The 144,179-nt window shown below is 45.2% G+C and overlaps 4 protein-coding genes and 1 long non-coding RNA gene across 8 annotated transcripts in view; 3 read left to right on the forward strand and 2 right to left on the reverse strand.

Moving 5' to 3' along the window:
• Positions 1–20,703: 20,703 nt before the first annotated feature.
• On the reverse strand, positions 20,704–23,370 carry LOC126540685 (dynein light chain Tctex-type protein 2B-like). Of its 4 annotated transcripts, none has more exons than XM_055076230.2 (6): positions 23,166–23,370; positions 22,913–23,046; positions 22,786–22,855; positions 22,490–22,553; positions 22,342–22,422; positions 20,704–20,823 (listed from the first exon to the last, which is right to left on the reverse strand). In XM_055076230.2, exons 1-5 carry the CDS (start codon positions 23,207–23,209, stop codon positions 22,360–22,362), a joined length of 375 nt encoding a protein of 124 aa, XP_054932205.1. In that variant the 5' UTR covers positions 23,210–23,370; the 3' UTR covers positions 20,704–20,823; positions 22,342–22,359. The 4 variants fall into 4 exon arrangements, with proteins under 4 accessions (XP_054932205.1, XP_054932207.1, XP_054932206.1 ...); XM_055076232.2 differs by having other exon boundaries at positions 22,342–22,407; positions 23,166–23,364; XM_055076231.2 differs by having other exon boundaries at positions 20,708–20,796.
• Positions 23,371–24,300: 930 nt separating this feature from the next.
• LOC140216155 (uncharacterized) lies at positions 24,301–28,083 on the forward strand. The gene is made up of 2 exons (XR_011892835.1): positions 24,301–24,914; positions 25,097–28,083. It is a non-coding gene; the product is annotated as an uncharacterized lncRNA (long non-coding RNA).
• A 2,182-nt stretch (positions 28,084–30,265) lies between these two features.
• LOC126540684 (integral membrane protein 2B) lies at positions 30,266–65,757 on the reverse strand. The gene is made up of 6 exons (XM_050187521.3): positions 65,429–65,757; positions 58,379–58,540; positions 51,762–51,932; positions 41,996–42,208; positions 41,138–41,288; positions 30,266–32,736 (listed from the first exon to the last, which is right to left on the reverse strand). The coding sequence occupies exons 1-6, from the start codon at positions 65,507–65,509 to the stop codon at positions 32,612–32,614; spliced, it is 903 nt and encodes a 300-aa protein (XP_050043478.1). The 5' UTR covers positions 65,510–65,757; the 3' UTR covers positions 30,266–32,611.
• A 246-nt stretch (positions 65,758–66,003) lies between these two features.
• Positions 66,004–90,876, forward strand: WDR79 (Telomerase Cajal body protein 1 homolog). The gene is made up of 10 exons (XM_050187519.3): positions 66,004–66,657; positions 66,778–66,892; positions 67,582–67,670; positions 69,150–69,240; positions 70,377–70,509; positions 72,581–72,667; positions 80,392–80,510; positions 84,052–84,155; positions 87,375–87,524; positions 90,584–90,876. Exons 1-10 carry the CDS (start codon positions 66,431–66,433, stop codon positions 90,756–90,758), a joined length of 1,290 nt encoding a protein of 429 aa, XP_050043476.1. The 5' UTR covers positions 66,004–66,430; the 3' UTR covers positions 90,759–90,876.
• Positions 90,877–107,932: 17,056 nt separating this feature from the next.
• Positions 107,933–144,179, forward strand: part of LOC126540681 (potassium/sodium hyperpolarization-activated cyclic nucleotide-gated channel 4-like) — a 65,146-nt gene continuing 28,899 nt past the window's right edge. The window contains exons 1-7 of the mRNA XM_050187518.3: positions 107,933–108,208; positions 110,809–110,846; positions 111,069–111,296; positions 118,442–118,611; positions 125,969–126,249; positions 134,838–134,987; positions 141,143–141,361. Coding sequence (XP_050043475.2) covers positions 107,933–108,208; positions 110,809–110,846; positions 111,069–111,296; positions 118,442–118,611; positions 125,969–126,249; positions 134,838–134,987; positions 141,143–141,361 — 1,362 coding nt within the window. The remainder of the gene's footprint in view (positions 108,209–110,808; positions 110,847–111,068; positions 111,297–118,441; positions 118,612–125,968; positions 126,250–134,837; positions 134,988–141,142; positions 141,362–144,179) is intronic.

Consider the following 144,179-nt stretch of genomic DNA (forward strand, 5'->3'; position numbering starts at 1 on the left):
AATCGTTGTAGACGTCTGACCGACGAGAAACAACTTGATCGCAGACTACAGTCTCCTTTGTGCACCGGAAGCCACGCGCTACGATCGATTTATAATTAAGAGAGCCGCGCGACGTGTCCATAAAAAACTGGACACGTTCCCTGTCCAGTCCATACCATATTGCGAGTCTCAGAGAAACCGGCAATCGGTGACGCGCTGGATTGTTCGCTCGTTCCGAGGACGCTTAGCTGAGACGACTCGTGGAACGGGCAGCGCACTGACCACGACATGAACGCGAGATCGATTCGGCGCGGCGGTTAGCCCGGCGCCACAAGGGACAGCCAGCAGCTCAGGCGCGCGTCGTATACACAAAGCGCGCGCAGAAAGAAACACGACACGATCGAGTGATTGTGCACTGCGCGCAGCGTTCCTTCTTTATACATACATATATTTTAAATTGTTGCTTAGGTGTAGCTCTCCGAGAGAAAGTCGGTAGATGAAAGCTCAGGCCGGCCCACAAGGATTACTGCCGCCGAATGTCGAAAGCCTAGCTCCTCCGATCGGTGACGCTCGTAAAACTACGGGAACGAAGAACAGCGGTAACGCCCGCGGAAATAGAGAACACCAGACAAAGCGCGCTGCACGGTAAAGCATTATGCGCCCTTTCGGTGATGCCGATGTGTACCATCGTTACTGTCGTGTCCCAGTTGCACGCTTTTCTATCGTTCGCCTGCTCTCCCTCTCTCTCTTTTCAGTGGCTTGAATTATAAGCCAACATGCCCAAGCAAATATAAGCCGCTATAAGGTAAAACTCAGCGTCCGTATACACGACGTAATATTGGTCTCGTAGTCATCCGCATGTATATACGCGCAGAAGGGGGAAGCGCAATTACTCCCGCAAACAGCGTGACGAGGTCGTTGAACCGTCGGGCTTTTGAAACGCGACAAACGGGGGCCTGTACTTCCGTGCACGCTGACATGACGCACCGACATGACTGCAGCGTGCGCGGTTGTGTACGGGGCCTGCGCATAATGAAGTGCGCCTCTGTTTACCTCGTGCTCAGCAATGAGTGCCCGTGTCGTTCCTGCACACTCGGGAAACGAGGTCAGCTGTCTGTGGGGTATAGCGGTCTGCTTTGCCGAAAACAACGCTGGCCCTCAAAGAGGCATTATGTTATGCAAGCCTCTCGCACCTAAATCGTTTCGCACTTGCTAGCATGGCCTACTTTCTTCCGTCAATTCGTTTGTGTGGGAAAGCTGTACCGCACGAAAGCGCATCCGGAGCTTCTAAGGCTTGGCCCCCGACGCCTGAGCGTAATGGACGGGAACCTCATCAATCAAGACGCAGGGAGGAAGAAGAAAAGTTTTACGCCCTTATGTGGTCATCTTGTCCCCAAACAATTATCGTAATTTGTCTTGCGTACATTTTCTTTTTCTTTCTTTCTTTCTTTTTCTATCTTTTAATGCTTATGCCACTAGTATGCGCATCCCGCTCATGCAGACGTTCCAGCCGGTGGTGGCGGCAGGCAGTCTCTCGGAAGAGCTCGCCTCTTTTATTCCGCGCTGCTTTCCACAGGAATGAATAAGCGTTTGCTGTGTGATTTTGTCTTATATAAGATCATTTGGCATGCGAAAATGAATAATACTGGCTAACGGAGGTCCCAGGAGAGCCCATAAGATTATAATAGAGGGTTCATGATTACGTTGCGCTTAGTGTTACACTGGCGATTTTAAGTGAAGGACAGGACGTGGACGTACGTAGCGCAAACTACCAACTGTTTAATACTGTTAAAGAACGCGCTTATATACAAGGAGATATGGCGCGGGAGATGGGGGAGGGGGGGAGATATAAAAAGATATGACAAGGTGACGACATGTGATCATACTTTGGGCCAGGCATACATCGTTCACTTGCACCCGTTCTCTCTCGCAAATTCGACCTCAACTTCAATAAACGCGATGGACGGAGTGCTAACGCACATCTCTTTTTCTTTAGCTATCGAAACTGTCAGCTTTAGCTTTAGAAACTGTCATCAGCATGTTCAAGAAAGCGCTTGAAGGTCTAGAATTCACGTACGAGACTCCTACCGAAGGTCGATTGCAGTACCTTGACATAAACATTAGGCTCAGAGGCTCCCACATCTGCTGGTGCTACAAAGCTAGAGGGGAAAAACAAATTCTGAGGTATGACTCTTGCCATTCTAAAATCATAAAAAAAGGTATCGCCAATGCTTGCATCAGTCAAGCAGTTGAAAAATTATGCCGCCATGCTGTGGGGGAGAGCATCCATTTGCAAGTAAGCCGCTTAAGAAACAGTGGGTACCCGAACAGTATGGTGGTACAAATCTGTGAAAACATGTTGCCCGAAATCAGAACCAACAGAAAACGTCAAAAACACAGGAAAAAGAAAAATTGAAAAAAAGGAACGCGTGGTGTTGCCTTACATCCATGGCTTGTCACATAGGATAAAAAAGACAGCCCAACGCCGTGATGTTCTAGTACTGTTCTCCGCTCCGCAAAAACTAAAAGGCATGTGCAAGAAGGTGAACACAGGATCCAAAGAAGGCAATCCAAACGCTACGGTCTGTCAGACTAAGCACGTAAAAAAGTACGTGAATGTGCCACTTCAGTGGTTCACCAAATCCCACTAGATTGCGGGAAAGTATACGTTGGGCAAACTGGACGTTGTCTAAATGATAGTTTACGGGAGCACAAATACACGTGCCAGCTTCTGACAGCACCTAGCGACTTGGCTGCACACTGCAAACAATGCAAATGCTCTCCGCTACTAGAAAACACCACAGTCATTGGCACATCAAAAACGAAAACGGAGCGAGAAATATGGGAAGCGCTTGCGATAGCTAAAGAAAAAGAGACGTGCGTAAGCACCCCGGTGTCCATTGCGCTTATCGAAGTTGAGGTCGAGTTTGCCAGGGCCAATGGGTGCAAGTGAACGGTGTATGCCTGGCCCAAAGTATGATCACATGTCGTCACCTTGTCATATCTATTTATATATCTCCCCCCCCCCCCCCCCCCCCAGCGCCATATCTCCTTGTATATAAGCGCGTTCTTTAACAGTATTAAACAGATGGTAGTTTGGCCTACGTACGTCCACGCCCTGTCCTTCACTTAAAATCGTCAGTGTAACACTAAGCGCAACATAATCATTAACGTTCACCAACTGGCCCCCTTCATCCTTTACTATATATAATAGAGGACGCGGCGCAGGATCTCCAGGGCATTCAATGGGGCAGTGGACGGATGAAAGCTGGGACCGGGACGGTGCGGGTTCCAGCTTTGGTGGCCGCTTTGCCCCTCTGTGTCCTGGAGACGCCGCCAGACTATACCAAAGAATGGCACGTTGTTTACTTGCACTTGCAGCTCGATTTGCGAGTGGCGCGAGAAGAAGGAAGAGGCCCGCCGGCTGCAGCGTCCTACAAAGAATTGCAGCTGCTATAACAGAGAGTCCGCTCCAGGGTGCATGGACCAATCCCGGAGTCAGTGCAATACCGGGTCGACCAGGCGAGGATGAAGCTGAGGATGACAAATGTGGGTGACCCGCCATGATTGCTCAGTGGCTATGGTTTTGGACTGCTGAGCACGAGGTCGCGGGATCGAACCCCGGCCACGGCGGCCGCATTTCGATGAGGGCGAAATTCGAAAACACCCGTGTACTTAGATTTAGGTGCACGTTAAAGAACCCCAGCTGGTCGAAATTTCCGGAGTCTCCCACTACGGCGTGCCTCATAATCAGAAAGTGGTTTTGGCACGTAAAACCCCATAATTTTTTTTTAATGTGGGCTGACAACGATGGCACGATACAACAAGCAAATGATGAACGGGCGCAGCAAGTCCGATGTAGAACTTTCACTTGTACCATATTGTGACACCTCTTACAATAGGCAAGCCCCCACAAGATGGGCCCAGGGGAATTCTGCGGTTGAATCAAATTTCCCAAACCATATTCGATACAAAATATGCAGATACGTAGGCGTAGATTCACTTACTATTGAGTTCGAATTCTATCGCCTGCGCGTAGTAGGCACATCCTTAACGAATAAACTGCATCAACATAAAAAAAATACAAATGCACGCGTGTAACGTTGAGTAGCAGCTAGCTTTCATGCTCATTTCAAAGGTCGACTAGGCGTCGCAAGAACTTTATTCAAGCTAGAAACTAAATAAATAAATAAATAAGTAAACAGATAGATAGATAAATAAATAAATTAATTAATAAGTAAATAAATAAATAACACACTAACCTTCGTATGCAGCCAATCACACACAAGCTTTCGTACGCGAAGGCTTAGCACTGCTAGAAATAACCCACGAGATAACTCAACAGTATTAATAATAACCCAACAGTGAGATAATAACCCACCAGTATTAGATTCCTTGACATGATACTTTTATTTCAGGACGGACAGGCTTACTGGAAGTACGAACCATGTGCCAATAAGCCACTGCTTCCGTACGACTCTGCTAATGCAAAACTGGTTAAGAGGGCCATTGCAAAATCATGCCTTTCTAACGCATTGTACAAGTCTTGTCCTGAACTAATGGCTGCTAGCTTCAATGAACAAACCATCCGGCTGACTGCTTCTGTGTACTGTTGCGGTTGGCGTGTACCACCTCGGGCAAAAAGCCTGCTCGAAAGACACTGCTCAACCGAAACGGAAGATTGATTCCTGATTTGCTATGGTTGTCTAGTGGGGATGCCGGTCTGGCAGGTGCCCCGCAGTGATGACGGGCCCCTTTGTGTGTGTGACCAAGGGGAGAACGCTTTCCGCGAACCAACGCCGCCTACGATCCACGACGCACGAGTAGCCGCCAGTGGAGAGAAGCACGTGCAAACGTCACCTGGGAGAAGGGCTCAGCCGCCTACGATTCCCGACGCACGTGTAGCCGCCAGCGGAGAGAAGCACGTGCGAACGTCACCTGGGACAGGGATCAGCAGCCCATCCACGACCAGACTCAGTGCCTGTCACGTGACCTTGACGTGAACACGATCCCGCCTACGATTTTAGGGGGCCTATTTAAGGGGCCCCGCCATGCACTTTTGACTTCATTAATTCTCTTCTTCTTATCCTTCACCAACCTTTGAATAAACAGTGCAAGTTTCGCACTGGAAATCGTCTCGTCCTTGCCTGGTCGCCATGGTCTACAGGACGCCTGCAGCCCGCCGACAACGCCACGCTACCCAATAGTAATGCCGGTCGAGCTTCGAGAAACGGCGTCGCAACCGTACCCCACTCATGTACTAGTCCGTGTCGCCGAAGGCATCCTGAAACGGAGGTCGTCAAAACTACCGAATGTCTTGCTGGCTTCTGTTAGGAAACAGAAGTTTGGGTTATGCCGAACATTCTCGGCTTGTCATGTCGAATAAAAAGAATTGGGAAAAAGGCGAATGTTCAAGTTTTTTTTTTTTTTCTACTCTTGACGAGGTTCAAAAAATGTGCAAGATGACCAATCCGGGCGCCTCGCACAAGATTGGGTGCAATAAGAAGCACAAGGACGAGTTCATCAAATTTGCGGTATCGATCGTGTACCGTATATCGATTTCTTGTGATAAGACAAGGCCAAAGTGGGAGGTGTGTAAATGATCGCCTCCGTGACCCCCATAGAAATGTGAGGGACAAGTGCGGAGGGTTTCTTGATCTGCACTGTAGGAAGTGCGAGTCTAGTGATGATGGTAGTGCTGTTTTCAATTCCGGCCAAAGCGCGATCTCCGCTGTAAAATCGAGCTGCGTGCAGATCTGTCAAGACTGCACCATCGTCACGAAAAGCAGCCGCCAACTGATGCGTGAAACTATCGAGGCAGAGATAATTGATAGTTTAGGGGATAACTTTCCGTACAAGTTTTCGATTGCTTTAACTTCGAAGAAATTGCGTTGCTTGCAGCGTCACTTATTGTTTCGCTAGCTACGCTTGCGTGATGTTCGACCACAAAATGCCTTTGTATACGGCGCTTCGCGGGTCTCAATAAATTGTTGCAAGTTAGCGCTCGTGCGTCTGTCTCCTTTCACCGTACTCGTCTGATTGTGCGCTTGAAGTTTTTTTTGTCACCTCATACCAACACGCCCAAACAGCCCCGTTATTAAACAGATGAAATAACTAATTAATTATTAGACAAACGCCAGACAAGGAGGTGGAGGGAAGGTTGCCATGGTGTGGCATCTTCCGCTCCCTTCGTTCCGTTGCTCTTCACGCGCCTTCCGCCATCCCCCATTTTCAACGTAACTGTCGGGAGAAACGTCCCATTTTGGATTTGAGTTAATTTGTTCTGTTTTCTTGGTATGAGCAGAAGCTAAACACTCTGCTCCTTGAACGTTTCTGTACACAGGCAACATATGCTGCAGGCAAAAAAAGAACTGTGCCCAGAAATTAGGATAGGGCATTTTTACACAATAACAGAGTTAACAGGGTAAAAAATAACGAAAAAGAAACAAGGAAAATTGAGTACACTTATTACACTTATAATGCATATAATGCAAGATAAATGAATAAATCACACAGAAAGCAATTTAGGCACAACATTACTTGACTAAAAAGTTATAAGTGCAATCCCAAAAGTTTTGAAAAATGATTGGAACCTGTCAGGATAACTTGCATGTATACCGACTCGGTTGGTGACAAACGCACACTTCAATTTCTCGATGTATTTTCCGACCGCGTTTCACTCCGTCGGCGCTTCCGAAGTCTCGGTGACCACGGTCGTGACGTCTGCTTTAACGCCACTGGTCGCAAACACTGCGCGAGCTGGCGCGCGTGAACGCTTTTGTCTGTAATGCTAACAGAATTTATTGTTGTGATGGTGCACAGTTACAGTGCGTGTATGGGCGGCTTGTGACAACCTATATACGCTGTCAGTGCCAGGAGCTGCCAATCTGCACGTGCAATAAAGATGGCATTTTTTTTTTTTTTTTAGTCCGACCGCCTGTAGAAGACGGTCGCTGTATTCTTCCGAAGCCTTGCCAGCCACGCGTCCGTGTTCTGCGACTGTCTTCCGCTCCAGGGCCTCCAAACGCTGCTCGACGTCCTGCCGCTTCTGGCGGGCGAGATACGATTCACGCATTTGAGGGACGTGGGCCTTGCGAGTTTCGGCCGTCTTGGCGCGGCTGGCGCTTGTTTTCGCGAGACGAATTCCACGCCCGTCGAGCGCGCGAAACGATGGCACACTTGACTTTCCTCTTTTCAGCGTCGACCCTACGACGCGGTGGCATGTTGCCGTTACGAATCCCTCCTCTGACAACGAAAGATGTACACCGACCAAGTAAAGCTTTTTTTTTTAAAAAAAAGAGGGTGAACAAGGCTTCTGTTTTGCTTTTGAAAAGTTTAGTGTACGTATTTCCTTGTCATATTTCATCCCGACCAGAAGGGCTTCCGTCGAACTCTCCATTAAATCTCTCCTCTCTACGAGACTCGCGCAGCTGGCGGGTCTGGCGGGTGCCCGCTCTCCCTGTTTCTCCAACACAGCTGTCCTCTGTGCCGATGACGATGATTTATTGGCATCCCCCTTGAGACGGGGTGGTGACAAATAGTCATCTAACCTGCTTGAGCTAATCAGGTAGTCTATACATGCCTATTAGTCTATCACTTCGCCTACGTCTCAATCTTTCTCTCTTCTATCTCGTAGAATTACCTATGCCTGTAACAGATCGAATCCTATATCAATATCTTCCCTGCCTTTTTCCGCCAATACTCCAAATCTCCCTTGCTTATCTCGACTGCTGACCGGTTAATGCTTCCACAGGCTTTAAATCCCAGCGCTTCTGGAAGGTGGACGTAAGCTACGGCTATCGCTGGGTGAATACCTTCGCATTTTGTGAGGGCGAGCTGAGTTGTCTTCTGTTTTTGTTGATGCAGACTGCATGCCTCATCCTGTCGCGAATATTTGATCCGGTGTGTTTTTGTCCTTAGGCAACAGCTCGGGCATCAAATAGCAAGGCTCCGCTCTTTGTGTTATCGTACAGATTTTGATTTATTTCTCGCCATATTCATAAATCTCCATGGTCTTTCTTGTTTCCATCCTTTGTGCACTATATACTGTCTGTTTCTCTTTCTTTTTGGTGACACCTAATTACCTATTTACACTTTCAATTGCCCTGTCCTCGGTTTGCAACTTTAATGACTTCTTCCTCTATTCTGTGCCCACGCTTTTGAGGTGGTCTCACACAAAATTCGGGCACTTCGTGACGTCTGGCAGAGGGCGCGGCATTTAAGTTACGCGGCGTTTGGTAGCGGTACGGCAGAGGGCGACACATGCACTCGCACAGCAACCCGTTTACGGCTAATTATACTTCTTATTTATTACATCCTTAGTTACCGACTACTGAAACGTGTTCTCGGCATGGAAAGATATCATTTTATACCATTTTCATGTTCATGTGACATCTACAAGCACTGCTATGGCTGCCACCTGCAACAGCACCTAACAGGCCTTTTCTTTTTCTGGAAGTCGTTACAAGATAACAGATCCCAGATAGGCCAACCACGTGTAAAGTCAGCTAAGAAGACCTTGTCTTCAAAAATCTCGGCCCCCATAATCGTAATTACCAAAGGGAAGCGAAACTGTCATAATTTCGCGTCAAAAATATCACTTCATTGTGACGCACCATATCCTCTGAAAGCTATTTTGTTCCCGCGACCACGGTACTATGTGCTGTCTTCCTCCGTCGCCCCTGTTAAGCACACCTCGCTGACTGACACGCCTATCAGAATAGTTCAGTTTTGCGTAAATCAATTCTTTAACGTTAAGCCTACATCAGCTCCCCTATACTTGCTCAAGTTTTCGTCTTACAATCTTTATTAGATAGTTTTAAAATTTAACAGTAATTGTGCCTTTACTCACGAACCAGCATACTTGAAAAGCTTCCCGTAAATGTTCGGCAATGTCCCTCATATTTCTACAGTTGTATTTGGTCTATATTGTCTCTGTAGTGCGTACCAATAAGTTAGACTGCTAATTTCTTGTGACACCTCCAACTGCTTTATGTCTATGCAACTTCTCCGGCATGTTCTGTAAAGTACTTAGTCAACTCATTCAAAATTTCACTCAGATTAAACTGAGTGAAAAAGAGCAATATTTTCAAATTTATTATGACAATATCAGCAGACTTGGAAAAAGCTTGGCGCTGCTCTTTATCTGTGATGATGATGATGATGATGATGACATATAGTGCTTAGTGCCGCAAGGGCCAGATATGACCAAAGAGCGCAAAAATTACAGGGTCTCTTAATATCTCTCTTAAGAGGTGAACAGCGAAAGCCTACTCTTCCTCCTCTTATTTTCCGCCTCTTTCTCTTTGCCCCTTCTCTTTCTGTCATTACTGCTCACCACTAAGCGTTTTTAGTCATTTGTAATCAATTGTGGTCATTACAAGCCGTCATTAGACGTGTTGGTCCTGTCCTAGTCCCTAGTAGTCATTACAAGTCATTTCAGTCATTACTAGTCATTACTCTTCCTTCTAAGCATATTTAGTCATTTCTAATTAATTGTAGTTGTTACAAGTTGTCAGAGATATTGTCATTTCGTAGTCATTACTAGTCATTTCAGTCACTATTAGTCATTACTGCTCACTACTAAGCATATTTAGTCATTTGTAATCATTTGTGGTCATTACAAGCCGTCGTTAGACATGTTGGTCATATCACAGTCATTGCAAGTCATTTCAGTCATTACTGGTCATTACTAAGCATTTTTAGTCATCTGTAATAAATTGTAGTCGTTACAATTTGTCCTTAGACATATTGGTCATTTCGTTGTCATTAGTAGTCATTGCAAGTCATTCCAGTCATTATTAGCCATTACTGGTCATTACTAAGCATTTTTATTCATTTATAATCAAGTGTAGTCACTACAAATTGTTGTTAGACATATTAGTCATTTCATAGTCATTATTAGTCATTACTGCTCACTAGTAAGCATTTTTAGTTATTTGTAATTAATTCTGCTCATTACCAGCCGTCGTTAGACATATTAGTCATTTCGTAGTCATTAGTAGTCATCAGAAGTCATTTATTAATTACAACTAACTACTAGACACTTCTATTCATTTCTAATCAAATGTGGTCATTACAAGCCGTCATTAGACATATTGATCATTTCGGAGTCTTCAGTAGTCATTATTAGTCAGTACTAGTCATTATTGACCTCTACCAATCTCTAGTATAACGTTATCATTCGCTAACTGTCACTGTCAATCATTTTTCATTCTTTAATCTGTCTTCATATGACGTGATGACGCTTCAGCGGGCACTCCGGAGGTCAGGTCGGCTTGACACAAACTTCACCGTGAGCCTAGAAAGGCTTTCGCATTAATAGCGTTAAGTAGATGCATCGTGGCAGTATAGAGGCCTAAATTGGGCCGTTCTATAAGTGCTTACAACATATACTTGCAATAAGACTATGGTGATGACTACAATTACATGGGATGCGCACAATTGTATTGCATCTTGTCTATTAATAATAAAACCTCATTCTGTCTCTTTATCTCTCTCTCTCACAACCCACACACGTATATATATATATATATATTTGTCACATGAACTTAAAACATTCGATTATCAATAACGGAGCACTACTGCTTCACAAGGACCCTTGAACGCGAGGGCCTGGAGGTGTGTGCTATACATACTACTGCCGCAGCATAGGCCACTATTGAAAGTTCGTGCTACAGATCACTGGAGTGTATAACATTTAGTATACGAACATCATTTAAAAAGTCTAACACTGATTTCCTGTCAAAGAGCGGGTCTTTGCTGAGAAACAATGCAGAGTGTAATGGAATACGTTGTCTGTATACAAAGGAATGGTGCTTATTTCTTGCCTATTCTACTTCGCGACATTCAAGCAAGACGTGGAGCACAGTTAGCGTCTCGCCACATTTCCCACAGGATCACTGTTAAGACGAAGCTTTAGCTCGGGTGCTCCTATCTAAATACATGTAAAAGCAGAATTCGTTTTTCTTGGCAACCACTGCACCAAATTTGACGAGGTTTGTTGCATTTAAAAGAAAAACTTAAAACATAGTGACAGCTGGTTTCAAAATTTTGAATTAGGTCATCCATTATTTATTAAAAATTGGCAAAAATAGCAAATTTTCAGAAATCGATACTATCAAGTTTACAACTCCGTAACTCGGCAATGAAAAACAATATGACAATTATACGAATTGCATGTAATAGTACATTTAAAGCGGACAAAATTGATATGTCGCATATGATTTTAAAAAAAATTAGTAATACGGAAAAACAGCTTCTGCAGAACCCTTGTACACAACGTAACAAATTGTGTTTGTCTCCTCCTCATTCTGGTCCTGTCGTTTAGCGCTGTTTGAATTTTATTGTTACCATGCAACACCAACTCACCCAATCCGCTGCCCTTCTGCAGTAACAAATTGATCTGATATAAATTGACATATTGAATTTGTCCGCCTTGAATGATCTAATGGATGCCGCTTACATAACAGCGATATATGTTTTGACGCAGAGCTATTAATGTGTGAACTTCATGTTTCTATTTTTCCGAACTTTCTAATTTTTGAAAATTCTTTTAACAATATTCAGGCCCTAAATCGAAATTCGGCTTCCAACAGTCACTAGAACTTAACTTTCTCTCTCAAATGCAAGAAATTTCATTAAAACTGGTCCAGGTCTTATCTCAGAAAAGCGTTTTTGCATTTTACATGTATTTGAATAGGCCGTGTCGGAGTTGGGGCCGAGCTAAAGCTTCCTCTTAAGACGTAAGAGTGTGTGCCATACGTGTGGCATTTTCGAAGTCGACAGATAGTGACCTCTGTTCGTCGTGTCTTTATTGTAGGTGGCCAACTTTCTTTATTAGATGAAGATTTTTTAGTGTTTTGTGTCCCACAAGCGTTGTAAATAGCACCTCACTTTTTGCGTAAGAATGGTTTCAGATCTATGGCAGGGACTTCGATGGAAGAGTTTGTAGCGTTTGATCGTATGGATTCAGCCAGTTTGTCGGCAAGCATGTTGCCTTCAGTGCCTCTGTGGCCAGGAACCCAGCACATTATGATATTGCCACATCCAATATGCGGCATGTACAGAAAACTAAGATCTTGTGCATTGCAGAAGAGAAGACGATGTCCCTGCCTAATCATTTTTTCAGTTTGCCTATAAAGTGTCCTGCCCTGTTTTGAAAAGCGTATGCTTTGCATAGAGCCGAGTAAAGCTCAGTAACAGGATTCTTTTGTTTTTATGGCAACAATATAGCTTTAACGACGCTCAAAGAGTCACTAAATAATTGCCTTCCGAATCCGGATATGGTAGATGTACTTTAAAGCTGAGAGTAGTGCATAGCTAGGCCTCAGCCGTGAAAATACTTGTTTCTGGGTGCAGAGCAATGGCTTGCGAGAACGATGGGCCCACTGTGCATAAGAAACACCGGCATGCGACTTTGATGCGTCCGTGTAGAATTCTGGGCACGAGTATTTTGCCTAAAGTTCTAGGAAAGAGCATTCGGAAGTGTGTGTCGGGGGCGTGTTTTATAACTTATACAGGAGACATGTCACAATCTATTAGCTGCCACTGTCACGGCGGCAATGGCTTCGCTGGAGCCATTAGGTGATGTTCAAGGAGTGGGACACTCATTTCGCCACTAAGGTTCCTCACCCGCAGAGAGAAGGGCGCTCTCACTGCAGGACGGTTACGGGAGAAAATGGCACTGGTAATATCGTTTATGGCTGAATAAGTGGGATGTCAATTGTTGCCATGTGTTTTGAGAAAATACATAAAATAGGAGTACGACCTTTGAAGATGAAGTGATCATTCATTTGATTCAACATAGAGACTCCCTACACCGGTCGCTAAGCGGATACCTAGATGATGAATAAGTTCAACCATCTTCAAGGCACTTGGACTGGCAGACTGCTAAACTATGGCCCCATAGTCCAAGCGTGCACTGTACACATGACACTTTTGTACAGACTCATGAGGCACTCGCTATCACTACCCCACACTGTGTGCAATAAGATTTTTAAAACATTCATTGGTTTTAGGCATGTGTTCTTCATATATCTTAAGCGGGGAACAAATGTTGGTTTTGCATCCAATATGATACCTAAATATTTCTGTTCCGTGTTCACGTGTAGGCATGCAGCTGAATATCAGGATCTGGGATCAGTCATCTATTACTTGAGAAAAAGACGCATGAACTTTTAAGATGATTTATCCTAAATCCATTCTCAGTCGCCAACTTTGATACTTTATTGAGGCCAAGTTGAACCTGTCGCACGCAGACAGCGAGACTGCAAGACTTAAATTCTATCTGCACGTCATCAGCATAGATGAAATAGAACATACTTCGTGGAATGGATGACTGCAGAGAATTAATTTTTACAATAAAAATGGTGCGACTAAGACGCTGGGGTATCCCAGTTTCTTGAATAAAGGGCCTGGATAGAGCATTTGCAACTCTGACACGGAACATGCAGTGCGATAAGTAACGTTCTATCACATTAAACATGTTGCCGCGGATACCCATCTCTGAGAGGTTTCGCAAAATTCCAAAACGTCAGGTAGTGTCATAAGCCCTTTCCACATCAAGGAACACGGAGAGAAAAAAACTGTTTGTAGATGAAGTCATTATGAATGTGTTCCTCAAGTCTTACGAGATTATCTAAAACCACATCGGTATGGGTCCAGGAATTTGTTTGACTCGAGGACACGCAGTAGGCGGCGACACCAATCATCTCTTCAGATACCGTATTTGCACGATTATAACTCGCACTTGTTATTTAATAAAAGGTGCGTTCAAATCTTCATGCGCATTACAATCGTAACTATTTCTACTCAAGATCAAAAATGAAAGCGATTTTTACGAAAAAAAGAAGCTTAATTCAAGGTAACTAGCCACACTGCTATCGAAGTCTAGAAAGCGACGCTCGGAGACATCGCAAGGTGGGTCCATGGTGCGTGGAATGCCCTCCCGCACACGGTGGTTGCGCGAACCCCCAAGAAGTGTGGCATTCCTAATGCATTAGATGGAATCGAAGATGACTTTCTGTGGTCGGTAGGCAGCGAAAAGGATTGCCGTTGGAGTACGATAGCAACTAGCGGCTAAGATTCAGCTGTGTGCGTGCCGGTGTGCCTTTATATGTTCCACGAAATCGTTTCTACACGCTACGCGTCGACTCAGGTCTCGTTCCTCGATGTGCACGGTGGAAACGGCACCGCCTTTTTTTTAATGTTATGCATGAAATGCTTTTCGCTCCTGTTGTCAGTTACCTTCATGTCACCCGGGCGCTCAAACGAGATCACCCGGGCAACCATTCACACCTCCAAAAAATGCGGTCTACCTTTGTACAGCTAGGACCGCATTACACACGCTAGTTACTGCCCGAACAAGTTATAAAAGATATTGCTTGAGAGTTCTTCCTAATGTTTGTTCACAATAACACTGAAGCTGTCATTTCTGGCACGCTAAAGCTTTATTTGTCGTTTCCAATAGCGACGCTCAAAAGGCAAATACAAAGCACCATACACTTCATTGTCATCTTATGGCGCTGAGCGCTGTAGCGTGGTATGAAATCTCGGTAGGGGCAGTTAGTCAAAAGCACAAAAAAATATTTAAACTTAGATTTGTTTCCTTCCCAGCGAGCTAAATGAAAACAAATCACAAATACACTCTCCAACACTTACGGCATTTTGTGCAATTCACAGGCTCCAAATGTTCAGAGCAAGCACTTTTAGACGGAGAGCATTTTTACGAGGGGCGGGAGTGCGGGGACTGTGTTCGTCCAGTCCCCGCTGCTGTCCGCTCCTAAACAGACCAGGTGGAAAGTCTTCATTTTTCCGGAGGGAGGGGGGCTAAGGCCCGAGCAACTTTCTGAACCCCACACATATGTAAATAAATAAATAACATTTAATAACATCCGCTCTTGCAGAAACTTCGTGTGACCTTGAAGAATTGTTCACTGAAGTGACGGCCTTATAAGAGTAGTTACAAGACCTCACAGTAGGAGGCAGTTCAATTTCACAGCCCGAGTCCCCTCGCTCCACCAAGAGACAGGCGTCTCTTTATGAGCCGTACGACAAGCGGATTCAGTGAAGCACGTTGGGAAGACAGGTGCTCATAGTTTTTTAGCGCAAAGAACCTATTAACATGCAATACTAACTAGCCTACCAGTCTGTTTTGAAGATATATGCGTTTTGTGCGCATTAGGTCGCACAAATACACATCAATGATAAAAGCCATGTGCGTCTTCTGAAAGTTTTAATGCGCATAGATACAATCAAGAAATCTTTTCCAGACGAAAGGTCACTTGAGAAGACAATACATAACATATATAAAGATTACACAACAATATAATGTCTAAACACGACTTCTGACTAGACTTACTAGCATAAAGCAACGGAACTCCATAACACAATAGTTTAATTACTTGTCAAAGCATGCCTTATGTCATTGATTTCAGTTACAGCCCGGCGGCAGAATAAAGGCGTATAGGGTAATGAATTATCAAGCATACAAATAAACAATCATATTAACAAATAAATAAACAAATAATAAGACACAGCCATATCTCAAAAGTGCGAAAGGACACGAGAGCAAGTATAGGAACAGCGTGGATTGCGTTATTGAGCAGCTGATACAGCATATGACGAGTCAAAATTAATAACGAAAATGCACAGCATTTACTAAGAAGTTTTACAAAATAGCACAACCAAACTTCCTTGCATAACCAAAAGGCCTCGCACTGCTTGTGCTGTTATGTATCCCATTTTCGTTGCTTTGTATAACTTTTTGCATTGTGCTCTAAGCCAGGTGGTTCGCTTGAAGCTTCTCTCACTGCTTCCTCTCGCATTAGCGCTTGATAACGTTTGCCAACTGAAGACCTCATGTATTCCTTACTGTAGAAGGAGCACCCTCTTTAAAACTGGCACCCTGGTACAAAAGGGGTAAGAGATATGCGATAGCTACCAAATTCTTTCTTCTATCAAGACTTATCGCCGCGCAACGTTTATGAAGGTGCACCCCCTCCATTAGAACGAGAGCAAACAATTTTCTGAATCAGTCAGTTACGCCCAATCAGATTCGGCCAGTTACGCCCAATCAGCCAGTTAAGCGCGCATTTTCCTTAAGTCTGAGTGCGACTGCGCTTGGATGTCCGTGCGCCTGAGGAGCACTACATACGCGGGTTGTGCGCTTTATTTTTGAGGCAATCTGCGCCACCTATAGTGTTATGTTACCGCTGGTGCTTACACGGTGGAGAATATGTTTCCTCCTCGGCATCAGACGGGTTTTGGCGAAGTACCGATAAGCGATGAGCCCACTGTTGGCTTGGTGCGTTTGTAGCCCGTGCACATTGCGACGTCCGTAGCCGTGGCACAATCAAGGTCGATGCTTATTTTCTATTTCTGGTTTTATTTCTCATCGTCACCACGATGTTCCATATAAAGTCCAAAAAGGCATATACGAAAGCTAGAGCGCACCCACACATGGCGAGTGCGAGAAAAAACACGTAACAGCTAGTGAGGCCGAAATAGATGGAGGCCTGATGGGAATTATCTTCCCACGCGCTCGACATTCGGCTTAGTTGGAGGTCACGTGATCAAACGCGCACTTGGGAAGGAGAGTGCGCGTCTTCTCCTCTATTCCTGCCGTAGCTACGAATGACTGTGCGCGGCTGATGTTTACGCGGCTCGCGTGCCTTGTCTAATTGTTGGTAATCATTGGTGGGTGCAATGATCAAGGGTGAGCTGGGATGGCTGCTAACTTCATGCGCGCTGTCTTCCTTCCCGGGCTGTCTTTCCGCGATAAACAATAAAATTTTAAGTGATAAGGTAGAGGCAACTCAAAAGAAACTTCGAGTGATGTGGGTAACAAAACTCTGGTAATAACCCCCCCCTCCCCCCCTCAGAAAACATTGGAGAGGGCTCGGGCCAATCGGGTGAGCCTTTGGTCTGCTAGGGGGCGGACAGCAGCAAGTGCTTCACGGTCCCACTGCTGTACGGTGACCTCGGAGGGAAGAGAGAGGGAAAGCGGCGGCCCTCGAGGAAAAAGTTCGAAATAGATTTCGCATGCGGCCTCTATGCCCAAAACGTGCTGCGGTGTGGCGCCGCAATGAAATGGACGGACGCAATCACCACAAGCCAAAACAAAATATGTATTCTAAATTAAAGAAGCCCTGCATGAGATGAAAACCAAGTACAAAAATGACAACACATGCTGTAAAAGGTAAAATGTGACAATTTGAATGCTAAAGCAGTTGCAGGCTTCAGCGACCGCACAGTAAGCCGCAGAACCAAGAGAAACAGAACGTTGTTTCAGAGAAGGCAGAGTGGTCAGTCTGAGGATGACTTCCTTAGTCTGCTGCTCTGTGCTGAAGGAAGGGGGAAAAAGAAAGAGGCTTGTGAGGGGTGATGAATGAATCAATGAACATTTATTGAAAGTAGTATGGCGCTTTGCCAGCACGACGTAGGATTCCCAAACAGGTGTTTATTTTATTTTATTTTATTTTCAATACTGCTGCTCTCCTTGGAGAGCGTGGCAGTTGGGCAGTACAATAATTCAGCTGTACAATGCAATGAAAAAGTATAGATTACACAAAAAGTAAAAAAACGACATAAGCAGTGCAAGTTATACATAGTACTATACAAGTAAACCATGTTAAGATTAAACGGAATAGTAAATAATAAGAAAAGAAAGATATTACTAAGGGCAAGTAATAAAACAGAAATAACTAAAATAAACTACGAGTGTTAGGGAATCATTATGGCAAACGAATAAGCTGTCGAAAATTAGAGTGTTTATTAAAATTTCCTAATGAATAAAGCAATCTGTGCCGGTGTCCCTGCATGCATAATAGGTACTGTTATTCACACAGTTTTTCTATTTGTAAGATAAATTCGGATAATTATTCAATGTTGGTGATAGTAGGATCAAGTTGGTTCCATTCTGCTATCGCGAGCGGGAAAAAAGAATACTTAAATGTGTCATTTTTGCATGTGTATTCTGTCAATGTGTGCGCATGCTTGTTACGTGTAGGTCGAGCCTCGGAGAATGAAATGTATCGGGAGGTATCTATTCTGTAGTTATTTTTTAGTAGTTGAAACAAGAATTTTAAGCGAGCGTGTTTCGCTCTTGTGGATAGCGTTCGCAAACCGGACTGGGTTAAAAGATGTGTTGGCGAGTCTGTACGTCTATATTTGTTATGGATTAACCTCACAGCTTTCCCTTGTATTGATTCTAGCTTATGTTAGTCTGTGTATGCGGAAACCAGACTGTGTTAGCGTATTCGAGAACAGGCCTTACAAATGATGTGTAGGCTAGCAGCTTCGTTGACTTGGTTGCGAGTGCCAGGCTTCTCTTTAAGAAAAATAGTTTGCGCAGCGCCTTTGAGATTATATTACTGATATGTTTGTCCCATTTGAGCTCCGAGGTTAATGTAACGCCTAGATATTTGTGTTCTTCAACTCTGTTAAGTGGAGTGCCGTTAATGGTGTAAACAAAAATTGATGATACCGTTTTTCTGGTTACAGTCATGATCGCGGATTTTTGTGTGTTTATTTGCATCTGCCATTTGGAGCACCAATCAGCTATGTCAGCTAGAGAATCATTTAATTTAATATGATCATTGTAATTGTTAATTTCTCTGTATATGACGCAGTCGTCTGCGAATAGTTTTATATTGCAATTGATGTTAGTTGTGATATCGTTAATATAGAGTAAGAAAAGCAATGGTCCAAGCACAGACCCTTGGGGGACTCCGGATGTTACTGCGACTGTGTTAGAAAGAGTTTTTTCGTAAACCACAAATTGCGAGCGGTTATTTAAGAAACCTTTTATCCAAGCAGAAAGTTCTATACCAAAAACCTTTTCGACTTTAGCTATTAATTTGCTGTGACATACACAGTCGAAAGCCTTGGACAAATCGAGTAGAATCAAGTCAGTTTGACCGCGGTTATTAACTGTAACAGCAAGATCGTGGACTAGTTCCGTTAGTTGGGTTACTGTCGATAGAGCACTGCGAAAACCGTGTTGGTTGGGTGAGAAAAAATGAATGCGTATTTTCAGGCTTACCTTATTATTTAACCGCTATTTCTTTTTCTAGAAGACATACAGCTAGCCAGAGCAGAACATGTCAATGGTGGAAAATGTAGCTTTAACCAAATGAGCGCAAGAATAATGAACCTGCATTTCCCATTGGCCTCTAAGTCACAGTCCATCAGTTCTGTGCTTTTGTATATCACTGCAACTAATTCTGTGCATCTCATTTGATTTCTTCACTTGCCTTTTGACCTCTGAAACTACAGTCGGACACTTTGAGATGCCACAGCTCAATTTACAAAAAATTATTTCGTAATTTATTTCTACTGCACTGGCAGATTATACATTATAATTCATTCTGAGTGTTTGCCCAATAACTGTCTAATAAGAAAAAAGGGTGAAAATATGTAGGTTGCTGTTCTTTAGCCCAGCACACGTAATTTACTGAAGACTACACAGCCTGTACTAAAAGAAGAAAAAAAAATGGTGTCATATCTAGAAGTAGGTGTAAGCACAAAGTACCTTGAATAGCATCAACTCGCATTGCTGTCTCTTTCATTAGGAGAGAATATCTAACTCCTTTCATCACCTTCTGGTTCTGTGTTTACATTGATGAGTGGGCCCAGACAAACTCGATGAAGGGAGAGTGCAGTGTATGAAGAGGAAGACTGCATGTTACAGTGGATGGCATGCTCATAAAAAGTGATATTGTAAGAAACAAGGCACGGGTTATGCAATGGCTACTGCAGCATATCCTGCTGTAGTTATCACAGTTACGTGAACAACCTGGTGGGATGATGCTGAAGAATCATGTATGCAGAGACAGCATGCTTTGCAAAATACATTTCAAGCAAGAGCACACACTGCAGTAGCTGCGAAGGTGTTGGTATGGGGTTTAAGTGCACGACATAACATGCATGCATTTGTCTCTGTGATGTACAAACTCGAGGTAGACCACATATTAAATGAGGCTTGGAGATTGCTAAACTGAAATTTTCTGTTACATGCACGCCCGTACAACCAACTGCTCAGAAAACAAGCACCCAGACATCAGTATTTCCTCGAATCCATCACAAGAAACTGCAATAACATGACTAGCAGGACCATTTACTCCTCCTATGGTCACAATTATCGCTTTTTCTTTCTTGCTTCCTCTTCATTTGAAAACTGACACATGCCTCCCTTTTTCTGAAATGCACTAAGTGTTTCACAAGCAGCAGTACTTCATCTATCATGCTGGCACTCATCTGGTAGTGGATATCAGGTGAGAGATCAGGTGAGTAAGGTAGTGCATGGTGACAAATCAAATCCTGTTTGAATACTGTAGCGCAATTTTATTTCATAAGTAATGACAGGCCATGGACTACGTTTGGTGAGGCATGCTAAAGCTTGGAAACTGGCGAGACTTCTTCAGACACCATGAGGCCAGCGAGAACCTTGAGTACAAACCTGGCTAAAGTCACGTGTAAGACTCTTTTTTTTTTTTTAAATAACTGATGGGGGGCACAGGTGAAAGGCTTGTCTACAAGCACATGCACCTTAACTAAAGCAGTTTATAAGCTTAGAACTTGGCAAGTTGCATGGTAGCATTACTGATTTGCCAAATTATTCAGCATTTAAAAAGTCACTCACGTGATGGAGGCTAAAGAATATTCTCAATAGCATCTTGGTTGTCTCCAGTGAAGGCACGACAGATGTTGGAAAGTAAAGCTAGCTCTGAGCTTGGTAGCACATGAGCATTTATACCAGTTTCCCAATACTGCACCACTCCATCCTGCTGCGGCTTGATGCATGTCAAGTGGGACCTATGCAGGAAAGGTATCTTGATGAAGCTGTGAAAATGGACAAACAACTATGTGCTATTATTCAAGGTGTAATACACCATGGTCAAATGTGTGGCAGCAAAAATGATAAAAAAGTTTATTACATAATGCTACTCATGCATTCTTGGACATAAGTCACATTTGTGGGAGTGATCAAACATTGTGTGCTGTTGACCCAAACTGAGAGACATGACCTGCTGCATAAATTCATTAATGAATGTTACGAAATCGGCACAAATATAATGCAGGTGACACATGGGCTTCTGACTACTTAGTGTATACCTAAGTATCTGATTATAACCTGAAATAATGACACCTAATGCCATCACACTGTTGCACCCATGGGTTTAATGCCATAGGCAATCTGTCACAGCTGACACTTGCACACGTGCCAGAGCTCTTGAGGGAACGCACTGCAGCAATGGATTGTCACATCATGGTGTTCTAAAACACTCTAACAGCAGCATCACTATAGTGATTGGGTTGCTGGCCCTTATGATCCTGTATGGGCATTCTTTACTGTAGCTGTACTTTGCATCATAGCTTCCATATCTTGTTCGCTTAAGTGTGGTATCACCTATTAGCAGGCTCATGCCCTCTGCCACTGAGTGTGTGTGTGTATACAGTTGTAACCTCAATATAACGAACATGAATACAATGAACTAGCAGATGTAAAGAAGGCATTTTCCTTCTAGATGAGACTTGGTCCTAATGAGCTTTGATAGAAATGTGACGAAGGGAGCTAATAAAAAGAAATTAGCTTATATTTATGCACACACTGCACACATAAATTCATACATGCTGTCAGCAAAAGTGAAAGCAATTTAGGACTAAATATTAAAAGCATAATTTTTCTGTACAATCTCAATATGTCTTCTCCATTCTGCTGAGAGATGGCAATTTGTTGAACTATATAGATATGCAATATTGGCAGAATAAAAGCCACAATTTAGTTATAAGAATCTTTATGTAGGAAATTTCCTGCTAAGCACTGCATTGCTATGCTTTCTAAACATTGTTATTGTTCTTTTCGCATACATCATAGACAACTTTCGTTGCGTTGAACCAATGTGAGATGAATATAAGGACTGAGACTTGTTCCTTGGTACTGTTCTGGCATAACTAGCACCCTTTGTAAATGGTGCCGACATGGAACATTGCAGCCCCAATTCAAATCTAAGTCTCGGCAGCTGCTTTCATTTCTACTAGCTATATATAGAGGGTGTGAAGTTGCCCAAGACAAATTGCAGATTTTGTTGTTTAGCTTGGCAGTAGTCCGGTACAGTACCGCCACTACAGTTGAGCATTGTGATTTTTCTACACATTTGTTTTACCGTTCTCCTTCTAAACCATTTTCCTGCACTCACTTGCAGTGTGTCTCAGCTACAAAAACTTGAAACAGTTGCAGCTAATCTACAGTGGCATATAAACATTTTGCAGTTTGCAGTGTGGCTTTGATGCAGTACAGAGTACAAAATTACAGCAAAGAGAGATGGAATTATACATAGAAGGGCTGATGAAACTTACCATGCACTCTAGCCCGGTCTAGTAGTAATATGAGGCAAGGACAACAGCAGCACAGAACAAGCTGTCCTTTGGGACAAACAGCTTCAAATTAGGTGAACACCGCCGAATCGCACCACTGTGACAGCCGCAAGCTACCTAAAATACTTACTCCATTATAGAACTCCGAAACACAGACGTCAGTGTCGGAATCCCAAAGGCAGCGGCAAGCCATCCTGCAAAAATAAACAATACCCAGTGCACAACCTCACATAGCTTCATATACGGAATATTACACAACAAAAGTAAACAACACAAGTTGCTAGACTTAAATGTTGCAAGAGTTAATTAAATTTGCAACGTTTGCAATATACTACAAATATCTGCCAGGCATGGTCTCCGCTACACAGACCACTCTCGGCATTTATCCTGCATTGCAGCTTACTGGAAGTGAGCGTCATCACTCACCTTGCTCCTTCACCGCGTTGTTCGCTGATGACTACTTGCACCACGTACTTATATCTTTCGAAACCCAATTCTGAAACGTAATTTGGACACACACGATACACGTGACAGCAAATTTTAAAGAATGTACCTTGTAGTCTTTCGCATATTCTTTGCGAGGTTTCTTTCGTCCACTGTGCTACCTGACTGGAGTCGTAAATTTTGTCGTCGAACTCGGTCATCAAGGCATCTTTCAAACACTCTCGGGCCGCTTGGGCTGAAAACCTATAAAAAACGGAGCTGTTTCTCAAACAACGATATTGCTGGCATTTTAAAAATAAACAGACGATACTGTAATGTCGGTAAGGCTATATAATTAGCGCAGTGTTACGAATTAAACCTACTTTTTATCAGGTGCCAAACGCAACTCGTATGTGTTGGCGGCCATTTTAGTTTGGCAAGCGTAATCATGGTTGTCATGACGACGACGTTATGGATTAGATAGAGGTACCATAGTGGTTGTCCTGCTTCCTAGCCATCTGGTGGTCATCCGCTCAAATGAAGTAGACGCGTAGACTTATTACGTGAAAGTCACCCCACTATGTTAACTTATGGTCACCCGGGGGTAGCACACTCTCAAGTTCAACAAATGGCCACAGAGGGCGAAAAAATCGACCGCGCGCCGCTGCTAACAAAGCCGACGTAGTAGCATCACTTTCGGGATTCGTTCGTTAGTTCCAACATTTCCCGTCAGAGGCGCCGTAATAAGCGCAATTTTATCTTACAAACTTTCTCTTACAATTACCGAAGCATTTTCTTTTACATAAAAACAGGGCAAAATTATCATTGCTAATTAGATATTGTGCTCTTTGTTAGTAAGTTTATTGTTTCTTCGCCATTATAAACGCAAATAGCGTTCAGCATCATCGATCTTTCACGTGACCTCTGGCCTGGATTTAAAATTTTTACCGATATTTCCGAGTGCACGGCGGCACGGATTCATTCGTTCGTACACTCAAGACTGCTTTGTTTCTAAAACTAGTTTCTTGCGCTTCGATGTCTCGCGTTATTTAACTTGGGGTGAAGTTACGTGTTTGCAAGCGGACATGTAAGCCCGGCAGTTGGGTTTCGGTCGTGAGCCATTCGGAACAGGTCTGCATCGAAACGGGAGCTGGATTTTGCTGCGGCTGACAACGGCAATAACGGTGAGTCGTTTAACACCGCTGCTTGAATCGTTATATAATATCCGTGTCATTACCTTCCAGGCGGGCACAAGTTAACGAACTAGATCCTGCATTACATATGGGCAGTGAGGATCTCAGTTGCTGTTTCCTAAATAAACCTTTACTTGCGAGGCTGTCGTTTGGTTTACACACACAACCAGGAAAGAAAGAGCGATATCGGAACGCGCGTCTCATTTTTCATGTTATTGTAGCCGTGGTTGTAGGTGACTGAGTAGCCTTATCAATATACATATTAAACATTTTTTTCGAGTCGGCCGGCAACGTCTTTCGTCCACAAAACCGAATGATCCTTTGGTAAAATAAAGTGAAAGTACAGAATTTAATGTATTAAACAGTTGCAAGCATGATAATTCACCCATATTTCGTACTTGTTGGTTCCAAATGTTCTTGCTGTTCAGATTGGTTTACCGTAGGGCATTTATTTTTGCAGTAGTGAAGCGGTGCATCACGTTCGTGCAGAAAAATAATGCATCAGTTCTAATAGCTTGATGACTTTCATGCATTTGCTTGTGGAACTAGCAGTGTGATCACTTCTAGTGTATAAATGAACCCACAAATGTTCTCATTTGTGATCTTAATAGTACTTGCGCTGTTGACATGCATTGTAGTTAGGCAGACATCAATGTTATGGACAACAGCAATATTTATTTAACATGCTGCTTAAGCACCCTAGAACAGACAGTGTACATTTGCATGTGTTCTGTAGTCGCAAATCATTACAACATATATGTCACACCTTTTTGCATTTTAAAACTTTGCTTTTTCAATTTCTGATTCAGTCAAAATTTCTGTTCCAGACATGCAGTAATGAAGACGGCACCAGTATAAAGCAACACACTCCACGCACTAAACAGAAGCTGCTGCCTGCTACAACAAGGTCATTGTGTGGACATTGGCTACTACTACAAGGTAAACAACACATGGTTCAGAAATAAATATGTTTGATATATGCTGTATTGGCTTGCTGTTTGCAGCAGATATGAATGTTTGTTCATATTTATGGTTCAGTATAATTGGTTCGAACATATAAAACACACATAAATTTGGCTAATCTGTGCTGTATCTCATGTGTCACCATTTTGCCTCAACAGAGTCTATGCCAAGCACATCTTGGTCATCACAGGAGCTCCTATCTGTGCCAACAGGAAGGGGCTGGAGCCGAATTTGCAAGGCTTTTACACCAAGAACAAAGAAGCACATGCAGAAGAATATGAATGAGATATCAAGTCTGCAGAGGACTGTGTCAAGACTGAAAAGAGCTTCAGCCACCATTCCACCAGCACGGACATTTGGTTGAGTCATCCAGGTAACTCAAAAAGGACTTTCTAGAAATTCTTCGTCTTCAGGTGCACCTGCAACATCTGACCAAGCACGGACGACGCTGGCCAAAAGATTGAGTTCCATCAGTTTGCCCTTAATCAGCTTCCTAGCCATGTTAATTCCGTTTGTGCCAAGTGTAATTTTTCTTCTATAAATGCAAGCTTTCTCATTGCCCATTTTTGTTAGAGGTCATTCATCCTCATCCAAATATAAAGGTCAACCGATTCTTCGCTGATACTTAATACCAGTCACTGTCTAGCAGCCTAACATATCTGTAGCAGTATCTTCTAGTGTATGTTGTCATGCGCAATTCCTCTCCTGAAATAGCTGATGCAGCATCGGCATGCGTCTTGCATTAACCTATGCACATGTGCTATGCACCATTTTACTTTTCTTGATGTTTTTAGCGTTCAATGCTTGCAGAGCAGAGTGGCTTCTCTCTTGAATGCAAGCTTTCTCATTTTCCATATTCCTAGTCTCGTTGATGATTGCTCCTCTTCCTTGATAGCCTGGGTCTTTGTGCAAGCTACAGTGAAGTGATTGATTGCAGAATCTGGTTTTGCTGCCACACTTCGCTGTGGTAACTGTGTTACGTTTCTCAGATGTGGGGGCCTGGTCAGTTGCATTGGTAAGCAGTCCCTCGAGGTAAGCATTTGCTCCTGCAGTCCGCAAAGCGACATAGACTCCCAGTATACACACACCGTAACTGGTGCGCCCCGTTCGTTCTGGCCTGCTGCAGTAATGGGCAAATTGTGCTTGTGGCTTACCTCGGCCATGATTTGCTCAAAACGGAGACCAGCATATGTGCTCACATGGTTCGAAGTGTATGAAGTTGATAGCCGTATGGGTGGAAAGGCCCGCAAGAATGGCTGCCGAAGGTGATGCCCACAAAAGCGACTTGTCCACATTGCGACAAAGTGTGAGCCACACATAGCAGCCCCCGAAAGAAAATAAATGTGCACGTTGGAAAGGAGTTAACGCTAAAATGCCGGGTAGTCCATGTCGCTGTGTTGGTTGCGGCAGCAGATGCCTGCGTCACCTGATTGCTTCGCAATGGAAGTTGCTCATCTTCAACGGCAACTGTTGGTTCAAACAGGTGCGAGACTCTGTCCAATCTGTTTGTACCGCAGGTTGTCGCTCGTTACCAGACCACCACATGTGACAAAGGCAAGCATTATGCCGTAAGATGGTTCATAGCCAATGTATAATGTATTGTCTGAACCTCATGCGGTGACTGATTGCTGTTTAATCTTGCTGTTATGCCACTTGGTTACGGTTGCAGTTTTATGTTTTTCGAATATTGCGGCCTGGTCGGTTGCACTGGGAAGCAGCCTCTCGTAGTAAGCATTTGATCCTGCAGTCTGCACAGCGACATAGACTCCCAATTTACGCACACCGTGATTCGTGCTCCCCGTTCACCCTTTCCTGCTGCAGCCATGGGCAAATTGTGCCTCTGGCCTTTCTCGGCCGCGATTAGGCATGAACGGAGACCAGCATAAGTGCTTACATGGTCGGACGTGTATGAAGTTGGGTGGAAAGGCCCGCAAAAGTGGCTGATGAAGGTGATGCCCACGAAAGCGACTTGTCCATATTGAGACGATGTGGGACGCCAAGTGTGAGCCAAACATTAGCGGCCTCCAAAAGAAAATAAACATGCAGGCTGGAAAGGAGTCAATGCTAAAATGATGGGTAGTCCATGTCGCTGTGTAGGCTGCGGCAGCAGATGCCAGCGTCACCCGATTGCTTTGCACTGCAAGTTGCTCATCTTTAACAGCGACTGTCGCCGCAAACAGGTGGGACACTCTGTCCAATCTGTTTCTGCTGCTGGTTGTTGCTCGTTAGTAGACCACCACGTGCGACGAAGGCAGGCACTACGGCTGTAGGTAGGCAGCTCAATGTACCCTAAGAGACCCGTGTATGTGAATGCTCACTGTTGCCATATGGTTCGTCGCCAATGTATAATGTATTGTCTGAACCTCATGCGGTGACTGATTGCTGTTTAATTTTGCTGTTATGTCACTTGGTTATGGTCGCAGTGTTATGTTTTTAGAATATTGCGGCCTGGTCGGTTGCACTGGGAAGCAGTCTCTCGAAGTAAGCATTCGCTCCTGCAGCCTGCACAGCGACATAGACTCCCAATTTTCATGCACCGTGATTCGTGCTCCCCGTTCGCGCTTTCCTGCTGCAGCAATGAGCATATTGTGCCTCTGGCCTTTCTCGGCCGCGATTCGGCATGAACGGAGACCAGCATACGTGCTTACATAGTCCGATGCGTATGAAGTTGATAGCCAGATGGTTGGAAAGGCCCGCAAAAGTAGCTGATGGAGGCGATGCCCACGAAAGCGACTTGTCCATAGTGAGACAATGTGAGACAGCAAGTGTGAGCCACACATTAGCGGCCCCCGAAAGAAAAGAAACGTGCAGGTTGGAAAGGAGTGAATGGCTAAAATCTGGGGTAGCCCATGTCGCTGTGTAGGCTGCGGTAGCAGATGCCTGCGTCTCCCGATTGCTTCGCAATGCAATTTGGGCATTGTTAACGGCGACTGTCGCTGCAAACAAGTGGCACACTCTGTCCAATATGTTTCCGCTGCTGGTTGTTGCTCGTTAACCTGACCACCACGTGCGACGACGGTGAGCAGTTTACGAGCTCGCGTCAATGATTCCAGCGTATCTCGACATGCAAACTTTATTTCTGCTATTGCACGAGAATGTACACTGCTTGTCTTCTGCCAATAAAGTCGCGCGTTCTGTTCACTCACTTGTGGCTTGTTTGTATGGGCGTCAGTAGAGGCTCTTGGCAATTAGAACGCACCACCTACGCGGCAGCGAAGGCATTGAGGCATGCCGCATAGCCTGCAGGGCAAGCACGGCGCGTACCAGCGTACGCGACCGGCAAAAAACGGCCATATTGAATTTTGCTCTAAAAAAAAAATTGTGCACTTCCGCTTCCGGTTTGAGCAACGTCATCTGGCGTCCCCCAAAGTAAGTTCCATGCGCTGCCGCTGCTTATTTTCGAACCACGGCGGAAGGTACAGTTTCCCTTCTCTAAGTTTGTTCTTTATTCTATGGCAGCGCCTCCTCGGAAACGTTGCATTTGGTCGTCTCGTCTTTTTGTGTGACGTGTTTCGATGGCTGGCTGTGAATGTCTCGCCGTGCTGGTGCAGTTGGTGCGGAGATGAGTTGAATCGGCGTTCCTAATCAACCAGCGCCGACACTATGTCGGCGACTGGCATGTTAGCCGTTGCTGTCACGCTGCTGAGCTTCGTCGTACCCTTCGCTAGCTGTCACGGAAAAGCAGAGCACTCGCAACGAGGCCGTCAACAGGAACTCGAAGTCGTCGGCCGAATCCTGAGTGTCTTCGCGAAGCAAGAGAAAGATCCGTGCATACCACGCGGGCGCATCCTAGCTATCATACGGACTGAAAAAACCAGGTTGTCTAGTGCTTTCGGACGTTTCTAGCTTAGCGGGCTTTCGATGATAAAAGCAGATAAAAGCTTTAGCGTGTCCGATTGGCTACAACTGTTTCCATGGCATTTGGTGCAGTACGCTTTATAAGCAAGCTCACGATATACATTTTCGTTTTGGACTACGCGTTATCTTTACTGTAGTGCTTGCTGCTCGATGTGCGAGTGCGACACTCCAGAACTAAGTTTGTGGCAACAACAAAAAATAATAAAAATAATGCGCCTCAAGCAATGCCACTGCGTGGTTAGCGCGACGACGCGGCAATCGTGTCAACTGCAGTTACTTTTCCTCCCCATGCCTTTTGAGCAAAGCACCACGCAGCTAACCTACTTCGTGCAGCACAAAACTTGCTTCCAAAATCGTTTAACATTTGCATAGCTTACATATTTTACTTACCCACATGTTGCGCGACAGGCGACGCGGCAAAAAAAAATACATAAACAAGTACATCTACTTTTGAGAGCCCATGTTCATGTACCAGAGATCGGACTATCTCTGGTACGAGGGTGGTGTCCATAAAACGATCAAATCCTCACTACCTGTGAGCACGGCACCAGCCAAAGTTTTTGCTAAAATGTTTTCTGGCATATTGGCATATCTTATAAATATGACTGTTTTCAATGCCTTTGTCTACAAAAAGGTGTCTGGTAAGAACGATAACCATATATAGTTCCACCCATCTTGCAGAGGCTTTGATTTACAAGAACTCCCTACCACAGCCTCACAACAAAGGATGCAAATCATCAGGTGCCCAAACATGTCGTTGCTTTTCGCCTCGCCACTTCCCCAAGTCGATGTCACTCACTGCTAAAAGCAAAAGGCCCACGAGGAGATGCTTCATGTGCTCAAAATGATTCTCGTGTGACCATTAGGCGAAGTTTGCTATGCAGCACTGTGCACCATTCCTTCCTTTGAAATGTACCACACAGAAGCCAACATATAGAGCCATACTTCAACCGAGCAGTGCAAAGAATATGACTTGTTACTAAGATAAGGCCAATAAGACAGGCATTCATCAAAATAACGGTATCACTCTATTTTAGTGCAAGGAACATACTTTCTCTGCTAACCTCAGAATCTGGAAGCCCTGCAGTCAAGTTTTATTAGTACTGTCATTAAGATTTTTTTATATTTTCTACAAAATAACCGATATATTTAGCTTGCTTTTGCATAGCGTGCGAAATATCAAAAGGGTTAAGGCAGGCATCTTTTTGTGTTATAGTACTCTTAACATGAAAAGACTTCTCACGCTTTATTGGTCGGTGTGTGGACAGAAAGGTCTAATACTGTTCTTTTGTTTCCATTCTCCCCCCACTGTCAGGTACAGCACCAATTTGTCCATCATAATGGTGTTCATATCCAACCTCGTCTTGATGTTCAACCTCTTTGTCATGGTGGTGACACGGTACCTGCGCTACGACATTCGGAACAGCATCGGCCAGCTCCTCCGAGAGGCCGCCAATGAAGACAACATCTCACTTGTTCCAAGCTCCTTTTATTAACCAATCAGAAAGGAGACACTGTGAAAGATTGGAACAACTACAATACAGAGGTTTTACTCGTGCACTGCAGTTGGTGGAACTGTGTGTACAGGGTGGTAATGTGTATCATGTGCGATACCAGCAGTATAAGTAGTAGCAGCAGTTGTAATAGCAACTCTTTTTTTTTCTTAACCTTAACAACACTCATTACCCCTGCGCTTGCGTGGCACCATTTACGTCAGGAACATGACAACAAAAGTTTAATAAAAAATGCAGCAACTTATAAAATGGTCTCACTAATGTGTACACATAAAAATAAGAAAATATGGCATCACTAGAAATGAATTGACAAAAGCGGCGATACAGCTGAGCAAGCACTTAGACGTCATCTTAACACTTTCCAGTTCCAACCGTTTCTCAAAAACGGAAGCAGTTAGTTGTAACTGACTGGTCACTTTTTGAAATCTCTCTCAAGAAATACTCTGCGAGACGCACGCAAGTTGGTCACTTTGTTGGACATGAGAGTCAACAATTGGTGAACAAGTCACTGATTACCAGCCTTGATGCTTTAAGTCCTCTTGTGAACCATTACTAACAAATATTACATGCATGCTGATACCACGACCCCCTGGATGAACACAAACCATTGGTTTAATCAAGCAAACCTGGCAAAAATATAAACTCGTGCCCGAATAAAGACCATGAGTACTTACATTCTCAAAAAACAAACAGCCAAAAATGCACCAAAACCAGACAATGTATACATGTTTGGGGGACGCCACCACCTTTGTACTCTCCTATTTTTCCTACTTGCCCCATTGTTGAGCAAGACAACAACATAGCATGCTAACTTGGCAACTACATTTTGTTCTCGAAGCTTGTAACTGTTCAAGAACAGAAACAAAACCCAAAAAATACACAGAACAAACACTGCAAGCTGGAGTAAATATACATACAATAAGTATATATATGTATATATTTATATATATAATATGCTACAAGTGCACGTCAAGCATCTCAACATAAACCATGGCACTGGCAATGCCCGAAATAGTAACTAAACTTAGCGGTTCATGTGGTGCACCTGCGACACCCTAGTGAATGATGTTTTAGGAGCATTTCACATATGGGCGGGTCTATAAAAAAGCCAGAGAACAACTTTAACAAAGTTTGCACGCTACAGCATGTGCAATATGCCTCTAATCGTCTATGATGGTAAGACCCATACGAGCCATGCGCTGCTGCAAACTATACCATACAAAATGCGGAATTTGACATCGAGAGACAACTTGGACCTCGATGAACCTACTCAATCCAGTGCACTGTGCCTGTGCTCAGATTCGGGATCCAGCCGACGGCACAAGATGTCATACTCTTGAAATGAGCCACTGAGATGAGAGCACAATAAGTCTACGCTAAATTGTGCGCAGTGTTGTTTCCAACTGCTCTGGAAAGACAAGGCGTGTGTGTTCGGTCCGCTTTTAGAACCCCATGCTCCATGCGCACTTCTGTGCGCAAACAAAATGTGACAAAAGAGGAGGAGACGTAGCAGCACTGCCAGTGCTAAATGATAAATCTTTTGTACGTGTTTACCTATGCCGTGTAGACACTTTTCGTATTTGTGCTAACAAGTCGGTGACGACAGGCTTACGTCAAGGAGACAGCTCAAACACACAGTCTTTCAACAGTGACAGGAGGAAAGAAGAAAAATAATCACTGTGAAAGATGGAGAGCTACAGACAACGTACAATTGCACCAGTCATTGTTAAACCATTCATGTAAGAATGACTAGATACCCCGTCAATACCAAGCGAAAGAGGACAATACGGAATGATATGTGCAACGAAAGCACAACCCCACTGAGAGAATAAAAGAAATGCGTGCACATGTGTTATTAAATGAGCCTGGCTCAGCACCAAATTACAAGTCTACAAAGTAGCAAAGCAGTGTAAATAGCCCTCAAAATGACGACAGCAAAGAGAAAAATAGCTACAGTAGCCAGATTCAGTACTCAGTGTCCTAGAAAATTCCACAGCATAGAAAAAGAGAGTAAACAATGAAGACAAAATGAGGAACGGAAAGAAGGAAGAGAAAGGGAAACTGCACAACATGAGTGGCTGCCACTTTCACATGGAATAAATCTAACTGCTACAAAGTGAACAAATGGGGGGGAGGACAAAGAGAACAAATGGGGAACAAAAAATATGCCACCACAATGGCGCTTTCCTCTGCGGACAAAAACACCCAGCACTCCAGAAGTGGGTGCACTAACTCCTGCCGTCGGCCCACCCCATGCTCTTATATCCAGGTGATGGCAGGTACCATCCCGACTTTGCTGTTTCAGGCTTGGGAGCTTGTGGCTCCGACTGCTTCATCGATGTTGACTATTTCGAATTCACCGACCTTGTTGCCGGCAAACTCAACAAAAGTGGCACGATCACTTTGCCCGAGGCTGCGCTTGAACACTGAAAGAAAGAAGAGAAGAAAAAATAAATAGTGCTGCGATTATGCAGACTGCCTTGGTGTTTTTACAGCAGTTCCCAGCTCTCAACATAACTGGATTTTTCTTCATTAATAGGCCTTGCACAGCAATAGGCACTTTGCATGATCTGTTCAACTGATTTCAATGCCAGTGAAGAGGTTACGTAAATGCTTCTCTAAACATGAGTAAGAATTTTAAAGCACTAACAGTAGCAGCAAACAAATTCTAGTGTGAACTAGTATCTTTTAATAAAACAGTATGTTGCTGTTACCACAAACATGGGTTGTTAACCAAAAAAAGTCATTAACTGGTGGGTCGCTTTCTAATCTTTCCTTGCAGTGCCAAGACTGCCCGAGTTTGATGAATGCGCAATATTGTACAGGCATAGGAATGAAGATACGTATATTATGGTCGAGGCATGGCATAACAATAATGGCGGAAATGCGTGTGTGAGTCAGCCTTCCATTGCCTTACATAAGGAGGAGATCAAATGCCTTTACAGTTACCTATCACATAGACCGGCACGTGGTCCTATCATTACAAAGCATGCGCAGATGAGTTTTGTGTCTTCTTTCTTTTTTCACCTCAGTTGGCATTCGTGTTGTCCACTTCTCCTCTCATCTCTTTATTTTTATTTTATGGGATTTTACGTGCCAAAACCACTTTCTGATTATGAGGCATGCCATAGTGGAGGACTCCGGAAATTTTGACCACCTGGGGTTCTTTAACGTGCACCTGAATCTAAGTACACGGGTGCTTTTGCGTTTCGCCCCCACTGAAATGCAGCCACCATGGCCCGTGACTGTGCTCAGCCATGACCTCGTGTTCAGCAGCCCAACACCATAGCCACTGAGCAACCACGGCGGGTTTCTCGCCTCTTGTGTCCGTATCTGCATGCCTTACCCCTTCTTTGCATTATGTTACCACAAAGCTAGGTTCTGCATTCTATATATATTAGCAGTATCGTCACAGTGTTATCTCACAGGGCCATAATGCTTCGTACAAGAATTACTAGATGGAACACTGAGTGAGAATTTGAGGAACTGATGGGCTCGACTTTTTTTCCTTAGTTACAACCACAGAACCAAAAAGACAATGAAGCAAGAGAAAGCACAAGGAAAATTAACCTATTGTTTATTGTCAAAATTAAAGTATAGCAGAACTAAAGTGTTTGAAAACATTACTTGCTGCAAGTGGGAGCCAGACCCCACATCTTCCACATTAAGCAATCGGTTATTTACCATTTAAGCTACCATGGCAGCCATACACCCATCAACCTTCTTGGGTGTTTTTATATCGTTACAATATTAGCCCTAGCAGTGTTAGCCAGTGCGACTCATGGTCATGGCAGCAGATATGGATTGCCCGAGGCTAAAAGGATGTTCCATATCCGCTGCTACGGCCTTTGAGTGGCACTGGCTTATACTCCAAGGGCTAATCTTGTACCCATACACAAGCAGCCAAGAAAGTTGACGGGAGGGCAACTGGCCTGGTAGCTTAATGGCATTGCACCACACACAAAATGCAAAAGATGAAGTTATACTCCCACCTGCGGCAAGATTTTTCTTTTTTTTTTAAATCCACTTTCATTTCCCATTTTCTTATTATTCTATGCTCAATTAAAATGCAAAAGTTCATTTTCTCTACACTTCTTCTGGCTTCATTGTCTGTGAGCGTCTATTCTTTTACGCTTCATCTTTCTGACGCTTTCAAGCAATCATGGTTCTCTAACAAAGCAAGGCAATACGTTTCTGTGCGCACACATAATCAGTCTGAATTGTATATACAATGCAATATTTTCTTGAAAATGTTGGATTTGCAAAGCCATTTGAAGTTGGAAGGGAAAATCTATGTGCTGCCCATTGTTTCTGTGCTGGCTGAACCACAATACTTCCAACCTCCCTGGACACTAGCACCAGATTCCCATCTAGTAAAGGCACCAGCAGGGAAGTACAAGATAACGACGCCCAGAAGCAATTTTAACCAAAGTGAATTCATCGATCCTGAGACACAATGCAGCTATACCAATGGACATTAGAAGAGCACACAAACTTCATACATCCTTTAAAGACCTTGACTGAAGACACGCGATTTTACACCAATAAACAATATGCATATATATATATATATATATATATATATATTTATATATGTATATGTTACGTGCCTCCGATTTCAGCAATGTGAAATTTATTTGTACTTGCTCTCACACATACACTGCCACTTTGTGATGACCATGGTGTGCGAAACAGAAAACGAGAACAGGGGCGCGATAACCTAACTCTATTCCCAACAAAAAGTTCCGAATTCCGAACTCCGGCACCTGGCAATGAAAAAGGCGCCCCAGGACTTCTGCAGCACTACTGCGCGCGTGCACGGAGAATACGTAACGCCAACAAGGAATCTGCCATGCGAGTGTTTGCCGAGAAAAGGGGGCTGGCTGGCTGAAAAGCTGGCACGCAGCTTCAGTAAGTTTGAGGCCGTTGTCGTCGTGCTAGGCCGCCACGGCATCAAACGAAAAAAACACTTTTGTCACGCGAAATGAATAAATACTGCATGTTTCTTTCCCCTTTCATCGCACTCTCTCCGAGTTCCGTTTTCGACAGGTGTGGGCGATCTCATGCTATTTTGGTTAAACAGTACTGCCGTTTAGTACATACTTTTTCCGAGCTACGGCCAACTACGGTTTAACGAGGTTTCACTCTATTCTGTAGGAGTCCACTTAGTGGACTGTCCATTTCGGTCGCTGCTGATTGGCTGGGGCCACTAGTCTCCTGCTCGCTCATACAGCTGCATCCAATCAGCAACGGCCAAAATCGACAGTCCACTAGGTGGACTCTTACAGAATACCCCGAGATCTGAAGCAGCATTCATTGCTGCCATCTTGATATATCATCTCGCAGCCTTGAACCCCACTCTCACACGCCAATCCAACAGCCATGGCACTGTGGCCATCGTATTGTATCGAACCTCAAACCACTGCTCTCGCACACCAATCCGTTGGCAGCCATAGCCAGCCATAGCTATGGCCGTAGCCTTTTGTGTTTATACCCATACTGTTCGGTTAGCTTTGTAATAGGTCATGTGATTAGGTTGTGCTGCTGCACACTCTCTTTCACATCCGCTAAGAAGCTGCCTGCTGTTAGGTTCTGTGCTCTTCATCGAAAGGATTCGCTGCTGACAGCGATTATGCCGAATATGCCTTTGTCATCTTTGCCCATGGTTTCGAAGTGTGCAAAGACCTATCGTAGGCTGACCATGGAAAAGAAAGCTGCTATCGTCAAGCAAGTTGAAAGTTGCCAGTCACAAGTCGACGTGGGCAAGGAGTTTGGAATTTCAAAGCAAACAGTTTTGGAGTTCATGACAAACAAGTTGAAGATCTTGGAACTAACCAGAAAGTCAGCAGGAGCTCAAAAAATGAATGCGAGTCAGGGTGTTTACCCAAAGCTTGAGAAAGCATTCTTCACGTGGCTAAATACCATGATCGCGAAGCGAATCCCAGTCTCTGGCTACATCTTGAAGTGAAAGGTGGAGGCTTTTGCACTTCAAATGAATGTTGAGAACGTCAAGTTCAAAGATGGGGGGCTCAGAAATTTCAAGAATCGCAATGACCTCAAGTTCAAGAAGATGTGCAGGGAAAGCAGCGCTGTCGATGATTCAGCCATCGTGCAGTATCAGAATAGAACGATAGTCTTTGTTGCAGCATTTCGCATCTGAGAACAATTTCAACTGCCATGAAACTGGATTGTTCTATGAAATGCTCCCAGAGAAGATGCTTGCATTTCCTGGTGACCCCTGCCATGGCGGCAAACAGCAAAGAGCCGCTGACCGTCCTTGTCAGGAGCAACATGTTGGTCAGTGAGAAGCTTTCCATGCTCGTCATAGTAAAATCTACAAATCCAAAGTGTTTCAAGGGGGCAGCCCTGCCTGTTCAGTACTAGGCCTGGATAACACAGCAGTTATTCAAATACATTCGCAAGTTGTGCAGAAGGTTTAAACAGAAGAATCGAAAAGTTCTGCTGTTTATGGACAACTGAGTTGCGCGTGGCCATATCAAAGCCCTAAAGGCTATACAGATGGAATTTCTGCCGCCAAACACCACAGCAATCCTGCTGCTGAAGAAACAAGGCGTGATCCGCAATCTGAAGATTCTGTACAGGTCATGTGTGCTCAGGAACATGGTGCTGTGCTCCGACAGCAGCAACACTTACACTGTTGACCTTAGGTCTGCTGCCGGCATGCTTCCGGACAGCAGACTTGAAAGCGTGGAAGGCTGTTACACAACAGACTCTTCGCAATTGCTTTCACCACGCAGGCTTCACATGGGCGCTTAGACGGCCGCCTTGCCCGGAGAGAACCACAGCGTGTGATCAATCTCTTTCCATTGACTTTGTGTTGAATGACCTGCACGCCACTGGCATTTTGACTGCAGCCAGGATAACTTTTGAACGATTTGCCGACGCCGACAAACATCTCGAACTCTGTGGGGAGTCAGCCGACGATGAAATCGTCCATCAAGTAAGGGTGCATTCGGATGACTCCAACACTGAGAATGATGAGCCAACGCTTGCACAGCCGAGGAGCTCCTAGTTGACGCAAGCATTGATGACGATGTCACCAGTGTACAGTGATGATATGACCGTGGCTGAAATTGAAGCAAAGACCAACGCGTGCAAGTGGAACACTGCAAAAGACGATCGATTTTTTCGCACCGCTAAGGCAGTAAAGGCAGCATTGACCCAGCTGAAGATAGCGCCGGCTACATTGACAGCACCCAATGTCCCTCAATGATGCACTGGCAGAGTTGCAAAAGTCTAATATTCTGTCCTTGAGCCTCTCCATCCGAGGAATACCTTTAGAACTGTGCGCTTTTTTGCATGCATTTATTATTTCGGAGCGGCCAATTTTTCGTACGTTCTCGCAATCCCTAGGGATTTAAAAAAATCGGACGTTGACAGTATTCCCTCACCAAACTCCCTCTCTGCCCTCGTTCTCAAGGAAAGGAGGACCCGGAGGAGACCGCCTGTGTCTGAAGAAGGTGCCATGGGAGATGACGACAAGAGATTAACTGGAGCCGAAGGAGCTTAAATCAGCATCCTCCAAGAACCACGACCGAGAACACCAAGCAATGACAGACGCCGGAGCATAAGCATAAGTGAATGGAAAGTTTGAGCGGGTCTGGTATTCAGGTAAAGACGAGTGGACTAGGTGTTTTAGCGGATGAGCGAAGGTGCAAACATGAATGGCCAGCAGGGTGCAGCCACCTGGTGGTGCACAGCTCAACCAGACAAGCACAGCTAATATTGCAGTAACCAAGTGTGTTTTATTTTGCTGCTGGCGTAAATTTTTGGCAGCAACGCGATTTACACCGCCGCCACAAATGTACGCCAGCAGCAAAGTAGAATAAACTTGGTTACTTCGATATTAGCTCTTGTCTGGTTGATCTCAGTGCCACCAGATGGATGCACCGTGCAAGGTCATTCACATCTGTGCCTCCGCTCATCCAGTAAAACGCCCAGTCCACTTGCATTTACCGTATTTACACGATTGTAAGTCGACCTCTTTTTTTAAATTTGAAAGTCTGAAGTTGGGGGGTCGACTTACAATCGAAACCGAAACATGGCCCCGCCAAAAAACGCGATACCAACGGGAGCTACAACGTAGTTAGAATTTTATGTTTGCTCTATGGCCCTACCCGTATCTTTTCGCTATCCCGCGTGTTTGTTCGCTTTCAGAGGAGTTTTTCAACATTTTTGAGAGTTTTACAGTGCATGCAACTCATGGCTGGGGGGGGGGGGGGGGGGGGTCGATAGTTGATGGAAGCGCCGCTGTTCCCATTTGCGGCGGCACCCTCAGAACGGCGGCGCTTGCGGGGAGTATCGGTAGTTCATGGAAGAGCAGACACCGCTCGCTGGTTTCTCTTTCTCTGTTTGAACGCATTGGTATTGGCATGGTATTGGTTTGACGCGTTCCACTTGACTGCCGGCTACGTGCTACTTCTATGCTTCCCCAGTCGTCATGAGTGCTCCAGCCTACTAATCGTTCGGCACTCGTTCACAGCAGCGTTCAAGAGGGCTGCCATCCTTTACGCCGAAGAAACAAATCACTGCACAGCGGGCCGCAATTTCGATGTTTCTAAACGGGTGCTGCGAGAGTGGCGACTGCAGCGAAGCGAAATTTTCACCTGTGACGACAAGTGAGAAATTTCCCACGTGCCAAAGTCTGGAAGCTTTCCGGAGCTGTAGGCTAAGCTTGCGGCGTACGTCGCTGAAATGCGTGATCGGTCCCTGCCAGTGAAGTGCAACGTGGTCATGAAACAAGCCCGGACCTTCGCCTTAATTTTAAGATTCCGCTCCGCCGTGAGTACAACGAGTGGCTGGCGGCAGAAGACTGCGAAAATACGCCAACCGGACTTGTCAAAAGAGCCTCCCTGACGGCTGCGTGTGGTTGGGTGCATTTGGCGTGGGCTGCTGTTCTGCAGGATGTCCTGGTGCAGTCGTTTGCCAAATTTGAAATTTCGCTGGACCACGACGCGCTGTGGGACCGCAGCACTAGTGAAGACGAGTAGTCCAGTGACCAAGTCAGCTACTAATAAATTTTCGTTATCGAATGCGCCCTCGGGTATGCTCTCTTATTTATTTTTTTTTTCGGTCACGCGATATGGGGGGGTCGACTTACATTCGAGTCGACTTACAATCGTGTAAATACGGTACCTGAATAATGGACACGCTAAACTCCCTATTATTTCCGCTTCTTGCCTGCTCATCAAGCACCCTGGAATGCAGCACTTCTTGTTGGGAAGACCCAATGAAGTTGTTACCCTATTATTTCCGCTTCTTGCCTGCTCATCAAGCACCCTGGAATGCAGCACTTCTTGTTGGAAAGACCCAATGAAGTGTTTAGTTTGTTTTTGTTATCACTGTGTACATGTGTGTGCGCACGTGCATGCATACATGAGTGTGCATGCGTTGTGCTTGCATCCACGAAGTGGTGTACCCCTGATGTCGGTAGCACCGAGGTTCCTGTGGGTGCCGGTATGCTGGACAGTGCCCGCAGCACCCAAGTAGGAGCTAGACTGGCCGGAGCCCCCTTACAATGGTGATGACGCTGGCTCTGATGTCAGGGTGCTGCTGTTAATGCTTATTCGACTGTAACGTGCAGGGGATTTTCCAACCAACTTTCTTGGAAAAGGCACATGCTAGAATCTGGTAAATACGGGTAAGCGTCCACTATGAACAGCCAATTTTAGGTTAAGATCTGCCTAAGGCAGGCTTTAATTTGGCACTTTTGATGGGAGATACCATGTCTACAATGCCACCTAGACAGATACTGCAGCCGTCAGGGTCACAACTGGGTTAACCATGTGGGTCGGATGCATAGGTGCTGACAAGACACGTCCAAATTATCCAGCAAACGCCAACTTTGGGATTAAAATTATGAATGTTTTGGGTAACAGAAATCTGTAGGAACAAAAAAATAATTACACAGAAAAATAGAATCTGACTTCCACATAAGCACTGTGTCACAATATTGGAAGGCTTAGATAAGGCAGAATGAAAGCATTGATTTAATGGCATGTGAAATGATGTAATGCAATCGGCTTTTGCAAGCACGTGGCCCAACACCACACTGCTGGGTTGGCACACCAGTGCGTTGTGATACCATTTGATGACTAGCAGTCGTCGCATTGCATAACACACAAAGCCACACACCTTTCAAAGGCTAATCTTTAGCTTGTCAGATGAGAGGATACTTACTTAATGAGAAAGTGAAGAATCATATTGTGATAAAGAAAAAAAAAATCATATCAGTGGTCGTTGAAGTACTTCCATGCTTTTTCCATGACCAAATTGTTGATGACTGCACTTTGACAGAGCTCTCTGAAAGTGCTACTTGAGAGTATGTTGAAAATAATGAGTTGCTTTCTTGAGCACATTTCATTGCTATTTACCAAGTGAAATATTGATGGCTACTTTACCTGCTGGTACACAATGCATTAGCCTAAATTCTGGCCTGGAGAAGTTAGCACAGGGCCGGTACAACATAAGAGTTCCTTTTGCTGGATTATATAACTTCTTTATCACCCACTGCTTACAGCTGGCCAATCCTGGTCATAATGTAAGTAGTGGGCTGCTCTGACCACGATGAAGCACAAAAAAGGAATAGGATTGGAATAAAATAGTAACATTAGATAGTTTTAGAAATGCTGCACCAAAGCATCTTTGCGTACCCGAAACACCACTGCCCAGCTCGCGTTTGTACTCATTTTGTGTTCTTTTGTATGCTCAAAAGTTTGCATCCCCTGACTTTGAGTACCATGATTCCATGATTCTAAACCTTTCATTATCCCAGCCAAGGTCTGCACATGCGTGACATGCACGTACCTGGCACAGTCATGCGTTCGAGGCGATAAGTGGGCAGGGAAGAGCATTCACGGGTGATGTAGTAGCCCACGTCCCGAAAGTCCAGGATGGGGGGTGTCACGACGCGCATTCGCTCACGCACTATCTCCGTGTCCACGTCATAGTAGCCAGCCTAGGTTTCAAAAGAGAAACAAACGAGAAACAGATTTTTTTTTTTTTTCACACAAGAGAGGTATTTTCTTAGTCAAGGCATTATTTTATGGGCAAATACAAGCCTTTTCCCAATATTAAATTAAATCTTACAGCTTTACGTCACAAAACCACAAGGCAATTATGAGGCACGCTGTAATGGAGTACTCTGGATTAATTTTGACCATATGGGGTCTTTTAAAGTGCCCCGAAATTTAAGTACACAGGCATTGTTGCATTTTGTTGCCACAGAAATGCAGACGCTGCAGCAGGGATTGAGCCCACAATTTAGACCTCGGTAGCGCAATGCCATAGCCATTAAGTTACGGCAAGGGTTAAGCCTTTTCCTGTGCAAAAGGGGTAAAACCAAGAGCATCTTTTACAACCTCATTGTCTACTCATAAGCTGCACAGCACATAAAAATTGCAAAAGAAGATAGACTGTTAGATATTGCAATATTATAAGATATGATACAATAAAATGGACCTAATATATAAGTTCATTTTTTTAAATGTGCTTCTGCATACACAAAATGTGCTGCGCACTCCAATTTAAGCAAAGCTCTCTGCCATTGGCAGATTTTGCGGGGGTTCCTCCACAGCAGTGAAACTGTAAGCTGCCATTGCGAAAATTTTATAAGGGTAGCTGAGCTATCCAGAATGTGAAACCGCACAAGGCTTAGAAGCTCACCCGCATCTTGACAATCAGGTCGAACAGCGAGTGAGGGGGCAGGACGAGGCTGCGGTTGAGTGGCATCACAAAGCACCGACGTCCCTCTACATCCACAATACCAGTTTTGTTGGCCGCAAAGTCATGAATGAAGCGCCCCCGTCGTCCGTGGGAGAAGTCAGGCACCTCTATCTCTTCATACTGTTCATATTCCATGTCCAGGTCAAACCGCTCCTGCGGATCAAGTGAGCGAAAGCACTATATAGCAATGGAAGATGAATCCAGATTCCGAAGAAACTGGAAGCAAAAGAGGCATAGACTACTACTTTTGGAAGCAGGAGTGACATGACATCATTAGTGAAGAGTAGCAAAACTGATGTGGAGCTAGCCTTTGACTCCACGAGATGCCTAAACAGTTATCTGAAGCTAGCAATGCTTCTTACTGCAACAAGAACACACAAATCCCTTGTGAATTTGATTTAGAGCAGTGCAAGAGGCATGGGAAAGCACAATACAGTAGAACCTTGTTGATACGTTCCTATCCCGTTAAATACGTGCCAACGTTCATAATTGAGAACACAAAAAATGACCCAACAGACTTACGCAAAATTTTTTGCTGGTTTATATGTTCCCGGAAAAAAAGATTTTTCAGCACGAACGTTCAGTACGTCGCTACATTGCGATCATACGGATAAGCTTTCTGGCCACTTGATCCTATGTAAACAAGAAAATGGGCGAGGCGCGCATGATAAAGAACAGTACATAGCTGCCCATTGCGGCAGCTTCACGGCATTACTTGCCCGCCCGTCTCGCGTGAAGGTGCCGGCGCACACTCTGTTTCTGAATTCGGCACCACCAAATCCTTTCCGGGGTCACCGAATGTAGCATTCACAGCTATCACCGCCAATCCTACTGCAATAAGCATCTTTGCCTATTTGTTTCACAGCGTGTGGTGCCATCGGAAGCATAGAGCATGCTTTTAATAGGAGATAACCGAAATGCACCTCTGATCCCTGCTGCAGAGGGCAATCGTATACGTTTTCTGGCCGTTAAGTTCCATGTGAACAAGAAAAGATGCGAGGCATGCGCAATTGAGAATGGTATATAGCCGCCCGCCTTACGTGAAAATGACGGCGCACACAGTTTCTTATTCCAGTACCAGCAAATTTCTGCCCGGGTTCACACCTATCACCGCCAGACCTATTGCAATAAGCATTTCACCTATCTGTTTTACAGCGCATTCTGCAGAGTGCAATTGGTAGCGTACTGCATGCCTTTAGTAGGTGATAATCCAAACGCACCACCATTCCCTGCTGCAGGCGGCACGATGTGGGCATCACGTTTCGCTTTAACGGCATCCTTCATTGCTCACCAGCTTGACTTCGTTTCAGTTTCCTGTTGCCCTCTTAAAACACCACGCAATAGGAAAGCAATAAAATGCGTCTTGGGCTGCTGGAGCACCACCAGCTTCACACACGTTGGCGTCTCTTGCCCCAACTACCCGTGTGACGCTTTGCATTGCGTTCAACAATAGTCTGTCAAATTTTTTAGTTAGTTTGGATCATACATTTTCCCGATTACTACGTTTTTTCATCGCATTTTTTTCCAAAACATATGAACGAGGTTCTACTGTGCATGCTATCCAGAGATCACAGCCTTTGACTTGTGCTACGTATAGTAAAAGCTTGTTAATTCACAACTCGTTAACTCGAAATTTCAGACAATTCTAAGTACATAGCTGCCATGGTCTGTACGACAATGTATTGAAAGCAATATGTAACGCATCCCACTAATTCACACTGAAATCCACACTGCCACTGATAATTCGAACTTCGTGCCATCGTGGATGGGGAGAGTGCTAGTGCGCAGGAGCACATTGGCGACACTGGCGTCGCTTCATGGGCCGCACAGCTTTGCTCTTTCCATCTGCAGCCCTTTTTTTAGACCTGAATCGAGAGAGATGCATTTGCGCCTAACCAGGCATGGCCAACACTCTCTGTTGCAGGTCGCTTCTCTCCCTCTCTCAAGACTTTCAAGATAAAACGTGGAAGCGGCTTTGCGTGTTTTCGTTTTCTTTCTTTCTTTATGTGACATCTTGGAGGCAGGCTATGCTCTTTCTCTATAAGTGTTCTGCTGAGGAGCAGCACCAGGTAATGTCAGAAACATGGCTGCTGTGACGTTTATCGGCACTCCCAATACCAAAAGGCATTTGTGGCTACTACTAAAGGGAAGCATCACTGGGATAAGTGTTTTGATGACACCTATATGTGTAGTGGAACTCAGGAGCGTGCAGCCGGTGCAGCTAGGAAAGTACAACAGGGACAAACGTTGCAGCAGGTTGTGGTGCATTTTACGAGTGCATTTTAGAGCTCAGCTCTTGTTCCTGCCGCAAGTGTCGGCGGCCCAAAGGCACGTTTAGTCTGACGTTTTCGGAGCGCTTCGTTTGCGGCCAGTCACGCTACGCCACTTGCGCTGCGCCAACCTAAATGCCGTCCCCTCTAGACTTCGACATGCGCGGCGTCAGCTGCTCTCTTCGGAGCATGCACAGAACGATCCCCAACCCGTGCACCACTTTGAACATTTTGAACGGCTGTCTGCGTAGGCAAAGCGGCGGGGGCACCTTTTATTGCGATTATGGACGCACCAGGCACATTTCTGCCGCTGGTGTCACCGTGAGGTTCCGTATAAAGTCCAAGGGCATTAAAATTGTTGCTGCACGCCATATGCCGTATGCACAAGCGAAAGCGTGCGAGGGTGAACACAGCTCAATCTCGTGTGTGCGAGCAAGGCAGGCGGGGTGGAAGCGCGCCCTCTCCTGTCGCACGTGAGGCACAGAGGTGAGATGGGACAACGATGGGGGGGGGGGGGACGTCCTTCTCCGGCAGCTGCTGCCTATGGCGCGGCCATGCAGGCACCCGCGCGGGCCTCATTTTCAAAAAAGCAATCTGCGATGTTTCCAGAGTACGCGTAGTGCCAGTAGCTTCCTATACGCTGCGCTTGCTACATTTCATTCGCGTTGATGTAAGAGATGTATGGAGGTGAACTCGCTCGCTGCTGCAGCCGCAATTCCTCACTCTAGCATTTTTCAGCGAGTTTCCGCGGTCATCGAGCGAGATGTGTTCATGTTTAACTGTGCCTGCGCGACACCGTGATTGTTTATTTAGTTAGTAAGCGAATGCTTACAAGCTTATACGGCCGATAAAGCTACTATCCCTCGTACAGCTACCTACTAATTTGCAATTGCAATCGATGCTTCTCCTTTCGGGCGAAACTGCAAGATTTTCTTTCTCTGCGCCATGCATTGTGGGTTGGCGCAGTCGGCGCCATGAACACATGGATGGAGCAAGAGCCATCACAACTTCGGGCGCATCAGACCGCATTGGCTGCGTCCAATTACATTGACTGCACCAGTGCTTCGAACTATAAACATTGTTATTCACACCAACGTGACGTAGCAAGTGCGCACGTGCACTCATGCTACGTCAGACTATACGCACCTTAATCAAGTGATTTTTTCTCCGACTTTTATTAGTTTGAATTTTGTATAATTCAAATTTTCATAGCATACCCGCAGAATTTGAATTAACGACTTTTTACTGCAGTGTACTATGCTTTGGCCACAGTAGGCAATAGTAGGCAGGGTAGTAGTATGTTGGCTTTGAAGTACCACATATGTGTGTCATGTCAGAGAGCTACATGTGCATAACTACAAGTACTCAGCGTTATGCTTATAAATGTGCGATAACAACCTAGGACGTTTCTTCTGTCCTCGAATATACATAGGAAAAGTGGATCAAACACTATGAAAGTCGCCACTACTTTATTAGAAAACTGAGCGCTAGACACAGAAAAGGAACACAGAACACACATGCTCACATTCAGTGTTTTTGTATAATGCATTGCCAACTAGCCCATCTATCTATGCTATGGCCATCACCTCCTGGCAACACTGCTCTGTGATCGAGATTAGACTCTCTTCTTCACACTAGGCTTCGATGCTTTGTGCCCTTGGGCACTCTCTTGATATCTGTACAGTACTCAGCAAAAAAAATTTCAGAAACTCTTCACAAAGTTACATAAATACTATCCAGGTAATACTGTGGATTCAACAACATTGCAACATGATACAAAAGGTGACGAAGGAAGTTTGCTTCAAGTCTGCAGACAATTTATCAGACGCTTAGTGCAGTCATTCTTGTTCACATTTTCCGCCTAAATACACTGCCAATACCGCAAAAATCTGTTCCGCGAACGCTTATTCCGCCGCCCGTCTTGCTGCGGAGCGCATCCAGACGACGGATGGAGTGAGCAGACGACCGTGCCGGAAAAATAAGGATGCCGGCACTGCCTGAAGCGACTGCCGTCTGCCTCGAACCTGTCAAGTCGTCGTCATCCACTGTGTGGCCCGCAACTTTCAAGCTGAAGCTTGTATTTGGTTTAAATTTGTGTCCAGAAGCTTCGACAGCAAAGTATTCGTGATGAGTGGGCACCGTTTCCGAAAGCCATACTCAGAATCTCGGCGTGTAGGCTTAGAGTGGCTGTATTGGCTGAACATGGCCTCGAAGATGTTGTGGCGGCCCGAGCGGATCTCAGTGGCTGTAAGTTACAAATGTTTGCTTGTTTCTACTCACCCTAGATGGTGCCATCGGTGTAATAAAGACTTTGTCATACATGTTTTTCACTCTGAATGAAGATGGAGATCAAAAGAAAACGATGGTTGGCCACAATGGCTGCTGTTTTGTCCGAATTGGATGATGACGAGTACTTGTTTCATCGAAAAAGGTAATGTTGGTAAAAGGACTATATCGACAACAAGCATCTCAGTATGCAAAACCACTTGTACCGAGAGCTGTTGGTGCATTTCGCTGGCGATGCGCTGCCAAATCGTCTCTTTCGTTCTCGTGTCCGCGTAATCGGTGAGAGTCATGTCCCACAACGCAGGGAACTGCTCCACGAGATGCAAGAGAGTTGCCTCGTCGGTGAAGTTCAGTGTAGTCGCTATTGTGCAAGTTGTGCACGCCAACAGGCACGAATAGTGTCAACAGCGATGAAGCTGTTTTGGAAAGATCCCAAAGTCATGCTTGTTGCCAGACTGTAGAGCATGCTAGGCTAAATCCACAGCATTTGCCCCCCAGAATCCGGATGCGAAAAATAGCTCGGCATTTTCCATCCGTGGGGGTCGCGGATGATGTGCTGACAGCATGAATCCATGACGCGTAGTTCTGTGATGCACCGTCCGTCACGGAAAAGATGGATTTAGTCCATCGTATGGATCCAGCATTAGCGCTTTATCCATCCGCGCCGAAACCATTATGAAACGTGACGAAACGTACAATGGCGGCACCTGCGTATATGGCACAACCACGCGGTCCGTATCTTGAAAACGATATGCGATGCGGACAGAAAGTGCAGACTGCTAATAGCTCCGCACGCTGTGTTTCCACCGCTGCGTTACTGCCGCTGCGCGCTGAAGAGACGCGCGCGGGCCCACACTTGAAAGTGACTTGCGAAATGGGCAGGGGTAGCTTTTCGAGTGCTGTGTTCTCGTCGCCTCGTTCGCGTTGAAGTGACAAGCAGCGTGATGGTACAATTTGGTACAGTCGCACGCTGCTGCGGACTTTATATTGAAAGCGGTTGTCTTACGGGACGGACTGAAGGAGATATATTTTTCTCGCTAGGTAAGCACAGAAATGCCTATGCATTTAAAAAAAAATTTGCTTCTGTGCGGTTACTACTTAAATTAAATTGGATTGGGTTCGACGGTGACAGCGAATTCGCACCCTTACTGGCAGCTTCTTCGTGTTACCTGAAGCAAATCTCGAAGGCCATAGTTTTGTGCGCTGCAATTGGCAACAGCTGTATGACCAGGAACTACATCATGGTGGCCATGTTTAAGCATGTTTAAGCGTCACTATCGCTGGCAGCTGTCGTCTGGTTGTCGCAACTCGGGAATCGAACATCTGCACACATGAGGTTTTGCCGATTTTGTGCCTGTGCGTGTAGAACAAGAAAATAGTACAGCCTAACCATTTGGTGGGCACTGAGCGACTATGGCTTAAGCAGTCAGCCAATACATGGGGTTCAATGAGGGCTGGGTGGGGGAGTCTTCGTGACTATGTTTAAATCGCAATTACACATTAAGCAGGTACGTATTAACGAGGTTTGACTGTAGAGATTTACTACAACGTACATTAAACCATGGCAGGCCAATGTAGCAAAAGTAAGAAAGTTCCAAAAGGACTTCTTCTTGGGCAAGTTGGTGCTTAGATTTGCTACTTAGATTGCTACTCCACTTTGGTGCTTCACTGTCTACCTTTCTTCTGTCCCTTTTCAAGAAATGTATTTTGCGCCACAAAGTATACCTAGTAAGAAAGTTCTTTTCCCAAGAATTCTAAAACTGAGGTAGCAAATTAGCTTTGTATTCCACATGTGACTTGTGGTCTGTAGGATGCAATTGGAGAGTTTGAGCACACAGGAAAAAAACTGCAGTATAAAAGTAGAAGTAGGCAGGGGGCATGGTAGCAAACGTTTTAACTTTGTATGGTGCTGCAATACCTTATGAGAAAAGAGGAAAATGTGTCCAGCAATAGAGGACATGACCTGGCCAATATTTTGCAACAAAGTTTCTTTAAAGCATCTCATACGAGTGGATCTACTGGCAATCAAATGCTGTCCTTGCTATGTATTCTCCACTTTCCTCTAATTTGTGATGCTTCAAGTGTGCTCAAAGCTGTGCCAATGCAGAGCAATTCCTGCACTGCTCCACCAGTCCTCGTGCTAGGCTCTGACATCGGTACAACCTTCAAGATCATAATACAAAGAAAGGGTAAGGCGTGCAGACACGGACACAAGAGAAATTAACAACATGAACGCCGACTATCAGCTGAAGGAAGCACTGAGGCGAAAAAAAAGAACGAAAGAAGACTCAAAACTCATCTGCGCATGCTCTGGAATGGTAGCACCACGTGTCAATCGGGTACATGTGCTCGTCTACGACAGCGGGAGCTCGTGCGACGGCTTTGCCGTAAACGTGAAGGCTGTTTTGGCAGCGCGTGCTATAGGTGCTGGATATGACCAGCTTTCGCGATTTTGTGCGATCATCGGCCTTCCAAAACGGCTGCATCACAAGCCATTTCATGCTATTTCTCAGTGTGACCAAGATTCATGCAAAAACAATTGGATTTTGAAGAAGAAGGTGTTGAAACTTTCAAACCTGTTTTTCTCATTTTCAAGTTTTTTGATATTTTCGTGTCTTCCGGGAAGCCTTTTGTACACTTAGAATTGGTGTATACTAACGAAATTTGGCATACATACTCTTTAAGGTATGTAGAATGCCGATATCTACTTGAAATTTCAATATAAGTCGTCAATAATTAGAATAGTACAAAGTTTTGTCTTAGGGAACTGAAAGAAACAATGGTTGAAGTGTCAAAATTTTTTTGTCCCACTTCCAATAACTGAACACGTTTTTTGACTAGATATCGGCACTCTGTGATCTATGAAGAGCTAAATAAGCTATAGCACAATACCTTTTGTGAAAGTTTAGTTCATAAAAAAGTGCCCGTAAAGATCGCTATAATTTGTCATTCAGTATAATATAACTTGAGAACTATAGCAGCTACACAAAAACTAATTGCGTATTTGAAATCTGCATAAAAAGCTATCTAATTGGCTGGATTTTGAAGTCTCTGGTACAAATAATAAAAAAAAAGTTGTTTCGAGGAGCCTCTCCCCTTAATCTCTTCCTTATGTAAGGTAATTGAAGGCTGACTCACCCAAGCACTTCCATCATTATTGATATGCCATGCTTCGATCATAAGACGTATATCTTCATTCCTATGCTTGTACAATGTCTTCTTTCTTTTTTTTTCGCCTCAGTGCTTCCTTCAGTTAGTAGTCGGCATTCGTGTTGTCCACTTCTCTTTGTCCGTGTCTGCACGCCTTACCCCCTTTTTGCATTATGAATCCTTACCAACTAGCTCAGCTTTCTGTCGCTCTAAGCTTCAAGATCAGTCTGTTCATACGACTGACTTCAAAAGCAATAGATAGCATCAGTAGTGCTACTGTTCTCTGCCACCTAATGGCACCACCACATCATCGATCATAAGATTTCTCCATTTCTGGCCCTGCCAAAAAGCACTCCTTAGTTGTCATGTCTAGAGGAATCTGGCCAATAGCCATAGAGTTAATTAGTGCACTATGGAAGCAGCAGGGATTTCAAGAAGTTTAAAGAAAGGGCATGTGGTCTTTTAAATAGAATGGTAGGCTCCCTGTTGCATGTACTGGAATATTTGGCTCAGACGTACAGGTGAGGCCACTTCTAGTGGGAACACGGGAGCTCAGAGCGTTGCTCCGTGGAGCACAAAAGCCGGCACCACGTGAAATCTTGTGGCGCAGGCACAATCAAAGCGAAAGGCAATGCGCCTAGCATGTCAAATGCTACGGTTTCTCTCCTTCGCCATGCACATTGATATCTTGATTGTGTGCACTTGCAGCTCCGAGTTATGAACGCTGCACTAGGTGCTCCGCCTATCGCTGCCTGTGCAGCAAAACTTCACGAGCTGCCAATGGTGGTGCTAGCAGTGGCCGCGCCTGTACACAAACGGCACTGTCTAGCAACTAAGTAGGTTTATTCATCACGTTTAGGAAGTGTTGCAGGGATCAGTTACAAAAGTGAGTAGCAAAAGCAATGGAAGTTGGTTTCAGTCATCTTAACTGCCAGTTGTAATGATATCTCACTTGAGCTCAATTTGTTAAAAACATTAGAAAATAAGCTGTTGGGCTAGTTGGTTTGACATGATTTTTGCAAAGGGGAGAGCAGAAGTGTTGCAAAAAAAAAGGGAGACCTGGACAGGAAAGAGCATCTTTCCTGTCCAGCTCTCCTTTTTTCCGAAACGCTTGTGCACACCCCTTCACAAAAATCATTGTTAAAAGCAGATAAGAGTGTGTCACCAGAGGAATTGCAGCAATGCCATAAGGCTAGCAACTACACAGATCATTAATTAACAGCATCTAGATACCCTGTCGTGGATAACAGGCACTCCCTAGCAGTGTGCCACACAACTACAGGTTAAGGAGAATATGGCGTCAATCTCAGAATCCTGAAAAAATTGTGCGCCAAAAAACAACACACACAAGAAAGACGACGACACCAAGCGCCTGTGGTGTCGTCGTCTTTCTTGTGTGTGTTGTTTTTTGGCGCAAAATCTTTTCAGTATGCAAGATCACCAACTAGCCCAGCAGTTAACCCTTCTAAAGTATATATCCCACAATCCCTTGTGGTGCAGTGAGAGCAGTTTCAATGGTATTATTATTATTATTTTTTTTTTGTCTCTTAGATATATTAAATGTTGTCCTGTATGTGGAGCCACGTGCTGCCTACACTAGGTGTGTGAAGCAGTGAACGGCCACACTGGTTCAGGTCGTGCCGAGATTTGGCTCTGTGTCACTTCCAGTGAGCAGCAGTGGTGACACCTATTTCCCAGTTTCGGCATGAAAAGCATGGAATTTTGTGGGCTGCCTCTGATGCATCTCGTTGCACTTTGCATGAACTGGCACTGAGCCTTCTCTCCAGCTTACACTATCACTACAAGTATGTCTTGCGTGACGCAAAAGTTTGCAGCAGTCTACTTTTGACAGCCTTTCCAAATTAAAATTATTAAGCACTCTTTACTGCAAAAAAGTAAAGGCCGGCCAGCTGTTGAACCCAATTACAGGATGGTTTTCACTTTTCTTGCAAGAGGATGCACATTATAACTGCATGAAGAAGATAGACCCGGAACCTTACCTGAAAAATGTTGTTGTCCCTAACAGGGTCTACGATGGAGTTGGCAACTTCTGGTGATGAACCGTAGGCACGATTTGAGCTCTGGCGCAAGAACTCCGAACCCGACATCACTGGCGGCATCTTGGAGTCTGACACATACGGCACACCACACCATCCGCGGAAGTGGCGGACCTGCATAACCAAGAGGTAAGTGATAGTCACAAATAAAATAAAATTTAATTAGGATGCTTCGCACACAAATATCGCTGGTGGAATGCGTGAACACAAGATTTTTAAAAATTATGGGGTTTTACGTGCCAAAACCACTTTCTGATTATGAGGCACGCCATAGTGGGGGACTACAGAAATTTTGACCATCTGGGGTTCTTTAACGTGCACTTAAATCTAAGTACATGGGTGTTTTCGCATTTAGCCCCCATCGAAATGCGGCCGCCGTGGCCGGGATTCAATCCCGCGACCTCGTGCTCAGCAGCCCAACACCATAGCCACTAAGCAACTACGGCGGGTTATATTGTAATATCACCACACAATAATCAGAGCATCTTGCCATATTTGGTTAGTTTCACATGTTCATATTTTATTCATGCACTAATGTCTAACTATTCTATTTAAATGGCAAGTCATTTTCTATGCTAAGCCTCAAAGCTGCACAGTAATACTTTACAAAAGGAAGCTGACTCACTTAAGCTAGGTCAATGTGTGCCAAAAATACCAACAGCCAGCCAGAAATTTAAGATAATTTTCAATTACCATCAGCATTAACCACCTTAATTCAAATTACAATAATCTACCTCACACACACTGCCTGCACTGTGGTCTTACACCTTTGCTAAAACAAAATCACTGGCTAGGAAGGCTAGCCTCACTGGAGATCCTGAAGAGGCTGTTCAGAATAACTAAAAACGCAAGAAAATGTGCAAGCTCAAAGAAAGAGAGACAGAGGATGTGTGCCAGTGTTCTTTTAATTGTTCAATGACAAAATAAACTGAGAACTTCCCTTGAAACAGTAGGTTGGCACTGGCTAACCGCTGGTAAAATTGTGCATTTGTCCCAATACAGTCAAACCTCGATATATTGAACACGGATATATCGAATTATTGCGTATATCGAACACTTTCTATATCACATGGAAAATCGCATGCATTTTTAATTTTTTATTTCGAACGGGGCCGGATGTAAACTGGATGTATCGAACTCCGCCGCCCCAGACTAAGTGCGCTCTGTTGACAGGAGGCGAGCTTTCCCGCAACACTCTCGAAGATAGCGGCGGCGCGATGGGCGTTCCGGACTTTCCGGACTAGGGTGCCTCGATGTCCTCCTCGCCCGGAGCGGCGGGCGAGGAGGACATCGAGGCACCCTATTCCGGACGGCTGCGTACGACAGCTGCCCACATCGGTCGCGCCGAGGGCGCCATTTGAACGTAGCGGCGTACACACGCGGCGGCTTGGAGCCAGCACGGCCGCCTCGATCACGCGCGCACGGCGGGGCAAGCCCCGCCGTGCGCGCGTGATCGAGGCGGCCGTGGAGCCAGTTGGAGCGCTTTGCCGGTGCTGAGCCACACAGCATGTGCATAGAGGACTTCGTTGGCGGTGACGACAGCACCGGAACAGTGGCGGAGTTTGCTCGAGCCGCCCATCGCCGCAAGCCGCACCGCACGCGTGCGGTCGCGCGAAATATTGCACGTATCAAACACTTGTGCACAAATTTCGGTTTACGATGTGTAAGGTATACACTGTGCACACAGTGTAAACGGTAATTTGTGCACAAGTGCTGGATACGTGCAATTTTTCGCGCGACCGCAAGCGTGCGGTGCGGCTTGCGGCGATGGGCGGCTCGAGCGTAAATCGGCCCTAACAGACGTGAGATCGCGGTAGAAGTGACTGCTGAGCGGCCAAACGAAGACGCTGCCGAGGCTGATCCAGCAAGAGCTGATGTTGCCCCGCTCCCGACTGCAACTGAGGCTGTAGCTGCTTTGGCCGTTGTACGCCGCTACTGCGGCGCAATAGAAGGCACTGGACCGTTTGGACTATGTTGAGGACGCCGTGGTCAAGCACGCGGTTGCCAATATGAAGTAGGCTACGCTGCTTCAGTACTTTCAGCGAACAAAATAAATACTTTGTTTGAAGCTTCATGTGAGTATCTATTGCGCCACGATTGGTTCATTGATTGATTTGTGCTAGTTTTTGACGCGTTTTCTACGTGATTTTACATATCGAATTCTGGCTATATCGAACTATTTTGCGATCACCGCGCTGTTCGATATATCGAGGTTCGACTGTACTTGTAAATATTACGCATGACAATGGAAGATGTGTGCTATCATAGGCTGTCTGGCACATGTCATAGCTACACAGAGTAACAGTGCAAAGATAGGACGTGCTAAGGCCGAAACATCACTTCATCTACGACTAATGCTAACTCTGTCCTTTAAATCCGCTTTAACACAATAACTACTGTGTATATTTTATTGTCAAAGGCTTAGAATACTACACATATATAAATGGCCGCAAACGCAGAGCTCCGGTGCCACCACTACAAGGGCAGGTGTTGTCTGCTTGGCTTTATGCAACAACTTGATTTCATGGCTCTTTGCCATGAACTTGTGAATGATTACCTTGTTGTTTAGTAAGCTTAGGCATAGCTTGAAGCCAGATGAGGAAGCACCTTTTACTGTTAACAGTTGCACCAAGGCTCTGTTCCAATTATTATAAAAGACATCTTTTCTAACACTGGCTAGAAACAATATATGTAGTATATAGGGTGTTTTTTTTTTTATTTTAAGTGAACCAACCTTTTTAAAAATTGCCTATGGCAAATAGCGCAATTCTAACCCTTGATCTAAATTACTTGATGAGGGGGCCATTGGTAGAGCATTGCACGCGTAATGCAGACGTGGGATTGTTCCCCACCTGCGGCAAGTTGTTTTTTCATCCACTTTCAATTCCATTAACTCATAACTTCTTTATTTCAATTACTCAGTACAAGTAATTTGCACGGTGTTGTCCTTGGTGTCTTTGTTTGATGGTTTCTTATGATATGATTAATAAAAATTGGGCCCCTCGGTTAAGCCCCTTTCTTCTCGTTCAATGAGGGGGACCTTACTTCTGTGAGAAATCAAAATGTTCTATCGAATAATTAACATAATAACACTAATTACCTATTTAATTATTAACTTTACACCACACATTTTAATCTACTAAATGTAGCCACTGAGTTCACACGGCATATATACCTGGAACGAATTCTCTGGCCAGAACCAGTTCTGAGATCTTAACTCTTTAATATGTCCATCAAAATGCATTGGTGTTTCAGTTACTTTTGTGCTTCAATGCATAAAACAACGGTTTCTTAGAAAAGTTACTGGAACACTAATGCATTTCATCGAACACTTTGAAAATTAATATCCTAAAACTGGTGCGGCCCAGAGGATTCGCCATGCAGACTCAGCGGCTATAATTAGTAGAGTAAATTTGTGGCATAAAGTAATTAACTTAAAAGTTAAATAGCATACTTATGTTATTTATTCAATTGAACATTTTGATTACTCTTAGAAGTAATGGTTGCCTCATCGAGTAATATAGATCAATGATTAGAATTGTGCTACCTGCCCTAGGCAATCTTTAAAAAATTTGGTTCACCTAAAAAAATACACCCTCTATAGTTAGTGCGCCTTACTAGTTTGCTGTAGTACAAGTACAGTCTTATAATGTGCATGATGGACACAGAATCATTTCATCAAAATCACTTTTGGGTCCACTACCTTGGTGCTGCATTCTTTGAGATTACATTTACTATTACGACAGTGCTCACAGTACCAAACAAATAACTACAGGTAACAGTCATCATCAGCTTAAACCCTTAAGGGATCCTGAAACCTCAGCTTGATATTAATGATTGTCACTTTTTGGCTTATGATGAACCTACTTTATCATAGGTATTTTGTCACTAGTTAAATGGCTTGTTGCATATGCAGATGGCAGCAGACATTCTACAGATTTTCCTACATAACTTGAGCCAAGACTTCAAAAATGAAAGACATTAAAAGGCAGGTTACAAAGTTACGTGACAGGGCATAGCGCCCCATCACTCCCCTGTGGCCACTTGCTTGTTCAACCATTGCATGCTTGAGTACAGCACAATACCAGTGCACAAGCACCCCATCACGTTTTTTTTTTTATTCGTATTTCACGGGCTTTCTTCGACATGTGAAAAAAATAACTACGCGAGACATAGTGTGTAGAGAACAATTTATTAGGTGTGTAGGCAATCGTGACGGCAACCCACAAGCCGTTCCATCATCCCTACATTTATTTTGGCAGAAGGGAGAAGGTGGCAAGTGGAGTGGTGGCTGTGGCGACCAGCGTAGCAGGCTCTTAGTACAGACTAGTGAACGCTATGTCTTGTGCCGCGAGCATGTGCCGCCCAACTTGATTCTTTTCTTCATTTGTAACCGGTGCCAAGGTGCCCGCTGCAAGCGCCTACCAAAGCGCCCCACGTTGTGGCATCAGCAGGAGCTACAGGTGGTTTATGAATGTGCTCTACAACTTTATGTATGACATTTGTGGTCTTAAGCTATTAACGAAAAAGCTGTGTAATTAAATGTAATTAAAGATTTACTTATGGAAAAAATAAGAAATAGGTCGAGTTACTCTAGGCTATTTATTGCCAACAACACCAGTTCAGTTCAGTTCGATTCCCATCCAAAGTGCCTTTTTTTTTTAAGTCTTGGCTCAAGTAACGTGGAACAACCTTTATACCTCCATAGCTTTTATTGAATCAGATTTTCCACACTATTTCAGTGGCAGATCTAGGGCAGCCTCCAAGGGAGGACCTTTATCAAAGTGTACAGACAAGAGAGGGAGGATGAGGGAAGGACTCGTTGCATGCTTAGTAATATCAGTCCTAAAGCGCCAGCATTCTCAAGGGTTGAGGTCAGTGCAGTATTTGCAGTTATATTTGTGTGTTCTCAACATGTCATTAAGTCAGATCATGTAACAAAAACGAGCCATCATGGTACAGCTCCTGAAGCAAGAGAGTGAGAGAGAGAGAAAAGGGAAGAAAATGAACCCCAAAAGAAGTACGATGGACCCCTTTCTGAATTCACATGTGAGCTTCCTTCCCTGCACTGCTTATTTGGCCTACTACTGGTGGAACCAATCATGATCTAAATGATGGCAAAATGCTAGCTGCACTGCTGGGGCTTAATTGTCACTTGTGCATGGTTTCATAACATGAGCAACTCCTACACTTTCCTTGTGGCAAGACGAGCAAACTGCGCTCGTATATGTGGACTGCGAAAATGACTGTCTCCACCAGCTTGGCAGACTGCCTGGCAAAAAAACTAGCTTTACAATTATGAAGCAGGTTTATTGAACTGGGATTCTTAAATGTTGGTGTTTTATTAATTTTATGAGTGATGAAGCAATATTTAGCAAGCACACATTGAGTTGCCCAAAATAACTATACAAGTTGTGAAAGACAGCTACATTTGACAACATATCCATCTGAGAGGTGAAAGAACCCATAACAGCGACTACTATAAAAACATAGGGACTGTTGCGTACCTTTAGGTACATCTAGCTACATATGAGTAGTACCTAGGTACTTTCCAGCACTTGTAGATAGAAAGAGGTGCAACCACAAGGCAGTTGCTATGGGCCGCAACAGTCTTTCAATGCAGACAATGCTGGTAAAACTGGCAATCTTAATGCAGATTACATCCAGGTCATACTGCTGCATGAATGGATGTTTTTCTCATGTGTACTTTGGCTGCCCTGCAATGCTTCGCAGACCCCATAATATACTCATATACAGACTCGGTGGCATAGCCAGGGGGTGGCACACTGGGCACCACACTCATTCAAAGGAATTTCTGAGGATTAAAAGAAACTTGCTTCAAGGCCCCTTTAAAATTCAACAGAAAAACAGTGCTCCTAGGAATAGCAGGGACATGTCATTTTGGAAGTGCAATGAAGAAGTTTGAATCCAGTTAAGCAGACACTTGAAAACAACTACAAGCAAAACACCTCAAAGCAATTATTTGCATTTCCTAAAATCATCAAACTATTCTTAAAGCAATGCAATGCTGGCTAAAATGTAGGCATGGTTTGTTTACCTATGTGTCTTGGAAGCAGGATACAGACATGAAGACTGTCTCCCGCCAAATAAATGGAAATCGAGACTTGAAAAAATACTTCACCTGACAAACTGAGCATTGATCCTTAGTGTCACATTACAATGCTGTACTGGGTCGGCAGTGCTGTTATTTATGCAGGACACCCATAAAGTCTAACACTCTACATGCCAAGATTTCACACCACAAAGCTGGTTTCACAGTATGACTAACCTCTTTTTGATGGCTATTGTACAACCTAGCCCTGAAATATGATATGCAACTGTTCAACCATACAATCTAGCACTGAAACATAGCCGGGGCTAGGGTAGGCAACATAGGGAGAAAATGTGCTAGCTGAGCTGCATCACACAGGGCTGCATGCATTTTTATGGTCTTTTCTTGTTCATATTTTTTTTACTGCATAGGCCTTGTGGCAAATTCCCCTAATAACAATAAGAAGAAGAAGAAGAAAAGGGGAGGAGGAGGAGCAAAGCTGACAAACCTTGTAGTGTGTGAACTGGCGATAAAGGTACACGCCACCAACAATGCCTGTCGCCAGCACCAGGAATGCAGTGAAAAAGACGCACAGTGTTGTGGTTGTGCTTACGCGACGGGCGCGCATAGTCACTATCACAGGGCTGCCTTCCACATCGCCTTCGTTGCCCTGCAGCATTTTGAAAAGAAGGTCAGTGGGGCAGAAATGCAGAAAACATTGTATGCATTCTAACTATCGGACAAGCCTTCTTCATTATACGTAGTGACAACATGAACCCCATACCAACCCTGAATCCTTTCTGCACAGGTAATATCGGAACCATAATGTACTCTGAGAATGCATCTCATTTTTGGTAGTGTGGCCAACGTCTTTTAAAAGAAAGATCCAATCACATTAGATACCTTGCCAGAGAGAGGCAACAAATGTTTCTACCAGCAATATCAAGTTTGGACACTTCAACCATGAAAGGCTGCATATACTTGCACAAGATCAGTAGCTAACATAATGGCTCTTTAGGTCGGCTGTACTATGTCCTTTTACTATCTATCTTGCGCTGTACAAAAGCAACAGAATTTGAAAACAAAGTGGAAACTAACAAAACCAAGAAGCAGTAAGTAAGTAGTTTTCCCTAATGTTTCGCAATAACATTAATGAACATATACACACCACACACACACACACACACACTTCTGTCACTCGTGTATCAAACTCACTGCCAGACAATTATGTTAAGGGTGTGCCAATGTGAAATCAGTACTCAAGCAATGATTACAGCAGCTGTTTGGTTTCTGACCCAGCCGCCTAATATTTGCTATGCACTTCTCCCCTTCAAAAAACATGCCCTTCTGCAAGTTCTTTTTAAAGTAAAAAAAAAAGAAAACTAATTTTGTGGTCATGAATATGTTGTTTATTTATTTATTTACCCTCAGGGCCTTTGGGGCATTACAGTCGGGGTGGGTACATGGTTGGACAAGAACAGAATCCAAAGTTGCGAATGAAATCAAGAAAAAAAAAGAAAAGCAAAACAAAGCACACACATACAAAAGGCACATAGTGCAGGGCTTTAAAAAGATACATATTCAAAGTACAAAGATAAGCAAATGTGGTCAAGCTACACATGCAGAAAATTTTTCATCGCATCTTTGAAGGCCACAGGATCTTCTATGCAGGCAATGGATGGGGGCAGGTGGTTCCAATCTATTGAAGTTTTCGGCAAGAAAGAGTGCAGAAATAGGTTTGTAAGGCAGAATGCAGCGTGAACAATGTCTTGATAACCAAGCTGGTTCGGACACGAGCTCACTTTTTAGAAATGGGTTAGTGAAATAAATTTTGTGAAGTAAACAGACAGGAAAGCTTCCTTCAAACATGTTAGTTAGGTAGACCTAGTTCCGATTTCATTAAGGAAACAGTCGCAGTATGGGCATAGTTAGATAGAATGAAAGATGCTGCACGATATTGAACTGCTTCAATATTGCTGCTTTGATTTGAACTGCTCCTTACATATTGGTTTTCGCCATACATAGTCTCAATATAAAGAATGCAACTTTTCCAGATTATATCGTAAGAAAATTGAATTTAGATGCACCTTCCGCAGACCTCTAGTAGACGTATGTACAATCCACTACAAATTGCATTAGTGCATCTTTGCTTGCTCTGTTACATTCAATTGTGTAGACATATTTGGTACAATTTTGCTGCAGGTTTCTTTACCAGGACAAAATTTAAAAGGTCAAGTATTAGCATACTTGTTAGATATTTCACTCAAAACAAAGTGACTGAGAGTAGCCCAGATCATCATACATGACTCAATCTTGTCTGCTTAACCCTTTAATGACGAGGTATATAAGTATCCAGAAAAAAAATGTTGAATTTCTATCTAAATATGCAGAACACTTCAAAAATAAGCATAACCGACAAAACAACAAAATATTTAGCAAAAGCTTTTTAAGCAATGAAAAAAAAAAGAAGAAAACAGGCAGGAAACCTGAAGTGGGATTCACCCCAAGCCACCTAAGGCTTCATTTTCAATTTGTATAGACAGCTCTCATCCTATGTGAACTATAGGTGTACATTACATTTGCTTTACATCACACGTGTGACACCACTGCAACTGGATATGCTGCATCAGCCTGTTTCCTCTGACCTTGCTTTCACAAGACAATGAGTCGCATGCCAAACTTTTTCCTTGCCCAGTGTTCCTGCTCTAAACAAACAAATGACATTTGATGCCTGTCATTCAGTGTTGGCTGAAGACATTTAGCAAGAAACTTCGTACTCAACACTGAAACATTCTTTTTGGTATGGTGCCTGTAGGCAATACTCGTCAATAAAGGGTTAAGCAAAAGTGCATAGATAAGTTAGCACAAACAAGTGTGCAGTTGGAATGTATACACACCATGTACACAACTCTACATGTGTCATCTTCTTTATATTCCTTTTTATTTCATGTAGAGCAGCAGTCCAGAGACTTTAGTTCCTTAAGCCTGACTGTTATCTTCGCCTATCCTTCATTAGAGCTTTCGCTGCACAAAACTTTGGAAGCCTTTTACAAAGACACACTAAAAGTTTACAACACCAAATGGGAACTTATAATCAAGGGAGGCTGCAGAGCACAAGTGGAAGAAATTTTTTTTGTTTTAAATCATCGCCCAAGCACTGTGCACAGATGGTTAACCAGCAAAGCTCAAATGTGCAGCCCTGGTGTTTGTCACTAGGTTAATCCTGACGGTTCATTAAACGATGGCTTGGTGGACTGCCAGGTCCTCGGTACACAAGTGCTGCTTGTGCTTGGCTGCACGAGCCTGTTCGTGTGCCCGGGCTGCAGCATCGGCATGGTGTACACAATCTCGTTCCCATATGACACGTGGCCTACGTATTTCGGAGCCGGAGAGAAACTGCTGCACATGCGCTCGGCTACGACGGAGAGCAACGACGTCACTACTGGTGCAGCTAATCCAACACCACCTAGATAGCAACAGGCCTTTTTGCTATGTTACCTGGCCCGACTACTATAGAACTTAATGGGGATGCTCCCGAATAGGCAATAGTGATTTTGACGTCGCCGCTTTTCATCACGCCAGCCTTGTCAATGGAAATTTCGGGCCATGTAGCGTGATGTCATGGATCAGAGTAAACAGGCCTTATGCTATTTAGGTGGTGTTGGCTAATCGCGAGGCTCTGTATCTTTTTTCTTTTTTTTTTCACGCACGTACATGGGGTTGACCCGGAGGAGTTTTCGGCATACAGGCGACCGACAGATGGACGCACAGATGAATTGGCTAGTCATATACAGCTTCTCTGTAAAAAGCTGCCTCTCCTACAGTACTTGATGAAGCACTTTCAACAAAGTTTTCTTCAAGAGTTATAAAGTGCAAGACAGTTCTTGCACTGACAGACACGGACATAGAAAGTGGGCACAGGACACACGAAGCACTTCACGTACCTTGTACCTCCTTTCTATGTTTATGTCTGTAAGCACAGAAACCATTTTGCAATGCCTAACCAACTCGCCCAAATCGCCACTGATTGGAGTTATCAAGTGTCATGTGCCATGACTTCCAAAATAATATCACTAGCTATTATTAATTGGAACTAATGACAGCCCTTAGAGCAGCAGTGATAAAGAAACAAGTGCAAGTTCAGGGAGGGCACAGCTGGATGTTCCACCAAGATAATCGGTCTAGGCGTACCATGGCTTCGCACACTGTCCCAAACTAAGACACCATGGTAGAGCCAACTCCACAACACGTTTTATGTCTTAAGTTAAAATCCCCTTTAAAAGTCACCCATTTCGATCTACTGGCATCCCTAAAGAAAAGTTACTAGCAAAGCAACACTGCATTGCAAATCAAAAGTTCCATGAAGTTCCTTCGGTAAAAGAGCAGTCTTATTGATTAGGTTCAGGAGAGAACTATTTGAAATGCAACAGAATTTTCACATCTCTAGTTAATTGCACCCAATTTATACATATAAATGTCAGAAGCTTTTGACACAGACTTTGTACGTGTTATTCAGTTTAATTTTCTGTGCCATGGGTGCTCAGTTGCATTTGAGAACCAGAAAGGCTTAGTTGATCTTTCACTTTACCAAAATTAGTAGCAAAAAGGAAGAGCAGTATGGTAGTCCTACATTTCATCAAATATCATCTGACAAGAAAAGAGAATAACTGCAAGAAATATTAAGAAAAAAGGAAGGTGCAGCATCATGTTTGTTTCAATTATTATTCTCTTGCCAAACAATCTCTATCTTCATACTCAAGACTACTTTCCTTCATCAAACAACCATGGACATACAGTACTTTCAAACATGTCAGGCAATGTAGCTCATTACTGACCATTGTCATGACACAATGAAATTACACTTTACCTAGTTAACCAAGCACGACACAAAGGTTGGCTGCCCTAGTTACTACCCTTCAACCAGTTAAAATACAAGTGCTACATTAAGGCAATGCCACACATTTTTCACCTCTGCTGCGGCCTTTATTTATTAAAGACAAGCACAGAAACCACTACAGAGATCCAAGACTCGGAGTGGTAATGCTATATTTAAATCAAACAGTGCCAATAAGCTCCAAGTTTTACATGACCACACTGTAAGTGGCAATGATGGCATCGATCCTCTGAAGATGTGGTGGTTTTCTGTAACTAAACTTCAATTCTCAAATGTGGTAAACTTTGTCTGGCAGATGTTTGGATATACAATCAGTTTTGGAGAAAGTCATGTTGTCAATGGGGGCTTGAAACCCTATGTTTATACAAGCTGGCAACACAGCCTGTGCTAAAGTTTTGTGCCCAGGACAATTTTGTTCTCAAGCGACATAAACATAGTTAAAATTCAAATTCTGGAGTATTGCGTGCCAAAACCACAATCCAAGTATGAGGTGCATGCCATAGCGGGGTACTTTGGATTAATTTTGACCACCTGGCCAGAGTTATTTAAAGGGGCACCTGGATATAAGTAAATGGGCAATCTTGCATTTCACACTTACAGATATGCCGCCAAAGTACATGAAAACTGAAAATGCTTTCTGTTTTACTAAGCCCTAGCTGTGTTTTGTTTGACAGAAACTCCCCACAGACACAGTTTGATGCTGCACAGAAAATAGCATGCAGTCTGCATTCTTTCTTGCAAGCCAAGCAGCATGTCGATTCTTTGCATAAGGTTGTTCTGTTGCCTAAAAAAATTTTTCTTTGTAGAACTTGTCAGCAGTCTGTGTTTTGTGATGACAGCTCTCATATACCATTAAATTTTAATAGGCATAATGAAAACAAAAAGTGAACAGATGAATCACAGATAAGTGAAGGCATCCTGGAACTCAAAATGGCAAAAAAGTTTGTCACAGCTCAATTTTACATATGCAAAGATTATATTCAGCTATGCAAATTGCTTAACAGACTGTTTTGGTGAGACTCATTATTCTCTCTAGTCATCTAATACGGATGTCACAAGGCGCACTTTTGATCGCTATCAAGCCCGATCCGGATCGAATTTCTCGGTCGTGATTGGCTCCTTTGCACAAAATGCGCGAGAGAGCCAATCGAAGTCGAGAATTTCGATTGGGATCGGTCCCGATCGCGATCAGAAGTGTACATGTGACACCGGTATAAGAAACAGCACGAAGGTATTTGATCTTGCTCAACTGTAGTAGACCCTTTGTGTGATTTCATTAAATGTAACGTCAGAGGATTGCGAAAGCGTAACTACCTAAACATGGAGAAAAAAGTGCAAAGTCTGACATGTACAATGATTTTGCTACAAAGGTCGAAAACACAAGCGGAAAACCTACAGTACAGTATACATTATGAGACACTTGCAGCAGCACTCGTACCGCGAATTTTTTTACACACCTAACGACTGCTCATTGGAAAGATAGACGCAGGGTCGATTCGCGCAGCTGAAAGCTTGCCAAGGCTGATATTTGAAGCTACCGCTTAAGACACCAGAGCGCTTGAACGCGATCCGCCCTTTCGTACGCCTCAACGACACGAACCATCTGCATGCATTCACCGCGACATTCACGGCGCTCGAGCACCAAGTTGGTGATATGGCGCGCTGCACGCGCTCTCGAAAGCTGCAGACGTTGCCGGCAGCCTCATCTGCAATGCGGAGTGTTGCAAAAAAATATATATCGCAAGCGCTTCGTGGAGTACGTGCACGGCATGTCCTCTTGGCAAGGGCGCAACACGCCGGCGACCGTGCGTTGTCGACATCGGTATTTTGGCCGTGGCGCGAGCAGTGCGGCACGAACAGCAGCAGAGCGTCGCGGAACTCCTGCTGTTCTCAAAATAAGTGATACTTCACGAATGAGGCAGCAACCTCTGAGGCATCCTCGTTTTCGCCGCAGAGGCGCTACAAATGCAGTGCAGTGAAGTCAAAAGAGCGGAGCCCGAGGCGGACTGGGCCACAGTCCAAAAGTGCCGGGTTCCAGACTACGCAGACAGTTCCTGCTGGTCAACGTGCCGGTGTATTCGGAGTAGTGCAGGGAAACCGTCTCTGCACCACGCGTACTGGCAGAAACCTCGAATGGCCAACTCGATACCGTGCCGCGGAAGGCCGAACAAATGCTTTTAATTGTTTTGTTGACGCCAACTACGCTTTGAAAGGCTGACAAATCAACGGAAAAAAGAGAAGAGCTCGAAAGAACAGCTGTAAAAGAGAGAGAAAGAAACTAATAAAATGCAAGCGAACACGAGACAACAGAAACCACTCCGAAAGGAAACTGCCATTGCCTTTACTTTTCGATGCAGCCTCAATTGGTACGTAAATTTTGTAAAAAAACGTTGGCGACTGGCCTGACGCGCCAAGCATAGCGACAACGACAACGCGAATTGCGCTGGTCCGAAACAAACAGTGCATTCCTAACATTACGTAAGCGCAGTCAGTTGCCACGGCTGACGCTTCGTGCGTGTTTGCGAGGATAACGCGCAGCCGACCCAGTGCACTCGCGCGCCCACTTCCTCCGTCTGTTCGGCCACAGCGGAAGCGAAAACCAGTCATATCGGCAACAGGGGTAGCAACTGCGTCGATATCCTTTTTAGCGTAAGCCTAACTCACCGACTCGTGCTGAACGAGAGGCTTGGCCTGTGGCGACTTGGCCAGCTTCTTTTCCGTCAAAGGCTGGGTGATGATCGTCATCTTGCGATGATGCCCGCTGTCAGTGCGGCACACGGATTATCGAAGCAACGAATCGGAAGGATTGGGTTACAACGCACAACAGCAGTAAATGCGCTATCGACGGCGCCCAGCAGCACGGCAAACGCGCAAACTCTACTCTCGGCGCCCGACGGCGGCTATCCTCCGCTTCGATTTGTTTGTTTCTGCTTTGCAAGCACTACGCCGAACACTCCGCTCGCGGTGCTTCGCGGTTGAAGAAGCTGGGTCTGCCCGCGGGAGGCTGAGGCAGCTGAGGCGCTAAGTACCGAGAAATGTACCGAGACTAGCGCACATGGGGAAATGTAGGGAATTATGAGCGGCAGCAATGCTTTGCAACTAACGTGCGCTGCGCAAAGTAGATCCAAATCTTACAATTCCAAGTTTCTCATTGTTGTATTTCCCTCATTAAACGCGTTGTAAGTAGGCAAATGAAAAAAATGCCTTACGTAAACTGTTATGAAGATGTATAAATAGTATAAATACTTGAAATTTGGTAGTTGGCGTCAGGATACACGCTCACACGACGTACCGCATGCACACGAGCATGAAAAAATAGAGGAGGCTGTGACACGAGTTATGCACCATATGAATGAATCTACCGTAAAATTACAGTCAATTGTTACACTGCCTAGAATTCTAGGCACATTAGCAACTATAGTAAAATACTTGTCGCTCATTTCCGAAGAAGCGTGAAGTAGTGTTGTGTGGGAGAGCTCTATGCGATGATTGTCAGCAGCGAATTCGTTCGTCGAATATTTCGTGAATGTGTCGAGTAAGCAGCGCGTGTTTTACGAGATGCCGAGGAGACCCTAGTGCACAGGCGCGGGAATCTTGTGCGAATGTGCGTCCGGTGGTGGACGTAAAACCCTTCGTTGGATTAGACCCTTCGTTACGAAAGCCCTGATGAACAGAAGCATGGCTGATGAACCTTTGGTGGTGGAGGAGACAGACCCCACGGGCCTTGGTGATAACTCGGACTGCGAGTTGTTTGCGAGTGAGAGCCCGGAACGTGACTTTAATACCTGTCTGACCAACACAGTTGTAACAGCCTTCAACTACTGCATAAAGCCCGTTCAAGTGTGCGGTGCATGGAAAGCATTTTCTAAGTGCATCACAAGGGGTTGTAAATGGTAAACTAGTTTGTTTTATATTTTTCTCGTCGTTTCTCTCATAGTTCCTTATGCATAAGCTGAACAGAAGTGGTGGTACTTCACTCGGTCGCTTTTTTTCTTCTCATTTTCTTCATGGAGGTCTCCTGATGGATCATGCATTTTAACAAACAGCGACGATCGCTGTCTGCGGATTTTCAACCTTCCTGCGGTCCTGTGCCAACAGCAGATTGACTGGAATGAAGCGGAAGAAATGGTGACATGTTAAACCATGCCTCCGAGACCGCATGTTCCATGTTACTTCACACCATTCAGTTAGGGGGTTTAAAACTTGTGCTCATAATATTTGTTGTAAACTTTACACTGTCAGTTGCGATTGTTTTGGAACAATGAGTTACAGTGCCGCACTTTTATCTAAGTTTCTGGCTACACTGTTTTCAACATCCCATAAAGCTTTATGCAAAAGTATTGCTTCTGTTTACACATTGTGAACGTGTGTAAAATTCAGATTGTTTTCCTACACTATACATCTTTTGTGTGCCATGTTCAGATGTAATAGGAGATAAAGCAACCATTCTAATTCCATACATACTGTGGTACAACCAAGATCCAGCAGTTTTGTTTTGTCTTTGAATATTATACTTTCTTGCTCATTAATGAGGTGGCCAGTTCTTGACTAGGGTGCAGAGACCCTGCTTGTGTAACCTAAACACATAGCAGCACACATTTGACTGATGTTTCAGCAAAATGCAGCAGCAGCTTTCAACTTGCCTTTTTATGTGCTTGACAGCAATACAGGTGCCAATGTAACTGCAGCAGTTTTCTAGCTCACTTTAATGCTAATTCTTCTTGAATTGCATGACTAAAGTAGTTGGGGTGATAGTTGTGGAGCTTTTTTTTTTTTTCTACCAGGAATAGCTTAGGTGATTGGAGTTGTGCTTCCAGGTTCCTGTGCTCAAGTGCAGTGAAAGTGGCCTGATATATGACTATGCTTGGTTCCCTGGCATGAGTTCCTCAGATCCGGCAACTTGTTGGTATGTGCCAGCAATCATTGCGAGCATGCTTTATATATATACTGGCACCACACTTGCTGTGTCAGTGGTCATCGAATACTGCAAGGTTGTCAAAGCCTTTACAGGAGACGCCCTCTGTAGGGCGATTCAGGCCAAACTTTCTGATAAGCCAAATTGTTTGGGGAATGTCTAATGTTTGGTGAAGTTTCTTTGGTTTCCCATACATACAATACACTTGCATTAAGCTTCAATTCTAATATGATGAAAAAATTTCCAACGTACCTCGAAGGGAGCCTGCAACACCTACAGCATTGGGAGCAGTTATGGAACATCTCAAATGCCAGACAAATTGCATTGGTGACTTTTAATTTAAATACATCCGCAGTTGCAATAGTGCTTGACAAACTTTTAAAACTGCAGCTGTGATGCAGCCTTGCATATAACCTTATTTAACCTTCTGCATCCATACATTTCCCAAACAGCTGCAGTGGCACATGCTTTGAAAGTTTACTGCCATTGATACAAGGAATGAAGACAGGAATCTCATTTAAGAGGTGGAACAGGGGAAGAGAGGAGGACGGCTAATGAGAACATTAGCGTTGCTAGGAAAAGCGCTCAATAAGCTAGCAAATGAGAAAGGCCTACAACAGTCAGCAGGAAACAAAACTCTGCCAGTGCTCCTTGCGCCACTGATGAGCACTGGAGCACCGAGCAGACGTGTTATGGTATAGGGTAGAAGTGAGGGCCGTAACGATAGATTGTGACTGCATATAGCTCCCCAGTGATCACAAGTGGTGCAAAACGTTCTGGCCACCATGCAGTCCAATTATCACATTCGAATCGCTGACTGTACAGTTGAGGCAAAGAAGGAAGTTGTCGCGAAAGGGGATTGCACATTGTGTATATGCAGAGTAAGTTAGGAACAGAACAGTTACAAAAATGTATACAGCATGTGAGCTTTTTACATAGGGATGATAGTTTCATCACTAGCCATACTGATATACAGCCACCACCAACATAACAAAAACACATACCTTTGTGCTTCTCCAACTGGCAGAAGCAGAGTTTTCCAGTGACTTGCTCGTAAATGCTTGCTTGGCCCATCTTGAGAGAAACATAAGTGTTGACTGTGCAAAGTCTGCATCTGCTAAAGGAACTTTATACTCAAAAACTATGTTAACTAGAGCAACCTATTATTGATAGAGCATGGCGGACATACTGCTTTGATAAAGCATGCTCTTTTAAGCAAGAAAATAGAACTTATGTCAAACACTGGCATTAACTCACCCCCGCTATTGGCTGTCATATAATTGCACATGACAGAGGAGTTGCCACGACCAACCTGTTTATGGGCTGCTCAGTTCTTGCTGCTTTATATTAGGCGTCCCTTTCCAAGTAATGCAGCTGTTGCAGAGCAAAAGTAATCTGAGGTGCCATTGTCATGTTTTGCTTTATTTCTCAAGCTGAAATGCTTCTGAAATGTTTTGCACTTATTCGCAGCTTTGCAAGCACAAGTACAAGAAATCCTGTCCACCTCTGGGATGCATACACAGCTGAGTTGCGGTGCTCTTACAGGTCATATAATCACTTGGTAGGAATGGTTTTTTTTAAACAACCACTTGTATTGGGCAAGCAAAAGGAACTTCCACAATTTTCATCTCTCTCTTGTACTTGCACTATTAAACATGTTGTGTTGAAATGCATGTAAGCAAGAAGAGGCATTTTCAGAGTTTTATGTCTAACCCACAGAAGCTCAGTACAAGCAGATTTCTGTCTCTGCTCATGATTTCAGACAGTAGCTCTCACCTCTGCCCACATGCACAGGGGCAGGCTGTGCTTTGTGCTTGCCACTCGATTACTGACATATGTTTTATGATTATGCATAAGCAGACCTTGGTCTGTGGTTCCATTATGTAGTAGCATTTCCTCATTGGCTGGCGTGATATCGCTTGCTACTTCATCACCAAGACCTTATTGCTTCTAAAGTGAAGCTTTCTTTGCCTGCTCCCTTTGTTTCCTGTCTACCTGCCGTGGTTGCTTAGTGGCTATGATGTTGGGCTGCTAAGCGCAAGGTCATGGGATCGAATCCGGGCCATGGCAGCCGCATTTCAATGGGGGCAAAATGTGAAAACACCCGTGTACTTAGATTTAGGCGCACGTTAAAGAACCCCAGGTGGTCAAAATTTCCGGAGTTCCCCACTACGGCGTGCCTCATAATCAGAAAGTTTTTTTTTGTGTGTGTGTGTGTGTGTGTGTGTGTGTTTGTGGGTGTGTGTGTGTGTGTGTGTTTCCTGTCTCTTCAATTGGTTTCCTCATGAGTAGAGTGGGCCAATCTGGAGGCAGTGTAATGGTAAACTAGGCCTGTCCTGTAATCAAAACTGTGCTGATTCCAAAGTCGGTACAATATTACAATACAATACTATCACATTGACAGTATATAGATAGATGATGGTTGTACATTGTCATCTGAAAGTCATTGCTGCATCCGTGTCGCATGCCATGAGACCATGGGAACATGTGTGTTTACGTATAAGCAGAAGGTGTAAGCAACTACAGAAGTTGGAAATATACTATTGCACACATAATGTGTGTTCATAGCAATAAATTAAAATGAATCAAGGAAGCTTTGCTTAACGTTGATTCCAAAAAGTATGTTGGATCTGTCATAATTTTGTAAAAGTATCTTTGCTCTGAAGTTTACTAGCTTTTTTTTTTTTTCTTTTCCAGGATGAGCCCGTGGCAGCACACAGTATAGCATTTGACAGTTTTGGTGAGAAGCTGTACTGCGGGTTTGACAAGATGGTGCGAGTATTCGACGTGGCCAGGCCGGGGAGGTGTTTTGAAGAGCGGCCAACAAATGGTGACTTGCAACCTTCCCCTGTTTTGATATTATTGCAGAGCCACTCTATGCTTATGACCTCTGCGTGCTCCAGCCAAACATTGGTAATGGAACCGAGATCGTTGGAGATAATACGTTTGAATTGCCATCCTATTTTAGCTTTGAAAGCTTGAATTACCTTTAAGTAATCCCAGAAAGACTCATCAGCTGCAGGTCTTGCTTTTGGAGACTTTCATTCAAAAAGGGAATGTTGACATTTATTGGAAAATAGTCAATGTTCAGTTTATAAAAAGAAACTAAAGTTGCCTTGTTCCTACCTCTATGTCTGTTGTCCAGTTATTGCTACATCGTTCAAAAATTAAAATGTTGCATTCTGCTACTGAGCATGTGATCTCGAGTTTGATCGCTGACCATGGTGGCCATACTCTGATTGAGGCAGAATATAAAGGGGCTTGTGTACTTATATTTAGGCGCACATTAAAATGCCCGAGGTTGCAGGGTGACAAATTTAGCTTATGATGAGAGTGTTTAGGCTTGTTGCCTTTTCCAACTTGCTTTAAAATTGTTCATCCATTTGTCCTGGCTCTTAGGTTTGTTGTTATTCAAGGTATGTTAGTAGAAAGATATTGCAACTTGATGTGATGGGTGTTTCAGTGACTGTCTCCCATTATAAAAAAAGGGGGATTTGTATAGAAAAATTTTTTGGTGGATCAGATTTACAGTTATATCAATCACCATAAATTGTGCACTAATTGCCACAAAGACCTTAAGTTAACACCAATTAGCTTCCTACATAATTACTTAAGGGAATGTGATGCAATTTTGGCATTGAAGCTGGTTCATTGTCCATGGAATGTCCGCCTGTAGGAGTTGTGCGACTTCTGCCACTTTCGAGATAACTGTCCCCAAAATCTCCCGCAACGTGTATTGGTGACACTTAATTTTGTTCCATGGTGTGCAAGCAAGGCATCCTGGCAGGATTTTAAGTAGAATACCAATGACATTTCTCCACTTAAGTTTCACACATCTCGAGAAGACCAAAATTTACCTGAATTCGTAGGAAAAAATAGTAAGCTGTTTAATGGCATCCATGTCCTCTTGTGGATATGTAGTGTATGACAATATACCTGCTAACCCTTTGAGGTTCAATTTATTTTGCCATGCAGGACCCCCTGGGGTCAATTTTTTTTATTGCCGATTTAAAATCTCGAGTCACGTATTTCGAGAAAAAATTATCACATTTCTTTAGAGTGACCATAAAGTGACACATTTTTTTCAGTAGGTAAACATGCATTCTTTATGCATCAATACAGATGGGCTTGCATAAATACTTATAATGAGAATTAAAATGTAGACACACTGGAGTATATTCCAATGCAGCATGATTCGCCATATCAAAGGGATTGCCGCTCAACTCATTTGCAGAAGAACAACCACCATGCGTGTCCATAGCGTAATCGAACTTTGTGTCTGAGCCCATGCTAGAAAACTTGAATGTTGTGTGACCAACAGAAAGACCGAATGAATCAGAAACTTGTCGTAATTGTTTTTCCTATTACCAACAAGGGTTTCACGAGTTTTGAGAAAAGAAACAGGCATGGCAGCATCGTTTGTATATACCAGCATCCACCTGCAAATAGATGAAATTGCGCCCCTGTGAGCAATAAACGAGTGAGCATCTAGCAGTGACCCTTTGAGAGATTAGAGAATTAGATAGACATAAGTTTTTGCGAGCAATGCAAACGAAAACAGCCTGTGAGACGAAACCAAAACTATTTGCCACGCATGCATGGATGCGCAAGCGCTTGTTGACGCACCAGCTTAAAGAAGCCATGGAATTAAAATGAAGAGACTACGGAGGGAAAAAAAATGTCTTGTATCCGCACAGGGTGGCATCACTTGCTGGGCGACAGAGCGTTGAAAAATTAGCGTGTTTTTCATACATACAGACAGTGATGTAAGTACATGGCATCGACCATTTGGAACTTGTTCATGGCGCCATATATTTACATCGTTGACTCTCAGAGGATGAACTGACTTCTTGTTTACCGCTCTGCTTTAGTGTGTGTGGTGTTACTTCTGCCTCTTGCAGTGAAGAAGATGGGTCAACCTGGCATCATCAGTTGTTTTGCGTTCAGCCCACTTGGTGTCTATGCCGCTGGATCCTACTGTAAGACAGGTATGCACCTCCTGTATGTGCAATACTGCCTATTTTTAAAGGGAAAGCTTAGCTGATGATAAAGCCAATTCCAATGTGCTACACTGCAAGCTGGCATCACTTTCTCTTCTTACATACCCTGAGGTTCCAGCACAACGCTCGCTCATTGCAGCCCTCGATTGAAGTGACCTATAACCTGAATACCAGCTGCGCCACTGAGGTGTTGAAATCTCCTGTGACTCAAGCAACTAGAACGCCTGCAGCAGCTAAGCAATATAGCTGAATAAAGCATTTCTGAAAGACGTAACATTGGTGATGAGCTTGAAGAAGCTGCTGTGCACATAGCCTACCTACAACTATAGTCCCTGTGGCAACACACATGCTCTATAAAAGAATTTTCTGCATCTGTTTGGGTGTTGTAGTCGGGTATCGTCAAATTTAATTTTAAGGCCAACTGCATAAAATGGGACATTTCAAAGCGTGCCATTTTGCTGACACTCTGTGGTCCTCCACCTATGAGACATTGAAGGCATGGTGGCACCGAAAACGCTGAACATCATCCCTTTTTATTGATACAGTAGAACCCCGTTAACATGATCGTGTTTTGTATGATTTTGCAGCCTCAACGTTCGTGATTGAGAACACAAAAAATGACCCATGAAGCCAGGCTTCTTTTTTATCTGTTAATCTTCAGCACATCACCAAACTGCGGTTGTATGGTATGTTTTTCGGCCACTAGATCCCATGTGAACTAGAACAGGTGTGAGGTGTGTGGGATGGTAAGTACTACACACCTGCCATGGCAGCTTTCTCACATACTCGCCTGCCTGTGTCATGTGCAAATGCTGGCATGCACTCGACTTCCTCTTCTGGTACTACCAGGAAATCTAAAAAATCATTGCGTACTTGCATTCACAGCTATCGCTGGCAGTCGCATTGCGATAAGCGTCTTCACCTATCTATTCCATAGCATGCGTGGTGTAGTGCCATTGGAAGCGTACTGCATGCTTTCAATTGGCAATAACCCAAATACACTGATGCTCCTTGCTGCATTTGTGAAGTGGGTGTTGTGTTTCGCTCAGGTGGCATCCTGTTCTGGCATTGCCTACCAGGTCAATTTCGTTTCACTCTCCTGTCGCCGTTTTAAACATTACAAAATAGGAAAGCGACTAAGCATGTCTTCTGGCGGCATCATACTCCTTCGTTGCCCACCAGCTTGATTTTATTTTGGTTTCCTGTCGCTGTCTTTAAACACTACACAGTAGAAAAGCACCAAAGTGCATCTTTAGTCGTTCGAGCCTTACAAGCTCAACTCATGACAGTGTATTGTGCCACAATGATTCTCGCTAAATAGACACATCAAAATTTCCCACCAAAATACCCTACCCCAAAGAAGCTGCTGACTCTGACCAAATTGAAGGAGCACATGCATAGAGGGGGGGGGCTTGCCAAAGCCACAATAATGACAATGCGTCTCTTGGGCTGCTCAAGCTTCACCAGTTCAGCATGCTTCGGTGTCTTATGCTGCAACAATTTGCGCAACGCTTCACATTATGGAGATGTCAACTACAGTAGGGCCTGAAATTTTTTAGTGGCTTCGGATTGTACATTTTCCTGGTTAGTGCGTTTTTTCTTGTGTCGTTTTCCTTTTTTGACAACTTACGAACAACGTTTTACTGTGTGGCCTCCCTCTTCTGGCAGCATTTTGACCCACAGCCCTCCAAACTCTACCACAGATGCCACTTACAATGTCAGGACCAGTTCCTGGATGAGTCTATTCAGAGCTTTCATAGCAGGGCCTTGACACTGGGAACACACTGTCAATATGGCTCTGCTTCTGTTATGACGAACACTGAACACAGCAGGCTGGACTGCTCATAACACACTTGAGAGGTGGTGCTTCTGTGCAAAGACAAAGAGAGGCCACATCGACCAAGTCTGTTAAAAAAGAAAAAGTGGAAAGAATGAAGCATGACTTTCAAACAAGCAGCATGCTTCACACTGCAAGATGCATCCTATAGGAAAGCGGGAGCATCCCGAAAACACTGCAAAAAGTGAAAGTGTGCGAATGTTGTGGCACTTGCCCAATCAGGCGAGTATCTCTTCATGGTCTTTTTCATGGTCTCTTCGGAAGTTGAAGGCACAAGCCTTGCATTCGGGGTTGATCCAAGAGCCACCTACTCGCTCATCAGTGAACAGATGCTCAGAAATGTGGGGACTAAAAATATGTCCACTCTCATCCAAACCAACATCGCCTTCTGACGACGGTCAGCTGAAGTCCTCTAAGTTTTGGGTACAGCACTTATCAAAGTAAATTTCAGAGTTGCAGCGTGCATTGCCACTAGTTGTAATGAAGGCAACAGGCTGTAGTCTCCTAAGCCGCAGCTAGTTCCAGTCACTTGGCATCTCACTAAATGGCACTCATCCAATTCACCATGACAGAAATGTGGCTACTGTACATGCGGCCATTCTTTTTTTTTTAATGACAATGTGAACAGCTACAAGGGACCACCTAAAAAACTCAGAACTTATAAAGATTCAGCATCTCCTAAGCTCCTGCATGCATGACTGGCTCCATTGGCTTTGAGACAAGCTGTAGAAGAAAAGCCAAAAGCACCATAACAGAATTGGGAACACCCAATGTAGACTTGGGAAATGCTCCACTTAGACTTTGCAAGACCAATTGAAGGCAACATTTTGTAAATGTAGATGCTTTTACCAGCCAGCATGAGGTCAGATGCTTGGCTAGCTCAGCTTCTGTCTCCAGAGCTGAATTAATTTTGCCAGTGAAATGGACAATTCAGTGACTAGTACGCCTTATCACCTAACTGGAAGTGGGCAAGTGGAGCACATTGTCTACGAGCTGAAACAAGCCTCATCACACGAACGAAGTGGTGACATTACACTGCACTTGGCCAGATCTATTTAAAGTAATGTTCGAATGTATGCTCAGCAACTGGAAAGATGCCAGCACAGCTGATCTTTAAAAGAGGATTGAGATCAAACTTCTGTAGCTTGCTCCCAGCCTGTTCAACACATTGACAGAATTTGCTGTTCGTAAACAGACTTTCCTTACAACCAGGAAATTTTTTCACCTACGAGGTTTGTCTGACAAATTCATACAGTGAGTCAGCAAAACAGTGGGAGAGGCTGTAGCAGCATCGCTATCTCTAATCGTAAGGACCCAGTTGACCTCACCTCGAGGGTATGAGCCATACCTAACTGCTGTATGACAAGATAGAATTTTATGTGTGCACTTCTTTGTGTACCCTATTTTTAGCCGTTGTCGAAATGGAGATCAACAAACAGACAGAGCAAAGGGTCAGTATGAAATTTCTCGTGAAATTAGGCAAGAATGGTGCAGAAATTCATTACTAGCTTCAATACTTGGGAGGTGCTTAAGCTTCACCTTTAAGAGTGGAATGTGATAGCATTAAAGGGTCCCTGACTGCTTCTCGCATTTCCCGGCAACTGCAGCTTATGTAACTGTAATCTTTATCGGGAAACGCTTGCGGTGAACACACTATGCACGAAGGTCAGCTTTCTGGTTCTTTATTTTTTCATTCCCCCACGGTGCTGCTGCTGCCGCGGATGGTAGAAATGTGGTATGCTGCGCTATAATAGACAGAAAGCACATGTTGCATACTGCTCTGTGATTGGTAGAGACGTTTCGCTCACGGTCAACGTGGTCAACTCGCACTCAATGCTGTAGATGGCGGGCTCACTGCACAATGGGGCCCTTCAAGCTATCGCTTTAAATTATCTATGAAAAGGATCCACTAAAGGAAAGAACCGTGTTCAATGGATCCAGTATTTTTGGGAAGGCTATGAAGTGTACCTCAAGGATGATCCAAGACAAGGGTGCCCCTGCACCTAGCATAAAAATGAAGATCTATATCGTGTTAATTCTCTTGTACTCACCGATTCCAAAATTATTGTTAGAATGATACCAAAACACTTGATTTGTGAAAGTCGTCAATTGACCAGATTTAGGCTAAAAATTCGGAAATCAAAAAGGTTTATGCCACAATGTTGCCGAAACTTCTGACTCCTGAGTGAAAGCTGCGACGAAAAGAATTTTGCAATGATTGGAAAACTTCTTGCAAAGGGTCATCATGAGTGATGAAACTTGGATTTGTAAATACCACATTGAGATGAAGTCGCAGATGTTCGAGTGGAAAAAGGAAGATGAGCCAAGACCCTGTCCTGGCTCTGTCCCAAAAAGTGTGGAAGGACAAAGCAAAAATTAGATATGTTGATCATGTGTTTTCACTGCCGTGTAATTGTGCAATACGAGTTTGTATCTGAAGGTCAAACTGTCAATAAAGCATGGAGTTCCTGAAACATTTGAAAAGTTGTGTGAGCCGCGTGCAACTAAATTTGTCATTAGAGGGGTGCTGGATGCTGCACCACAAAGCACTCGGGAATTTAATTAAAAGAAATTGCATGACTGATCATTCAGAGCATAGTAAATCAAAATATCACGAAAGTGAGAAGCTTTGCTGGAGGTGTGAGGCTAACAAACAACACAGGCACTGTCATGCAGCATGTACGACAACAGTGCCCACCATGTGTGAATTTACGAGTGATGTGAAATACAAAAAAATGCACACAACAATGCACTTGGCAAACACAACACTATAAAAAAGAGCATCATGGAATGATTACTTAAAACGTAAGATTACACGTGGTTAAGAAAAAATTGCCAACGATTACATTACTTCCTAATGCGAAATTTGAGCGCAGCTGTTTCGGCTTTTCAATATAGCGAGGCAAAGAATTCGAGCAAGACATGTATGTACAGTTACAGACAACTTTTTATTCTTCACACATCTTCCTTTTTCAAGAAACACTCCACTATGTACCATTTCTTGATTTTCATGAAGGAAGTTTTGTGGTTGGAGAAATAGATGGATATATGCTCGACTTGCTGCGCCAATGCCTGATTCGACATAGCGCAACTCTGGATTCTGGCGGTGACGCCGCTGGGCCTCTGCTCGGGCAGCTTGTTTAGCAGCAGTGGCCTTCCACCAGTTGCCTCGCTCATGGCTGAGAAAGAACTGGCTAAGAATAAACTATTTATATAGGCAGACGGATTATATTATAATATAAACCGTCTGTGAGCCGCGGACAATCGGTCACGTGTGGAACATTTTGCACCAGCCGCCACAAACAGAGCGTAGCTTGGCACAACTGCCTTGCTTATTGGTAGGTCGTGGGAAGCAGCGCATAGGCGCAAAGGAATGTTGCACGGCGAAGGGATGGCAGCGACTGACTGACTCCGCTGATGCTGCTAGCGAGTCAACTGAAAGTGGGCTCTGCATTTCGGCTTGGGAAGCACGCACTGTGATCCGCTGATACCAAGCCAGCACTTCGACAGCCGAGGACATGCTCGTCGAGACTCCCACCTGCTGGTTCCTTGCTGCTTAAAATGATTATGGACTTGCGTTGCGTGTTGGTCTACTTGCCAACTGCGCTGGCCTGGAGATCTTCGGCCGAGTCCCAGATGCACCACCACGCTGCCCCAACTTCCAAGCCGCTGTGCCATTTCCCGCAATGACCTCCCCGCTCTCTCCTTTGCTGTGGGCCAGCTACTCACATGACAAATAGGCCAGGCGATTTAACCCTTTCACTGTCACGGACGTACCGGTACGTCTTCGCGCTTCCCCCCCACAGTGTCACCGACGTACCGGTACGTTCTCTATCGTGCGTTCAAAATTTCGCGCCTCAGCGCAAAGCTGGCGCTCCTGAACTGGCCCCTCCATCTGTTGACTCTTTCTACAAGTTCGTATTTTCGCCTCGACCTGTGGTAGTCACGTATTGAAGAGAACGGTGCGACTGCCACTCGCCCCTCTCTCTTTGCTGAGTGGCGCGGTGGCTCCGCGTTCGCTGTATCATGAGTCGCGCGCGTGTGGTTATGGGTTCAAGGGTTGTTCTGCCATCTCCGCGGGTTTGAAGGTTTTTATTTTTATTCTGTTGGTGTGTCTGCTACGGCGCGTCAAGTTCAGAGGCACGCGCCACGCTGTTGCCTCTCCGAAAAGAGTGACTCGATTGCTGCTTTCGCTCTCTCGCCACACCCTCGCTTCCGACTTGCAGCAGTAAACGTAAAGCCCTTCGAACTTTGTTTTAGCCTTTTTCCATCTCCCTCTGTCTTCTTGATCACGCAACGTCCCATTTCTCTCCGTTGTGCGGGCGACTGAAAGCGCATCCTCCCTGCGCGCGGTTACTTTCGGATGGCTGAGCGCGCGGACCTTCGTCTGCTCATTGGAGCGGTGGCTCAATTCCGATTCAGAATACGAGCCGAGCTCGGATTCGGACAGTCTCATGCGAGGAAGAGGGGAGTTCCGCATCGTCAGATTCAGATGTTGAATGGATGTTATAGTCAGGCTGATGATGATGATGATGTTTACTAACAACAGCTGCAGAACACTGAAATGTGCATATTGCAGTGACTATGTTGTTTGTATACCAATCATAATCAAAAATAAATTGCTATGTTCATTCCCTGTTATGCTCGTTCCCTGAAACCAAGCCGACACTGGGGGGGTGTCATGGCCAGAAATGTCCGACAACAAAAGGGTTAAGAAAGAACAGGAGAGCTCCCCACCATCGCATAAGTGGTGCCGTGACTGCGGCGGCAATGGGGCCATGTCGAGAGAGACACGAGTGCATGCACTTTGTGACAGTACGTATGTGAACCATACTCACCTGTTTCGGCAACAATGACTGAAGCAACCATATCTGTAACCCGATCCCAGGCAGAGCAGCAAATTCCCTGTAGCAAGCAAGTGTGTTTTGGGCCCAGCTGATTTAGCCGTTCATAAACAACTAATTTGGTGTTCCTTTTAAAAGTTGATCATACTGCACATCTGTTCTTCTTTTCTTATAGTAAATTGCACAGCTTGTCGTGGAAGAGTTACTTAAATCCTAGAGCAAGCGCATGAATCATGCTTGCATTTTGCAAAATCAAATTTTCATGAGAAAAACATGCTTCTCCATGCCGTGTCACTATAAACATTTTCACATGTAGCTCACAGAGGTGTTGCAAAGTACCATAAAAGTTCTGGTTCATTTGCTGCTACACTAGTGGAACTAAAGGTGTGTGCCAGGGTGTGTTGATATGAAACAAGTGCTCACCTAGCAGATCACATAGTAGAACTCACGCATTTTATTATCTCATACACAGATGGCTCCATGTCACATGGTAGCATTTCCCTGGCAGTTGTGACCTTACAAATGGCTGTAGCTGCTAGCAATGTAGCACCTATCTGGCCTCTTCGATGTCTGGGGAAGTTGTCGGATTATGATTGGAATTCAGATCAACACAAGAATGTGTGTGCATTATCTGGTAGCTAACTCAGAACTATCTGAGAAATTGGAAGAGGTTTAGGACCAGAAAGCTTCATTTATCAGTAAAAACCGTGATGTTTTTGAAAGTGGCTCTGAGCTAGTGCTACACTGGGGTGGGAAGTAATTATAACTGGGATTAAAATTGGTCACCTTGCAAATTTTGCAAATTTTCCAAAATGATTCGTAATATCTTTATGTGTACTCTAACTCAACAGCAGCTAAACAGGGCTGCTCTTTCTAATTTTTTCGTTGTGTCGTCTTGTGCGGAACAATGTGGCTTTAGCACGCTGGAGCGTTTGCTTCTTCGGCAAGCTGCATCCACTTTGGCCATGTGTGCAGTGTTATTATGTGTTCATTGTATTGGGGATAACCGCCATCTTACTTGCTTTTCTTAGTGGCTGTCTACAGTGAATCCGATGGGGTCCTGCAGTTCATCTTGTCTGGCCACCATGGAGGTGTGACGCATTTGAACTTCTCCCCTGACGGACAGCTTCTCTACAGCGGGGGCAGAAAGGCATGTTTTTTCAGCTTGCCTCATGCATCTTGGTACCCGCCGTGGTTGCTTAGTGGCGATGGTGTTGGGCTGCAAGCAAGAGGTCGCGGGATGAAATCCCGGCCATGGCGGCCACGTTTCAGTGGGGCAAAATGCAAAAACACCCATGTACTTAGATTTGGGCGCACATTAAAGAACCCCCAGGTGGTAAAAATTTCTGGAATCTCCCACTACGGCATGCCTCATAATCAGATTGTGGTTTTGGCGCGTAAAACCCTATAATTTAATTTTCTTTAATGTGTCTTGGTGTCCGTAAGCCATTTCTGCTGCTATTTTACAAAGAATAGAGCTTAACCCTCTCCATGCAGAAGACTAGCTGAGCTTGTCAAGGGTGCACTTGCAAAACAGACTGAACAATGTGCACAGCTCATCCAGCGTGATCTTGTCTTTCATGCAGCCCAACAATTTGAGCTAGTTTCATTGCTCTGTGCTTCTAAACAACACCACTTGGTTCAAGGAGCCTGTTGAAGGACTGAAGTTTTGAATATGCAACCAAAACATGCAGTAAAGGCAACTTTCGTTACAGCATAAATAATTTTTTTTTTTTTTTCATATAAGCTTCATTTTCCTGACACAAACTTTTCACATGGTCTTGCTTTATACAGTGAAATCCCAGTAATTTGAAATTTTTCATTCTAATTGACGGATAATTCTAAGTGCTCTGTCGATCCCAACAAAGTTCAGTGCATTTGAATAGTTAGAAATTCCCACGAATTGCGAAAAGCTTCCAAATACCGTGCAACAGTTATTTCGAACCGAATTTGTCACTCCCATGGACCGCTTTTAAGGCAAACTTAACCAAAGGCATCGTTCAATGCGTGGCTGTCATAATGTCACGAGCTGTAAAAAATGACGAAGGAAGAGGTGCATGGGAATCCAAGATCGAACCGGAGCAAGCAGAGTGGTGCGCGCCCTCATTTCTCATCTGGTTTAAAAGGAGCAGGAAGGAGCCCCCAGCGGGCTCACCTATGCACCTGCCCCCCTCCCTCCTAGTGTGTGCTTGATGACTTTGCCGCACATTTACTCAAAAGCAAGAGACGGGCAGCGATGCTGCCTTCAAGTTCCCATTTCAGCTCCCCATGATGTCATGGATTTTGACGGCATCTAGTAGTGTGATGAAAGAGCAAGCAATTGAGATGAACAAGTTTTTTTAGTTTTTTTACTTAACTACAATGACCCAAATATGAGAAAGTACTTTGAGTTATGGTGACATCACACTGACGTACTGGCACTGGCATTTTATTGCGAAATTAAAATAAAATTAAAGTTCAGCCTTCATTTCCTCTTTTAGTAATGAAACTCTTACCACATGGGAAGAGCTTGAAAGAATACATTATCAGTGAAAACTGATTTAATGTTTCTCTTTAGCGTCCCTTTAAAGACACTTGGATTGTACAACCTTCCTTGAATGCACAGTAAACGCTGTTGTGTATGTGTGCACACATACTGGTTGTATTGTGACAGCAATTGTGTGCCCTTTCGCGGAGCAGTTTGCTCTAGAGGAACGACATGGCACTTTCGGTGGTGCGCCGCATGTTGGCTCAGCAAAAGCTCAGGAATACGAAAACATTACCACTCCTGCCCTGCTACTGCGTGATCAGCTGTAAGAAATGCAACTGGTTGTTCATTAATGCACTGTGCTCCATTCATGCTGCAAAATGTGGAATGGTAGAGAGAAGATGTGTGCAGTGGTTGACTGTAAAAGTAGTGACTTGCATCTTAAGGAATGGAATGAATCTATGTGGCCAAGTTCACAGACCACTGCTACATAAGGATTGCCTGTGTTGCTGGCCTTTCATGATGCATGGCTTTTTCTTCTTTTTTGAGGATAAAAAAATTTCACTCTTCCGCCAGGGTTGTATCGCTAACCTTTAAAGAAAGGACTTCAGTCCCAGAATGTCAGCAACAATGAATACCACTCATCACACAGTGAGAAAGGGAGCAGCGCTGCTTCTTAGTATAGCTTCTCGCAAGTCTCTCGTAAGTTTCTCGCACATAATCTACACACATCCACCCCATCTCACATGCCAAAATAATGCCCCCTATATCGCCAGCATATCAAGAATAAGTTAATGGGTACACACTTGAGTCAATGTGGCGAAGCATGGGTGACAGCGACTGCACGACAGCGCACGATCGAATGTTCAAAGCTGAACATTTGGTGACAGTCCTCAGAGTAAGCGAATGACTAACGATAATATGTCCTTGCTACAAAGCTATTGCAAAGTACAGAACTTCTACATTTCAGGCCTTGTGCTCAGCAAGAACAAATATGTGGCAACTGAGCACTCCCGCGAGCGATTAGGCAGAAAATAAACAATCAGATAGTAAATGCATCAAGAAACGTTACTGAGTCAGAAACATGACAAGCCGCTGCTTCACAGTATTTGCCAAATGGAGAATGCAGAGCAAACCATGCAGGTCCTGATTTAATTGATAAGTGGGATATGGATAGCTTAGCATACATCTCTAGCCCTGATTTTAGTACAAGTACCATATACACTGCTCGTGCAGTTTGGACAACACGCAATGAGCTCCAAAAGCGCTTAAATGTCCTCTGAAGCTGTGGCCAAAGTTTCGTGTCATCCACCCAGTCATCGTCTACAATATCTGCCAAAATAGAGGTTTGTTGAGCCACACTGGCGTCATGCACATCTATTGTAAACACAGAGGCAATCGAGGCAGCTGAGGCAAACAATGTATGCGTCACCATGTGATCGAACATGTCAGTGCCCGCATAATCACCGTGAAAAGGGTCTAAAAAAAAGGGTCTAAAAGGACTATGCGTATTTTCATGTCATAAAATTTGTTAAAATAAAAGGCCTCGCGAGATGATCTCATAGAAGCATGGATCACAGAAGCATGCGGAATGTCCATGCCACTTGCCAACCCCCGAGCCAAAGAGGAACAGCCTTCTTCCTTTTTCGCTCAATTAACCCTGCCGTTATAAGGCGGTAGCAGTGCAACACTCATGCCATCTCTCGTACTACTGTGCAAGCACACCAACCGCTACTGTAAAGCCACATGGCAAAGCCAGATTACAGGAGACAGGGGCTATGCAGGGAAAACAACATCAGCGGAAGCGTGAGAGTCACACGTACCCGCACATTCTATCAACGTCATTCCATCATCGTCATGCCGCCGTGCTCATGAGTGACATGGGCAAGTGAGTGCCATGGCAAAGTGTGACAATACTGGAGTATGTCGCATATAGCCATAGCAACGGAAGTCTCAGAATGACCACTACAGATGTTAAATAAACATCACTTGAGAAATACGGTGTGCCACTACGTTGCTTGAATGCTTATCGCATTACCATCTACAGTCATCGTGAGATGAGTTGCCCTAATTTTTTTTTTTTTTCACCTTTATTCCTCACTACACTAGGAGCAGTTTGATTTAACCTCTCCATCTTTCTTCTTTTTTCTCTCTCTCTCTCTCGTAATTTTCCATCCCACTTTTACTCTTGCTGTTGATTTTCTAATGGTGTTATTTTTTGCAGGACACAGAGATTCTCTGCTGGGACCTGCGTAATCTGGGCAAGGTGTTGTACTGCATGAAAAGAACTGTCACGACTCACCAGCGCATGTACTTCGAGCTTTCCCGGTGGGTTGTTCTTGCAGAATTGAGCTCTGTCTTTTCTGTTAAAAATGCATTAAAATTTCTGTTAAAAAATGCGTTAGACTTCATGTTCTCTTTTTTATTTTCTGTTGTTTATTTTCTTTTCTGGTTGCACACTTTATCTGTTGCAGTAGTTTGGTTAGCCAGAAAGAAATGCAATGCTTATGTAGTGCTAGTGATGCGATATATTTCAAGTGAGAACGCTTGAGCCTTAGCTTGGCCTTACCTTTTCAAAATTTTACTTTGTGTGAGGCGGCACGATGAGGTAGCTGCTGTAGCCACGCTTTGTTTAGGCCAGCGAGCTGTGGTGCAGTGGGATCTCAGGAGCGGCCGACAGCGCAGCCGCACAGGTTGAGGGCGTTAGCATGTTCTATTCTTGCGCTACCTGCATGTGAGCCCATCTTCTTTGCCTGCTTTGGAGGCGATAGTCACGCCGCTGCAGGGCCTCCCTCCTTATGCAAAGCGCGATTGAATTAAAGTTTAATGGTAAAGTCCCGGTAAAGTGTGCAGATGGTGGGGTCGTTGGTAGTGTCGGGTTCACGCAGTCTGACAGAAGTGTACCAGGCAGCACTGGCAGCGTAGGTTGTAAGTGAGGCACAGCCACAGTGCGTAGTTCGAAATCACGACCTGCTGCAGGTTCTTGTAGATTCCGGGGCTGACGATAGGCATGGGTGGACGCAGGCAATGTGGGACGGCAAGACACGGAATGACATGGCGGTTCAACTGGGGAGAGCTGTTGTGGATTGAGCGCTTGAGCTGACATAGTGAGCAAGGACGGCTGCCCATAAGTCCGCATAGACGTTGGGGCCGGGATTGACAATCGGAGCGTGGAACTTTGTTGAGAAGGAAGTGGCTGTCCAGCTGGATGAACCAGATGTACAGCATGTTGATGTAGAATTCCCGGACACCCTACAACTCCAGGACGTCTGCCGGATTGTGTGAGGCCACATCACTCGCCTTGGTAGAGTCGGTTCACTGATGCTGGCATGGATGAGCTCGTTTGTCCGGGTTGCCAATTTGTGGGAGGTGGCACGAAGAGCCACCATAGTCACAGTTTATTTAGGCCGGGCAGCCATGGTACAGTAGGATCTCGGGAGCGGCCAACACCGTGGCCGTTCAGGTCGTGCGTGCAAGCGTGTTCTATTCTTACACTACCTGCATGTGAGCCTATCTTCTTCACCTGCTTTGGAGGCAGTAGTCGCACCGCTACAACTTCTTAGGTTACATTATTTTGTGCTTGTGTTGAAAAATTGCTGGGTGTAGCCTTATTAAACTAAACACTGTATCTTGGAGTTGACATAAAACTTAGAAGAGGTCCTGAATCACCCCTTGGGCTTGGTGAAAAAACACAGTCCATGGATAGCATGCACTGATGTGAACATCTCGGCCAAATTTTGCTGTCATGCGCGGAGCATGGAGCTCGCAAGCGGACTATCAAGTCACCTTTTTCTTCTAACACTCTTTTCAACAGAAGCCTTCTCCTCACTCTTTTCTGGCTGCTTTATTTTGTCGCATAGCAAGTTCTCATATGCAGCTGCTATTGGCCAAAAGCTGACGCCAATCAAGAAGTCTAACTGTTACTGTGTATATTAGCAACGCAGTTTAATAAACAGGCTGAAGTAGGTGAAAATCTGCTTTTGAATTTCGGTAGGAATTAAGTTTTCTCAGAAGAAGCTGACTATTGTCTGCTCATGCTCAGCCACGGCTGCCCACGTAAGAATTAAAGTTTAGTTACCCTGCTTATCGGTCTCGTATCCGTTAGGTCTCACTAATTTAGACTACTGTTGAATGCTCAACTAGCCTCAAACCACGTGAAACTTAAGGTCAGACCACACACACGCTTGCCAGCTTGCACTCACTCCTGCCAGCTCCTGGCTTGATGTCTTGGCAGACTTTGCTTCGTATTGAGCTACTGATAGTACTTCAATATGCGCAAGTTAGATGTGGCTACTATCCGTCGGTCTAGCTTGTGCAGAACAAAGCTGGTCCGCACCATATAGCACAGCCAGACTGGAGCATATGAGTGCAAGCGTGCACTAAAACTCTGTCGTGCACAAAGAAAACACTGTGCATAGGCACTAAAGTGGCATGTAGCTGGGGTCTGCTTCGATGAGTCCGCTCGCTGGGCACACTGCGGCTCGCTAAGGACAACAGTGTTTCGCACATCGCAGGTTCCAAAATTGTAAATAGTGGCAACTGCATGAACATCCAAAATGAAATTTGGACTGCCTGCCATGGTGACATTCAGTAGGCGGTACGATGTGGGCGCGCCCTGCTCCACCATAGTCTATGCAGTGCAAGTGAAGAAGGAGCGGGAGCACTGCGAAGGGGTTCATAGGTGACCTTTGATTGAATTTCACTTCTGCTGAACGCATTGAAGTGTTTCTGAAATAGTCTATTTTAATTCGAAGTGCATTTCTCGACTCAATCAAAAATAGTTCAGGGCCCCTTGAATGTATAATTGTAGTTGCACTGTGAGTACAGTCGAACCCACTTATAACAATATCCAAATGCCTCGAAAATTTCATTCTTATAACCGATAATTGCTATGACCAGGTTGCTTGAAAACATCACAATAGGGGGATGGCAGAGGTGATGTGAGAAAACTACAATGGCGGTGAGGCCAGTGCCCCTCCCCACCACCTTCCTCCATCCGGCTGCTGATTGTGTTCACTCGTTTAAGTACTTCCTGGTTGCTTCGATTGTGTGTAACAAGCTGCGGCTGTTGGCTTTAAAGAATGGCACTGCTATAAAAACTGCAAAGAAGGGTCAAGGGTGGCAAGCGATATGCGAGCACCGCCGAGGCATCGCTTTGGTGGCCCCAAAAGGGGCCTTTTAAAGAATGCGAGAAGGTTGCCGCAGCAGACTGTCAGCTTAAGAAATCCAGAAGGAATACTGAGGCAAGATCACCCCAAGCATCTTGCCACGTACTTCCCACTTGCTTGCACGAGAAAACCCTATGACCATCGCTACACCAATCTTATAGCTGGGATTGGTCACTCGGACTGGCGCATGGTGTGAAAAGAAGAATGGAAAATAAAATGTAATGTGCTAGATATGAGCCCTGGTGGCTTTGTTCTTCCACATTCTGTATTCTGTTACTCATTACAAGTCGCATTGCTTTTGTGTTGGCCTGAGTTCCAGCCACAAAAGGGAGGTTGGCTTCAGATGTAGTCATAGACTTACTTTTCTTTAAATTTTCAGGTGCGGAAACTACCTAATTTCAGGGAACAGTAATGGCATCGTTACTGCTTGGGATCTTAAAGTTGAGCCGTTAGAACTTGAGGACTGTGAGCCCCTCAAGAAGCCAGGCCTCCTCTTCAAGGCCCATGACGACTGCGTAAATGGCATCAGGTGAGGTAGTCACTAAATGCTTGCTCTTGAAGCCACTTTGTACTTGCAGTGCAGTTGGTAGCTGACTGCAACATCATTAGAGCTTTTATTACATGCATGCTATATTATCTAACGTCCATGATTGAGGAAAGTTATGAGAGGAAGGTTATGAAGTTGGTATTATGTGGCTAATCTATGGCGTTCCTTACATTGCACACGTCACATGCCGTCAAAATGGTTGCACTACACCATTTTGGCCAACAGCTGCTTGCTATCTTTAGTTTAGATAACTTCTCTTGGAACTTGAGCAGCTGTACAACTTGTACTGCACTACCTATTTATTGCCAAGCTCTCTTCATGAGCAGCTGCAGGCATCTCTATTTGCCTCAAAACAATCGTGGTGGTGCAGGGGGAAACACGTAACAATAATTGGCTGGAATTTGTGTCTCGAAGCCACAATTTGACTAAGAGAGATACTCTAGTGCGAGGCTTCAAATGATTTTCGTCCACGAGGTGTTGTTTAATGTGCACCAAAATTTTGGCACACAAGCATTTTTTGCATTGCTTCCCCTTTATAATGTAACCATAGCACCTTGAAGCAAACCTCCTACTGCCTCATGCCCAGTAGCAGAACACCATGGCCACCTATGCACTGGTGGCTCTGTGGCCATGGTATGATGCGTGGGAAATTAAAGTAGCATAACTCTCCGTAATGTCATGGCAATCGTTCCAATGCTACCCACTTTTGAAAGCCACAGCACAATACCAGCAGTGTTACTTGTGCATCACACTTGACATAAGCAAGAGAGGCTGTAAACAATAATGGTTGCCTTCAGTAATTCTTGCGAACAAGTAGGCGATAAATGAGAAAAATATATATATATATAAGCAGACTTCAGCAATTCTTCCGGCTCTGAGCTTGTTTATAACGACAGCAGGCTCTCAAAGTAGGCACTCCCATTTTCTCTAGAACAACTTATCCTTTGCAATTTCGCATGACATCATCATCGTACATTACAAGCTGTGACATCCAAAATACATACCGTATTTATTCGAATCTAGGCCGATAGTTTTTTTTTCAAGTAATCATATTCCAAACTCTAGGGTCGGCTTAGATTCGAGGATTTTAAAGAACACACCAATTTTTCATTGAAACTGCTAAGCATGGTGCATAGCTAGCGCCATCTAGAAAAGTCAGTATCACAGCCGCTACTAGCCGTGCCAGTAGCCAACTGTACACAAGCAAGGTCGCCATTTTGACCTGTGTCGTGTCTGCCATATCGGTGCGCGGTGTAGTGTTATCGCGATGGCACCAAGCAGGAGATGCCACTACAGTGCTGCTTTCAAGCGAAAAGTTGTGATAGCCGCAGAGGCGTCGTCGAATCTTCAGGCCGGGCGGGACTTCGGCGTCAACGAGAAAAACTTCCGTCGTTGGAGGGGACAATGACAACAGCTTTTTGCATGCGCCGCAACGAGGATGGCATTTAGCGGACCAAAGAAAGGCCGTCACTACGAAGTGGAGACAGTTTTGGTCGACTTTGTTCGGACGCAGGGAGCAGCTGCCCTTCCAGTGACAACAGAAGTGCTCCAAGCGAAAGCTAGGGAACTTTCGAGGGAGCGAGGCCTAACGCCAAAGCGCTGAAGCGCTTCGGCTTCAGCCTCCTACATTGCACTTCAATCACCCAGAAGCTGCCAAGTGATTTCGAAGAAAAGCTGATAGCTTTTCAGCGCTATGTGCTGCGAAAGAGAGAAGCAGCAGGCTACAACCTTGGGCAAATCGGTAAAACCGACCAGATGGCTGTGTATTTTGATATGCCAGTGGCGTGCACCCTGAATGAAAAGGGTGCCAAGGAGGCGAAGGTGCGCTCTGCGGGCTACCAGAAGCAGCGTACAACTGTGATGCTGTGCTGCACAACTGATGGACATAAACGGCCTCCTTATATGATATTTAAAAGGAAGACACTGCCCGCTCGAGAAACTTTCCCAAGAAATGTCATTGTGTGGGCAAATGAGAATAGGGGGATGACGGGTGTGATGGTGGAAGAGTGGGTTAAGATTGTGTGGCGAAGGTGTCCAGGAGCCCTTTTGACAAAGAACTCGCTCCTTGTCGTCGACTCTTACCGTGGGCACTTTACCGACAATGTGAAGGCTGCGCTCGCCCAAGCGAACATGGACCTTGCTGTCATACCGGGCGGCATGAAGGGCCAGTTGCAGCCACTTGATGTCTGCATCAACAAACCTTTCAAGGATCGTCTGCAGAAATATTACACGGACTGGTTGACTGACGAAGACCACATGCTAACGGCAGCGGGCCGCATCAAGTGTGCATCGCTATCGCAGCTGGCAGGCTGGGTAGCTGCAGTGTGGGACAACATCCCAGGTACTTTGATCTTGCGCACCTTTAAAAAGTGCAGCATATCTAATGTGCTTGACGGTACTCAAGATAGTGCACTGTTTGAAGGTGACAGTGACAAGGAACACAGCGACGAGTCTAGCAGCGATGACGACGTTTAATGAGCTCTGCACGTTCAGATTCAATAAATGCTGTTTGCATTTTGTGAACGCTGACCTCGCTTTTTTTGTTCGGTCTACATTCGAGGTAATATATTTTTTTGTTGTTGGCTTCGGACTTTAGGGGGTCGGCTTAGAATCGGGGTCGGCCTAGATTCGAGTAAATACGGTATACCGCTAGTCTCAGAGTCTATCTGCATGGCACACAATATTGCGCACTAATTTCCAAGTGCCAAAGCTGCACAATACCGCATTGCTTAGTGCATCCGCCTCCCAACTGCACATTGCCACATGGGCATGAGCGTGATCCCCAGTGGAGCGGTGAGCAGTTTCGTTTTGAAGCAAAGCTTTGTTATCGCACCCTCTTGGACTTTCCTGCTGCACCTGCTTACCCAGAAACGAAAAGCATAAGACCAAATAAAAACAAAGTTTGCAACAGAGTTTGCGCACTTTGTTTTGATTTCATCCTTCCGTCTGTCCTCTTTTTGCTAAGTAACCTCTGTAGCATGCCATTCATCCTGGTGTGTAACACCAATTAGCCTCAATAACATTTATGCTCTTCTTTGCAGCCTCCATCCAACATTACCAATCTATGCCACAACCTCGGGGCAGAGGAAATTTCCAGAGCTTTCAGATGATGACAGTGACATTCTCTTTACCTTCAACGATTCAGACAAAGTGGACAATTCTCTCAGACTTTGGCTTCTGGATGACAGACCACAGGATGTTGAACAGTTGTCATAACTACTTTGCCATTCACAGAACTGCCTTCAACGCACCCTGAGCCCTGCTTTCTGTCTATGCCTGTATTATTGTCACTGTACATAAAAAGTTTGCAAAATAAATGTCATTTGATTGTTGAGTTTCTCTGTACTCTCTTGTGTATACATTAGGGTCCTTCGTTTACTGGTTTTATATTTTTATAAATTCAGGGAGTAATAATCTGGTGTTGTCTTTGAAGATCAAAGCCGGTGAGAAATCGGGGCTTTCGTTGTCTGGCAGCTGAAAGTGTGGGAATCTCTCTTGTAACTTTTGCTAACAGTTAATGCAGGCAATAGTCTACTTTTGGACATAAACATTCTATGTATTTAAACAATTAAAGTCACTTACAGGAACATCTAATGACAACAAAAGATGCTCGCAAGTTATGGGAAGAACTCGTATACACAAATCCTCATTGGCAGGTATTATTAATTCATTTAAAAAAAAGCCACATTAACAAAATCGGCAACTAGAGATGTGCTTGATGATTCCTTTCTTTACTTTTTCTCTTCACTTTTTAACAAAGGAATACAGTAAAAATAGTGTGCATGGACATGCTTCGCAGGAAGTCTGATGCCTTTCCTTAACCCCTTAACCACAATGACAATTTTTAAAAAAGTTGTATAAGTGCAGACTCATTTTTAGACCTAGATATTTTTCTGACAATTTTTTTTTAAGTACACCAGAAATGCATATTGCATTTTTACTGATCTTGAAAAAAAAAAAGAAAAGCGAAGGTCATTGTGTATTGTTTATTTGTCAAAATTTCGTCCTTGTCTGTTGTCCTCTATTACTGTTTTCAGATATATGCTCTTGTAACAAGATTAGTGGAATACCAGCTAGCTGAATCAACCACCTTTCTTTGAAGTCATGGTCAAGTCCCTCTACATCACACCTATCATACACAATTCAGAACAACATCAGTGCTATGTTTGTTTCCTAGTGCGTAACTGTTGTTTACGTGTGTTTACCTACACAGGCATTTTTGCATTTCGCCCCAGTGAAGTGCAGCTGCTGCTGCTGGGATCGAACCGACGACCTTGAATTCAGCAGCACAATGCCAAAGCCACCAAGTTACTGGGGTGGGTTCAGCAACAATTTCATGGTCCTAAATGCATTTTTGGGGGTTGGATATGCAAGAGTAAGGGGATGCTGGTTGGTTCTAGTTGGTATGCATTATTCCAGCACAGCTTAAGAAGTAACAGAAAGAAGCAAAAATATACGTGACCAAGTGACAAGAGTGACAAGTTGGGCAAGTTGGTAAAGAACTTCACGACAACGGATAAACAGCTAAAAAAATGATGCTGACTCCAAGAAGAAAGGGGTGTAATTTTATGTCCATTTCTTGTGTTTATTCGTGTCATTTTTCGTGTGCTTCATCCGACATTTAGCGGAAGGTCGTGGCACAGTACGCCACAAGGTCTCAAGGGGAGGATGACAAGTGTAGAGTAATGTGGACAGCGCAACAAAGTTTCCAGATCCAGTTGGTGGGCAAGCAAGCAAGGGCGTAACCAGGCAAGAGCATGCGAACAGCTTTCACGAACAAGAAGCCTTGAATCAGACAAGATGATCTTCGATGCACAGCTACACCCATACATGTTAGCAGTGGCAGTGGCCCCCCTTCTGTGCTTGGTATGCTTCACCGCATAACACTACTGTCTGACAGTAAAGCTGACTTAAGAAAACCAGCCATAATCCAATGCATATTGCACCTTTGCCTCAAGTGCACTCCTCAACACATGTCTAGACCTGAAGCGAACTGAGTTAGGCCTACACACAAATTGTTTAGACTTAGATCTGACTTTCGCCAGCTACCTAGCACATACGGTATGATGATTTTAAGTTTTTCAGAATTAAAAGAAAAATTGCCTGTGGCAGAAAGTGTAATCTTGAGACCTTTAGCTGGAATATTGAATGAGGCTGGCATTACGTGTACAAGAAAGCTAAGCATATATTGAACTAATTAAAAAATAAGTCATTATAAATTACTTTATGGTGCATATTGGAATTTATTTAAATTGTAATTAAATGCAGAGGAGGGCCAGGCCTGGAACGGGGATATAAGAGCATGAATGGTGGTATGCACGTACCCCTGTGCAAATAAAATAAGTTAATCCGTTAGCATCGGCACCAGTTGTGTTTTTAAGAAGATGCCCTAAAAAGGCTCAGACACTACATGTTCAAAGGCTAGGCGGCCGATATAGGTGATGGTTTCACATGCGCTGTGTTTTGCGTACCTAGTTCGCGTTGAAGCGAGAGGAAGCATGAAGAGTAATTCGGTTGCCGCTACTACCGCTCATTCATCACACCAGCATTCTGACAGCGAGTGCCTGCGGTCATCGATTGATTCGTATTCATGTTTGACTTTGTGCGCATAACAGTGTGCTTGTTAATTTAGTTAGTAAGTGAATGTTTGCAGCATTTCATATGGCCAGGAGCGCCACTAACCTTACTTCGTATAGCTGTCTAATAATTTGCTATTGCACTCAATGCTTCGCCTTTTGGGCGAAACTGCAACTTTTTTGGTTTCTTTTCTATAATCTGTTTTTGTGATGTGGTTGGAGCAGTTTCTTTCAGGAGATTTATAGCCGTGTCTGCACAATTGGGAGGATTGGCCAGAATTTCCGAGTCTCCTGGACAAATCTTGAGAGTTGGCAGGTGTGAATGTGTGTGCAGTTGTCGAAGGAAAATCTGCACAGGGCGCCATAGCTGCAGAATGTTCGTTTAGTGACGAGGTCGAATGTGAGCATCGGGATAAGCAGACACATGAACGGGAAAAGGACACCACCATCTATTGTTGCAAGCGTTAATATCCTGCATGTTACCACACATTTTACATGCTTATTCCACAATCGTCATCTTCATAGCAGGCGCTCACTTTCGAACTGTTTTCATATAAAAGATGACATGAACGACGTTGATTGTTGTTTCCACTTTTGGAGGCCACAAGAAGCCACCTCACGGAGCTTCAATGCCAGGACAAAACCAGTCCTTAAGGAAAGAAAGTGCTGAAGATGTCTGGACAACCGCTCTTACTCTTCTAAGAATTTTGCCAAAATACAAGCTTTTCATTCATTCATTCATTCATTCATTCCTCTTGAGTGAATGGCCAATTTCCCCCTCGTGAGTATGTCCCACATAAGCTGAAGGTGACAACAACAAGAACAAATCTGCCCCATAGTGCGTAGGAGCCACATATATGCATGGACAAACTGGTGGAGGTGCGAGGCAGCCCGACACCCTATCTGGACCTCATCGACGCTGCGGATGCCACCACTAGCTTTCTCACCCCAAGTCGTCCCAAGAGCCGTCTCCTGCAAGGAACGCCACCTAAGTTCAATCTGCTGGCAAGCCTATCCAGAAGAATGTCCACCACTATGGCAGGCTGAATCGCAAGAGAGGTACCCAAACTGCTCCTGTCCCAAGGATTGCTTGGGCACCCCTTATGAAGCACTTTATCCCACAAACTTTTTATAGTGTTGTCGTCTGGTGCCCGGTGCCTTGCAAAACAGCTGGCAATCGAGAGTTCACAGATGATCGATATTGGGAGCGAGCTCCACCACTGGAAAAGCTGGTGCCTCAATCGGCATAACGTGATGTGAGGGATCACATGGACACAGCGGTCATGTCAGCTGCTTCGAAAGTGCTGAAGCAAGCTGAAAGTGAAAGTTTAAAGTCCCACCTGTGCTGCGGTTCTGATTAAGTGGGGAGGTTTTTCCACTTCCGGTGTCCGCTTGACAGCACTTAAAAGCACTGTAATGGGTAGCGGCTGCCTTTGAAGGCGTCCAACATGCTAGGCTACACTGCTGGGCGCCGCAGTGCCGGAAGTACAGAGCGGAGCCCGGTGTGAGCCTTCACATGTACCTGCAGGACAAGAAGCTGCGGGAAGCTTGGATCGTGAAAATTAGAACTGGCAAGCAGCCGTTAGCTACTACTCGGGTGTGCAGCAAGCACTTCCGTGAGGAAGATTTCTGATATGACGTTGGAGTTGCTATGTTCATACTCCAAGTTCACTGGAATGGAAAGGGAACGGTAAAAAGGCACATTTAAAAAAATGCACGACATATGCTCATGCTTGTGTAGCACCAAACAACGAAATGTACAGGCTTAACAAAAAGAAGCAGCGGGTAATTGCTCACTGAGAAGACCGATAAACATACAGTACGATGCAACTTGAAAAAGAATTATACTGAAACGTCCAAGAGATTAGAAAAACAAAGATGGAATCGTCCCGATGGGACATCGCAAGTCGCCATTGTAGGCTTTGATGTCCCTATAGTTATAACAAAATTATTTTTGAACAGCGCTGATAGCATTCACGCAACAATGATTGCTTGTGTATGGTCAAGTGCTCACATGCTGCGGCCTAAAGCCCACGGCATGGTGCGAAAACGCACTCGCAGCGAAAGCGAAACATTGTGCATGGACATGCATGCCGACGCGCAGTCAGTCACCGTGAACCCGTGCGATTGCTGCATTGAGGCTTCATTCTGTTGTGCTCCATTTAGTTACACAGACAGCCCACTTAAGAACATATTTTACATGGTTTGCTCTCAGCGATTGTCTACCTTTCACGCAAAAAACCAGTTAGGGCAACTCCATCGCGCCGACCGTGAGCGGTGGGCGTTCACTGTACGTATTCGGTAAAGAGATAGTGTCTGTAAACCATTCTGTGCTTCCTGTTTGCCCAAGATTATTATTTTTACAGTAAAAAACTTCCTTCATTTTGACAGTACTTACAGAAATGTCCAGTAGGGCTCCCATGTGGTGTTTCTATTGAGCGACGATAGCCAAATATATGAGGAGCGCACCGCGTTATCCCTCATACTATGCAAGCAAGGTGCTTCCGACAGATGGCAACTCCGTAAGCGCTTGCCCCAAATAGCAAGTGTATGAGGCTCGCCTGTAGTGCACCTCTACAGAACTAGGAGAAGTGGAGCGATATTTCTGTGTACCGATCGTGCACATATGGCAGATCGCAGTTCTCTCCGAACTCGGGAGTTTGGAGTGAATGGAGTAGGAAAACAAAATTCTGGTGCTTCTAATGCGGGGAAAATTCAGCGACGATTACGACGTTCCCTAGCGGGAGATTTTAGCGCAGCTTTATGCGTGTTTTATTTCACGATATATTGGCTGGCGGGGACAATCTGTCTCATGTGGCACATTGCAAACGGAGCGAAGTGTGGCGCGACTGCTTCGCTAATTGGGAGATCGCGAGAGGCGACGCGTGGATGATGCATGGGAGCGATTCACAGCAGCTGCCGCAGAAAGACCTCCACTTATGCAGCACTTTGTTCCCATATATGGTATCGGTGGATGCGCTGGCCGCACGCCTTGTTGAATGGCATCATCGACAAAGCGTGCACGTGCATATTACATGTTCTCTTAGAAATAAGCGGCTTGTTTCATTTTCACAAAAATTAACATGCAATTCATGATCAGTTAAGCGTTATGTGAGGTATATTAATTTTTTACAGGAATATGTGAGCAACGAGCTTGAGCAACTTCAGAGGAGTACTGACACGAAATTTTTGTCTCGTGCCTGTTTTTCTCTATCAGATAACTGCCCACCCTGCAACTACACTGATGCCAGAATTCCTCAACTGCGCTTCAAATCACTAATGAGCCTTTAAAGTGACCTGCTCAAAACTTGTCATAAATAGAACTTGGCTTATTGGCAAATAAGGGTTTTTTTTTTTTACAGGGGCTCCTGTCGCATTTGAAAAACTCGCATTTGAAAACTAATTTGATAACCTTAAAGGACACCACGAAGACCCTGCGAATCTACAAATCCGACATGTCTATACAGTATTTATACTTTTTTACTTCGAGCACCTTTTAAGAAAAAAAACTCACAAATACTTCTCGAATCACGTTGCTACAGATAATTTATGTGCCCAGGCAGACATCATTTGCAAGAAAAAGTTGCTGTTTTGTCCGAAAGGCGAAACATCAATTGCGATAACAGAGAGAGAGAGGTATTTGTTATGATAGAAAAGCTTAGAGGTTTGCCTGAATCATTGTTCTGAACTGCTACTCGAAGTTGGGGGAAGGGGAAAGGGTGTAGAAAGAAAGAATAGAGACGACGTTGATTACGAGGATGAAGATGGTGGTGAAAATCTTGTATGCCCCAAGACTCTTTAAAGTCTCTTGTCTATTCTGCTCTTATGCAAACATTTTTTCAGAGCCTTCAGACTATCAGGCTGATGACGAGGATAAGGCAAAGGTCCCAATAGGATTTTTTCATTTAAAGGTCCAATGACAAATTTTGACAAGATGTCTGTCAGCAATTTTCTCTGTACATCAAATCGCGGGCAGATGCACAAAAGATGTTCTGTCGTCTCAGGAATACCGCATTCCTCACAATTCGCACTGTCCGCCCGGCCGATGGCATGTAGGTAGCACTGGGTGAATGCCACACCTAGTCGTAATCTGTGCAGCAAGCTTGCATTACGCCTTTTCATGTTCGGCGGTATCCATATTTTCATCTCTGGGTCGAGTTCATGAAGGTGGTGATGACGATGACCTAGCAAGGCCCAATATACTGCGGTTTATCGCGCAGGAGTCTGTACACTGGGGCATTAGTGTCTGGTCATTAAAATGGGACGGACACTGGGGTGGCATTAATGTGGGGCATCTTTGCCTCCGCGTCACCGAGCTCATTTTCATGTAAGCCACAGTGTCCCGGAATCTACTGAAACCTTATGCAATGGCCAGCTCTTAGGGCGACATCGTGTGATTCCATTTTGAATTAGCTGCATAACTTATTGTGCTCCTTATATATGTGCAATTAAGTGATTGTCATATGCAGGGTACCTGGTCACAAAGGTATAAAAGGGAACGCAGCAGCTGACGAAAGCACTACGTCAGTAACTTTTAGCGACACAGATAGAAATACTGTATTCCCATCCCTGCCACAGACCTAAAGCCTTTTCTACGCCATAAATTAAGGAATCATTGGCAAGGTGAGTGGGATACACAAACAATGAATGAGCTTCACATAATAAAACCAAAACTGGGGAACTGGATAAATGGGAAAACAGCATGGTACAAGAAAGTACTTCTTTGCCGATTAAGGATAGGCCACACATACGGTGCTCACACTTATCTCTTGGCTGGGGGCCGTTAAACTGGGGGCCGTTAATCTCTGGGTCGAGTTCATGAAGGTGGTGATGACGATGACCTAGCGAGGCCCAATATACTGTGGTTTATCGCGCAGGAGTCTGTACACCGGGGCATTAGTATCTGGTCATTAAAATGGATGGACACTGGCGTGGCATTAATGTGGGGCATCTTTGCATCCGCGTCAGCGAGCTCATTTTCATGTAAGCCACAGTGTCCCGGAATCTACTGAAACCTTATGCAATGGCCAGCTCTTAGGGCGACACGTGATTCAATCACCTCTTGAGCAAGGACATAGTAAGGTCCTTGTCTAAAGGCAGAATCGATCACCTGAAGTGCCAGCTTGGAATCGCAAAATACAGTCCAAGTCTGATGTGACTCCATCAATATATGACGAATTTCCTCCTGAATGGCAACAACTCTGCAGCTGTTGAGGTAGTTTGGTAGTCGAGATGGAAGCACTTTCTGGTCTTCGTATTCAGTATTACAAATGCCGCGGTTGAAGTGGTTGTTGACACCGACCCATCAGTAAATATATGTATGGAAGCGGCATATTCCTCAGATATATGGGTTAAAGTAAGTTGTTTAAGTCGACATGAAGGTATACATTATTTTTTCCTGACTCCGGGAATGGACAGATTCACCACAGGTCTTGACAAAGTCCATGCTGGTATGGCCGCTGCTTTTGCTGTAGTAAAACCTGAGGGAAGGACACTCTCATGACGCGAAAGGGGTTCCGAGAAAGTGCTGTCTGGGTGTAGAATGCGAATGGTCGATAGAGGGTGACGTTCATGGCGGGTCAATAGTCGAAGGTATACCCTTAAAAGTTCGCATGAGAGATAAGCGTCTGTAGGAGGTACACATTCTTCCCCAATCATGCCCTTTGTCGAAGTGCAGCGTGGCAGACCAAGACATGTTCTTAGTGCCTGAGCTTGTAAGCTCTCCAGTGTACGTAGGCAGAAAGGGCGAATGTTTGTAATAATCGGTAAACTGTATCGTAAGTACCCTACGAAAAGTGATTCATATAGCTGGAGCAATGATCTCTCTGACGAGCCCCACTTCATGCCTGCTATATATTTAAGCATGTGTATGAAGCTGCTTAATTTGGACTTCAGCATCAACACTTGCTTACACCAGGACAAGGTTCGGTCAATCATCACTCTTCGAAATATGTGGTGCGTTACGTATGGTATGGCTGCGCCGTTAATCGTAATCTGGTAGCGGTGCATCGCCTTGCCAGTAAAAGCAAGGGCCATACACTTCGCAGGTGCCTATTGTAGACCTCGCTGCTGCAAATACTTCGAGGTGACTGACACTGCACGTTGCAGTCTTGCACGAAGTTGTGGCCACAAAACACCAGAAGCCCATATGCAGATATTTTCAGTGTGTAGGCTCATGGTTGTAGTCTCCGGCACTATATCGGCGAGTCTAATAAAGGTTACATCAAACAGCGTAGGGCTGAGTATGCCTCCTTGAGGAATGCCACGGCTGATTTCATGACGACTGGTCTCCCCATCTGTCATCATAAATATGGTCCAGGCTGTAAAGTAGTTCATTAACCAGTGAAACATCCTACCTCCAATTCCTAGCTCCTCACGTGCATCAAGAATGGCATCATGCATCAAATTGTCATATGCACCTTCGACGTCCAAAAATAGTGCTCCTGACAAGTGTCGACGCTTCTTATCCTGTTTGACGGTTGACACCAAGTCAATCATGCTGTCAATGGATGATCTTCTTTTGCGAAAACCCATCATCATGTCTGGATAAAGGCTGTACTTTTCGAGAAACCACTTTAACCTCGTCAGCACCATTCTCTCCATGACCTTGACCACGCAGCTTGCCAGGGCAATAGGTCTGTAGGGAGATATCGCATGTGGTGTCTTGCCAGGCTTCAGAACAACTACAATGCGACTGGTTTTCCATTTCACCGGCACAGTGCCTGAGCTCCACGATGCATTGAAGAGGGAGCGCAGCATATGTGATGCCATCTGGTCCAGCCGCTGACAATCTTCGAGATGAAGCCAGTGCGGCGTCTAGTTCTTGCATTGTGAACATGATGGTAAGACAGTCTTACATGGATGGTAGGGCTCGTCGGTCAATTGTTGAATGCGGACCAGAAGCTACAGTCACAATCATTTTGCAGTAGTCCTCTGCAACCTCCACCTCGCTTCTACATTTTACCACTGCCAGAGCCCAGAATGGGTACTTTTGTTGAAGGGGAAATCGTAAGTTGCGCATTACCTGCCATATTTTACAAAGTGGTTCGAGAGGATCAAGAGAAATACAAAATCCTCTCCATTGCTTAGTACCCAGTTTGTCAAGGTGCCAATGGACATGTCGTTGAGTTCGGTGACAGATAGTACGGTTCGAGGTAGATTTCGTTCTTCGGTAAATTCCTCTCTAAGCGGCGATGCACAGCTCATAGTTTTTCATATTCGATGTCGATGGAGCTTCTACGTGCCGATATGCATATGAATTTTGTTGTGTCATGAAGAGCTGTAGTAATAATTCGTTCTTGATCAGGTGACGAAGATTCGTCTGAGCAAGCGTTGTCCACCAATGTCTGATAATCTTGTCAGTTAGTACAACGAATATGAGGTGGAAGAGCTTGAAAGAACCATTGCAGTTGTACATATGTAGTTATGTGGTCGCTACCATGCATCTCCAGATGTGTGCACCAGGTTGTTGAGGGTAGAAGGCTCCTGGACACAAATGCAAGGTCTAAGGAGCTGCTATATGTCGTGCCTCGGAGAAATGTAGGGGAGCTGTCGTTAATCGTTGCCAAACCTTTGTTGTACCCAAAGTTTGCCAATTCTTCACTTCATCTATTCATCGTAACACTGCGCCATAATGGGTGGTGGGCATTAAAGCCTCCGATGATTATATGTGGTCCAGGGCACACTTAGACGATGGAACTCAGGTGTAGGTGGTCAAATCTCACTCTCGGTGGTATGTAGCCACCAATGATCCAGAGCACCCACTGCTTATGTCTTACCATCACACAGATGTATTCATTAGAAGCATGTTCCGCTACCATATGTCGGGCGTACACCATGTCACGACATATGCACAGCAGAACCTTGCTTCTCTATATGTCTTTCCGTGACCAAAGTTGTAAATATCCTGATAGTCGGAAGGGAGCTTGCAAACAACCACAAAAGGGAACTGATACTTGAATATGCGTTGTCAAAAATCTGAAAGGCGTCCATGCAGACTACACGCGTTCTACTGCATAACAACAGATTGACGCATGCACTCTTCAAAAGGACAAGTTCTTGCTGATAGCACCATATTGAGATACTACTGTAGAGCCGCGTGAAGTGGCTTAGGGGTATCCATAATTTGTAACGCAGCCAATGCTGATGGCATGCGTAGACTAGAAAGCACATCACGCATGTATTCATCAGTTGTCGAAGCACGCTGTGGACCTTGGCTCCATCAAGCTTGTCAGCAGGATGCATCGTAGAACCTTCATCCGCATGACCCTTGTGAGAACCTATCGATGGCAGGGAAGGCCAGGCAACCTCAGCAGCACCTTGCATGGGGCCAGTCATTGCGGGCGTTCTAGCCAGCCTTGATATACCGGCAGCAATCGCTCGGTCTTTCCATACGTTTCCCGATTCTGTTAACGGTTGTGTGGACAAGATGCGGGGCGCTTGTTGAGGCTCCGGTTCATGGTGGTCTCATACTGCTGGCACGCTTGTGCTTTTGCTGTGAGCAGCGTCGCCATCAGTGCACTGATGCAGCTGCCTCTCTGTGGGAAGAATTATCTCTCGTCATCTTCCTGAGTATCCGTGTTTCATGTGCGATTTTTGGACACCACTTCGAGGCCGCGTCATGTTATCTGGCACAGTTGGGACACTTTGGTGCATCCGCTTGACAGTCTTCCATTTGGTGACTCCCGCCACATCGTTGACATGTGCTGATGTTCTTGCAGACTGCACTCTGCTGACCTATCTGCCGGCATGTCTGACACTGTAGAAGCTTTGGCATGTATGTCCGCACAGGATGCCTCAAACAACCCACTTTTACAAGTGCTTGTAAAGAAGCTGAGTCAAAGACTATCTTAATGCAATGTGACTGTCCGAAATGATGAACATTCAATATCCAAACTGTTGATGTCACAAGTTTGGTGAGATTCTCGTCCATGATTAGACAGTCCACATCAGAGATCACACCAACTGAGGTATCTTTCTTAGACACTTTCAAAGGAAGCACCAGAATGCTTCCAAGTGTCTGAACTCCCTTCAAATTCTCTAGCATGGTTGCATTTGTTGCATCAACCATTAGTACGTTCTTGCGGGCGTTGATGCAAACTTCATTTTTGTGGCCTGATGATATGCGGTCGAAGAATTCTGTTAAGAATTGTTTATTAAGGCTGTTCTGATTGTCGCATGTTGATGTAGCCATGTACCCTATTGTAAAGGACTGGGTGCCCTTAGTTGTCAACTCACACTGTGATGATGTGCGCCGTAGTTTCCTTTTCAAACCACGACCTCTGAAGACCATGAATCCATCCTCTGATTTCCTTGCCTCTTCTGTGAAGCTATCTGTAGACTCAGGGAGCCTCACATTGGCGATGTCTTCCATCTGCAGCGATATAGGTTGCGGATGGCCAACTCCAGGTAGCCTTGTGGGAAAGCCTTCCCCCTTTCTAATGGAAGACGTCCTCGTGAACGTGGCAGATGACGAGAAAACACCACAAAAAACACAGCGGGACGAAGCACAAAAGAGAACGCTGTCACTTCGTCTTCCTCTCCCATTGTGATAACAAATTAGTACACAGCTATACAAAGTAAGGATAGTACAGTGAACTCTCACTTGAGTGAACTTCAAGGGACCGAAGGAAATAGTTCACTTAACTGAAAGTTCACTAAACTGAATATTCCCTAGACCAACACAAAACACGGCATACAGAGTCAAAAGATTGAAGTGCAATTCATGGAGCAAAAGACATCGCATCCATAGTGTTAGAAATGTGTGAAATGTAATTTGTACATATCAACAAGTACAAGGTTCATAACAGTTATAATGCTCCCTTTCTCACTTAGAAAAAAGATATCTGAAATCTTCTGCACTTGTACAGGAAGTAACAAAACTGTCCAAAGAGTCAATGTTTTTGTACACTTCTTCTGGCACAGCTTGCTGTTGAGATACAAAGTCTCTCAACTTTCCAATGTACCCTACAACCTCAGCTAGAGTTATGGGGCTTGAAACTGGCTCGGCGATATTACTTTGTTCGTGGCCTCCGAGATTACATGCTTGCTCGTTTTGTGCGGGCGATCTCGGAGGTCATGCCCCGTTGCCGTTCGTTTTCCGCGCCGGCGCTTTGCCCCAGGGGCGCTGTAGCGCCAGCGACGTTACATTGCCGATCGTAAAAATAACGTAAAAATAAGCCTTGGTCCTCTGAGCGAGTTCGTTAAACTGAAATATTGACTTCCGAAAATCGTTTAAGTGAAACATTTTTGCATAGAATCTGTAGAAAAACTGCCGGGGATTCTTAAAAAGTTCGTTATTCTGAAATATTCGATAAAACGACGTTCGTACAACTGAGAGTTTACTGTAGTAGGTTCATCATCCATATAAACTTGTAAACATTCGCTTATTAACTAAATTAACAAGCATGATGTCAGCGCGCAGAGGCAAACATGAACACATCACACTCCATGAATGCGGACACTCGCTGTCAAAACGCTGGCGTGAGGAAGCGCGGCAGCAGCAGCGAGAGAAGTGACCTTCATGCTGTCTGTTGCGTAAGCGCAAACTGAGCGGCGAGAACACAGCACGCACAAAGGTATGAGCCGTGGGCGCACCTAGACTGCCCCCATCGCGGATCGCTTTCAAGATACGGCCTGTGCGAGCGCGCAATACGCAGTTGCTGCCAGAGTACAACACCCTTGCACATCCCTTCCCTGCCCTTCCCCCAGTGCCTCGCGCGCGACAGAAAACTGACCGCTTTCCTGCCTTGCGCGCGCGAGTTTGAGCCACGATCGTGGGTTCCCCTCGCACACTTTCCCTCGCACATACAGCATACGACACATGGCGAATGTGTTATCGCTCTTGGACTTTAGACAGAACGTCACGGCGACGCCGACGGTAAAAATGAACCTTGAGTGCCCATGCAGTTGCTATATCGCAATAAAACCAAGCAATCACCTCAGTAATTTAACTATAGCTACATGAACTAACTTCTTAGAGCTTTGCGGCATATGTTGATATTGGGAATTTGAAGGAAGTCGTCAGTCACAACATTCTCCTTGTTTCGACATTTCAAATTATTTAACACACACACACGAACGCGCGCGTGCACACACAGTATACGACAGTGCATGGCGCCTCATTTCTCGGTATTTTTAAAAGTTAATGTCCGTGCAAAAGAAAACGGTTCATAGTCCAGTTCTAATCCAAACGGAACTAGTGTATTCAATTGTACCGCGCGCTTTTTGCGGAAACGGGAGGCATGCGATTTTATTTTTTTTTCGAACCCATTTGCAACCCAAATGAACCGGTTTACAAAATTCTGACTCGGTTTGGCACTGTTATAAGTTCCGCTCTGGAGCCGAACCTGAGCCCTACCGAACCGGGAAAAGTTTTGGTTCGACACCCTGTGCAGGACCCTGTTTAAGATTGCGTGTTCGGCCACCTTGCCGACGCACCTGGAAGACTGGGATATTTACCCGCACAATATGATACGCTTTCCGGAAGGACTGTGAACGCAGGACGCCATGAAGGGGATCAAATATGAAATCATTGACCGTAACACGAGGGACACTAGAGCCATACTCGGATTAGACATGGAGAAGGCCTTTGATAACGTTCTCCACTCCTTTGTCTTGAACCAGATTTCTAGCCTCGCGTTGGGCAAGCGCTTCAACGACTACACGAGATCGTTCTTAGCGGACAAAGAAACCACTCTCAGGGCGGGAGACCTCGTTTCGGACTCGGTTAGGCTGGGTTGCAGAAGGACGCCACATGGGTCTGTCATATTCCCGACCCTCTTTAACCTTGTCATGACAGGTCTGTTGAGGAGACTCTCCGAAGTCAACGGCATTAATCACACAATATATGCAGACGATGTCACCATTCGGTGTACCGGAGACCGTGACGGGCGGGTGAAGGCCGCGTTGCAGGAAGGCATCGAGATCACGGAAGAATATCTCAAGCCGGCCGGCCTTCGGATTTCACTGTGGAAATCAGAACCTCTCCTTTATAGCCCCAGACGAAGGGGGTCCAAACTGAAGGGTTGGAGGCCGGTAGAGGACGTCGACATCGCTCTACTGACAAATGAGGGCGGTATCATCCCCAGGGTGGACTCCCTCCGGGTCCTGGGTATAACGATATAATCGAACGGCTGCAATAACATGACGGCGTCTTAACTAGCCAAGAAAACGGACAATGCCACCAGACTCATACGGAGAGTTGCCAAACGGCAGCAGGGACTTATTGGAGAGGACAATCTCTTGAGACTGGTGCAAGCCTTTGTGATGTGTCATTTTACTTACATGGTGGCCATGCACAAATGGCAAAGGTCGAACAGGGACGAGCTCAACACGCTGATCAGGAGGACTATAAGCGGGCCCTCGGGCTCCCTATGTACACAAGCTCGGAGGGACTGATGCGTCTCGACATGCACAACACGCTGAAAGAGATTGCGGAAGCGCAGGAGAGGGCCAAGTAAGCCAGCCTCTGTCCACCACCCAACCGGGTAAGAGCATCCGTCGGGAGCTGGGGGTTCCTCCGGCGGAAATCAAGTCTTGCTTCTGCGGTCTCTTCTCGGGAACAGCGGAAAAGCATGATCGTCGCTCCAATTCCACGCAACGTTCATCCCGAACACGTCGCGGGTCGGAGACGAGCTATGGCCAAGGCTCTACTGGTCGAGGCTCGGGAACGGGCTTGGGATTGCTGTTTTGTTGATGCTGCCCAGTACCCTGACGGGACGGCGTTCGTACCGTTGGGCATCGATCATGATGGGAAAATCTCGAACTCTACGATGGTTTGAACGAAGTCGACCGAGGTGGCAGATCAGATGATGATAGCCCTAACCCCGCTGGATGACGAAGGACCAAGATCGACATCAACTCGAGGACGGCTGTCTCGAGCGTTCGCCAAGGGCACCGTTTCGGAGCAGACTTCGCGGATTCTACGGGACAAGGACATCAAGCCACACACGATTATCTAGTTCTCCGCACACATATGGGGCATATCGAGGGCGCCCCGCCAAACTTCAACGAGTCGGCCCACAGAGCAGCGCGAGGAGTCGTCGACCGCGTAGCTACCGGGTGGCGTGGCGCTGAGGTTATGGACAATCGGGACCCTCCCTCCTCATATAACGAATTTGCCAAACATTTTTACATGGCATGGAGACGATATCCTCTGCCACATAGGAAACTAGGCAGACCACAGGCGTTAACACCCAGGTTACTCCAGGTCGGGGCATACCCTAACGGCACACTGTTAGACAGAATCTATCCAGGCATACAATCGACCAATATTTGCAAGCTATGCTCAGATCTAGCTAACTTGGAACACATGCTCTGGCGGAGCTCCGCGTTACGCGACGGCGACGCGTCACGTCGTCAAAATGGGAGGCTGCCCTAAGTAGCCCCGATCTTGAAGCACAGCTAGGGCTGTCTATCGGGCCTGCTACGTGCTGACACGTTCCGAAGAAACTGAACAAACTTTTAATATACCATGTCATACCATACATACCGTATGCCCTGTGCAGGACAACCAACAGTAATGCCGCGACGGTGCGGAGGAGACGCGCCCTGTTAGTCAGCCCTCCACGACGTGGCATTCAATGAGCATCGCCTTAACTCCGGGTGCTTCACCCTTTTTTTCGCTTTATTACGCATTTGTTTCACGAACCCACTGATCTCCCAGAATACAACGAAAGGTGGAACGAAAGAAGAGCGCGCCGCGTAATGCATGTACGTGCACCAACGTCGCAGGCATCGCATCTTACACAATCAACGCTTTGAAATGCGGGTATAGCGTGTCGTATATGAGATGAGTGCCGAGATTGTCAGCCTCTGGTTGCCAGCCTCTGCCATGCACCGAATGCAGGTGCGGCAGCGTGGCGTTGGGCTTGGTTAGAATGCTTATATAGCTTGAACCCGAACCCGAGCGCTCGTCCTGTGGTTTTCTTTTCTCTGTGATCGACGATTAACTTGTCTATCTTTGAAAATCTTATCTGCAGCGTAATTGTGGTGCCCGCCACACACACACACACACACACACACACACACACACACACACACACACACACACACACGCACACGCACACGCACACGCACACGCACACACACACGCACACGCACGCACGCACGCACGCACGCACGCACCATTGTCAAAACGCGTCCCATAGTTGTCAAGGCTTCCTTCGTTCTTCATATACATAGCAAAGGCTCTGGGTTACGTAGCGATCGGCGTAGTATATTTAGAGGAGCTGCTCACCGAGTCGTCAATACAGAAGAAAATAGCGCCGTATATACTGTACGCGTGCTGTAGTTCAGACTGCACCGTCAGAGTTTCGAATAGCGTTGCCGGAAAAGCTATATTTTGTGTAGCGCAAATTAAGAAAATAAAAAACAACAAGGACTAATGTGCTATTCCATTATCAGGACCGCACGTGTGCTTTAGAAAACCATATGACGCGACATTATATGTACAGGTTTTATGCCGCAATATACTAGGCTGCAATAAATGTAGTACAACTTGATAAGACAAAGCCGGCTTGGTGACTATTTGTCGCCGCCTCGTTCCAAAGGGGATAAGCCATCAGAAAAGAACACAATCATCCATCATCGTGCAGTAGACATCGTTGCCGTCATAATCACCACGCCTACAAATTGTCATCGCCACAAACATCGCTCGCCGGTGGTGCCCGCCGGCGAGAAGCACATGCCACGTGAAGGTGAGAAGCAGACGAAGAAGAAAGCAGAGCCGTCCCTCTGCAGGCGTTATGCTCCCCGGCTAAACACAACGCCAACAACCGCGTCATTTTCTTCGGCTGGCCGCACGACCCAGTCATGGACGAGGAGGCCCAAGCCACCACGAAGACCTCCAAGATAAGCCGCACCTCGGTCAAGCGGCGGCGGCTTTCGACGGTGACCGAGCCGACGCTGTGCGACATGGCTCCGTTGCTGAGCCAGACGTTGGAGATGGCGCGGCCGCCCGTCAAGGAGTTCCTCAAGCACGGCCTCGACGCACCCATCGCCAAGCACGGGGCTACACGTGGAGGAACGGCGACTACGACGGCCACCTCCAACGTCATGCTCGGCTCTCTCCAAGGCACTGGAGTTGAGGTATACCTATAGATGTGTGACCAGTAGCCGGCAGTATGTATACTATATCCGGGCTGTTGGTTTGCCGCCAGAGACGTTGCTAAAGGTCGAGCTCACTGTTGGATTTCGTGACGAAGCGCAGCCGCGCCCCACTCAGATACCGGGTATCCCTTTCACAATTCTCTTTCTTTTTTGCCGGTGATAGGACAGCATCACCGACAAAAAAAGCAATAAACATGTTAATAACAATAAAAAATAAATAAATAAAAGAAAATAAAACAGGAAGAAATGGCCTCTGTAGCGTCAAGGGCGTCGCCAGAGAATAGTCATGTTCATGATGATCCGGCAAGCGCTCGCCAGTGAAGAACAGGGCCCTTACGCTAGAATTGTTTGTAAGAGCAGATTCCAGCAATCCTGATGCTGGACATGTAATTAGTAAAGGCGACCGGCGAATGGCAAAAAAAAAATACTTGTGAACCATAATATTTGTGAATCTCGCCGCAGCTTACCAACATCCTCCTAAACGGTTATGTGTACCTTCATGATAGTTTCCCGTAAAGCCATAGTATGAAGGTTTTGTTAGAAACACGTGAATATTTTCAGCGGGAGGGCCTATACGGCTTATGAAAATTGACCTGCTGTTCTTGTATGCGTTATTTTCACTCACCATCCCTACGTACTAGTGCGTAAGCTTGCTTATCAATACGTTGTGGTTGAATAAAGCTGACAGACGCTTGTTCTTGCCAACTTTTTGCTCCTATAGATCGTTGAAGTACTTCTAAAGCAGTTGGTTAGCGGAAGGCACGATGATTATGAACGAATCTGCCAGTACTTATAGTCAGTGTTCAAGCCTGACGATAAGCATGCGATTCCGCCATGCAAAACAATGTTTAACTGCACGAAGAAGCCAGCACGAGTTTGCGTCCAGAGAGTCCATCACAGGCACGTACCCAGGGGGGGGGGGGGGGGCGAGCCCCCTCCACCCTTCCCCGAAACTATGATCAAGCCCCGCAATAACCGTTAAACACATAAGGAATATGAAGTTAAAAGTTCGACGAAGCCCGCCTGGTCGGGATGAAGCATGAAGCAATAAAATGACGGGACACCGACCAAAAGAAGTACTAAAAAGGAATGAATCTAAAAGACGTTTCGGCTTCCCCACGGAAGCCTTGTTCACAATGGGTTGAAGAAAAGTTCACGGAGGCTTATGTATACTTCAGGACGTGACGAAAGCAGCATGTGTATGACAGGGGGACGATTCCCTCATTTCGATTGAGTGTGTGACATGTTTTCTGTATCTCCAGTGATTCCAGATACAGTCACGATTGCAGGTTTCTTTCTTGGCCGATATATCTCGAGCGATCCCAGTCAATATTGTGGCCCCTTGCATCCGTGTGCTCGGCAAGGGCATTGGAAACTGTTCGTTCTGAAGTATACATATCCTTCCGTGAACTTTCCTTCAACCCATTGTGAACAAGACTTCCGTAGGGAAGCCGAAACGTCTTTTAGATTTATTCCTTTTTAGTACTTGTTTAGGTCGGTGTCCGTCGTTTTATTGCTCCATAAGGAATATGAATGTCACCTGTTACGTCGTCTAGTTTTTCCGTAATTGTACAGCTCTTTTCATGGACTGGCAACTGGAAACAATAGTTGCAAGGAGTTGAGAAATTAAGCCACCTGCTAAGGGAGAGAGCCGAGGCAACAGCCAAACAGGAAAGAAAAACAAAAATTAACAAATTTAACCGTTGTTTGTGGAACTATTTATGAATCAACATCTTTTTATTTAAAACGAAGTAGAGAAAACGCTGCCTGAAGTGGAGAATGACTCCATGTGTTCTGAATGACGCTTCTACCGTTATCAGTCTTACCGCTTGACGTAGCCACTTCTTAGCTATGCTCAAGTGGGTGTTTTTCTAACTTTCCGCGGTGGGCGCAGTACGTCTAGAACAGCAGCGTCCTGCGCTCTATGCAGTTGTTCGCGACTGCATGGCAGCCATGCATCGTTACGCAGTTTCCCAAATAACAATACGAGTCGGTTTTGGCACTTAATTGGTAGAGCAGTAAACGATGGACCCAAAAGAACTGTGATTGTTCCGAAAATATATATTTATCTGTATTTCTTCTAGAGCTAATTAAAGAAAACGCCACTAGAAATCTTTATTTTGCACTTTCGCTTGTTTACTTGTTCTTGGCACTGTTCTTCCTGCGCGACTCCATTTGATGTGGTTCTTTGTTTGTCAAGCAAAGGAGAGGTCTATCTCACAGGCGTATACCTGTGAGGTACACCTTATTTCATTTCTCTTCTGCGCGTTTACGCGTTTTTATGGCAAACGGTGGCATTATTCACATATGCACTAGTAAAGGTACCCCCCCCCCCCCCCCTCATTCGCACAGAAAAGTTACCCTGGGTTGCCCCCCCCCTCCCCCCCTGAAAAACAATCCTGGGCACGCGCCTGGTTTATCATATATAGAGAAAAATGTTCAGGTGATTCCATATGCGAATCTCCATAATGGCAGCGAGGTGATTCGTTCTGTGTATCCTGATTAACTATAGTGGTGGTCGCAGTTACTCCACGAACAGGAATAATAAGCGCAGACCTGTATAGTTTGGTACATTTCAGTGTAACAGCTCAGAACAGACCGCGTCGAGTCAACAGGGGTGAGTACGCGTTTTCGCTCTGGTTCCGTCGAACTCGGCAGCCGTGCATTGGTGTCTCCAATGTATTTATTAGTTGCCTAAGTAATTAGTTGCTTAAGTTGAGTCTATACCGTCAAGCGTCAGCTACGGAAGCGGAAGTGCCGCCATTGGTCGTTCACGGTCGTGATTATAGCCCCTAATCTAGTACACTATAGTCGTGATTTAGCACCAGTCTTTTTGCAGAGACTCTTCGTCGATCAGAGGCTTACGCGCGCTCATCGGGCTTCGACGCCGTGCGCCCTTGCAGGAGGACGAAAATGCGATCGAGAAACGCGAGCATCTGAAGCGGCAACTGGAGCTGTTCCTGCTTCCCGAGCATCCGCTTCTGTCTTCGGCGTTGCTTCGGCAGCCAGCCATCAGTAAGGAGAACGAGCAGCGTCCCTGGATGATACACCCCTACGGAAAATTCAGGTAAGCCCTGTGGCCGTCAAATCGGGCTGGTGCCCCTGGTTGGGACAGTATACGGGACAGCAGCCTGCGTTGAACAATTCGTTCGGGAGGTCGGAAGGGCCAGCACGCTTTGAGCCGTGTCGTCACGTGAAAAAGGCTGAGGGACTATCAAAAACCGTGCAATGGAAAAAAGAAAAAATTGGAGGACGCTTAAGCTTGGCATTTAAGAGTGGAACGCGATAGCGTTATCGCACCCCGTTCGCACCGCCTACTCAAACGCCATGAAGACGCGCCATGAAGGCGGACGCGATCATGGGGCGAGTGGCGCGCCACGTGTCGGGGCAGCGCCGTACATTGCGAGGAGGGGTCTTCTGTGTTTGTCGCAAGATAGCGCAGAAGAAATGTAGCGGAAACGTACTTCGCTACTCGTGAAACTGCGACTTCTGTAATTTACATGGTCATAATTACCGATATGCACCGCAGTATAACTTTTTACGGCAAGTTTCTAAGGCAACACCGCATTCACTAGAGGCGATTTTGTCCGGCTTCGAACGATCTAACTTGTGGCTGAGTGGTAGCGTCTCCGTCTCACAATCCGGAGACCCTGGTTCGATTCCCACCAGCCCATCTTGCAAGATGTTTTTTATTTATAAAGTGCCTTCTGGGATTTATCGCTCACGGCCAACGGCCGATGCCGACGACACCGGCTTTTCTGCTACACGAGCTTCTTAACGCTGTCGCGTAAAAGTTACGAGCTAAAGCTAGCATCTTATAATGTGCCTACGGATCCCGGCCACGGCGGCCGCATTTCGATGGGGGCGAAATGCGAAAACACCCGTGTACTTAGATTTAGGTGCACGTTAAAGAACCCCAGGTGGTCGAAATTTCCGGAGTCCTCCACTACGGCGTGCCTCATAATCAGAAAGTGGTTTTGTCATGTAAAACCCCATAATTTAATTTTTAATTTAACTCCTGCGGGGTCGGTAGAGTATCCGCCTCCCGTGCATGAGGACCGTGATTCAAATCCCGGTGCCGCACAATTCTCCACCGGAAAATACAAAAAAAAAAAACCGTGTGTTGAGAAAATTGCACAAACAGGCCTGGAGTGCGGCCTGATCCCGGTGACCAGAACCGGTAACGCACTCTCTCACCAGAGCAGGATTGGCCACCCTGGTGCAGTACTTGGCCACAACCTTCTATATAAACACAACAATCAAACCCCGGCCCTCAGTCCCCAGCAGCTGCGAAGCAACTGACCACGGCGGCGGTCAGACCTGCGACGCTGCAGAGGGTGCTAAGAATCCCTGGCTCCGGACAGGCCGCCATTGGAATATGAACCTGGCAACGTTTAACGCTAGAACGTAATCTAGTGAGGCGAGTCTAGCAGTGCTATTGGAGGAATTAGAGGGCAGTAAATGGGATATAATAGGGCTCAGTGAAGTAAGGAGGCCAAAAGAAGCATATACAGTGCTAAAAAGCGGGCACGTCCTGTGCTACCGGGGCTTAGCAGAGAGACGAGAACTAGGAGTCGGATTCCTGATTAATAAGAACATAGCTGGTAACATACAGGAATTCTATAGCATTAACGAGAGGGTGGCATGTCTTGTTGTGAAACTTAATAAGAGGTACAAAAGGAAGGTTGTACAGGTCTACGCCCCTACATCTAGCCATGATGACCAGGAAGTCGAAAGCTTCCATGAAGACGTGGAATCGGCGATGGGTAAAGTCAAAACAAAATACAGTATACTGATGGGGGATTTCAATGCCAGGATAGGCAAGAAGCAGGCCGGAGACAAGTCAGTGGGGGAATATGGCAGAGGCTCTAGGAATAGCAGAGGAGAGTTATTAGTAGAGTTTGCAGAACAGAATAATATGCGGATTATGAATACCTTTTTCCGCAAGCGGGTTGGCCGAAAGTAGACGTGGATGAGCCCGAATGGTGAGAGTAGAAATGAAATCGACTTCATACTCTGCGCGAACCCTGGCATCATACAAGATGTAGACGTGCTCGGCAAGGTGCGCTGCAGTGACCATAGGATGGTAAGAACTCGAATTAGCCTTGACTTGAGGAGGGAACGGAAGAAACTGGTACATAAGAAGCCAATCAATGAGTTAGCAGTAAGAGGGAAACTAGAGGAATTCCGGATCAAGCTACAGAACAGGTATTCGGCTTTAACCCAGGAAGAGGACCATAGTGTTGAAGCAATGAACGACAATCTTATGGGGATCATTAAGGAGTGCGCAATAGAAGTCGGTGGTAACGCCGTTAAACAGGAAACCAGTAAGCTATCGCAGGAGACGAAAGATCTGATCAAGAAACGCCAATGTATGAAAGCCTCTAACCCTACAGCTAGAATAGAACTGGCAGAACTTTCTAAGTTAATCAACAAGCGTAAGACAGCGGACATAAGGAACTGTAATATGGATAGAATTGAACAGGCTCTCAGGAACGGAGGAAGCCTAAAGCAGTGAAGAAACTAGGAATAGGCAAGAATCAGATGTGTGCGTTAAGAGACAAAGCCGGCAATGTCGTTACTAATATGGATGAGATAGTTCAAGTGGCTGACGAGTTTTATAGAGATTTATACAGTACCAGTAACGCCCACGACGATAAGGTGAGAGAGAATAGGCTAGAGGAACTTGAAATCCCACAAGTAACACCGGAAGAGGTAAAGAACGCCGTGGGAGCTATGCAAAGGGGGAAGGCAGCTGGGGAGGATCAGGTAACAGCAGATTTGTTGAAGGATGGTGGGAACACTGTCCTAGAAAGATTGGCCGCCCTATATACACAATGCCTCATGACCTCGAACGTACCGGAATCTTGGAAGAACGCTAACATAATCCTAATATATAAGAAAGGGGACGCCAAAGATATGAAAAATTATAGACCGATCAGCTTACTGTGCGTTGCCTACAAAGTATTTACTAAGGTAATTGCAAATAGAATCAGGAATACCTTAGATTTCTGTCTACCAAAGGACCAGGCAGGATTCCGTAAAGACTACTCAACAATAGACCATATTCACACTATCAATCAGGTGATAGAGAAATGTGCGGAATATAACCAACCCTTATATATAGCCTTCATTGATTACGAAAAAGCATTTGATTCAGTCGAAACCTCGGCAGTCATGAAGGCACTACGGAATCAGGGTGTAGATGAGTCATATGTAAAGATACTGGAAGATATCTATAGCGGTTCCACAGCCACCGTAATCCTGCACAAAGAAAGCAACAAAATCCCAATAAAGAAAGGCGTCAGACAGGGAGATACGATATCTCCAATGCTATTCACAGCATGTTTACAGGAGGTATTCAGAGACCTGGAGTGGGAAGAATTGGGGATAAAAATTGATGGAGAATACCTTAGCAACTTGCGATTCGCTGATGATATTGCCTTGCTTAGTAACTCAGGAGACCAATTGCAATGCATGCTCAGTGACCTGGAGAGGCAAAGCAGAAGTGTGGGTCTGAAAATTAATCTACAGAAAACTAAAGTAATGTTTAACAGTCTCGGGAGAGAACAGCAGTTTACGATAGGTAGCGAGGCACTGGAAGTGGTAAGGGAATACATCTACTTTGGGCAGGTAGTGACCACGGATCCGGATCATGAGACTGAAATAACCAGAAGAATAAGAATGGGCTGGGGTGCGTTTGGCAGGCATTCTCAAATCATGAACAGCAGGTTGCCACTATCCCTCAAGAGGAAAGTGTATAACAGCTGTGTCTTACCAGTACTCACCTACGGGGCAGAAACCTGGAGGCTCACGAAAAGGGTTCTGCTGAAATTGAGGACGACGCAGCGAGCTATGGAAAGAAGAATGATAGGTGTAACGTTAAGGGATAAGAAAAGAGCAGATTGGGTGAGGGAACAAACGCGGGTAAATGACATCTTAGTTGAAATCAAGAAAAAGAAATGGGCATGGGCCGGACATGTAATGAGGAGGGAAGATAACCGATGGTCATTAAGGGTTACGGACTGGATTCCAAGGGAAGGGAAGCGTAGTAGGGGGCGGCAGAAAGTTAGGTGGGCGGATGACATTAAGACGTTTGCAGGGACAACATGGCCACAATTAGTACATGACTGGGGTAGTTGGAGAAGTATGGGAGAGGCCTTTGCCCTGCAGTGGGCGTAACTAGGCTGATGATGATGATGATGATGATGATGATGATGATGATGATGATGAATGTGCCCACTAGCGTCTTATGTTTTCTCTCTTTTCAAAGTCCTGTGAACAACGGAAAAGTTTGCCGATTGTCGTCCGTGGACCGCAACTAAATAATGTTTTAGACTGGTTTAGCAATTAAACTATCAGTAGGAACGACGTCTGATGGAATGATTTTATTGCGCCTGTTTCTGTTGCATCTTATATTTTCTATACTTCTAATGCCGCTCCTGCCACATCCCACTGCATTATGTAAAAAAAAAAAAGATGACATAAAAGCTGTGCCCTCATCAGCCATTGAACTGTATGGACCTTCACCATCACTTATAACTTGTCTAAGTTGTCTGGAATCGAGTGACACGACCGAACCTTCGCTCAAGTAACACACTGAGTAGAGAGCATCGTCTCTTAAGACCAGCAGGCTACGTTTTTCAGCGAACCGTCTTGTGACCGAGAACCCCGCATACTCTGCATTAACCTGCGGCGTGAGCTTGTGCATGCGAAGAGTTCATCTTGACAGAGAATGTCGGACGTCTCGCAAGGCCTTACTTTTCTTGCAAAAGCAAGAGTTAAACACTGAAAAAAATGTACTGAAAACACTGAAAAAATAATCTTCTTTTGTAACAGTATAAAAACACGCACAAATAAGGAAAACAGAATAAATGGGGATATATAGTGAGACTGACTACTGATTACACCTTGCTAAAAAAAAAAAATACGCAAATACTTATGTGGAATCTCGTTGACACGTTTCCCCCCCCCCCTTTTTTTTTTTGTTTACCCACCTCTTGCGCTCTGGGGCACCGGTACCATTTAGTTTTCATGTTGGTCACGTGAGTTATCTTCCCGTCTGCTTCGTTTTTCTTCCTGGTTGTTACGTCCAACAAAGTAGCAGCTTGGCCCGAAAGGCGAAGCACTGATAGCGATAGCAAAGTATCAGACAATTAATTACACAAAGTAAGGTACCTAGGTTTATAAGCCGTGTAATTTACAGTAAACATTATCAAATTAACTGAAGATGCATGGTGTCATGCACGCACAGAGAAACACGAGCGAATCTCTCTCGATGACCGCGAGCACTCGCTGTCGCAGCGCTGGCGTGACGAGCGCCGTAATAACGAGCTCTGAGGGAACTTTCACTAGTTCGTCGACTTCCTGTTATGGGATGTTACGTCTTCCGGATCATACGTTTTTCCTTCGTGTTCCCCTAAATATGCACTAACGGCGCTCTGGATATGAATAAAACGTAGGAGAACGCACAAGCGCACTCGGGACAGAGCCAGCGGTGCATCCTGCGATGGTGCGAGGACGGGGGCTTAAAATCCATGCCAGGCTATGTTGCACGCGTGCTCCACATACCAAATGATGTGCTCGTATTGCCGGCTTTGTTTGTAAGGTTTGCGTAACTCTGCTCCAGTGATAACTTTTGCGCGTGCATTGTTTCTCGTTCTGGTTTTCCAACCTCGCAGGTAGAGCGCTGCTAGCAGGCGAACGCGCAAATGGAGCAAAGCGTCAATTCACTGGCCAAGACACACACACACACACACATCGCACTCTTCGGTCTACGCTGCGCGCCTATGAATTCGGCACTGCAGAGACACGCTAAATGCTGCAACGGTTGTTCACATTATTGGACAAGATGCAACTAGAACTTCGATGCTCTATCATCCCCGTTACTTTAGAACTTGTAGCCGTCACAGAAGCCGTGATACCCCCAGAAGCCTTTGACCTCACTTAGCAGTTGTCTCAGCTTTCTCAGGCAGGGTAACTCCATACAGAGACGCAAATTAATTTTGAATACTCCGAACAATGACTGCATAAAAATCTTAAGCATAGCGCTGAATGAAAACGTAACACTGTGCTAGTCAAAAACATTCTCATATGTAAGCCACTTTTGTAGGGACAGCAATGCATGCAATGGTATTTTAAGGGGTGCACTAGCTACCAGGTTTGACGAGTTCGACAAGTTGCTATGTATCACTACTTTAATTGCTTTTTTTTGTTGCATCAGAAGGCATTTAATTCAACAATAATCAGCCCATTTGCAATAAGTATAGAAGTTATTTTCTTACCTTACACATTATCAATAACAGGTCAATATGCGTAATAATAAAAAAATTGTAATTATAAAGAGTGACCTGATTCATTCCTTCTACAGATAAAAACTTTTTTTTTCCCACAATGTTTGCGTCGTACTCATAAAGAAATATACAGAGTGTTTCAGCGAACACTTCCAAAAAAAAAGAAAAACTTTCTTTTTAATTGCCTGTGGCCACCAGCACAATCTAGTTCATGAGCTGATCTGATCGAAGAGGCAGACATTACTTGTACAAGAAATGGAAGTGCATAATCGAATTATTACCAAAAATTCACTAATTAACTTTCTAGCTAATTTTCCTATGAAACAAAGGCTAACGGATGAGCCTGCAAGGCCTATTCAAGAAGAATTGCGTGCATCACACCACTGACAAGATATGCGCCGTCAAACTTGCGGTAAAGATGCACTGTCGTTCCACTTACATCCTAAAGGAGTTGAGACATCAAATTTGTGGCTTGCGCGTTCTTTCTTCCAAACGTTTCTTATTGCTCCAGGAAGCATGACACACGCGAGGATTCCTATATTCTCGGTAAATAATTTAATATCACATTATTTATACGAACAATATTCGGTTTAGGTTTCTGGGCGCCGAGTTGGACAGTGACGTCACTTTCTTGGAAGCTAATTAGTGAATTTTGTTAGTCGATTATGCATTTCAATTTTTTGTGTAATTTCCGCCACTTCGAGCAGACCAGCTCATGGACTATAATTGTGCTATATGCCACATGCAGTTTTAAAAAAATTTTTTTGGGAAAGTGTTCGCTGGAGCACCCGGTGTAAATTTGGAGGCCCCCATGCATAATTCGTCAGAGAAGAGGTTAAAGATTTTATGCAATAAAAACAGTAACATAAATGAAGGTGTCCTCAATGTTGTTGTCATTGCTGACCGCCTTCCTGCGCAGGGCTCGCTGGGACATGACGATGGTGCTTCTGGTGGTGTCCAACGTGGTGCTCATTCCGGTGCAGGCCGCCTACTTTAGCAGCGTCGAAGACGAGATCTTCCAGTGGTTGCTCTTCAGCCTCGTCTCAGACGCCGTCTTCGCCGCGGACATCGTCTTCAACTTTAGAACTGGTGCGCCGCGCTTACGCGAACGTTTCACTCTATTCGTCAAGCTGCGTTCAAACCTGAAGCTAACTGCAATGGGCGCGAGGGCCACCACTGCTAGCGCCGGCGCTGCAGTCGTTCTTACGTATAAAGTTGGATCACATGACATGTCGCTTCGCCGCGGCGAGAGCGTGCGCGGCTTTTGTTGTTTTTTTCTCCCCTCCTCCCCCATTTAGCACCTTTATTTTATTTTCATTTTTTTTCACAAGCTTTGCCCCTTGAATAGTACTGACCGCATGCCGTATTAGAAATGAAAAAAGTTGCTTGGGGCCTTCTAGATGCTTTGTAGTACGTTCATCGCGCAATATATCCAACCGAGGCCGGGATTTGTTTTTGTATTGATCAGATTGCTCGTTTAGAACGTTACACCGACAGGACCTAGTCCATGCAAAAATAATCCTGCATAGATTCTTTCGACAGCCTGAATGATTTCTCTCAATTTTGTTATCAGTAAATGAAATTTTTTGTGAAATATTTTCAGCGTTCAAGACGCGACCGGGTTGCAGTTGGTGAGTTTGCCGGAGTCAAACAAAAACTGCATTTGAGTTTTTTTTGTTTCTTGAGCGGTGCAAATAAAGACGGCTTTGACTACTACATGATACAAACAGCAGCTAACATCAGGTAAATTTTGTAGGGCAAAACAAAAATATGACTACCTACTACCTCATTTTGTAGCTTCGTGCTTTTTTTTTTGCTTCTTTTGTTCTCTTCGGGAGTCTGCTACGCCAAAGTAAGGAAAAGTACAGCCCGTTCCATCGTGTGTCTCATCGTGTATTGGGGACATGCGATTGAGACACAAATGTGTAGTACGATACGCTTCTTATGCAGGTTAATAAATGCGCATGCTGATCCCGAAGACTGCATCATATACGAACGATTTTTACGAAACCACTGCAAAAAGTTATTAACAAAAGATATTGCTGGTAAGATAAGTGAGGAAGATACTTAACATAAAGTTATACGAATAACGAAGCCGCATTTCATCGTACGCAGATGGCTAAAGATTTGACTGAATCGAACGCGTGTGCGCACGTTGTCAACGAGAAAGTGAAAAAAAAAAGTCGCAGTTTCGCCCGAGAGGCCAAGCGTCGATTGTGATAGCAAATTAGTGGATAGCTATACGAAGTAAAGATAGTAGTATTATCGGCCGTATAAACGTGTAAACATAGGCGGACTAACTAAATTAACAAGCATGGTGTCACGCGCGCACAAGCAAACCTGAACACATCTCGCTGGATGACCGCGGAAACTCGCTGCCGAAACGCTGGAGTGAGGAAGTGTGGCAGCAGCAGAGAGCGCTTTGACCTTCGCGCTGCCTCTCGCATTAACGCGAACTAAGCTGCGAAAACACAGCGCACGGCGCACTGTGTCCCCGTCGTATATGGCTTTCAAGATACAGCGGCCCGGGCGGGCGCGCGCGGCCGTCCGCGCCGACCGGGGTAGAACGCGCCTTCCCCTCCCTACCCATGGCGGACCTTGTTCCCATTTTACGTTGCGCGGTCTACTCCGGGCGGCTCCTCCCTCCTACCCCCCCCCCCCCCTCTGGAGCCTCGCGCACGACGGAAGACGGCGCTCTTCGTCCTTGCTTTCCTCCCTTTCGTGCCCGAGATTGAGCCGCGATGGCCGAATCACCCTTGCACGCTTTTACTCGCACATAGAGCAAACGGCTCGCGGCGATGTTATCGCCCTTGGACTTTATACGGAACCTCACGGCGACGCCGATGGCAGAATTTCGCTTGGAGTGTCCATATAATTGGTATCGCAATAAAAATAAATCGTACCAATAAATTCCGAATATCTGCGACAAGATCTCTTCACATGCTCAAGCTAACTAAAGACAGTAGATTTACGTGCTAGATATGTCACTGTGCTACGCTCGTGACTGGCCGCATTAGTCGCGTATATATATAGCTTCACGTATTCGACTGCTTCACTTTTTCGAATGGAACTTGTTTGTATGTAGAAGTATCTGTCCGCTTTAAAATTTTCATCGGGATTTAACTACCATTGAGCTTCTGTAGAAGCTGCCATGCTCTCTAGTTGTGCGATAGTACATAGAGCAACATCTGGCCCAAATTGGCACTGCGAAATACCAAGTATTCTCGTACGACATGTAACGCCCTAAATTAAAACAAAGGAACAAACGTTCTTGCGTAAACCTGCTACAATAAACCAAAATTCCGCGGCTGTATGACAAAAAACATGCAAAGGAGCTGAATCAGATGCTACGGCGTGTGATACATCTTTACACGTAATTCAGGCGCTGGCGGCAGTCGGCGCCACGGTATATATATGTCATTGCCCCATATCTTGCCGCTCTATTACGATTTATCAAAATAAGCTGATCGGGGTGCTTCTTTACTTCAAAACTCGTATTTGAGAGAGAGTCTTCAAGCTATACTGAACGCACCTTCACCAAGTCCATCGTTATACTCGCGGACAACTTTCTGTGGCTATGAAGGGAAAGCTACGGGCATATGCTACGGGCGCGTGGCTGCTGCACATGTGTTACTGCGCCAAGTAATCCGGCAGCGTTGACAGTCCTTTTGGTTGCTCGGAACAGACGCTGAATCGACGCAGCCTCCACGTGTGACGGTGTCGCGTTTGCCCCGACGCGGAAAGGAAAAGCCACAAAATAAGGAAACTTTTACCCTCAGTATTCTGTTAAGTCTTATTTAACTGAAGCTAATAAGGTGGTTACCTTTTCTCTTCCTCGGCCTAACCTAGCATGAATTAAAATGCGGGGCTCTTTTCTGAAGCGCTCTCACTTGTGCGCGCTTTACCTCCGTAGCTGTCCCGTCATAGCCACAGAAAGTTGTCTGCGAGTATAGAAAACGCCTGTTTACGGATATTCCCGAATCATGAACGCTCACAGCGCGCAAGATGGTGCCGTAAGCCATGCGATCGCTTTTCTACTTTAGTCTAATCTGAGGAAACAATCAAAACGTCTTCGTCGTTTTCAGCCCCGGGATAGTAAGTTGATGCATGCTCTATATTTCATGTCACAGTCATGTTAGGCCAGCTGCCACCTTACACTCTGTCCACTCGCGATGCCTTTGTTTCTCAAGGTTTGACAGCAGTATGAAAGTTCAGGGATCCATATAGGTTTACTCAGGCACGCGGCCCGTGTTTGCGTGCTTGTGTGCGCACGTGCGGTGGAAGCGGCTTTCAGCATGTTGGCGAAGCATTCGTTTTCCTAATGACAGTGTTTTGAATGCACCGTGTGTTAATATATACCTACATAGTTGATCCGAATTCCCGGGTAATACGAATGTTGAAAAGAAAGAAAAAAGGCCCCCGGCCCAGAATATGTACAATACGTTAAAGTTGGGGATGATTTGAGCGTTATCCCGCGCGCCGATGGCTGATGCGAATTCAGAGTCGCGACGCACAGTTACGAAGTCAGCGTGTGAATTCTTGATCGTGCATAACGCCAGCAATGACCGACGCACTTGAAAAGCGCTCGTTGCACCCAGCTGCGATATGCGTGGAGTAGGTACAGCAGCGGCAACGTTTAGGTGAAGATACGAGCGCGAATGGTTAAGTATTCCGGAAGCATCTCCTCAACGACATTGAGAGGAAGGTCTAGAAAGTCATCGAAGTGGTCTTCAACAGAAATTTAAATAAGAAAATTCATACATTCACTTTGATGTTGTCATTTTGATTGTTACAAGTCAGATAAATTTCGGATAGGAATATTTTTCGTATTCTCGAGAAATGAATAATATCGATATTTATTGCCTTTGCCACACGCTCGCAGTCTCCTCCTCTTTTTCGACGGCCCTACTCAGAAATGTCTGCTGCGTCCGCGCGGAACTATGCCCACCATGCTCCGCCCCTCTATCGCGCTATTGCCCCATGCGGCATTATAGGCTCCGCTCACGCTGAGAATTCCATTCGTTCGATTCCATTAATTTCTTGTCATCTACCGTTCACGGCGAGCCGATCCGGCTGATAACGTGGGCGGAGCGCCCCTCAGATCAATGACGAAGAACGAGAAGGAATAGCATTGGCATAAAATTGCCTTACATTATTCAGGCCTAGCTTTCCCCGCTGGTGCTTTTGTCGGAGTCACTTCTTGTCATATCACATACTCCAAGTAACCGTTGTTTTAATTAAGAAAAAAAAATTAGTGGCGTTGGTACGAGAAGCTCATGGGAAGGCCTGTTTGCCTTTCGAGTAAAATTGTGGGATCCCGGCTGCAGCCTATCGAAAACACCCCCCATATGCTCCACAGCCCCCGTGTCTAATAATCACATGTCAACATATACGTTACTACATGAGTATGTTTCCACAAATGGCGTGCACGGGTATACAGAAGGGTTGTTCACGTGGTCTACCTGCCTCGATGACGATGACGGTGATTATGACAAAGTTGATGATTTATAAGCCAGCCATTTCATTCGAAACAGGGCGGTGACAGAGGGTCACCTAGCCTGTCGTCAATTATTCATGATTATTCACGACAGTGCTGCCTAATGACTACTTAACTTTGTTCACCATGGTGCAAATGTGTCACAGTGTCTTCGTAACGCTGCGACCGAATACAGCACGCGCGCGCTGTCTAAGACGTCAATGCTGCGCATCCACTGAGTTAGCACAGAGTGCGGGTGGCTTATACATCACAGTCCGTAATCTACGCTTCCACCGGGTTCACTTGTAGTGTAGTGCCGTTGCGAGTTCGACCTCCGGCCACTGGAGGTCGCGTTGGACCAATTGGTTGGACGCGCAATGCAATACCACCGGTTCACTAATAATTTTGCGTGCATTAAAGGGACACTAAAGCAAAACAATAAATCAGTTTAGGCTAATGAAGCATCGTTTGAGAACCCTGCAGGCAGTCATTCCAAAAGAATAGTTTGATTATTAGATGAGAAAATGAAGGTCCAAATATCAGTATTTGAACTTCGCGCCGAAACCCAAGCGCTGGTACGTCAGCGTGACGTCAGGGATTCCAAAGTATGTTTTCGCATTTGGGCTGCGTTGACTGAATAAAGGTTCCCAAAACTTGGCATGTTTAATATTTGGCCCCTTTAGAACACAATGTAGTCAATCTGTACCGCTATATATAATTAGTAGGCCCTAGAAGATGCCATCAAAATCCACGACGTCACAGCCCCCAGGTGCGGGAACTTAAGTAGGCGTCGCCACCCGTATTTGTTTTTGCGCTTTTTCTGGCTTACCAAACGTCTTATCGTTGTAAGAGTGGTGTTTTTGGTGTTGTAGAACGGTAATTTACTGATGCAGAAGAAATCATTTTTCACTTTAGTGTCCCTTTAAGAAACTTCGGTTGGACCAAATTAACCCAGACTCTTCCACTAATGCGGTGTACCTAATAGGAATAGAAATGGGAAGTTTTAGCAGAGCGTTTACAATTCGTTCAGTGCACTCAGACCAGTGTATCCTTGCAAGCTGCACATAACTGCTTGGTGGGAACTCTCATGCGCGTGCGCATAACGCTCACGACAGAAGCGGAAGGCATTTAACGCTGACCTCGCCCAGATTCCGAGCCGACAGAGCGGAGAGTGATATGCTGCGTCCACTTCGGTTCATTAGAGAGTTTTAGCTTGTCCGATATTCGGTAAACACAGGCGCACTGGGCGTTTTACCGGAGGGTCGGAGGCGTAAATATGAGCGGCCTGCACGGTGAAGCTACCTGGCAGCGCAGAGCCCAACCAGACAAACACAGATAATATTGCAGTAATCAGTTAATCAGTTAAACAGTTACGCCGCTGCCGATAATTTTCACTAGTAGCGAAGTAGAACACACTTCGTTACTGCAATATTACCTCTGTGTTAGTCTGATGGAGCTCTGGGCCACCAGGTGGCTGCACCGTGCAGACCGTTCATGTTTGCGCCTATGCTCATCCTGTAAAACGTCCAGTCCGCTTGAGTTCATCCGAATACCAGACGCGCTAAAGCTTTCTATTATGTCAGCCAAGCTGACTACTGGTTGAATGTGTCTCTATGGGACGCGCTCGCCGAAAAATGCTAAATCCGACAAAGTTCTGCTTTGGCATAGTTTACTAGAAAAACTACTATAGGGAATTAACTTTGGCGCTTGTGTTTAGGGAGCCGCAAGCATGGCGGTTCAGCCAGGGGAGATATATTCTGGAAACCATTCCGCCACGATGTCAAATTCGCCATACTGTTGCCTCTGATTGGCCCAGAGGCCAGCTACGACCACTTTCATTGGCTCAACATGCCGCCATTGCATAATTTTTGCAACGTGGCGCAATTTGTCCAAAATAATGTTTTAACATATGGTATGTGACATATGGTGAAAACCTTTTATTCCTACGTACCATGTTGAAACATGAATTAATGTGTTCGTAATGTATAATGCAATATGTCCTCCGCATTGTCTAATTTTGTAATGGCGGCATTTTCAGCCGATAAGAGAGGCCGCAGCTGCCCTCTGAGCCTCTCCGATCGGTTGAAAAGGTCGCCGTTACAGAATTTGACCATATGACGTAATTTGACCATGTCAGAAATAGCACCCATGTTGGGAATTACGGGCAGTACATGAACTTGCCTTCTGGCTTTAAATGGGTTTGTGAATTTACTCATTGATAATTTTTAACAGGGTATTGCGTTACGAGTTGGACGTACACAGAGATGCATTATCTTTTCTGGGTTTAGAAAAGCAGGAGCGTTTGGGAATTTAGAATGGTGTTAGCATTATAAATAACGTCACAATAAATTGTAAAGCACGGCGCACGAGTATTAAACAAGTTCGTGGAATAAGCCCATCATTCCCATGGCAGCATAAGGAGCTGGACGGAACCCTGCAGCTGCAGGGTTCCGTCCAGTACGTTTAGCATGCAGGAAGCTCTGTGTTATGCGGTACCACAGCGCGTGAAACCTGAACCGCATAAGCGACGCTCGCCTATAGAACTGTCTAGTGTGGTCGTAACGCGAAACATCAGGGCCCGTATCCACACACACACACAAAAAAAAAAGAGTTCTTACGCTATACAGAAGCGTTCGTATAAGAGCAAATTCTAGCCACTCCCGGTGTTGGACATAATAACAAAGGCGGTCGACAAATGGCAAAGAGCACTTGCGAACGAAAAGCGTTGTGAATTCGGCTAACGATACGCCCAGCGTCTCGACTGGCCGACATCTTGTCTTACGAAGACTTCTAGCGTAAGAACGTTTTGCGAATACGGGCCCCGTTACTGCGTTCGGTCGCTGCCACGCATGGTGGTCCGCCGCCAACGCCAACCACCGGACGCCGTCTACACGCCATCCGCTATTGCAGGCACGCACGCCTTTATACCAGTGCGTCTCTGAGCTCGTGCGCGCGCGCGCGCGCGTGCAGGGGTGATCGTGGAAGAGGACTACGAGCGCGTGGTGATGGACCCGGGCTATGTGGCGCGCAGCTACCTGCGCGGCTTCTTCCTCATCGACCTGGTGTCCACGCTGCCCTGGGACTACCTGCTCGCCCTCATGCTCACCCTGTTCAACCACGAGGCCGACGAAGGGGACGCCTCGTTCGCCATGACCGTGCGCCTCCTGCACCTCACGAAGTTCCTCAAGCTGCTCAAGCTGCTCCGCCTCACCAGGCTCGTCCGGTACCTGGACAACGTCGAGCAGAACTATGTGAGTCCTCCCCCCTCCTCCCCCCACTCTTGGCGCGAGGGAGGACATGAGGCAACGCGCGTGTGCTTGCAGAATTTTTTCAGCGGCGCAAAAGACGGACCGCGAAGAGGGCGCGAACACAACGCGGCAATCAGTGCGGCAGCAAAGCGAGAAGCGCTTTTAACTACGGTGTATTTAAAGAAACGTGCGTTTTTTTTTATTTGCACCCGACAACCACGCAGTCGTGGTTGTTCTTCCTCATCTTCTGGTGTATGCTCTCGTTTCGGTATGTTTCGCGCTGCTCATTTTTATGCGGTATCAGTAACAAATTACCTAGTTTCAACAAAACGTCAAGTATAATTGCGCTCAGAGGCGTGGATCTGGAATAGCGTCAAAAGGTAGGAGCTCATCAAGACATATAGAGTGGGACGACAGGGAAGGGGGGGGGGGGGGGTTGTAGCTAACCGGTTGCTGAATTCCGTCTGCGCTGAAGTGCCGCCATGTCTCTAGGGAACAAAGGGTAGGGGGAGGAGGAAGGGAGCTTTTTGTTATGCCTCAAGGGACACGCTGTGCAATGGCTGGCCTACCGCCAAAGCACTGTCCAGTGTCCTCTCAAACGTGAGGGGCCGAATTCACAGTTTTTAATTTGTATAAGTTGTGTTTCTTTTTGGCTAGCCGCCTTCGCTAATATGTTCAGCGTCACGATTGGTGAGAGCCGCTTTTGCGAACAGTACTTGCGTTATGACGTTTCTGAACATGGGTCAAGGGCCCAAAGCCGGGATAATGTAACGAATCCATCGTCATTGTATTTATTTTCGCACTTTGTCAGTGGTCACCGGGATCGGTCGTCCGTGAATGGCGGACAATTAATTAATGGATCTAGCGAAGCGAGTTCTCATATGTTACTGGCCTATAAGTTTGTTGGCTTCTTATGATATGGCCTATAAGGGCTTAACTCACCACGCTTTCTGTTCATAAGGGCTGTTTGTTATTGTCCCGTCGATTTCGCTAACAACGTGTCTAACGTCATGAACAGTTTTAGCGGGAGAACATTGTTCCTCTATTCTTTTCTTGGTTGGGGGCATGTACGGGTCCTGATCTCTGTAACAGACTTGACAATTCTACTAGTTGCTCGTAATGCATACTTAAACCGCAAGCGCAAGTTACTGATGCGATATGAAGAAAAGGGACCACAACCCAGTGCTGTGTTTTTTTGTAGTGATCTTCCATTGTGTCGCATCAATTCCCTGCGATGTGCATCGTAAGGATCCACGCTTATAAGTTCGCTCTGCCAGTTACCGACAGCTTTCGGTAATGATAAGTCCAGCATCAGGTTTGGCGACAATTTTTTTTTTAAGCTAGAGTTGTTGTGTACGACCGAATTCCAGACAGTTGTTATGCTCAGCGCCGGGTTGGCCTGTGGGCTAAGGGGGCTGTAGCCCCGTGCTCACGACTACAAAGGGGCCCCGTGAAAACTTTTCTTGACGGGCCCCTCCACAATGTTAAAAGGCCCTCACCAGGGCTCCGTTGGAAATTTTGATTATACACTTGCAATTGTAACATGTCGTCTAGAGAGCGATCTACCGCAAGAATTATTTAGAAAAAGGTTTAGTAGTAGCCGAAATAGAAGTAAAGAATATTTGGTCTGAGGAGGTGACCTGCACAGAGGCTTTCTTCCTTTGCTCGACAAGAGCACGCAAGGGGCTTTCCTCTCATGCATTTTCCCTTAGAAGAGACGAGGGTTCACTTCCACTTTTTTGGTAGCAACACCAGTAGATTAATATATTTATAATTGGTTCATAGCAAATGATGTACTTACGTAATACGTACATCTAATCTTTCCAAGTCGACCTGCAGCGCTGTTGTTGACATGACGGTATATATCCTAAGGAAACGCGTTCTTGAGGAGAAAAGCCAAAGCTTACTCTGTCATTGTTGATTCCAAGCCAGACGGTTCCCACGCTGACCAACTTCCCATTGTCCTCAGATGCAGGCTACACAGTGATGCGCACAACAGGTTCATTGGGTTTGTACCAACTGAATAGCACAAGGTTGAATACCTGGCACCATGCGTTTTCTTCGTCAGGAGAACAGCATTTCAATGGAAAGCTGCTGAGGCCATTCCTGCGACAATGCCAGCAACGTGGCAGGGAAATACAAGGGCCCGCTGGCGCACGTAAAGAAGATGCCATTGGCAATTTATGTAGCATGCTGTGCTAAATCTTTAAACCTGGTTGATGTTTGCAGTTTTTGTTGTTATGTCAAAACAGCCAAGTTTTTTTTGACTGAATGCAAAAAGTTGTATGTTTTTTTCCCCAGCGCTGGGACTACTTTCTGAACAGCATTGAACAATGTGGGAAACCTTTCTTGAAAAGTTTGTCGAATACGAAATGGCCTCGGTATACTGACTCGTGCGAACAAATTGTTGTTAATTTCCGGCTTATGGACGTCTGTCTTAGTATTCTGCGTCAAGGTGAAGGGAAACTGGTAACACTCGCCTCTCGCACAAAATCCCCGCGAACAGCTGTCGAAGCTCAAAACTGCTTTCATTGTAACTTTGCGGAAGGAGGTTTTGGAGTAGTTTGACAAGACCAGTGTGGCGCTTGAGAAGCCTGATTTAGGCCTTTCAACGGCTGTTTCATTCCTAATTCTTTAGGCGCATATGTCGGCTTTGTTCGCGCTAGGTAACTTTTTTTTAGGGAAGGACTAATGAACTGAGTGTCCGTAAGCGATATAAGTCTGAACACATGTGAGGCGCCTCGACAGAGTTTACGGAGCGGCGAAAGCCATGAGATATCCGGCCGCAAGAAAGTTCCATATAGTTACGTAAAATGCTATTGATAAAATAAGTAGAGCATTGGGTGATCGAAAGGCTACGTGCACAAACCGTCGCGAAAAATTTCAGCTGTTTTCAGCTCTCAAGGAAGCCTCTGAGTGCATTGCGGAGCTCATCAAGCAGGCTTACGAATTATCCGAAATATGGAGAGCCGATCTTGACTCAACATTTTCTGCTGAGGTAGAACATGCATCGCTGCACATTGCGAGATTTTACCGCTCGTGGCCTGCTGGAAATATTAAATCAAACTAATTTTAGGCTCTTTTTAAATATATGTATTGTCTTTAGCATTTGCTGGAATATTCCAGTCTCAAATTGGTAAAACCAAACTCTCATTTTAAAATATTTCTTTTATTAGGAATTGTCTGCGGTCCACCTTCGTTATTAGAAGAATGCATTTCCTAGCCATTATGTTCATCGAGCGGGAACCGTTAATGAATATTTTTTTTATGAGCAAATATCAGAGTTTGCGAGTAGCAAAAGCCACAAGACGCATTTTTAGATGGGACATTTGTTTATGCTACCCTGTAGTGGCATTACTTTATCTTTGTTTTTGATTAATATAAAGTGTCACGTACGGGTCTACTGTTTATTCTATTCGAATGATGACTGCGGTAAAAAGTTCTTGAGCCATTGCGTTGTCTCTTTCATCAGTTCTAAAATGGTTGTCAGAATTATGCACGCCATAAACATGTAATTGCGTTTGAGGTTTAGAGTCGTACATGCGCTTTCTAACATTTGCCACATATGCCATATATGAGTAGCAATATAAAATGCCCATTCGTACAAAAAAACCTTTCAAGGGAACCATACTTTGGACATGTTGGTATTCCACACTTGTGAAAACAGCGCAAAATAACAAAAGCCGAAGAAGAGGACTAGACAGCGCCGTTCTTCTAGGCCTCCTTTTGTCCTTTGCTAGTTCGCGCTGTTTTCATAAGTACTAAAATGTTTGCTGCTTCACAGCACGTGGTTTTCTCCTTCCACAGTGATGACGATGGAACATTTGGTGGATTTGTGACTAATATCATGGTTAAATGATAGTGACGGACCCGTTAAACAACAAGCATTACATAACAACCCTAACAAAAACAACGAAACACCTTATCTCAAAGCAGAAAAAAATGTTGCGGACGTTACGTCAAGATACATGATGCCTTTGATTGATCACATGTATAGGCAAATAACCTTTCATCTTAGGATAAACTGAAAAAGAAGGAGGCGGTACATACAACAGTGTAAATACTTAACAACTTTACAGATCATCGCAATGCCGTCGTCGTCGTCGTCGTCGTCGTCGTCGTCGTCATCATCATCATCATTATCATTACCACCACCACCATCACCACTCGAGTCCCGAGGTAGATCTAGCCCTGGGCCCCAAAATTTTTTAATCCGGCATTGCCGACGCTGCGCCTATATTAGAGGAGGAGGTGGGCCAAAGACCATTTACGAACGTAAAACTTTATGAAGTCGGCCCCAGAACCCCTATTATAAAAATGTTCTTCCTTAATAAGTGTTCGTTATAGCAGGTGTCAGTCAATCGTGATACCGGATATTATTAGGGAGGAGACCGGCTAATAGTAACAGCACTTATGTAGAAAAAAACTTCGTAAAATTGGTCACAATCCTCGTATTGACAAAAAACATTATTACGCTATATTTGTGCGTAAGGGAAATGGCAACCAATCCCGATGTTGGACAAATCAATTTGCGGAATGCTCCGACAAATGACAAAAAAGCACTTACGGACAAAACGCTCTTAATAAAGGAAAAATGAGGCACTCAGCCAAACGTAGTAATTGCTACACTAGAAAAATTCGTCCTGGTCCGGGACTCAAACCTGGGACCACTGCCTTTCCGGGGCAGCCGCTCTACCATCTGAGCTAACCAGGCGGTTAGCAGAGGGCAGGGCGAAGTCGAATTTATCGACAGCTCGAAGCAAAGGTCGGATTTTTCTTCAAGTGCGAGGCTTTTCTTTCAAGGAACTCGTATGGGTTTCCTTTGCAGCAATTGCTACGTTTGGGTGGGTGTCTCATTTTTCCTTCATTATTTAGTTCCCTCAACCTTGCCGTGGAACTATTACGCCAAAACGCTCTTATACTAAGATTGTTCTTAAGTGCGAATTCAAACCAGTCCCAATGTTAGACATATTGTTAGATAAGGCGGTCTGACAATTGCAAATATTGCTTGCGAACCAAGAAAACATTGCGAATTTGGCACGATGTTTTCAACTTCTGTGGAGTTCACTACAGAGCGCGCATTCGGAAGAATTCCATCGAATTGTTCGCAAGAGCAAAGTCTAGCCTATCCTTATGCTGGACGTATTGTTAGCACAGGTGAGTGGCCAGTGTCGAAAGGCACTTACGAACGAAAAGCGTTCATAATTCTGCCCCTGGACTTTATCGGTCATGCCACTCGGTTGGGTGCAGTGCTGCGTCGCGCTGTACCACTAATAACCTACAGCTGCTTTTGTTTGACGAGGGCTCTTGCCAGCATGAATGTCATCGAAGCTCACGTAGTTCGATAGCTATAATCACTATACACCCTAGAACAAAATTGTAGCGCTCAATGCAGTTATCTGACAAAGAAATACATGGGGTACCTTCAAATGGTTCTGAGCGTGTTATGGGATGGCCGCTACGCTTTAGAAGGCAGAGATGGTGCGCATTAGAAAATAAAGATTTTGAAGACTCGGCGTCTTTGCGTGCGTGCGTGCGTGTGTGTGTGTGTGCGTGCGTGTGTGTGTGCGTGCGTGTGTGTGCGTGTGTGTGTGAGTCGTGCGTGCGTGCGTGTGTGTGCGTGCGCGCGCGCGTGTGTGCGTGTGTGTGTGCGTGCGTGCGTGCGTGGGTACGTGTGTGTGCGTGCGTGCGCGCGTGCGTACGTGCGTGTGTGCGTGTGCGTGCGTGTGTGCGTGCGTGCGTGTGTGCGTGCGTGTGTGTGTGCGTGTGTGCGTGTGTGTGTGTGTGCGTGTGTGTGCGTGCGTGTGTGTGCGTGCGCGTGCGTGTGTGCGTGCGTGCGTGCTCCGCGTGCGTGCGTGCGTGTGTGTGTGTGTGTGTGTGCGTGCGTGCGTGCGTGTGTGTGCGTGCGTGCGTGTGTGCGTGTGTGCGTGCGTGTGTGCGTGCGTGCGTGCGCGCGTGCGTGTGTGCGTGTGTGTGTGTGCGTGCGCGCGCGCGTGCGTGTTGTGCGTGTCGCGTCGTGTGAACAGGACTTGGCTGGTGTTCCTCGTGACATTAGCGAATATCTACGGGTGGTTCAATATAATAGAAGAAATAGCGATATGGCAACGTAGAGCGGAAAGCTGTCGACGGAGCGCACAGACGAAATTAAACGAGCTAACATGAATTCCATGCAAGTTCTGTCGTCAGACCCACAACAACAAGATTGGCAAATACAAGCCATCACCAATTATCCGTCTAGCACAACGAGCCGCACGCCTCAGCTTAGAAGATAGCGGCTTCCCACCGTACATGTATGTACGGAGCACGAAAAATCACCTCACTTGTAAGGGACTCTAGTGCCCTCTGCAAAGCCCTTTCAGCACTTATGCTATTGTCTTCTTGTGGTAGGGTACATAAGCGTATACAGGGTGATATATTTCAATGGAATCACTTTTTAAAAACGTTTAGTAGGGTTCAAACGATGAGATGTTTCCTCCACGACTCGTCCCCTTCACCTCGGCGGACTCTAGGTGGACAGTAAGCCGTTGCAGTCTGTTTGCTGATTAACTAAAATCGTTAATTAATTGTGTTTAGTTACTGGATGGAAGAAGCAGGTTGCAATGGCAGTAATGCAGCAGGGCGCTGCCCGAGGCTAGAGCGATTGACGCAATTTTAGAGACGCCATACGTAGTTTAGATATTCGTCGACAAATTTCGTTCTTTCCCCTCTGATTTCAAAACCAGACGCTTAAACAGAGCCGTATAAGCAAGCACCTCCGACGTTATGCTCGACGCCATCCTGACGTAGAGCAGCTCACTGCAATAATGAATTGCTGAGACATCCGATCCGTTAGCGAGTTTTTTAACCGCAAGCAATGGTATATAGGTCGCCGATACACGAACTTGAGAGAAAATAACGATAAGAGGTGTGCCCATGCGGGAAAACCCGTTGGCGTTAATGAAAACAAACGAGGCGGGTAGCATCACGTTGGCGTTGCTTCCGGTGCTTTTCGTCTGCCTTGTTTGCGTACGAAAGCGAAAATTTTCGTCGACATATATCGGTCGATGGGGATTTTAAAATCGCGTAAATTCTTTTGCCTCCAGCAGCGTCCTTCTCTAATACTGTTATTACAGCGTTTACGGCGAAACCATCAAATAAAAAAAAATGATAACTAACTTTTAGTGAACGAACGGACTGCAGCGACTACTCAACCGTCTATAGCGTCTGCCGTTCTTAAGAAGGAATAGAGAAAGAAAGCCCCATCGCGTCGATTTACACCGTATATATTAAAATAGGTTTCCATTAAATTTATCACCCAGTAAAGGTTGTTTTCTTTAGGCAACAAAATTTCTAAAACTAGCATGCAGTATTTAATACAATCTTAATCTCTGATGCGGATTACTCTGAGAATCTGACAATATATGCACGAAAATCGGACTGCATTATCATCGAGTTATAATTTCGCCAATTACCTTTTAAACTAATTACTGTGCGGTACATAATGCAATTTACGAATTCTTGCCAGCGACTTCGCAAGGTATATCCACTTCAACCAAATTCAAAGGATGACACCTGTTTTCATATATGCATTCCCAAAACGTGCGTCAAGCCGCATTGGTGTTCTAGATACTTTTGTGTTTAAGTGCGTGAGAGGGTCGTTTTCATAAAAGGACAGTAACTGAAACGTTGCATTTTTATGGCAAGTTTAACCATCTTTATCTTAAAGCTGGTGCTAGCTTCAAAATTCATTCTCAGCGGATGTGCCTTGAGAACTCTTTGGATGCAAGAGTAAATTGCAATATGTGCCCTGTTTAGTTGAAAATCTTATTGGTGAAATTTTGTTCATTAGTCAGTTGTGTATATTATGTTCTTGCGCATGTAATGTCCGCGTCCTTGAGTAATCCAGTTTATGGAGAAGATATTGTGCCACGAGCAATTTGTATAACTTTTCATTGCCTGTAGGCCAGACCGAGAGTTTTCAAAATACTCCTGTTGCACATCAAATTATCTGTCCAAAGCCCTTAACTTTAGCTTTAAAGTATTCAACATTAAACTTATGAATACAATGGTTTATTCAAGTTGAATGGTTTATTGAAATGTCATCAAGAAAGTATACCCGAGTCCTTCGGAGTGGTAGGGAAACATGTTAACAAGTTAATGCAAGGAATCGATTTCGAATGACTCGCGTCTTAGGTTGTGTTAGGTTGCGTTGACAACGCGTGTGAACTGCTTCCAAGTTGCCTTCGGTGCAAGTCTCTCATGCAACTTCATGCAATAAGCGAAAATTATTCTGTTAAGGCTCGTCACAATGTCAGAAAAGGCATGTCATGTCATGGCGCGGCAGACGAGTGTAGATGAAAGAAAATAGATTTGAAGAATTTGTTGAGGGCATCTTGTCTACAGCATTTACAGCAGAGCCACTGTTCCATTTGCGAACTAAAGAATGTTCGAAATGAACACTCATGCTGTCGGGTGACCGTGTTTCGAGTGTCATCATCCTCGTGTGACCAGTGTGAAGCCAAACATATAAATATAAACTTAAATGTTACTGTCCCATTACTTTACTCGTTTATGCCCACACCACGCCTTTTACTCGTTACTTTTACTCGCAGTTTTTCTACTCGAGCGGCGTGTACCTGCGGTTAACCAACTACATCGGGCTGCTGCTGCTCATTGGTCACTGGAACGCGTGCCTGCAGTTCTTCGTGCCCAGAATGCAGGGCTTCCCGTCGGACTCCTGGGTCGCCAAACAAGACCTTGTGGTAAGTGGCCCGGTAAGCAGGCAAGCAAATATCACGCCCTAAACTTATTTTCAACGTGCGTCGCGTGGCAGCTCAAGCCCTGCGAGTCGCCACGAACCAGCTTCGCTTATGATTCGCAACGTCCTTTCCACAGTGCAGATGTTGCTTTAAACGGAGGTTTAAAGAGGAGCGTTAATACGAAATTGTTCATAACATTACGGAAATTGAGCCAGTTTTGCCATGAGATGAAGCCTGGCGTGCTAGCAAGGACGCGAATATGAAACGTGGGCGACATTGCCATGACCGCGCGACACAGCGATTTCCTCTGACTCGCTCGTACGTTAGCGAAAGTTTTCAGCCACCCAGGACTGCTTTATCCTTCCATGACGCTGAATAACGCGCTTCCAGCCGTGCGATTCCAGAAGCTATCGAATCGTGCCGGGTTGGCTCCTCTGAGTGGCTGCAACGGTAATCACGCTCACTATGGGATTGGCTGAAAGGAGTAAAAGTGGTGAATGTCGAAAGCGGAGAACGTTCAAAGCACCGTGTAGGTAGTGCGTTGCGGCGAATTCATGATGCCACCGAGTGTGAGTTCTCTTGTCTCGTCCACTGCTCGAGTTGCGAAGAAGCTGTCTTACTTTTACTTGATATGTGTGTTGGGGTTGTGCAAGTATCATGATACTGATACAAGATACTCAGACGACAAGCATTAGAGATGCAGATACAAGATACAGGCGGATTAATTGTATCCGATACGACACTTAGCATGTGTATCTTAATATACTTCGATACATTAGTTAATTCCTCATTATCGCTGCACTGTAGAGGCCGCTGCAAGTTAATACGTGTTTACTGGCGAAATTTATATATATATACAAGTTATAACAACGACCTATATTGAAATTGATTGCGAAACAGTCTACGAGGCCGTTCGGACGTGCAGCAGTTAGTGCCGCACGTCTGACGCGAATGGCACGACGCACCGCTTCGCGGTCCATTCGTGAAGCGGGACAGTTACTTCTATTGAAACTTTTTTTATTTTTTGTATCGTGTTGTATTTGTGCCACATTAAGCTTCGGTACGTAATCTGCATATCATGCGATGAATAGGTTGCACGTGTTATATGGAGAAAAACATTAAACTGCTTTGTATAGATATTGTTTCCAGGCGCCAGTAAAACGGCAGCAAGTGTAGCTTACGGTATGAAGGTAATTATAAACACAGACTTTAGAAAGCTGAACTAAGAAGCTTGGCGAGATTTGCCACCACCCAGCTTGAAAATGGATGCTCACATCATCATCATCATCATCATCATCATCATCATCATCATCATCATCATCATCATCATCATCATCATCATCATCCTCGTTATCATCACAACTGCATAATGGGTTCAACGTTCAAAAGTGTGCGTAACTTTAGGTGAAGGCTGAAGCTCAAGCTGGAGCAGTACACAATGCTGACGAAGGTCTTGCAACAAAATGTGCATCTTAATTTGGCTTTGCCCCGGTCAGATGAAGAACCGGTAGACCATGTAGCAGCAGACAATGTTCATTATAAGGTAGCATGCCGACTATTATTAGCAGTGCTCAGTTTTTCGGTAGAAACTTCCAGAACATATGCTGGGAAGCAGTTGCGGGGAAGCTCTGCGATCGCCTGTCTCTGGCAACAGACTAATCTTTCTAATTCTCATTAAGGGGCATTAATAAAATTGGGTAAAAGTCCACAACGTTTGAACAAATTATCTCATGGCGTAGGAATTGCGCAAACGTGCCACAAAACTAACGAGCGAATATTACATAAAAGGACGCGCCGACAGCGGCAGAACATCAGAGACCGGGAAACGGCACAGTGGATATCGAGGTGACGTTCGATGCTCCTCCTACTCCCCTAGGGCGAGGAGTGTCGCGGTGAAGTGCGGTGCGCAGTGTTTCCGCTCCTGTCAGCCCTGCCCCCCCCCCCCCCCACCCCGCTCACGAAGATTTAGGGTTGAATCGCCTTCCAACCTTTTGTTCTCTTTAGTTTCCCTTTCGAGAAAGTACAGAATAAAAAAGCAAATTAATCGGCGGTAGAAAATAGTAAAAGACGGCTGGAGTTATAGAGTTAGCACACAGCAGAGCGACAGCATGGCTGCGCGTTCCATTGTACACGTTCCCAGGCTGCTCTCTAATTGTAACAGCCGCCAAAGTGTTCCGACTCACGCTACCTAGTTGACGGCTAATGGCGGACTATTAACCAAATTTAGTGCAGCAGCCGTGAAATAATACGGCAAATAGTATCGTTTACGCCACGTGACTTTAAACAGCCCGCCGACGTGGAGAGAGATGTGCGACAGCGGCATCCGGGCGACTGCGGTGAGCAGAATAAGTCCGATAAAACAAGGCTCTCTGTTATTGCGATAGCAATTGTCCTAAGGCTCGAGGCGCATTTGCGCCATCGTCGTTGGTGTCGTCACTGTCGCGCTGTCATGCTATTGACGACGCATGCGCGTTCTGCGCGTGGAGAATCAGGAGGCGTCCAGGGAAGCGCAATGCGTTTTGTTCCAGAAGCGACGAAACCAAGCGGACGCACTTTCATGATCCGCTCAGTCGGTTCTACCGGAGCCAGGGCAGCGTTCTGGCTTCCACGGCAAGCGTCATCGTTTGTGCTGAGCAGATGCGTGCGTACCACGCTGTCGTCAACGTCAAGATATACTTATGTAATCCTTTTCAGGACGCTCACCGACGCGGACAGTTTTCCTTTTATCACCCCTCGTACACCATCGAGGTTCGACACCTGCAACGCCACTGACACGCTCATCACGCCATCCTTCTGAGACGCCTTCACTGCAACGCTAAACCTTGCTATCGCTTTCAATGCTTCGCATCGGGCACGACGGACCATTCTTAAGAGCCTTCTTTTGCAACTTTTAATTCCATTGCAGAGCCTCTGTGCGGGTATTTAGCAGGGACTACAGATCAGGCACTCGTTAAGTGTGATCGAAGTATTTAATATCTGCAGAATGTGCATTGACGTTCCGGATAATATGTTTCTGCATTGAGTAAAATAGTGTGTGGAAAACTGTAGCCAGAGCAACAATGCATTTCGCGACACGTGTTCAGTCTGTGTTTCGTGAAACTGGTTCCAAGTGCAATGTTTGTAGCTAAATGGTGTGCTGCAAACACCGGCTAGACTTCCATTCCGCTGTTGGAACATTCTACCCAACGACTATGATTAAAAAGGTAAATATTAAATCTTTATTCATTATTAATACTAGTTCCGCACAGCACTCTATTTTCTCGATCGTGTTTTGTTATTAGAAAAATGAATTAGCATAAATACGTCGCCTGAAAATAAATTTTAACTGATGTCGGTGTCTCTTGGAGTCATTGTATAGATTTCGCCATAGGTGTATTTTGTATATTAAGATAGGCGGTACTTCTTATGATGTATCGAAAATGCAGATACTGATACGTGTCCTGCCGAATATATCATGATACACATACAAGATACTCAAAGAGTATCTTAAGGTGGTATCCAAGATGTACTTTCTATAGGGTCCAGCCTTGTCACCAAGAATCAGGCTTTCAGCTCACGCTGCTTTTGTTGTGTAGATGAAACCGCTAGCGTTTACCTGCTTTATCATCCATCTATCTGTCCTTCCGTCCGCCTGTGCCGTCTGTCTCGCGAACAGGTGTCCTTGCTGTCGCCAGGGTCTATGCCGTCATCTTTCTTCTGGAGCATATATAGTAACCGTCCTCCTTTCTCTTGCCCTATTTTCACGACATTCGCAACAGGGCCTGATGGTCTCGCAATTTTTCCTGAAGGCACCTGTCCTACTTTAAATAAGATAACGTTTGATAGAGTCATTGCCGCGGCGTCCTACGTGGCACGATGCAGTCGTGAACAAGTCACGAAGCGAAAGCTGCACGGTTATAGCTGTCGTTCGCAAAGAAACGGTACACTTGAGTCTATATAACACGAGCGCAGTGTTGCGAACGTGTTGCCTACATCTTTCGCATCTTTTCGCGCTGTTTCCAAGTATATTCATTTAGATAAACTTCTTCTCTTTTACACCAACCACATTTTATTTGCGATATAATATATATGGACACTCCAGGGGAATTTCCGCCGTTGCCGTCATGTTTCGTGTAAAGTCCAAGTGAGACAAGGTCATTTCGCGCCCCGCATGCTGGAGGTGCGAAATAAAGCGTGCCAGGATGATCTGAGGAGGATGGTGGCTTGATGCACGCTCAATGTTGGAGGTTACGTGATCAGGCACGCGCTAAAGGGTAGCGGGGGGGGGGGCGCATATGAGCGCGCGTCTCCTCCTCTAGTCCGGCCGCCGCTGCGCATGGCTGACCGCGCGGCTGAGTGCATATATACGCGGCCCGCCCGCAGTATATTAGAAGCAATCTGCGGCAGCTGCGAGCAGAGATTGCTAGTAGCTTCCCGCACGCTCTGTTCCTGGGCGCCTAGTGTTAGAGATCGCGTAATGTCGAGTTTCCAAAGCGCGGTGAAGCGAGAAACAGCACGAAGCGTCCGTTCCCGACGTCTTCATCACGATAGCGATGTTACATTGAGTGTTCGTGGCCGTAGAGTGAGATCTCTTCATGTTTGCCTGTGTGTGCTAGACAGCATGTTTGTTACTTAATCAGTAAGCGAATGTTTACTGCAATTTATAAGAGCGAATAAAAACTACAATCCTTGCATCGTCTAGATGTCTAACACGTGCATCACTATCGCTTGCAATACACCGTCTTTCGAGCAAAAGAGCGACTTTTTTTTTTTCAGGAGTAGGAATTTTGCCGGATTAGGTCAATGAAGTTGAACTGTATACCTAGGCGAACATCACTTGCTAGAAAAATGAACCAATCCGTTCACTACTTAAGCTAGCTAGGTACATGTGCCAATGTGCGTGCGTGCGGGTTTGTATATATATATATATATATATATATATATATATATATATATATATATATATATATATATATGCGTGTGTGTGTGCGTGTGTGTGTGTGTGTGTGTGTGTGTGTGTGCGTGCGTGCGTGTGTGTGTGTGTGTGTGTGTGTGTGTGTGTGTGTGTGTGTGTGTGTGTGTGTGTGTGTGTGTGTGTGTGTGTGTGTGTGTGTGTGTGTGTGTGTGTAATTCGGTGTCTGTGCGGCCTTTGATATGCATTCCAGTAGCTCGTAAACTGATAATTACGAAGTGATGTGTCACGTACACGTGCATTACTGAAGTAGCGTGAACAGTTCAGAACAGCCATCCTGCTCGATGTAATAGTTGATGGCTGTGTATATTTGTTCGCACAATAAGAAATTGGGAAATTCCTGCTCGTTGCCTTAACTTCAGTTACGGCTGGCAGCTTGGGATGGGGAATGTGACTAGAGCGAAAGAGGAAAAAAGAAGGGAAATGGCTTACAAGTGTGGACGCTAAAGAACGCAAAGCCTAATTGCATGGTGGCTCAAATAATTATATGACTAAATGTTGTTCATATATCCTTATTTTGTCTCTTACTGTATCTTTCTCAGGTTCATTATTCAGTCATTTCATTACTAATTCGTATCGTATTTCACGCGCAATTACCTCGACCTTGCCTTCTTTAGCATCAACACTTAGTTGACCCTTTCATTCTTAACCTGGAAGTAGTTACAAGATTCATGTGAAGTCAGCAAAAACGACCTTGTCTTCAGAAGCACGCAAACTCTATTCGCGCGGCGAAAGCCTGTGGCATGCGAGAACATACTGGATATCCGCGCGCACGTGTAAGTCAGCGTTTACCCGGAAGATGGCGCTAGTAGTAAAACATCGCGCACTCTCTCATGCCCCAGTGTCTTTTACGACTAATTATACTCAATTTCGATAACATCCTTAGCTTCTGCTGCACGTTCATACGCCACCTACAACTCGCCTAACCGACTGTCTCTTTTTCTGTCTGAGACTGGTTACCAGATAGCCAGATCCCAGATATGCCAGACCCGCGTGAAGTCAGCCAAGATGATAGTGTCTTCAAAATTGCGGATGTTGGAAATTGGATGTTGGTGTTGCGGATGAAGGAAAACCAACGTAAGATATGTAAGAAAGCAAAACGGGGGGTCTCATTAAGATTCCACAATGTTTGCGAGTGTTTCCGCGCGCGTACTCTCGAGCGCCACACGTGTATACACACGCCTCGCTGCGTCCCCGGGTCCCGCAGCGCAAGCCCTGGTTCGAGCAGTACTCCTGGTCGGTGTACAACGCCATTTCGCAAATGGTTTCGTGTGGCTACGGGCGCACGCCGGCCGCCAACGTGGCCGACGCGTGGCTCATGTGCCTCGGCATGGCCTCCGGCACCGTGGGATACGCGCTCCTGCTCGGTTTGTGCGCCTCCACCATACAGACCATGGACTACTCGAGGCGACTGCTCAGGGAGAAGGTCAGTGTCCGTACGTGCGTTACGGCGACTTCGAGGCTCCCATCGGAGTCCTTTTCCGTGGTCGCCATAATGAACCCCGAATTAAAGAGACGCTAAAGAGACACTTAATCAGTTTACTAACATATAAAGTATTTTTTCAAGCTCTAGCTATGTAAATTATACGGTAGGAGGTTGATTACAATAGAAGAAGAAGACCAACCTTTTTTTTTTAAATTGAATTTCGCCCCGAAGCCGAAGCACCGGTACGTCAGTATGACGTCATGGATTTCAAAGTAGCTTTGTCGTACTTCGAACATTGTAGGCACAGTATAAGTCTACGTTCTATCTTTGGCTACTTTAGTATGCAATGTAGTCCTTAATTGCCGATAAAATATTAACTCGGTCGAGAATACATCGTCAACATCCGTGACACTAAAGGGACACTAAAGAGAAACGCCAATCCATTTAAACCGGAAATGTTTTTTCGGTAGTCAAATTTCGTTGATTTCACTGCAATAGTTTGATTACTAAAAATTGAAAACGAAGGCCAAACTTTCCTTCTTTTTTTTTAAATATCGCGCCTTAACCCATCTGCTCCGGTACGTCACTATGACATCACTGATTTCAAATGATTTTATCTTCGTAATTATTTTGGTCATTGCGGCGCAGTGAAATTTCTCGAAACACGCAAATGTCAATTCTTGGCTCTATGCGAATGCAATGTAGTCCGTCTTTGCCGACAAAGAAAATTAACTTGGCCCGAACAGGAGGCGTCAGAATCCATGACGTCACGTTGACCGGGCGCGAGAACGTTAAGGCGGCGTTGCCACCCGTCTCGAATTTTCGAAATCCGGAGAGTTCTTGAAACTGAAGAAATTGTTTTCTGTTATTCATTAGCAAAGTAGTCAAATTATGTACTCAAATACAATTACTTGTATAATTGCGTAAGCACGAATGTCAAATTGTACGTCGCGTTCAAAGACATCATATTTAACAGCCTCCGAGCTCAATGAATTTTCTTTTTTCTAGTTAATTTTCCCGTGTTTCACATCGTTAATTCCGCAAAACGCAAACAAATAACACCGTCCCAGAGTGCGCCCACGCGCCTGTGCTCTCGAAATGTTTTCCAGACAACCTAACTGTACGAAATGGTTGAGTTGGCGACCGCGAAAAAGGGGCAGTGTAGGCTGCGGCTATAGACGTGCACCATGTTTGCAAACAGCGGTATAGGCGCCGCCGATATAATTTTGGCCCTGTAGCGACGTCGCGTGGGCTCCGTCCACTCTCGCCGCCCCTGCTTGCATGCTATAGGACGGCGCTTTTTTTCTTTTTAAGGCATGGGGTGAGGGGGTGTGGGCTATTGAAATCAACATTTCATTATGAAGCGCGCGGTAATGGAGGCGCCGGATTAATTAAAATATACTACCTGTGGTTCTCTAACGTTCATCTAATGCACGTTCTTGCATTTCGCCCCCCATCGAAATGAGGCCGAACTATAGACGGTAGGCCTAGCTCGCTGACCGCCGCAACGACGGCCGACGACGCTTGCAATCTGGCTGCAGCTCATCATAGTGTGCTTGTTTTTGACAACACGATTAACGTGGGCTTAGCCCCACAAAGCCCGGACATGATTCCGTGCGTCAAAGAAAATTAAAACAACTTGCTCACACGTATTTCTGGCCAAGGAGAGTATATTGGTATGAAGAAAACAGCGAAAGAATAATTGAGCTTAGGGTGGAAGCTTGCGTTTGTTGGCGATTCATCGGAAAAAGGACACATGCAAAAAAGGCAAGGACACGAGGAGCGACACGCGCACAGCGCTGACTTACAACAGTTTATTCATGAAGCCATGAAGGAATAAATATATAGGGTGCTACGATGCGCAATATGTGAATGACCAGCAAAAAAACCACGAACATCATTTGCAATGCTGATAGTGACAGCCACGTACCTACAGAGCACACGGAATGCTTACCATTCAAACCCTGTCAAGATACGCTATTTCTCGAGATGACAGTGCAATCGAAGGAGAATTCACGCACGAGCTATCAAACTTCCTAATGAAATCTGCTTCAATGATTTCACGTGTCAGCTGTGAACTATGTTTAGCCAGCACTTCGCTTTTTTTCAAAGTAGGGCTTACACCCGTGGTCGCGGCAATGAATACCCAGATGGCCCTGTACCGTGTTGTACACTTTGTTATGGTGCTTCCTGAGACGATCATTTAAGCACCTTCGTGTCTTTCCCACGTGCTTTGTTCCACAAGAGAGGAATCGCATACACTACGCCAGGGATGCAGGGCACTAAACCCTTCCTGTGTTTCACAGTACAATGGCTACACCTGGCTTTTGAAAAAAACTTGCAAATCCTTGCTAGATTTAGCGCAGTGGGAAAAACCACCCCAACACCAGCACGTTTCCGTATACCCTCTTCAGTTTGTGGGACACATCATGTATGTACAGAAGTACTGCACGCTTTTTCTTTTACACTGGCGGCAGGGTGCTCGGTCAGCTTCGCCATGCTTGAGTTGCTTGAATAGCTTTTCCGCGACAGCTGATACTAAAGCCTTCGTGTATCCGGCAGACAACAAGCGGTCAACCTGAGCATCAAAACTTTTTTGCATAGAATGCGGACGTGACCTTCCAAGGGCACTGACGAGGCACACATTAACCATTCCTCGTTCGGCTAGTTTTGAATCTCCCGAATGGAAAGAGAGAAGTGGTTTCTCGCTCCTTGGTTCGAACGATCAGCACAAATGTCTACTGGCCATGCACAGCCTGACGTCCAAAAACCTTAAACAGTTATTTTCGGGTAGCTCATGCGTCAACTCTAACGGATG

The sequence above is a fragment of the Dermacentor andersoni genome, chromosome 2 (assembly GCF_023375885.2).
Source record: "Dermacentor andersoni chromosome 2, qqDerAnde1_hic_scaffold, whole genome shotgun sequence".
Lineage (NCBI taxonomy): Eukaryota > Metazoa > Arthropoda > Arachnida > Ixodida > Ixodidae > Dermacentor > Dermacentor andersoni.

Bases quoted from the DNA above. Each gene is read 5' to 3' on its own strand.
- LOC126540685 (XM_055076230.2), bottom strand. From the start codon at position 23,209: ATGGCCGCCAACACATACGAGTTGCGTTTGGCACCTGATAAAAA. The intron at 23,047-23,165 runs GTAGGTTTAATT...CGTTTTTTATAG, and splicing joins CGTTTGGCACCTGATAAAAA to GTTTTCAGCCCAAGCGGCCC. The intron at 22,423-22,489 runs GTAAGTATTTTA...CCTAATTTGAAG, and splicing joins TTTCGGAGTTCTATAATGGA to CTGTTTGTCCCAAAGGACAG.
- LOC126540684 (XM_050187521.3), bottom strand. From the start codon at position 65,509: ATGACGATCATCACCCAGCCTTTGACGGAAAAGAAGCTGGCCAAGTCG. The intron at 51,933-58,378 runs GTTTGTCAGCTT...TTGGTTATGCAG, and splicing joins GCCAGTTCACACACTACAAG to GTCCGCCACTTCCGCGGATG. The intron at 32,737-41,137 runs GTACGTGCATGT...TCTTTCTTTCAG, and splicing joins CGAACGCATGACTGTGCCAG to TGTTCAAGCGCAGCCTCGGG.
- WDR79 (XM_050187519.3), top strand. From the start codon at position 66,431: ATGAACAGAAGCATGGCTGATGAACCTTTGGTGGTGGAGGAGACAGAC. The intron at 66,658-66,777 runs GTAAACTAGTTT...TTCTTCATGGAG, and splicing joins ATCACAAGGGGTTGTAAATG to GTCTCCTGATGGATCATGCA. The intron at 66,893-67,581 runs GTGACATGTTAA...TTGTGCTTCCAG, and splicing joins GGAATGAAGCGGAAGAAATG to GTTCCTGTGCTCAAGTGCAG.